Genomic DNA, 142897 nt, shown 5'->3' with positions numbered 1-142897 from the left:
TTCTGAGCTTATTGGGAATGCCCCTCTCTTCCTGAGACTGTGGAGATCCACTGCTGTTCCAAGGAGACAAGATGGAGCTGGATGGTGCTAGGGCATAGGGCAGTTTTGGATAGTCCTTGCCCTTCCAGCTGCCACCTCTCCTTTCCCTAGGTGCCCCTCGCCCCAGCCCATGTTGCCTTTTGTACTTTAATGTTGGTGTCTGAATACTGAGCAGCCACAGTCCCAAACCTCTGCATGAAAACTGCACCCATTTTTTGCAAAACTAGATCCTGCTGTTGGTCAAGGGTGGGGGGAGAGGTTTCTTTGCCTGACACGCTTCTTTCTTTTCTGTTCCTTTTCAGGAATCTTCCTATTCATTTGCACTGAAATGCCTTATCAGTCTGTCTACCATGATCCTCTTGGGGCTTATCCTCATGTACCATGCCAGAGAGATCCAGGTGAGAGGTTCTCTCTTCGCTGCCTTCTGGGCATGTGGCCCTGTTGGAAGAGGAAGGGACTGAAACCAGCAAATCAAGGAGAGGTGTTGAAGCCCTGCTTTCTTGATGACTTGCTAGCTTTCTGTGTGCAGGGAAGTATGTGCACACAGATGTGTTTACTTATGGGGAGAGCTCAAATGTGCCACTCTTTGTGATTGGAAATGCCACAAAATGTGATTCTTTTGCAACTCAGCTCAGACAGATTTCTAGTGTGCATTTTGTAGTGTTTTCTCCTGCATTTGGTGTGCAGGATTGAAAGACAGAAACGGAGTTCTCAAAACACATAGTGTGACTACATTTCTTCTAATTAATGGGATACTTTACTTTTTGGTTTGGTTATTTTTTTCAGCATTGGAAAAAGCTCACAAAGAGCAGCTTAGGAACAAGAAGAGTTGCTGTCTTAAAAATTGCTAAAAGTAATCAATACTCAATATTGCAGCAGCATTCTTCTCTTATTAATTACTGTTTGCAGCCGATAATAGAACTTACTGATGAAATGACTGCAGTTTAACCATTGGGGAAGGCTGGCTCCTCTGGACAATGGAAAGTTGATGGATGGGCATGAATGAAGCCGGTAGTTTAGCTGCGGGGTTGGATCCGGACTAAACGGGCAATTGTTCCCCCTTCTTGCTGCAGAACCTGTCATACAGTTATTCAGCGTTTCCTGCCTCCCAGGATCAGCAATTTGCAGAGATTGAGGGGCTGCAGCGGGAAGGGACAGGCAGCTGTTGGAAAATTTAGTCTGGATCCAACCCATGGTGTTTCTGCAGTACAGTTTTTAGATTTCTGCTCACCATTCCCCACCTTGAGTTTTGTGCAGGTGGGATTCAGCCTGCCCCCCTTTTAACCTCTCTTCCCAACATCAAAGTTCCCTCTGAAAGTCTTTTCAGTTTCATTAGTATAATTTCCTTTCCCTATCTTCCACCTGGACTCTTCCATAAAACTGACAAGGTGGGGGGAAGGCATCTGAGCCAAGCTACAAGAGACGAATTACATGAGGACATGCACGTGAAGGGAGTCGCTATGTTAGCCAGGAGGCTGAGTTTTAAAAAGAGATCGGAAGGCTTTGTCAATTTCCCCTCTCTACAGAGCCAGGGAGATAGCTGTTCAGAGAGTTTGTTAATTTCCTTTTTGCTCTGTCAGTTTCACTTCCCCTTTTAAGAGGCAAAGAAGAAATACACAAACCTTCTGAGCAGTGATCTCCCTGGCTCTGTAGAGAGGGGAAATTGACAAAGCCTTCCAATCTCTTTTAAAACTCTGCTTCCTGGCTAACATTGCGACTCCCTTCACATGCTCCTCTTCATGTAATTCTTCTCTTGTAGCTTAGCTCTCAGTTCCTCTGAAGCCCACTGGTTCCCTTCCAGTTGGGTGAAACTGGCAAGGGGCTCATAAATTTCACTGGAGACCACAGAAAGGGGTGCCTTGAAAGGAACGGCCTGATGGGGCTGGATAAGAAGGATACCTTTGGGGCATCCAAGTTTTGTTACAGAGCAACTTTGGTGAGCATTTGTAGGAGCCAGACAGAAGCACTTATTCTGCTAGGCCAGCTGGAGCGGGCGTGCTCACAGTTCAAGTAAGAAAAGCATGCCTTGTGCATGGTGGTAAAGCACATGAACTGAAGCTGAAGATTCCCCAAATGGTCCTCTAACTCGCAATGTTTTAGCCCCAAATCTTATGGGTATCCTTACACTAGATTGCTACTAGTGTATCATTTCCAGGAAAGACACCAGAAACCGAGATGCCTTCCCTTGCAATCTGAACACGGAGCGCTCCTGGGACATGTTCAGCATATGCAAAGCCGTATTCCCCACCCCCCCCTAACCAGAAGAACAGCTTCATGAGTTAAGGTTTGTGGAGGGATGGATGGAGAGCATTAAAAGCAAACCAACAGACGGAATTGGAGGGAGGGCTGACTGCTGTAATGGGTGAAAGGAGGGGGAATGAAAGCATGGTATAATGGTTAGAGAACTAGACCAGGATTGGGAAAACCTGAATTTAAATAAGCCATGAAATCTCCCTGTGTAAATGTGAGCCACTTGTACTTTCTGTCTCAGCCTAACCCCCTTCACAAAGAGGAGGAGAAATAATATATGCTATATTCCTCAGAGATGGGGTTAGATACAAAATTATGTATGTATTTACTTCATTTATACCCTCCCCTTCTCCCCAAAGTGGCTTATGTCATTCTTCTGTCCTCCATTTTATCTTTGCAACAATACTATGAGCTAGGTTAGGCTGAGAGCGAATGACTGGCTCAAGGTGACCCAGGGCCAAGCTACAAGTGACGAATGACACCTGAACAGCAAGTGAACAGACTCACATGTATTCTTCCCTGTTCACTCGTGCTCCACTTGTGCTCCACTCAATCACTATGTGGAGCACAAGTGAACAGGGAGGAACACGTGAGTCTGTTCACTTGTCATTCAAATGTCATTCATCAGTTGTAGCTTGGCCCCCAGCGAGCTTCTATTTCACAGCAGGGATTCAAACCTGGGTCTTCCAGATCCTAGTCAGGTACTGTAACCGCTACACCGCACTTAGTGAGGAGAAATTCTTTGGAGTTGTGTCCAGTCCTTCACAAAATAGAGAGACAAGCAGTGAGGCCAAAAATCAGAGAGTTATCTGGGCCAGCAAAACTGAAGATTCCCACAAGGGGTAAAGGTAAAGGTAGTCCCCTGTGCAAGCACTGAGTCATTACTGACCCATTGGGGGATGTCGCATCACGATGCTTTCTTGGCAGACTTTTTATGGGGTGGTTTGCCATTGCCTTCCCCAGTCATCTACTCTTTACCCCCAGGAAACTGGGTACTCATTTTACCAACCTTGGAAGGGTGGAAGGCTGAGTCAACCTTGAGCTGGCTGTCTGAACCTGGCTTCCGCCAGGATCGAACTCAGGTCATGAGCAGAGCTTGGGCTGCAGTGCGGCAGCTTACCACTCTGTGCCACAGGGCTCACTCCCACAAGGGGAGTTATGAAATATCTCACAATGCAGGTTTGTTCCTTCTTTTTAGCATAGCCAGAGGGGCTGATCTACCTCCAGCCTCAGCTCCTCAAGTAACTGACAGGAAGCCGCAGGGGCAGGTGAAAGTGGCTAGAGAGCCAAAGCCAGACAGAGACATCTGTGCAAGTGTGGAAGGGAACCCTAGAACCCGGTTGCTGGATCCAGGCAGTTTTAGCAAGTAGCCTGGCTTCAGACTCTTGTATCTCCAGTTAAAAGGGCTTCTTTTGGGTTCTGTTATTTTGTTAAAGATGCTGGTAGGGAAAAGGGAGAATGGCAGATGGGGCCGCCATGACCGCGGGCCTACTGGAGCCTGCAGCCATTTCTCAGCTGAGCGACCACAGCTGCTGCAAGAGCCATCCCGGCAGTGGACACCAGGCCAAGGGGCCCATTTGCGAAGCCTCGCAGGCATCTGGTGCCGGCTTGGTGGGGGGCTAAACAGCACGGAGAGCATTCCCATTAAACCATCATTACAGGCTGCGGCTGAATGCCGAGAAAGCCGACTGTGGGCTGCCGGCCCCGGCGGCCATTTTCAAGAGGAACAGGTGTACTTTGAATGAATGAGTGATTCTCTTTGCTTCTCAAGTCAAGGAGACCAGGAGGTCTTTAACCTTGTTCCGGCCTTCACGGCCAGACAGGATAAGGTGGAATGAAAACGAAGCTCGAAGGGCCAGCCGCACAGACCGTTCTCTGTGCACGAACCCCCACCGCCCTATGACGCACGTGAGGAAATGCAGATTTATTTATTTGTGTTTATTTATTTATTGCCCGCCAGATAAACCTTGCACATCATGAAATCTTTTCCCAACTGTGCCCGTTTTTCATACCTCTACTCTCATATTGATGTATTTATCCGAGATTTAAAGGATTTTTTTTGTCCATTTGAATTGCCTGCCTTGCCATTGATGTAACTGGTTAACAGATTAAATTTAAACGAATGTGCATCTTTCTCGCATTGAAAGATGATTTAATACACAGAAGCTTCTGTGCACTGTTTCATAGTGGTTTTTTTTTAAAACTCCAATATTCCTGAACCAAATAGTCGGGGGGGGGGGGGAATAACATACATTTTGCTCATTGATACATGGTGTAAAACATAATTCACATTACTACCAGGGCTTTTTTTCAGCTGGAACGCAGTGGAACGGAGTTCTGGAACCTCTTGAAAATGGTCACATGGCTGGTGGCCCCGCCCCCTGATCTCCAGACAGAGGGGAGTTTAGATTGCTCTCTGTGCCACTGGAGTGGCGCAGAGGGCAATCAAAACTCCCCTCTGTCTGGAGATTGGGGGCAGGGCCACCAGCCATGTGACCATTTTCACCTATGGTGATTTAAACTTTTAACCCCCCCCCCCTGTTCCAGCTGACCCAAAGTGACATCATTGGACCTGGGAGCATGCATGCACTTTGGGCGCGCACATGTGGTACCAGGGACACCACCTCCCGCCAAGAGTTGCCCCCTGTGCTAGCAACCCACTGAGTTCCACCACCTCTTTTCCCAGAAAAAAAGCCCTGATTACTACAGACCAGAGGAAAGATACAAAGAGATAGAACTTCAAACTATACTTGCTCTTTTTTTCTGGAATTCATTTTAGGAATTCTCCAAGTTTAACTGGAATTAAGGAAGGGTGGGACACAGGGCCTATTGAATGCCAGGAGACCGGAGGAGTGGAATGGGAGAGATCTACTCATCCCTAGATGAGAGCTGTTGCACTACCCCCCACCCTCCACATGTGGCTTGAATCCACTTCTGTCTTGGTTGTTGTGGATTTTCTGGGCTGTATAGCCGTGGTCTTGGCATTGTAGTTCCTGACGTTTCGCCAGCAGTTGCTGGCGAAACGTCAGGGACTACAATGCCCAGACCACGGCTATACAGCCCAGAAAATCCACAACAACCATCGTTCTCCAGCCATGAAAGCCTTCAGCAATACACTTCTGTCTTCTTTCTGCAGTTGTTCATGGTGGATAACGGTGCTGACGACTGGAGGATAGCGATGACCTACGAACGGATCTTCTTCATCGCCCTGGAGCTGATTGTCTGTGCCATCCATCCCATCCCAGGCCAGTACTTCTTCACCTGGACCACCCGCCTGGCCTTCACCTATGCCACCTCGGAGGCCAACACCGATGTGGACATCATCCTCTCCATCCCCATGTTCCTGCGGCTCTACCTGATCGGCCGCGTCATGCTCCTGCACAGCAAACTGTTTACGGACGCCTCTTCCCGCAGCATCGGCGCCCTCAACAAGATCAACTTCAACACCCGCTTTGTTATGAAGACCCTTATGACCATTTGCCCCGGCACCGTGCTGCTGGTCTTCAGCATTTCCTCCTGGATTATCGCTGCCTGGACGGTTCGCGTCTGCGAAAGGTAGGACTGGTTTCTCCTGTTCCCTAGTCGGAAGCGCGCGACAATCTTTGGCTCCTTCCACACCTCTGGGGAAGCTGAAGAGAAACTCAGCCCCTTCACACCAACTAAGCCAAGGGAAGTAGCTGCTTCCCCCCCCCCCCCCCCGACTGATCTTTGTTTGGCTGGGTTGGTTCTAACAGTGGTCTGCAGTATTAACCTGATGTGGAAAGAATTAGGTTGCTTCATACACTCAAGATTCCCTGCGCATAGAAACTGAGCACATTACACAGAAGATTTTCCCTGAGAGATTAGTTTTCCGTGTTGAGGGGATCTTTTATTTTCTTGGTGGGAAAGGGTTCCATTAACCTACCTTGCCTACATTTTAAAGTGATGCAGCTTAGACACAAGCTGGCCCCTTCAATGAGAACTAAGCTTTTAGGGTCTTTCTCAACATGCACGTTTTTAAAGAGCTGGGTCCTGGTTCCCCAGACCCAACTCAGGTTCTGTGCAGCCACTCAGCGACTGTTGGGCATGGCTGTTAAAAAATAAAGGGGAGCCCGAATGGCCTCAGAATGCCACCGTGGGGGGAGGAAGAGCTCCTGCCTTCCCCCCAAGCCATTTCCCCATGTCAAAAAAGGACCAGTGTGTGTGGGGGGGTATTTCCCTGTTTTTATTCTGCTCCACATACTCCACATGGATCAGCAAAAACAGATACCCCCCTGATTGCTATTTTGGAAAAAGGATTGGGGGAGCCCTTCCTCCCCCCCTCCCCAGGTAGCTTTCTGAGGTCATCTGGGCTGTCCTTTATTGCAGAACTCGAGTTGGCTCTGGGATCCCCCGACCCAATTCTTTTAAAACCTGCATGTCTAGAGAGACCCTTAGAGGAAAGAGAAAGATAGGACCCTAGTTGCAGTCAGACTAATGCTGTGATTAGAATCTCCTGTTTCACCAGCCAAAATTATCCCCCAAAGTCACTATTACCTCTTTGGGGGTGGGGGCAGAGCTAAACCTGCCTTCAGACTCAGCGAGAAAGGTGGACTGAAAAAACTAACTAACTAACTAACTAACTAACTAACTAACTAACTAACTAACTAACTAACTAACTAACTAACTAACTAACTAACTAACTAACTAACTAACTAACTAACTAATAAAACTGAGAGGACAATGACATAGATTATTATTAATAATAATAACAACATCATTCGATTTATATACTGCCTTTCAGGACAACTTAACGCCCACTCAGAGCGGTTTACAAAATGTGTTATTATTGCTCTCACGACAATCATCCTGTGAGGTGGGAGGGGCTGAGAGAGCTCCTAGAAGCTGTGACTGACTCAAGGTCACCCAGCTGGCTTCAAGAGGATGAGTGGGGAATCAAACCTGGCTCTCCAGATTATAGTCCTGTTGCTCGTAACCACTACACAAAACTGCCCCCTAGCACCACATTCCTGAAGTAAAAAGATTGGTTTGTGTGTACGTAAAAGTGCTTGGTGCATATAGAGGAGGGTATTAATGTGTGTGAAAGATTTTCAGTGCAAGACAGGGCCGGATATAGGGTTGCCGGCGCCCAGGGCAACCCAAGTCCAGCCTTGCGTGCGCACTGTGTGCGTGCTTCCGGCGCTGCGTGATGACGTCACTTCCGTGATGTCATCACACACTGCAGAGCATGCCGCCCCACGTGGCAAGCCAGCTGCCCCAGTGCACTGCGGAGCTGGAAGCGACAGCGCAGGTGGCTGGGAGGTCCCCCCATGCCATTTGCCTGCCCTGTTGAGGGATTAGCACAAAATATGGAGCAACACGGTAAGTATGGCAGCAACAAAACACAATTTCCCGTGCAATAACAATGTCTCCCTATTTTATTTACAGTAATTGCATAATTTAACAGAACTATACCACATGTAACCAGTTCTAGGAAAAATTATTTTGCAGGCGTCATATATGCTCCAAAGTCCATACATAAAGTGTCCAGTGCTTCAAGTGCTCTATTAATATTGCAACAGGTATTAAAGTGCAAATGCTTCCTAGCACCATGTACACATTAATTATTTCATACAAGCTCGCCTTATATTCCAACTGGAGTTGGGTATAGTCCAAGATTTGGTTCCAATAAACTGTGTAGTTCACAGATTACAAGTAGACCTTTGCGTGTATTCTTTAGGTGTACATTGATAATTCTGTGACATCATTATTCTAACGGAAGGTCCAGATCACCATTGTATCTGTTTCCAAACTCTTTCTCAAAGAACACAGTTGCTGGAAAAACATGCAATAACACATATTACACACCATCTTACAATAATTTACATTTACAATACAGCAATAAATATTGCATATACAATCAATATCACATGTACTCACTCAAAGTTTCATGCAGCTACCACTCCATATTAGTCATCAGTTTTCCAATTTTCACCATTTGCAATCCATTATCTCATAATCATCTTATCTACAACAGCCCTTCCACGCCCAATTAGTATACTATCCTTTCTTAAAGTGATCCACAATCTGAGGGTCACTAGCCCAAAAAACAGGTAAAGTCATTAGCTATATTCAAACCATTAGGTATGAGACTATTCAGTTTATAAATCCAAAGGGTCTCTTTTTGACGAAGCTCTCTTATTGCTGCCTCATGACCCCTTTTATGGGTCTTATGGGTTATTGCACGGGAAATTGTGTTTTGTTGCTGCCCTGTTGAGGGGGCAGCTGGCTTGCCACATGGGTGGCACACTGACGGGGCGGCAGGCTTGCCGCATGCCCCCTGCTCTCACGGCAGGCGAATGGCACGGGTGGGCTCCCACTGCCCTCTGCTCAGCCGCCCGTGCGCTCCCAGGAGCTGGCAGCTGCGCCCAGCACCCCCTCTTTGATGGTGCCGGGGGCAGACTACCCCCCTGCCCTCCGTCGATCCGGCTCTGGTGCAAGAGCCAAATAGAGGTGGTTTGCCGTCACCTGCCTCAACTTCCATCCCTGCTCAGCTTTCAAGATTTGACAAGATCAGGCCAGACTGAACCTGGGTAATTAACAGAGACACCAAAACCTTCTCCAGAGTAGTCTTGATTCTAGATTCTACTGTATGTCTACTTCCTTTCTGCCTTCCTTTCTGGGAAGAGAGATCCAAACTAGGCAGAGCCAAGGAGACAATCCACCCACGTTTCCTCCTGTGGCGGTGTTCCAGTATCTCCCCATTCCACCGGCACTGCAAACTCTGTCCTGAGAAATTCTTGGAGATTCGGATGGTGCCTGCGGTGAGGAGAATTTGAGGAGGAATTTCACCTAGAAGCTGTGGTATACCAGAAAGTCCACCTTCTGAAGTGGATTTTCCTCCAGGGGAACTGATCCCTGCACCCTGAAAATTCATTGTAATTTGGGGAGACCACCTGGGCCCACCTGAAGGTTGGTGATCCTATTGTATAGGTTTGTTAACAGGGAGAAGCTTGGTTTTCTTTCCTGTGCTTTTCAAAGGAGCCCTCAGCGAAAAACTATGTCCAAATAGGGAATATAAGTATTTACCACATGCTATTTTTTTTTACTTTGTTTTTGCAGTGTTGGACAAGCATTTCCTATTGATCGATTTAAAAAAAAAAAAAAAAGGAAAAATGCCTTTGTCTTCCTAGTCCAATGAATTCTGCTGTGGTCGTCAATATAGGAAGTCGTTCACTGCACTACCAACTGCATTTAACAGATAAAACCAGCAGAAAATTTGGCACGGCCAATTTTGTCCGGCCGCCCATGGCTCCAAAGTGTGTGTGCCTTGGAGAACTGCGGCTGTAGGCATTACCAGCTTAGATGGACCACTGGTCTGACTTAGAATAGGGAAACTTCATATGCATATGAGAAAAAGAAATCTTCGGCTCTGCTCCTTTGCTTTTAGCCATAGTTCAGTAACAGAGCACCAGCTTTGCACACAGGTTCCCTGGTTCAATCTCTGACATTTCCTGTTAAAAAATGATCTTGGGTAGCAAGGAAGATCCCTTAACAGCTTGGAAGGAGTGACAAGCTACCAAATGCCAGCATAAATGAAAACATTTGTAAGGGATACCAAAAGATCAGTACAGTGGGAGATTGTCAGATATGTTTAGCCAAGGGCATTCCACAGTCTGGCTCCACAACCACAAAGATTTAGTCCCTTCTTCTCCCGGTGGAAGCACACAGAGCGTGGCCTTAGCAGATGATCCTTAATAATAATAATAATAATAATAATAATAATAATAATAATAATAATAATAATAATAATAATAATATACTTCTTCTGGAGAACTGAATGCCCACTCAGAGCAGTTTACAAAGTGTGTTATTATTATCCTCACAACCATCACCCTGTGAGGTGGGTGGGCCTGAGAGAACTCTGAAAGAGCTGTGACTGACCCAGCTCAAACTGGCTTCAAGCAGTGGGGAATCAAACCCAGTTCTCCAGATTAGAGTCCTGCCGCTCTTAACCACTACACCACACTGGCTCCCCTTAAGCATAGTTTACCTGCCACTGACTGACTGGTCTTCCTCCATGGATGTGTGCAATCCCCTTTTAGAGACATGGCCATTTCCACATCTTGTGGCAGTGAGTTCCATAAGCTAAGGATGGATTACACGAAGGAAGGATTTCCGTTTCAGCTGTCCTGAATTAACTTCATTGGATATCCCCAACTTCTAATGGAGAATAAAGTTCTCCACCCAATGCATCATTTTATAAACCTCTATCATGCCTCCCCTTTAGCCTTCTTTTCTCTAAACTATAAACCCCCAGAATCTGCCGCCTCTCCTCCCAGGGATGGTGTTTCATCCCCGCCTTGGTCGTTCTGATTACCCCTTTTCGCTCCAGAGTGATCCTAAAGGGAATAGATATCTTCTGGCTTGACAGGACAATTGGGAATCTTGTTCTAGGACAGTCTATGGCTGGCATTAAATTATACCTCTAAGCGGTTGATACCATCAGGGCTCATTTCGAGGGGGAACGCGCAGGAACGCAGTTCCGGTAGTTTGCCAAAGAGGTCACATGACAGGTGGCCCCGCCCACCTGACTCTCAGCTATTTTGGGCCAGTTTCGGACTGGATTGGAGCCAAAATGGCCCGGATTGGTCCTCTGATGGGTGGTAGATCACTCTCCCGCTCAACAGTGGCTCGATCCTGACCATTTGGGGCCCCCTTTCAGCCATTTTCAGCCCCTTTTTGCCATTTTGGGCCCAATTTCAGCCCTGAATGGCCAGGATTGGGTCCAAAACAGCCAGGATAGGTGATGTCAGGGGGTGTGGCATATGCAAATCAATTATGCTAATGACACACTTCCGGTGATGTCAAGGGGCATGGCATATGCTAATGAGTTCTGCTAATGAGTTCTTCCAGCTCTTTTTCTACGAAATGACCCCTGGATACCATGAATTAGAACCTTTGCCAGTGGTGGGAATGGGGAAGGTCTCTACAACAGCCACTTCCAAACAGACCAAATTCAGCAGGCAAATATGGATTCTTATCTCTTGGATGCATTTGGGGCCAAGCTACAAGTGATGAATTACGCGATCGAGTGGAGTGCAAGTGGAGCGCAAGTGAACAGGGAGGAATACACGTGAGTCTGTTCACTTGCCATTCAAGCGTAATTCATCACTTGTAGCTTGGCCGTTGGTTACGTTGCAATTGGCTCACACTTCCCCCTGCCATGTCACATTGACATCTCGCCCACTCCAAGGGGTCTGGGTTTCTCCCTCAGCTCCACCAGACAGAGGAGGGGGGCTAAACTGCGCCAGCCAATTGCCGTCCATCTTTTTTTTGTGTGTGTGCGTGCCGTCAGTCGCGGATCGCTTCGTCGTCATTTGTCGTGTTACTGCCGGGCCTGTACTGCTCATTAATGTGCTGTTGTTTTTCCCTCCTCTCTAACTGCTCTGCTGCTCGTAGGGATAAACTGTGAGTTCCCCTTGGTAGAAGTCGGGTAGATGCAACCATTGCACGGAGGCTGAGCCTTGCTTAGAATTTAAGATTAGCTGCAGTTGGCGGGGCAGCTGGGCAGGGAAGAGCTGAGGGGATCGTCATGAACCTTGGAAATGATCCCAGAGCATCAAAGGTTTGGAAGGAACCTTTTTTCATCCAATCATCCCCCCTCCCCCCTCTCTCTTTCCATCCCTCATACTGTCTATCCAGTATCCCCTCACCCACTGTCTCCCTCCATTCTTCCCTCCCTCCCTCCTTTCTTCAACCTATCCATCCCTTCCTTGTTCCTTGCTTCCTTACCTCTGCCCATTCTCCTTCTATCTATCCCTCCCTCCCTCACACCTTTAATCGAGCCTTCCCTCCTTCCCTCCCTCCCTCCAGCCTTCCCTTGCTTCCTGCCTCCTTCCATCTATTCCTCCCTCCCTCACACCTTTAATCCAGCCTTCCCTCCCTCCCTCTGTACATCCCTCCCTCACACCATCCATCCAGCCTTCCCTTGCTTCCTGCCTCCTTCCATCTATTCCTCCCTCCCTCACACCTTTAATCCAGCCTTCCCTCCCTCCCTCCCTCTATCCCTGCTTCTATCCCTCACTTGCTGTCTCCGTCCTCTATCCATCCATCCTTCATCCCAGCTAGTCACCCCTTGGTCCATGCCTCCTTCTCTCGAGCTATACATCTCTCACCCTGTCCATTCAATTCCCCTTGTACCTGGCATCCCTCCCTCACACCAGCCCTCCCTTCCTCCCTGTTTCTCTCCATCGAAGCCTCCATCTTCTTTGCACTCCCCCACACAGGCACCACTCCCCTTCTGGAGAATCCAATGAAGAAGCAGAGCCCACCTCCACCTCTTCCTTCCCTCTGTTTTCCCTGCCAAAACAAATTGCCTGCTACCTTCTTCAGGAACGTTGGCGTTGAACATGAAAGTACTATTTAACTCATGCCGTTCAATAGGCCCTTCTAGTAATTGGAAGGGAGTTTTCCAAAGTGTCTTCTCTGCCACGGACCCCTGTTACTTTGCAGAAGATTCTAAGGTATCTGTTAGAGCTTTGCCAGCTCAGGAGGGGCACAGCATTGCACTAGCTGGAATATGCCCAATGCCCCCTGTCTAGAATATGCCCAATGCTCCCTGGCAGCCAGAATATGCCCAGTGCTCCCTGGATAGAATATGCCCAATGCTCCCTGGCAGCCAGAATATGCCCAGTGCTCCCTGGATAGAATATGCCCAATGCTCCCTGGCAGCCAGAATATGCCCAGTGCTCCCTGGATAGAATATGCCCAATGCTCCCTGGCAGCCAGAATATGCCCAATGTTCCCTGGCTAGAATATGCCCAATGCTCCCTGGCTTGAATTTGCCCAATGCTTCCTGGCAGCCGGAATATGCCCAATGCTCCCTGGCTAGAATATGCCCAATGTTTTTCTGCCATTACTGACCTGCATCCCCTGTCAATCAATCTAAAGTGGTGAGCCTGTGTTGTAGTATTCTGGGAATAAAATCTCTCTTCTCCTTTTCTCCACCCCAAGCATAATTGTATCACCCCCTCTCAGGCCCCCCTCCCCACCCCCAGTTGCCTTTCTCTAACCTAAACATTCCCAAACTCCTTAGCTCCTCCTCTCAGGGAAAGGTGTCTGACCCCCTTGATCATCTGTGCTGCTCCTTTCGATACCTTTTCCAAGGTTAAATTAGCACAACTAACAGTATTATTCATATAATAATACAGTCACCAAATTACTGTCATGCAAATATGTCTCAAAGAGAAGAGAATATGTACATTTGAAGAGAATATGTACCTTTTGGCTCGGCAGTGAAATATCCTCAATGTACTGAAACCCCGCCATGTCATTTGACTCCCACGGCACCCCTGTTTCCCATAGCTCTGTTCTGGATTGGACCACACCGATACGTTCCACCAGCTGTGGCACCGAAGGAAGGACTGTTAGCGGGCTGAATCTGTGGGATCTATCCAGCCCATAATATGTAACTGACAACGGGGACTAGAACTGGGTTCATGGCTCAGAAACGAACTGCTTTGCTTCCCGTCCACAGGAAATCAGTCTTTAATGTGCCACGAGAGTTACCTCCTTGGAATTCTTTTTGTGCTGCATTATTAGCATGAAGGGGCCCGGGGAGAGGTTTGTATGTGTGTGTGTGAGTGTGGTTGCTGGGCAACCTCATCTACCCCATGGGTGGATGAAGGGAACCAAGTAGATAGAGTGACTCAGGAGAACTCTCTTGCTTGCTCACTCACTCGCTCGCTCTCAGCCAGGGTATTAGAACAATTCCCTTTCCCACCTCTCTCTTTGCCAGAATGCACCATTTGCTTGGAGCAGGATGTATTTTGTGGTGCCAATAGGCACGGCATGCTCTGATGCTGAAATGCCAGAATCTCTTGCAATGCTGGAGTTTGCGTCCTGTTCAACCACAGACAAAATAAACTTCCAGAGCAGAGGTTTAGCCTGAGAACCTCCGATTAGGCCTTGCTGGATCAGACCAAGGTGAACTTATCGAGCCCAGCATTCTGTCTCTAGATGTGGCCAGCTCGGTGCCTCCCTACAGAATCTCAGAAGTAGGAAAGAGGGCTTTTCCAACTGCCCCCAAGCACCTGGTACTCAGAGGTAGATTGCCTTTGAACATGGAGATTCCATTTAGCTAATAGCCATGGATAGATCTCTCTTCCTCTACCATGAATTTGGCCAGCACCTGTGTAAAGTCATCTGCCAGTAGCCATAGATACATCCAATTGCAGTGAGTTTCATAAGTTAATCATGAATAATATGGGGGAGGAATTCCTTTGGTCTGACTTAAATCTACAGCCCCTGAATTTAACTGGGAGATTCTTAGTTCTATTGCTATGGGAGGAGAAACATTTTCTTTCTTTCTTTCTTTCTTTCTTTCTTTCTTTCTTTCTTTCTTTCTTTCTTTCTTTCTTTCTTTCTTTCTTTCTTTCTTTCTTTCTTTCTTTCTTTCTTTCTTTCTTTTTCTTTTTCTTCACTCCAGGTATAATTTTTATAAACTTCTGTAATATCTGTCCCCCATAATTCCTCCCCGCAACTGAAAAGCCAGTTTGTTGTAGTAGTTAAGAACATGGGACTCTAATCTGGAGAACCGGGTTTGATTCCCCACTCCTCCGCTTGAAGCCACCCATCTCACAGGATGATTGTTATGGGGATAATAATGACATACTTTGTAAACCGCTCTGAATGGGCATTAAGTTGTCCTGAAGGGCGGAATATAAATCGAATGTTATTATTATTATGCAAATGCTTTAGCCTTTTCCTGGCTTCACACCTGCAGAGGATACAACCTAAGTGTGACAGTACCCTTTGTGATTCTGTGAGTGTGTGTGTGTGTGTGTGCATGCTTTAATGTCCAAGAAGCATCACAGAACTATTCTTGGGGTTGGAGGGGCCTCGTTCAAAGCAAGAATTGTTAGATAAATAAAAGAGCAAAGATTTTAAGATGGCAAATGTGGCATATTAGGTTGACTCAGATGAGTGTCGGAGGCTGAGGAGAGAACCGTTGATGACTATTCATTTTGAGGGCTAAATAGAACCTCCTTATCAAGAGGCAGTCTATCTGAGTGCCCGACAGGGGGAGACTTTGGGCTCCATGTTCCTACTTGAAGGCTTTTTAAGGCATCTCCTAAATTAGATGCGTTGTTGATCTGATTCTGCAGGTCTCCTCTTAGAACAAAGCTGAGTGTTGCTAAAACCCTCCTCAAGGGGTATTTCCAGTTACCTGTATCCCAAACTATCTGCTTCTGGCAGAGGCTTCAGGTTACACCTGTCCTCCAAGAAACCAGGTAGCAACCAAGGAAAAATGACCCGAGGCCAAGTCCCAGTAAGCAAACCATGAAAGGGTTGCAAGAGATCCGGTACCATCTGGCCAGCGGATCTCTTGCAAAAGCAGAATGCAGATCATCTTTAAATAATGTAAAAAGGGTCTAGATGTCATACAGGCTGAAGCTGAGAATTGGCGCCCCTACTCTGGAGAGAGGGCTGGAATGCAGTCTGCAGGAGAGAACCAAAGAGCAAGGGGAGGGTATGGAGCAAAGCTCAGCAACCTTTTACAATGAAAGAGCCAAACAATGCCAACATTCAGAGGAGGGGAAAAAGGCAATGTATGCTAAGGCCCAATATAAGCAGAACAGAAAATAAACACTGCTGAACATTGCTAATACAGGACATTTTCATTAATAATAACTCATCGTCCTTTACTAAGAAGTGGAGCACATCAGGTCCCTGAATAAGACCTAATTAGGTTTTCCAACTCCCAGGAGGGACCTGGAATTCTTCCCGGAATTGCAACTTATCTCCAGATGAAAGAGATCAGGTCCCCTGGAGAAAACGGCTGCTTTGGCAGATGGCCTTGTGCCCACTGTCTGTCCCTCTCCCTTTAAACCCCATCCTCTTAGGCTCCACCCCCAAACCTCCAGGAATTCCCCAACTCAGAATTGGCAACCTTAGCAAGGGAGCTCCCTGCATGATTGTTTCTGTACACGGGCATAAATCTCTGCATGGTTCACACTTGGACTCCTGGCATTTCTTCATTTCTGTCATTTCCCTTTCTGTTAAGCCTCTTCTGTTAAGACTTTTAGTTCCATCAAAATCTTTGCCTGCCATTCCCTTTGCGTACTGGTTATTCAAGCATCCTACCCACCCCTCCAATATACCTGAACTGTTTTGTTTTCCAAGCGCCATGTTTCGTTCAACACTGAGCCACATTGGGCTTGGGAGACGTAAGTTGCAGAACATAGGAATTTGTCTATATTTCCTCCAGACTGTGGGCCCGTCCAGTGCAATATGGTCAACCTGTGACCCTGCAGAACCACTGACAGTTTGACTAGACAGAAAAACCTGTGTGAATATGACTCAAGAGCCCCAGCTTTCCAAACAAAAGATCCCAGGTCCAAGCTCCAGTTCAAAGATCTTGGATAGCATGGGAATGACCTTTCTCCACTTCCCTGGAGAGCCAGTCAGAATCTTGGGTTGGATGCTTTGAGTTGGTATAGGTCTACTTCCTTTTTTATTGGGGGCGGGGACTCTAAATCTCTGCTCTTTTGCTGTTAGCTGGAGAGATCAGCGTTAGTTGCTTTCGAGGTTCTGGGATCAATTCCACCATTTCCAGTCAAAGGATTTGGGGTGCTGGAAAGCCCTTTCTTCTGCCTGGAGAGAGATATTCCAAAGGCCAAGCTAGAAGTGATGGATTACACCTGAATGGCAAGTGAACAGACTCACATGTATCCCTCCCTGTTCACTTGCACTCCACTCGATCGAGTGGAGTGCAAGTGGAGTGCAAGTGAACAGGGAGGGATACATGTGAGTCTGTTCACTTGCCATTCAGGTGTAATTCATCACTTCTAGCTTGGTCCCAAGTTGCAATACTCAGTTAGAAGGAAGGAAGACCTGACTCGGTTTCATGTCCTCATGCAACTTGAGACCTTTGGTGACGCCAACGACTGAGCCTTGTCCTTTTGCAGGCAAAGCAGGTGCTTGCAAGAGAAGCATCACTGTAGGTTTTGCACTGGAGCATTTATTTACTTTTAATTTTACTTACTTTGTTGATGCCCTGCCTTTCTCCCCAATGAGGACCCAAAATGGCTTCCAGCATTCTCCCTTTATCCTCACAGCAACCCTGTGAGATACGCTAGGCTGAGTGTGTGTGATTAGCAAAGGTTATCCATGACAGAGCAGGGATTCAAACCTTCTACATCCTATTCCAACACTCACCACTATACCAAGCTGGCTTGAAGTCACCTTAAGCAGAGTCTGCCATTTAGTTCAGATTGGCCGCAGCTCTCCACAGTCTCGGGCAACCAAGAGCTTTTCCCAGACAGGCTAAGTAGTGTGAGAGCCAGTGTGGTATAGTGATTAGATTATCAGACTAGGATCTGAGAGATCTAGGTTCGAATCCCTATCCTGCCTTGGAAATTTACTAGGTGACCTTGGGTCAGTCGCACACACTCAGTCTAACTCACCTCACAAGACTGAGGTAAAATGGAGGATAAAACACCTCACAAGACTGAGGTAAAATGGAGGATAAGACACCTCACAAGACTGAGGTAAAATGGAGGATAAAATGGAGGATAAGACTGAGGATAAAATAGACGATAAAACACCTCACAAGACTGAGGTAAAATGGAGAATAAAATGGAGGATAAGACTGAGGATAAAATGGAGGAGAGGAGAATTCTGTAAACCTCCTTGGGTCCCCATTGGGGAGAAAGGTGGGGTATAAATGAAGTAAGTAAGTAAATATTAGCAATAATAATAATAATCAGAAAATTAACCCTGTTGTGCTTTTCTCACAAATGTTGACTCCCCTTGCCCCATCCCCCATCCCCATGCTTCATGATGACCCTTGGTCCATGCTTGGCTGAGGTTCTTCCAAGCCAAACTTTGCAAGGTTCTGGCTTCCCTCTCTCTGGGCCAGGAAGACTCTGTTCTGAATTGGGTTATTGGTGGGGGGGGGAGGGTCTGTTGGCCCCAGATGGGCGAGGAGCAGCATCTGGTTTGAACAAAGCAGCAATCCTAAATTCCTCTTCTCCCATTGCTTGGAGTCAGACTCGCTTGGGACTCGCTGTTCTTGTTTTAGTTTTTCGGGACTGTTCTCTCCTCTCCCCCCCACCCCTGCATGCTTTCTCTAAGCACCCTCGCCTCAGAGTTTGGATGCACTTTTTGAAATGGGCAATGCTTTGTGTTGGAGAAGAACGAATCGTCTCTCTCTTTCTGTGATTCTTCACTTGTGTGTGTTGTGGGGGTGGGGAAGCACTGTAAAAATCTGCACCGAAGGGGTTTTGGTGAAAATCTGACTCCCGGAGAGGGGCAGGTTGCTTTTCTGCCCTCTCCACTGCTGTTCCTTCTCTTGCTCCAGCATTCTGCTCTTCTTTTCATTCTGGTTTTAACAATGGAAATGTTGCTGACGAGTCCCCAAGATTGGATTTTGTGCGGTTTGCTGCACCTTTGAGTTCCTTAAGTTAATTTGCATTGTGCTTTCTCTCTGTGCCTGACGGGTGTGCACTAGTGCATGGATAGAACACTGCCAAAGAAAAGACAACCACAAAAGAGGGGGTCATATGTATGATTGCGTCAAGATTCTTTTCGGTATGGTGTTTTACCCGATGCAGAAGTGCATTGAGGGAGAACAACAAAGCAGTCATCGGGATTGGGCTACATAAAAGGTGGAATTGAAGTGGGGTTTTTGTCAACCAATATTTTATTGATGCGCTTGTATGTACCAAATCTCAATAGAACTGAACATATGCACACCGCAAGGCTGTTTGTTTGCAGAGTGCACGGGTGAATCTGTACTGCGGAGGAGGGGAAAGGCCAAAAATGAACAAGGACTGGACTTGTAGCCAGCTGGTGCACTGCTTTGTACAAAATTCAGACGTAGAGGAACAAAACACCAAATGCTTTGGGCAGCTCCCCAGCTGTATTGTGGGGATAATAAGAACACTCGCTTTGTTCATCACTCTGAGTGGGGCACTAATCTGTCTAGAAGAGTGGTATATAAGTGCAGTTGTCATTATTATTATCATCACCACAATCATTATCATCAACATCATCAACATTATCCATGTAATTTTCCACTCCAGAGTCTGGAGAGAAGTTTGGACAAAGAGAATTTCAGAAGCCTCCTGGGAGTTGAGCTGAAATTGCTGTCTTGCGGCACTTGAAAAATGAGGACAAGGTTCGAGGCGCAAGCTTTGGTGGCAGAGATCCACATGCCCAGGGCTGGTTTTTCTGCTCAGCTCTTTGGTCTATACTGTAGGGAGGAGCAGAATTCTGCCCACAACTTATCATCCTACATTCCAGGTTGTGCAAAGTCCTGCCTGCTCATACTGAGGGCATTCTGTCCTCTTCTATAAAGTTTAGGATGACGAGTGTTTAATCTCATGGACAGATTTCACATTCAATTGAATCTTTAGATCTGTTCAAAAAGTGTCCCCCTCACTGCTTAATTATGCAGGAGATCTCTGTCTTTCTTTTTTAAAAGGAAGTTAACTATTTTAAGTACAAATATTTGAATTACAAAAGAATTACGAGTGCCATCTACGAAAAGGTGAATATCCCTTGTATAGGAGAAATGTCTCTTCCACAGTTATGCCTAATGAGATGTGTGCCTGCACCCTCTGTTATGAAATAGTGCTTTGCAGTGAAGTTTTATTTTATACATGCAAATGTATGCAGATGGAAACAATTCCTTGACTGCTTAAAACTATACGGCTATCCTTTTCGTATTTTTTTAACTGGCTGCCCACCCCCACAATTTTATGCATAAGAGAGTCCATATGGAAATGCAGTGCGCAATCCAGATGTTGGTAGCTTTCTTGTCCTCAAAGTAATAATTTATTTTAAAACCAGGATAGAAAGTATCTACAAAGGAAAACAACCTTGGCATTGCCCTGTAATTGCTGCCCCCCATTCAGATCTGGGATTGCGAACTTTGGGTTGGGAAATTCCAGGAAATTTGGGAGTGGTGATGGTGTGGTTTGGAGAGGGGCGGGACCACAACAGGGTACAATGCAATTGAGTCCACTCTCTAAAGCAGCCATTTTCTTCAGAGGAACTGATTCCTGTAGTCTAGAAATAGGATTGCCTGTCACGGACTGACAAGCAGCAGGAGTCTGGGAGGTAGGGACATAAGGGATGCTGTCAGCAATGATATGACATCACTTTCAGGAAAACCCTTAAAGTGATGTCATACCTCTCTAGGAACTGCTAGAAACTCTGTGGTAAAACCACAGATTTTCTGGCAATTCCTAGAGATATCACTGGTGGCATTTTTTAAACATTATTTTTCTCTTGCTGGCTACATGTGTGGAAGCAAGAAACTAGAGCCCGGGGCAGGGGATCTCCCCACCCGCAATGGGAAGATAGCAGACCTATTAGTTGTAACTTTGGCAGAACTCTAGGCCACATCTGGAGGATACTCACATCCTACTCTAATAGGTTGAAAAATGTGAACTGGGAATTCTGCCCCATAGCCTTTGCAAAACCGATGGGGAATTGAATGCTGCTTTGTACTAAAAAAGAGAGCTTCTTTGCTCATAGAAAACAGAGAGCAAGACCCATGCCCAAATGCTGGGCTCCACTCCCTACCATTTAGCTCCATCTGCTGGCTGCCTTCCACAGTCTCAGAGCTTGCAAACATCATAACGTTTATGTCAAGAATTGACTCACCTAAATGAGATGAAAAATTTGGCAACTTAAAAAGGCCATAGAAGTTCTGGTGAGCAGAACGATGTCCAAGATACAGGCTCAACGCCTGACTCAAAAACTCAAACTAACCTGTCAGATATGTCTTTAATAGGACAACGCCTGCCAGAAATGCAAAGATTGCCCTTTTTGGAACTCAGCCTGCTGGCTTTTATTTTTTAGCCCCAGTCATTTCCCTTAAAAATAGAACTTAATTAGTGCATTGAGTGTTTATCTGTTTCTCTGAGCATGAAAAGGTGGTGTGTGTCTACATTTGTTTCTCAGAATGTAATTTCACACATCATCTATTGGAATGTGGGAAGAACCAAGACTTTAAGGGAAGGCTGTGAGCAAGCTGAGAAACATACCCTGCCCAACAGCAAAGAATGCTCTCACTTGTGGGGTCATGAATTTGGGGAAGCAGGGGAGGTTGTTTTCAAGTATGTATTGGGCAATTTGGTTCTGGAAAAATCCAGAGAACATAACAGCAGATCGGCTTGGTTAAATTAGTGTTCCATGTAGTCCAGCAACGTCCTTCATGCTGTGGCCAACTAGTTGCACCAGGAGGATTAACAAACAGGGTGTAGAGGCCAAAACCTCCTTCCGTTGTTATATTCATTAATATTCAGAGGCATGCTAGCTGTGGACATGGAGGTACCGTCAAAGGTTGCCAGGTTCCTTTACCCTTCTGGTGGGAGGGGGGACCTGGCACTTACCTTTCGTCTTTCTTCATGCACCCTGCTTCCTGCGTGGCATGATGGTGTTACTTCTGGGAGTGATAACAACAACATTCGATTTATATACTGCCCTTCAGGACAACTTAATGCCCACTCAGAGTGGTTTACAAAGTGTGTTATTATTATCCCCACAACAATCACCCTGTGAGGTGGGTGGGGCTGAGAGAGCTCCAGAGAACTGTGACTAGCCCAAGGCCACCCAGCTGGCTTCAAGTGGAGGAATGGGGAATCAAACCCGGCTCTCCAGATTAGAGTCCTGTGCTCTTAACCACTACACCAAACTGGATCTCATTGATATCATTGTGCAGGCACTGGGAGCAGTCCTGCACTTCGCAGGGGGGTGATTTGGAACCAATTCAGCCTGTTTGTGGTCCAAATCGTCCCAGTGTGAAGCACAGGAGCACTCCCGGGGCCTGTGCAATGATCTCACATCACACCATGCTGGGAGTGTGCCCGTGAGGCCTGTCCCCCACCTTTTCTCACCACCGGTCAGGTGTGTAGTGGTGGAGGGTGGAAACAGGGGATCCCCCACCCCCACCGGGGGACCTGGCAGCCCTGGTTCCCTGATTTCTAAGGCATTGTCGGGCATCTCTTCGATAAACATGTTTGATCCCCATTAAAAATAGTGGCCATCAAAATATCCAGTGGCAGAAATCGCCACAAATAGGCATACCAGGTGCCCACCAATGGCAATGTCCTGGGGGTTTGCTTGGCTGAGTGGCAGCAACCCCCCCCCCCCCCAGTAATCGCCTGCCACTGGCAGGCAATCTGGGAAAGAATGTTCCAGAGGGGCGCGATGACATCACTCCTGAAGTGACGTCATCACACCAGATGTGGGCATAGAAGCACTTTCCCGAAGTGATGTCATCATGCCCCTCCAGGAAATTACAACAAGTAGGTCCTGGATCCCCCACCTCCCACAGGTAGGGTATAGAGACTGGGGAACCCTAGCCACAAACCAATTATTCTTTGAGCAAAGAAGCCTTTCCCTTTTGTCTGTCTTGAGACTTCTGGCTATCAGCTTTTTAACATTTTAGTATTATGGGTGAGGCAGAAAAAGTTCTCTCTACCCAGGTTTTCTACCCCACACATGATATTATAAGCCTCTGTCGTATCCCCCTTGAATGTCTTTTCTCTAAACTGAAAAGCCTCTAATCTCCTTAACCTTTCCCTGGTTCCCCAAATGTGTCTGCACTGCATATCTATCCAAAGGCATTTCCAATGCATTGGCTGTACTTGGGAAACTAAGCTGAGGTCATTCAGGACTTCAAAATCCAGGGGCAAATTTGGGTGGGGAGGCTTTCAGAAGCATTCTCCCACCCACTCCAGGCATTCCCTCCCCCCAAAGAAACCCTCCCACTCCCTGTTAATACGCAGTCATTGCATCCAGTGGGGAAATGTAATGCAGTTCACCAAAGGCCCCGTGTCAAAGAGCAACAAACTGCCTTCCATGGTGTGTATGTGGGCAGATCTTTTTCTCTTTCTTCTGGAAGGCAACGGGGTTGAAGAAAAGGCTGGACTCCTTCGTCCCCCTCTCTCCTCACCCATCAAACTCAGCCGGCCTTTTAGCTGCTGGGCTGTGATATTAATTAGCACCATTAGTAATTATGTAGCACTTTCTCATAAATGCATTTCACGTCGCTTTAAATGCTCCTCCGCCACACCTCCAGGGGGCCTCTGAGGAGCTGCTCGATGCAGCAGAGAAATCCCAGTGCGCTCCCGTCCCACTCATCTTGCATTAGCTCTAATTTGCCGTGCATTTGAACAGCGCACAAGAGCAGGCGCTTTCATCCCAAGCTTTGTTGACATTCCCAATTCCCCTGAAATCTTATTAATAAGAGAGAACTCCGTCTCTCGAAAGAGCGTTGGCTGTGTCTGTTTGTGCGGGATCAACGAAGATCTGCAAAGCTCACGACTTGAAGGGCGCATGGGCCTCACTTTGGAACGGTGTTGTGTTGGTTTTCCACTGCGCTCTTGCTCATCGATGTGCCAGACCTTGGCTGGAGTTGAGCAGGAAAATCTAGGCTTGGGTAGGATGAGGGAAACTTCTGAAATTCTCCTTATTTTTTGGGATACCAACCTCCAGGTAGGGCCTTGTCCAGGAAATACAACTGATCTCCAGAGATCAGTTCCTTTAGAGGAAATAGCAGCTTCAGAAGGCAGACACTGTCATTATAATCCTGCTGAGCTTTGTCTCTCTCCCCAAACTCCACCCTTCCCATGATCTGCCTCCAGGAATTCCCCAAGCCAGAACTGGCAACCCTATTCTCCCTGGATTTTGGTGTAGTGGTTAGGAGAGGCAGGACTCTAATCTGGAGAGCCAGGTTTGATTCCTCACTCCTCCACTTGAAGCCAGCTGGGTGACCTTGGGTCAGTCACAGCTTCTAGGAGCTCTCTCAGCCCCACCCACCTCACAGGGTGATTGTTGTTGTGGGGATAATAGTAGCATACTTTGTAAACCACTCTAAGTTGGCATTAAGTGTTCTTGAAGGGTGGTATATAAATCAAATATTACTACTACTACTACTACTACCTGCAAATGGGAGCCAATGCAGGAGGAACCGTTATTTCTGAATTATGTATAGACAAAATACTGTTCATCTGCAATATTCCCACTATGTTGCTGACACATAGAGGTCCCCACGACTCCCTTGCAATCTTGTCCTCCTTGAAGTGATTGGACATCTAAGGTTGGATCCCCGCATATCCATTCCAGTAGTGGTGGTACTGGGCCCTTGTGCCAAAGGAAAGCACTACTGATCATGGAACTAACCTGAGGGATCCAACCCATATATTTTTTACAAGATTCTTCTGTGTGTGTTGTTTTACCAATGCACAGGAGTGGATGTATGCACCAATTAAAAACTGCATGTACGTTAACATTGATTGCTTTTTTACAGTGTTTTACCATCTCATTTGTGTACATTAGTAATGGGGAGGGCGGTGCAGCAAGCTGGGCATGGTTCCATTCTGGAATTCATTTGAGCAATTCCACTATTTAAACCAGAATTAAGGACGAGTGGAGTGCAGGGCACAGGGAACTCCTGGGACTGGCAGTTGGGCGCAAACTGAGCTAAGTGGTCCTTACGGCAGCATGTGCTTGGCTCGGCTCAAGCCTGTGCTACAGTGATGGTGGCTACTGGCTTGTCATTGGGCAAGGCTATGTCCATTGTTATCATCATTGCAGCCTGAGTCTGGGTCAAGCAGACCCTGTAGCACTGCTAGCATGGAGTAGTGGTTACAGTGTCAAACTAGGCTCTGGGAGACCCAGGTTCGAATCCCCATTCTGTCATGGAAGCTCACTGGGTGACCTTAAGCCAGTCACTCACTTTCAGCCTATCCTGCCTTGCAGGGTTGTTGTGAGGATAAAATGGAGGAGAGGAGGATCATGTAAGCCACTTTGGGTCCTCACTGGGGAGAAAGGCGGGGTAGCAATGAAGTAAATAAATAGATAGGGGTCCACTTGGTACAGCTTCTTCCAGGGCTGTTTTATCATCCTGGTCTACTCCTAGGGAGATCTCACAGCGTTAAAAAAAATAACATAAGGAAAATCTACTCATCTCTACTTAGAGGATTATACTCAGGGTGGGATCCTGTGGACACTTCTGTGTGTATGCTGTCAAATTGCAGCCGACTTATGATGACCCCAGCTGGGGTTTCAAGGCACGAGACTAACATAGGTGGTTTGCTATTGCCTGCTGCTGCATAGAGGCCCTGGCTTTCCTTGGTGGTCTCCCATCCAAATTCTGACCAGGGCTGATCCTGCTTAGCTTCCACGATTTGACAAGACTAGGCTACCTGGACCATCCAGGTTGGTAAATATTTGTCTGTGCGTAAGCCCCACAACACTCAATGAGAAATCTCTGAGTAAACCTGTCCAGGATTGGGCTGTAGATCTGGCATTTCTCTGCCTCCATCTCCCTTTTTAACTTCTTCTTTTTTTTTTAATAAGATTTTTATTGGATTAGACATCATTTAATTTAGAATTACAGTCAATTTCCCTTTTCTCCAATTCTAACCCCCTCCCTTTCCCCCCCTTTTGTTGACTTCCAACAATTTTCCAACCCTTTGTCCCTTTTCCCTTACTCATTTTGAATTCATTCTATCTAGCAAGCATATATTTTCACTTTCTTCTAAGCTTATCTATATAACACAATATTCCTTCTGTCTTCTTACTTACTTTAACAACTAAATAACAATAATAATAATACATAACTAAATAATATCTTTCTTTTGATAATAATCCTTTAACTATTTTTGGTACTCTGTACTCTATCCTATAGTCCCTTCTTCAATATGGGACAAACAATTTATCCCAATTTATCCCTTTTTAACTTCTTGTCTCTGCTGTTATGGATGCAAGAAAGAGATTCCCGGCCTAGAGTGTTTATACTCCCAAAGGAGGAAAGAGATGGAGGAAAGAGAGGTGGAAGTGAGGAGAATTTGTGGAGAAATCGACTTTTGTTCACCTTACATTCTAGTTTGTCTTCACTGATTGCCATTGTTTTAATCTGGCTGCATTTTTCACCTCTGTTTTGAGACTTCTTAAAATGGAAAAGCATCCCCCCCAAAAAAAAATTAAAGATAAAAAAGCCCAGCCATTTCTGCTCTAAAAAAGTTAGCCACCCAAGAGTCTGACCTTGCCCTAAATGGAACCAGATCTTGCTACAGGTAGCATTTTCTTTGGCTTCTCATTCTATCAAGGAATGACTTTGGTGTATCTTTTTGAAAGGCAGAAATGTTTACGTTTACAGGATATGAGCAAATGAAAGAAGGAAGGAAGCAGAGAGCTTCCTTTTATAAACAAATACACGATATTGATATGAATAGATATGGATCCTTTACTGCAATACGCTATCTGTTCTTTGAAATAGGTTTACTTTATTTTATTCCGCAATTCATAACGTTTAACTAAAAAGGTTTCTTTTAAAAAAGAGTGGAAGCCATCCGGGAGAGTTCTGCAGGATTTCCCCTCCCATCTCCCTGGTCTCTGTGAGAACACAGACTGGGATGGGAAACACACACACACACACACGAGTGGGGTTGCCAGATCCAGGTTGGGAAATTCTAGGAGATTTGGGGGTGGAGCCTGGAGAGGGTGGGGTTTGGGGAGGGGAGGGGCCTAAGCAAGGTATAATGCCATACAGTCCACCCTCCAAAGCAGACATTTTCTCCAGGGGAATTGATCTCTGTGGCCTGGAGATCAGTTGTAATTCCACACACACAAACACGATTGTGACTAAGAATTCCAGGAAACTAAACATGCAATTCTGTGAGCCCAACGTTCAGAATTCGTAAGAAAAGTACCAAACATGGTCACTGCTTGGACTGCTCCAGTCTGAAGTCATCTGTTTTTCTTTTGAACCTTTTCAAAAGCAGCCCACATGGAGCGTGTTGTGGTAGTCCAAGCTCAACATCACTAGAACATTGGGTTGCTAACCTCCAGGTCTCCCAGAATTACAATTGATCTCCAGGTTACAGAGATCAGTTCCCCTAGACAAAATGTCTGCTTTGGAGGGTGGACTCTATGGCATTAAATCCTGCTGAGGTCCCTTTTTTCTCCAAACCCACCTTCTCCAGGCTCCAGTCCCCAAATCTCCAGGAATTTCTCAGTCTGGAGCTGGCAACCCTACAATCAGTTGGTTCCCATTCAGGATGAGAATTCAGACTTGTTGGTAGTCCACAGAAGGATCCTTGGGTTAATTTTTTAAACATCGTTATTATTTTTTAAAAAGAACAAAACCCTTCAGGCTTTGAAATAGCTTTGACACGTCAGAGATTTTTTTGAGTTTATGGCAAGTGGCCTACAAATGCTGCAGTGAGAATGCAAGAATGTCCCCCTTGGTTTGTTTCTGCAAAGTGCCAAAATGCACTTTAAATGCTGCAGGATGCCACAGTCAGAGACCGAGGGCATTTCCAGAAACAATGCATACATTGGGGAGGAAGGGAGAGGTCTACTTGCAGGCTCTGTACATTGATTTTAAGAGCTTATGATGGCTCAAATGCACTTTTGATTTTTGTTCTTTCTTTTTAACAGCAATTTCCAGAAATGGTGCATCCTTTGGTTTTTACTTTTTTGCATCTCCTGGGTGTGTAAATGGAATGTAAAAGCTACTCTGTCTGACATGCACGTTTGATTTTTGTTGTTGTTTAAAAAGTAACAGGATCTTCTTCCACTGTATATTGCACTAACAGCCTGCATAATCCCTGATTGGATTTTAGCAATGTGGAAAGATCCACATGAATTAGGAGGATGATTAAGCTGGTTTTGGCCCTGGCTTGCTTAAATTCATGCCCTGGTCAAGAGTGGGCCTGCCTCCGTCCCAAGTGTTAGTTGAAGACTCGGTGTTTAGGCCCCTCTGGGATTTGGGGCCAGATACGGATGTGAGGGGAAACAACGAAGTGGGTTTTGATGGGGACTTTCTCCCTTTGGCTCTTTGACAGGTATCACGACAAGCAAGACGTGACCAGCAACTTCCTGGGGGCCATGTGGTTGATCTCAATCACGTTCCTCTCCATCGGCTACGGCGACATGGTCCCCCACACCTACTGCGGGAAAGGGGTCTGCCTGCTGACCGGCATTATGGTGAGCCCCCCAGTGCCATTTGAGCCCAAGTAAAGTGGCCAGCCCAGTGCTGGCAACTGGTGGGAGACAGGGGGTGGGTGGGCGGGGACATGTAAATTGCCATCGATCCAAAAACGTGATGTCGTTTCCTTCGTCAACCCAGAAGTGATGTCATTGCATCAGGGTGATGCCCTGTCCCACGGAAACTCTATGGTTTACAGCCCTTATTACAGCCTCACGAAGCGCAGGGCTGTTGTCTCACTCTGACCAGATCAAGGGACAGACTATTTCTTCAGAAAGTATTAAAAAACAAAGCACCTTGAGGTGGTTTAGCGTGAAACACAGGAAGAAGCGGTTTGACAATAGCTGCTTTGATGTCAGCTATGCACCTGGAGACAGAGCCAACATTGTGTACTGGTTAGACTAGGATCAGGGAAGCCCAAGCTTGAATCTCCACACTGCCATGAAAGCTTTCTAGGTGATCTTGGGCTGGTCAGATTAACCTAGGGATCGGGCCGAATTGGGCTGCAGTGGAGCGCAGGGGCACTCCAGGGCCTGTCATGTCACCCTGGCAGTGGCCTGGATTCGGGCCGAAAATGACATTTCTAGAAGAGACATCATCACGTAGGCTGGGTGCATGCGCATGGACATGTGCACGCAAGAGAAGTGCTACAGTAAGTGCCAGGTTTCCCACCTCCTGCCCGGAGGGTAAGGAAACTCAGCAACCCTCTTCGTAACTCAGCTGTGCCACAGACTTACTAGCTGGCCCTATCTCTTAGTTTCCACTCTCTTACAATGGAGGTAATAATAATGCCGGCCTACTGTAGGGTTGCCAGCCTCTAGGTGGTGGCTAGAGATCTCCCAAAATTACAACTGATCTCCAGGCGACAAAGATTTCCTTGGAGAAAATGACTGATTTGGAGAGTGAGACCTTGGGCATCATACACTGCTGAGGCCCCATTCCTCACCCCGCCCCCTCTCCAGGCTCCACCCCCCCCTAAATCTCCAGGAGTTTCCCAACCAAGACCTGGCATCCTTCCTTATAGGTCTTGGCACATGTAAATGCATAAACTACACGCTGAACTTTCCAAATACAATGTGTTGTTTTTACTAGGACCTGGCTGCCCAGTGTGTAAACAAGAGTCTATAAAACTGGAGAAGCCAGAGAATGAGGTGGAGGAAGAGGGGACTTTTCTGGAGCCAGTGGGTACTTAGGCCTGGTCTACACCTGTGGCACATAATAGGGTTGCCAGGTACCCACTGAGGGTGGCAGATCTCCTGCCTCCATCTGCAGGGCCGGAGCCAGCATTCCTGGCGTCTAAGGCAGCTTCAGGGGTGTTGGTGTGCACACGCACACGTGCAAACCCGGACTGTGTGATGACATCACTGTGTGTGACATCATCATGCGGGGGCAGGGACAATGCACGGGTGGCCTCCCAGCCCTCCCATTCAGTTGCCCCATGCCGCCCTGGCCTCCTGCTGTGCCTGGCCTGCAGCTGTGTGCTGGCAGCGGCAGCAGTGGCAGCAGCACAGAGCAACTGAGTGGGAGGGCTGGGAGGCTGCCCGCTCAGCTGCCCCCCGCTGCTGCCACCAGCACATGCTCCTGGCTGGGCACAGCAGCTGCGGGCCAGGCGCAGCAGGCGGCTGGGGCAGCACGCATGCATCCTCCCTCCGGCTCAGTTGCTCCGTGCGCCGCCCCAGCTGCCTGCCATGCCTGGCCTGCAGCTGTGTGCCACCGCCAGTGGCAACGGTGGCAGTAGCGGCAGCAGCATCAGTACAGAGCTCCTGGCCGGGCACAGCAGCATGGGGCAATTGAGCTCTGTGGTGCTCGGCCCCACCCCTGGCGCCCCCTCCAGCGCCCCTTCCAGCACCCCCTCTGGCATAGGGCTGCCAGACCCCTGGTGGGGGCGGGGGATCCCCCACCCCCACCTACCTGGCCAGCGGGAGGGGCACGCACCTTCAATGTGCGCCGCCCTGCGGTGCTGCACGCCCCTGCGCACAGCAGCAGCCAGGATCAGGCCTCTTTGGACCTGGATTGGGGCCCCTGTGGAGCGCGGGAGCGTTCCTGCGCTCCACAAGGGCCCACAACGGGCCCGATCCACACCAAAACGGGTGCGGATCAGGCCCGTTTTGGCGCAGGTTGGGCCCGTTGTGGGCCCCTGCGGAGCGCAGAAATGCTCCCATGCTCCACAGGGCCTTAAACGGGCCCTATCCGTGCCAAAACGGACCTGAACCGCTCCAAAACGGGCTGCGTGGTGACATCACTAAGTGACGTCATTGCGCTTGCAGGAGCGCGCGTGCCTAACCCCCCCCCCCCTCAGGTAAGAGCCAGGCCCCAATCTCCCGCTGGGAGATCGAGGGGTCCTGGCAACCCTACTCCAGCACCTTAGTGCTCGAGGCGGCTGCCGGCCTGGCCTCAATGGGTGCACCAGCCCTGTCCATCTCTCATTGCCTGCCACCTCTTTGGTAGCCAACAGGAGAAAAATAAAGTTAAAAATTGCTGTTGGTGCAAAAGTGATATGTCACTTCCAGGGGAAACAAGGAAGTGACATTATGCCTCTCTAGGAATTGTCAGAAACTCTATGGTAAAACCATAGTGTTTCTAGTGGTTCCTAAAGAGGCGTGATATCATTTCTGGGTTTTCTCTAGCAGAGATATAATACCATCATACTGACATCACCCCTTCCCCCATATCCCTGCTCCTCAAACTATCCACCAGTAGCCAGCCAGTGTTAATGAGGTGGTAGAGATCTGCATTGTCAGAACAGACTGTACCGTTTCAGAAGGAGGCGTGAGAGATCACGTTTCTGGATACTAAAAAAAGGACTAATTCCCAGCAAATGGAGAGCTATCAAAAAGACTGCTATATGTGTAAACCATGCCTGATGAATTGTACTGTGTGTGTCTGATAAACACTCCTAAGTGTATGTGCATGCACACCCCTGTGTGGTGAACTGGTGAGAGTGTCAGACTAGGACTTGGGTTCAAATTTGTACACTGCAATGAAATTCACTGGGTGGATGATCTTCTTGAGCCAATCAGCCCGACCTGCCTCACTGGGATATTGTGGTGATAAAATAGGGAGACAGCAGTATATGCTGCTCTTTGCTCCTTACGGAAAGGCTGGGATAAAAATGTATAGATAGACACCCCCCTCCTTTGGATTTAATGCACCATGGGACAGGCAGAAATTCAACAGGTTTGGCTTTTCTGTCCCTGCCTTGGCGCTGGGGGTAAAGCAGTCTGGCAATCATTCCTTCTTCTCTGTGTCCTAGGGTGCGGGGTGCACAGCCCTGGTGGTCGCTGTCGTTGCACGGAAGCTGGAACTCACCAAAGCTGAAAAACACGTCCACAATTTCATGATGGATACGCAATTAACAAAGCGGGTAAGAGGTGTCTCCTTGGCATTGCCATTTTTTCTGGTCCCTGGCCTTGGTATGAAGGCTTTCTCCAACCCACGGCTGTGAAGGATTCCCCTTCAGAACTGTTCAAGGTTTAACTTTCTGCTAAGTTCCAGTTTAACCAGGAGAGTTTCCAGAATTGATGACACATCTGATCACAACAGCAAAACACGGCTGGAGGGAGCTGTTTTGTCCCATGGCTGGTGCCACGTGCCTGCCTATGTGAACCCAGCGGTGGGACAAACAGCAGCTGTTTTTTGCGGCTGAAAATGGCCGAGTATGGAAGTAGGGTTATCTGCTCCGGGTTGGGAAAATCCTGGAGATTTGGGAAGTGGAGCTTGGGGAGGGCGGGGTTCAAGGAGGAGAAGGATCACAGCAGGATATAATGCCATGGAGTCCCCCCTCCAAAGCAGCCCTTTTCTCCAGGGGAACTGATCTCTGCGGCCTGGAGATCAGTTGTAACTCCAGGAGATCTCCAGTTACCACCTGGAGGCTGGCAACCTTAACGGAGGGGAAGTCGAAGCCCCTCCTTCCACATTGCCAAGATCCACTGCCGATTCAGGCTCCTCAACAAAAACACCCACAATTTTTAAAATGATTCCTGGTCAGATGAATAAAGTGATTCAGGACGGGAATTCACAGCTTCACCCCCAAGCCTTCCATTTCTTTGCCTCTTTCCCACTCTTTCGTGTCCCTGCTGCAAGAGGATGAAATGATGCCAAAAACCAACTAAACAAAAAGCATTGCACTGAGATCCTTTCTTCTTCTTGTTGTTGCAGTGTTTTCTTTTACATGTCCCTGAATCATCCCTGAGCAGCGGTGAGGCCAGGTCTGGTAATGCAGACAAGCCACCCAAGCAATTGCACGGGGCAGAAGGAGCACAGTAATGCAGCACAGGGGCTCAGCTGTGCAGGACGGGAAGTGACTATCATCTAGGTTGCCAGCCTCCAGATGGTAGCTGGAGATCTCAGCTGTGCAGCATGGGAAGTGACTATCATCTAGGTTGCCAGCCTCCAGATGGTAGCTGGAGATCTCAGCTGTGCAGCATGGGAAGTGACTATCATCTAGGTTGCCAGCCTCCAGGTGGTAGCTGGAGATCTCAGCTGTGCAGCATGGGAAGTGACTATCATCTAGGTTGCCAGCCTCCAGGTGGTAGTTAGAGATCAGTTCCCTGGGAGAAAATGGCTGCTTTGAAGAGGGAACTCTATGGTATTATACCCTACTGAGGCCCCTCCCCTCCCCAAACCCTACTATCTCCAGGCTCCACCCCCAAAATCTCCAGCAATTTTCCATCCTGGACCTGGCAACCCTACTGGCATCCCTTCCTGGGTCTGTACCACCAGGGAGAGAGCGAGAGGGGGGGCTTTGTCTCGGTCCAAGCTTGTGATGGCACAGGCCTGGAAAGAGATGGGCATACCTTTCTTGGGGTGACAAAATAATTTGAACCAGACCTGGGCAAGGCCTGCATAAAAGAATCTCTTTGCAACTTGATGCAGGCTCATGTCCAGATTTCTCTGTTGCTGTATGCCTGTGAGTCAGACTAGACAATACATCTGCCATGAGTGCAGACAGATGTTACTCTGGGGAACTAATGTCCCCAAATACGCCAGGGGCTGATTCAGCTTCGGAGCGTGACTCGAGGGAGGAGGGGCTTCAGCTTTCACTCCTTGCCATTTTCCCGAGCCAAATTGGGCCCTGGTGCATTTAGGAACATTGGATCCTCAATGCAACATCTGTCTGCAACCAACTGGCGGTAGTTAGCCGGATCATCCAGTCTGGCCCTGTGTACATTGGTAAGATGGGTGGGAGGGGAGAGACATTCGGGTGAATGGAAGGAACTGCTCTGCACAAAATTTGGAAATCAAGAATGGAGGCATGGAGAGTTCCCAACTATGGTTGCCAACTCTGGCTTGGTAAATTCCTGGCGATTTGGTGGTAGAGCCTGGGGAGGGCAGGACTTGGGAAGGGGAAGGACCTCAATGGGCGATAATGCCATAGAATCCCCCCTGCCCCACGAAGCAACCATTTTCTCCAGTGGAATTGAGTGGAATTCAATTGTAATTCTTGGAGGTCTCCATGCTTTACCCGGAGGGTGGTAAGCAACCATATTCCTAATGCCTCTGGTTTCCCTTTCGGTAATGAGATAATCTGGAGCTCCAAACTGTAAAGTTGAAATTCAAAGGAGAAGAATTTCAGAGGCATCCCAAGTCCTCCTGGACAGTTCTAAGTTTATCCCAAAGGTTTATTTCTCTACCCAATGGATGCCTGTCTTCTTTCCACTTCCTCACCCCAAATCTTGCAGGTTAAAAATGCTGCCGCCAACGTACTCAGGGAAACCTGGCTGATATACAAGCACACCAAGCTGGTGAAGAAGGTTGATCACGCCAAGGTGCGGAAACACCAGCGTAAGTTCCTCCAAGCCATCCATCAGTAAGTCCTACACGTTTACCTGCTTCAAATCCCGGTGCCTGCTGCTCTCCCCCACCTCCCCCGGCCTCTTCCCCTGCTCCATCTCTCCTAAGCCAAGGGCCCTTTCCAAATTTTGGCAACCCACCCCATTAGTCCTCCTCAGTTTGACACCTACAAAATCCAACTCTCAAGGCCAGAGAAGGCGGCTGAACAAAGCTACTCTTTGGGTCACTAAATCTTTGAGGTGTTTTCGGATAAGTGTAAACGCCAAGTGTTGATCACATTCCAAGCGTGGCCAAGAGAAGGAATTTGTGTGATACGGGGCTGGGGCCAGACGGATGGTCCAGAGGAACAGGCTTCCCAAGTTCAGCAATGGGTTTGCAGAGGAAGCAAAGCAAGAGCTGGGCCTGAAATTTCTGCTTTCCCATTGCCCCTGATCTTGGAAGCCAGGCAAGGCATCGCCGGGTTAGGGAAGCAAGGGATCAGGCCAACGTACTGCCCACCAAAGGACAAACTCGAAGAGGGCAGGAAATCTTTTGTCGCAATGCAGCTGTGATTCTCTGATCCAGTTGATGATCCCCCCACCCCCACCCCCAGAAGTGAATGAAGCTGAATGACTTCTGTGTAGGGGTATGGATGGGGGCACGATCTGCCCTCACCTGACACTGGGAATACTACGGGATTGACTCTGCTCATCTTTCTCTGAAACTGCCCGTGCCACTGGAGAGAGAGAAGGTCTGACAGTCAGAGAGAATGGTACAGAGCTAGAGCAGCCTTCCAAGATGAATGCGTTTTCCAGGGAGTGGCATGATAAAAACTGGCTGCCAAGGGCAACAACAGATTCCTCCCTGCACCCTTGTATTAAAGCGCATGAACAAGGTGTCCCCGGGCTGAGAGGGAGGGGGAGAGGCTGGTTCCTCCCTGGAGGTCCTCCAGGCCTCTTCACTACATTTTCAAAATTCATTCTAGAAATGAATGAAGGCTAAAAAATCTCACATGTGGTTACAATGCCAGTAATGGTTCTCCTCTGCAATTAATGTGCCTTAAGGCTGTTCACAAATAATGGTTTCTCTGCCTCTCTTCAGCTGATATGGGAAGGTAAAAGGTAAAGGTGCAAGCACCAAGTCATTACTGACCCATAGGAGGACATCACATCACGACGTTTCTTGGCAGACTTTTCACGGGGTGGCTTGCCATTGCCTTCCCCAGTCATCTACACTTTACCCCCAGGAAGCTGGGTACTCATTTTACCGACCTCAGAAGGATGGAAGAGGCTGAGTCAACCTTGAGCCGGCTACCTGAACTCGGCTTCCGCCGGGATCGAACTCAGGTCGTGAGCAGAGCTTGGGCTGCGGTACTGCAGCTTACCACTCTGCGCCACGGGGCTCGATATGGGAAGACCCACCCATAAATGCCTTCCCCAGCTAGTAGTCAAATCCTCCCTGCAGGTAGACCCACCGAGGCCACCCCACAAGCGCCCCCGGTGGTCTGCTGGCATCTTCTTCACCGCCCCTCCTCTCCTTGCCAGTTTCATCACCGCCTTTCAAATGTCTTCTTTTTTTGTAACGATGTATTTGTGGGCGCATCCGTACGTGGCCCTGAAACTAGCATGGGATACAGTCCCGTCACAGGGTGGCGCCTTTCTTTGGGGATGAAGGAACATCCAAAGCGGAACGGTTTCTGTTGTCAGGTGTGTTTGAGCAATGAAGATAGCCGGGGGCAATAATGGCGAGGGAATGAATGTGTGATTATGACGCTCTAGCATTCCCTGCTGATGTTTTATTGATTTGATAGAAATGGTCACCCTTCACTCTTCCGTGTCACCTTTGATACTTAACACTCTTGTTTTTTAGACCCAGTGTCCTTTCCCTTTCCTCCCTTGTCCCCGTAATATCCCTCTTGCTGTGTTGTCATCAATATCCTTTCCCTGTGAAGTCGTTTTGTATCGTTTCCAAGAAACATTTATCTTGGGGGGAAAACCTCCAAATCTTAACAATTTTGTATACAAAGGATAAATTACATTGTTTTTTCTCATTGAGTTGTTCCATCCCTCCCTAGCATACCCCCACCCCCGGGCTATGCTCCCACATCTAGGTTTGGACTTCCTCGGACCTTAGATCACATCTAGAAGTGTGTGGGTGCATGCGGGTCACCTCATTCTTTCTCCCAGAGAGGCCCGCGTGTCCTTTTGCACCAGCACGGGACAAATTTTTTTCTGCTCCTGAATTGGGGCCAGTCTTTGATTGGGGCCCTCAACCTTTTGCATGAGGACGGGGGGAGGGGGGAGAGAACGAGGGGAACGGGGAAGGCCTGTTTGGTGTGTGTCTCTGGCTGCTTGCGTGTCCCTCCCACCCCCCTGGTTGTGTTACTTAAACCTCTGTTGTTTTGTCTCTGTTTTGCCCCCCCATCCTTGCAGAGCTCAGAAGTAAGTTAATTTTTGTCTCACAGCTGCCTACCTCTCGAATGTGAGCACTCTCTCTGCATGGTTTCCATTTGGGGTTTTGATTTGGACACTGTGGAAGGTTAAAGCAGAGCCCTTCAAGACCCGCACCCCTCTCACACTGTTCCTCCCCCCCCCCTTTCTGCTAACACGGTCGCCCACATTTCTGGCTTGCTTGCCACAGAAGCCAGCTAAGGACACTCATCTGTCATTGTTTTGTCACCCTCAAATTTCACTACGTTTGAAATTTGGAGACGTCGGGGGTTCCAGATGTTTTGATGTGTGGCATGTCCGTCTATCGATGCAAACTCTGTGTTTCCAGCTCATCTTGGCACAAGTTTCTTCTGCCTGTGGCACACCGTTGCTCGGAATAGAAACCCAGCAATGTAGCTTTCTGGGGGACATCCCCGTTCATAAGCGGGACCGTCATTTTTCCATCACGAAGTGTGCGACACTCCCCTCGCCTCCAGCCGTTCCATCAAACTCTGCCTCCTCATTCCAGTTAAACACCACATCCTCGATTCTAGCTTGGCAGAGTCACCCTGTTAATCGGATGCAAACCTTTTTCTTCGGACCAACCAAATTATCACCAAACAGGGTTCAAGATGTGCTTCTTTGAAGGGGCGAATGGCCTTCTGAGCACTGAGTGATGACACCCAATTTTCTTTCTGTTGACTCTTTGCAAAATTAGCTGTCTAAAATTTACCCTCCTCCCGTTTTTGTTAATCGGTTACCATGTTTTTCTTTCTATTCTGTGCCTTCCAAAGGTCCTGATGTATCTATCTATTTAGTTATTAAAATATTTATACCCCACATTTCCTCTTAGCTCAAGACAATTCATGGTGGAGACAGAGCTAAATGACTGCTAGCTTTTTATATTCTCAGAAGCCAACCTGTTTCTTGCTTCTCTGTCCCAGCAACTATTGGTGCATCATGACATTTACTTTGCACCAATACCATGTAATCCAATTGACTCTCCCGCATTAGCTAGATTCCATTTCAAGAAGGCTATCAACTTCTTGGGGATTGCCCATCATGCCTCTCCCCTCCCACCATTTTTAGATGAAACATCTAGTATGGTGAAGGGGAACTCCAAAACTTGCATTTGCTATTTGGCAATAATTTTGATTGGCCCAAGCAAACAGGTGTTGCATGACTACAGGGTTTGGGGGGAATAAAGTTGCTAATCTCCAAGGAGGGTCTGGAGATCTCCAGGATGACAAAGATCAGTTCCCCTAGAGAAAGTAGCTGCTTTGGAGAGTGGACTGAATGGTGGTATAATCTGCTGAACTCCAGCCCCTTACCAAATCCCTGCCCTCCTCAGGTTCCACCCCCCAAATCTCCCAAATAGTAAAAAGTCCAGTAGCAACTTTAAGACTAACCAACTTTATTGTCGCATAAACTTTCGAGAACCACAGCTCTTTTCGTCAGATGCATCTGACGAAAAGAGCTGTGGTTCTCGAAAGCTTATGCGACAATAAAGTAGGTTAGTCTTAAAGGTGCTCAGGAGATTTTTCTGGGAAAAGAGGTGGCGGAACTCTCAAGAAGGAAATGAGGGAGAAACACACGGGATTCTTTGAAATAATATTATTTTCATGTGCTATTGCTGAGTATTTTCAAGAGGTGCTGGAACTTCGTTCAACCACGTTCCCGCTGAAAAAAAGCCCTGGTGCTACTGGACATTTTACTATTTTGCAACTACAGATTAACATGGCTAACTCCTCTGGATCCAAAATCTCCCAGTATTTCCCAGGCTGAAGCTGGCAACCCTAGGGCGGAATTACTCTGTTGACTACAACAGCTACTGCAATCTTGGCCTGAAAATAATTTGCCACTGCTACCCCCATTTTGAAAGAGTTTGGGCTGTGTATTTAGTAAAAAAAAAAAACTGAACCCATTTTTATGGGGATTTTCCCAAAGTGGTGTACAAAATTGCAAACATTTAAGTTTAAAAGGAAAACCTACATCATTGTATAGCTATGAAACTTACAAGAATCCCATAAATCCGATGAAACCTACAAGAATCCCATAAGCAGACTTGCGGGAAAGGTTTGGTGGGACAGAGAGGCTTGAAATGAAAGAAATGGAGCTCCACCCCCCCCCCCAAGCCTAGAGAGACCTTTTTCCTTTGGCTCTTCTCACCTGGGCCAATGATGACCTCATTGGCTAGCTGCATGTGTGTGTGCGTATGTGTGTGTGCGTGCGGATCCAGCAAGGCTGGATCTGGAATTTTGTGCATGTCTGTTTGCAACGATGGTGGAATCAGGCTGTTTTTTCTCTCTCTCTCTCCTTTAGCTTGAACCCACTGACAGGTTGACACTTTTTTGCTTTGCAGATTGAGAAGTGTGAAAATGGAACAGAGAAAGCTCAATGACCAAGCAAACACCCTTGTGGATTTAGCAAAGGTAAGTCTAGCGTGTGGCCATCTTGGTCCACGTGAAGGAAACTCTACCCCAGAGGTCCCCAACGTGGTGCTCATGGGTACCATGGCACCCACCGACTTCTTTCCTGGTGCCTGCCCCGTGTTTTTAGAAACTGGATGGGGCCAGGTATGGCTGTGGCACAGTGGTTTAGTGGTTTGGCTGTGAACCAGCACTCTGCTGGTTCGAATCCCATGACTGACATGAGCTCAGCAGGTGGCCTTGGGTCAGCCAATCCTCTCAGCACCAACTCCCCAGCTGTAGTGTGGGGGTAATAAAATGGACTTTGTTCAGCATTGGGAATGGAGCATTAATCTGTCTAGAAGAGTGGTGTATAAGCACAGTTATTATTATTATGTTCTTTCAGTACATATAATAATATGTATTGTACTAGCAACAAAGCTCATTGTGGGGGGAAATACAATGGGCTCTAGAAAGGGGAGGGCAGGCAGGTGGGCATTCCCTCCTCCTCCATCACTGATAACAGCCAGATGAAGGCAGGGGGTGGGTGGGCATGGCCACTTCCTCTGCACCTGATCCTGGCCGAATGAAGGGGGGCATTGCCACCTGCTCCATTCCTGATCCTGGCCAGATGAAGGCAGGAGGCAGGCATTGCCACCTTCTCTGCACCTGATCCTGGCCTGGGCTTCCCACTGTGGCTGAAGGTCTGGCTGCCTCATCCGGGCTTCCCTCCACAGCAGTGCCCTCTGGAGGTGCACCAGGGTAGCAAGTGAGTTGTCTTAGCCTTTTATATAGTAGGATGTACCATAACTACCACCACAGTGTTGGTTTTATCCTCTCCTCTTTCCCAGTGTAATTCTAAAAATCTTTCCTCTCGTCCCTGTATTTGGGCTTCTCTTGTGTCTGCACATATGGCTCCTCGTCCCATGGTGCCCATTTTGTGGTTCTTCCCACCACCCTCTGTCAGAATTCCAAAGGTGCTCACAGGATTAAAAATGCTGGGAGACCCCTGCTTTACCCTCTGGGGGACAAGCATCCACTGCTCCCTGGCATGTACGTGGTAGTGCATTGGTGAAGACTTGGGTGAGGATAGTGTCACAGTTGTGACAATGTCACTTCCAGGTTTTCCATAGAGTTCCCCATGATTTCTAGAGCTACCCACCTCCACTTCCGGGTTTTCCTGGAAGTGATGTCATCATGCCGGCAATGCCATGGTTTTAAAAAGATTTTTCTCCACCACTGCTTGGAGTAGTGGCGGGCAACAGAGCTTGGAGTGGGGGATCCCCCCCACCGAAGTTTGGCAGCCTTTCTCTCAGCCTAACCCACCTCACAGAGTTGTTGTGAGGATTAAACGGAAGGGAGGAGAATGATGGAAGCTACTTTGAATCTCCATTGGGGAGAAAGGCAGGGATGAAAGAAGTAAATAAATAATAAATAATAATGGTTCGGCGATGCACAGGTTAAGGAATAATAAAGAGTCCAGTAGCACCTTTAAGACTAACCAACTTTATTGTAGTATAAGCTTTCGAGAACCACAGTTCTCTTCCTCAGATGCATGGAGGGTTTGAAGAAACTGGCCAGAGATATATAGGTGGTGAGGGGAGGGGGGAGTAGATGCAAATCAGTTGCAAAAGTCATGAAAGAGATGGAGTGCATAATCCAGGCTGGGTGTGACCCCGCCCCTCCATAGCTGAATCTGAATGGAATGTGTGAAATGCAGTGACTTCTGATAATGAGATAACCATCCAGAGTCTCTATTCAATCCAAGATTAAGGAAGGGGTTTAACATTTTATTGCCCAGGAGAATGATTGTCATGGGCCAAACCCAGGTGAATGCTGGAGGGTCCCTAACTTAGGTCTTTTAACAAGGCAATCCTTAACTGAGTTTTATCTTTCAAAGACGACTGATTTCAATGGACTTAGAAGGACATAACTCTGCTTCGGGGGTGGTCTTAGCAAACGGACAATTGAGCAATTAACCCAGGCGCTTCATTGGGGAGGCAGTCACATGCCCAAGCTCCACCTCTCCAACAAAGAGCCGGGAGAAGAGGAACAGGGCCGTTTCCAGATGGCCCCCCGCTTCGCGAAACGTCGCACGTCGTCGCGCGTCGTTGCGCAGAAAACGCGAAATATCGCGTTTTCTGCGCGACGACGCGCGACGTTTCGCGAAGCGGGGGGCCATCTGGAAACGGCCCAGGTCTCTGCTGCCACCATTTGTGTCCACCCTGTCCAGGGCTCAGGCCGCTGCTTGCTTGGCCTTGGTGGGGAGATGGACTGGTGGAGATAGGGTGGCAGAATCTATGAGGCCCGTCCTGGATCTCAGAATTACCGAGCACACCCCTATTCCATGTAGGATAGACTTGTTCAATCAATCAATATATTTAATATGGTCAAAAACCAAACAAATAACGGCATACAATCTCATTATTACAGTCAAAGTAAACCATATTGTTTACAAATCTATCCATCTAGTAAGCACTGAATATCCAGAATCCAAATTCTTAACTGTTTAAAACTTTAAAATTAATAAAATATTTAAATATTTCCCCCTATAAAATACTTCCGGAGCCGTATGGCCTGCACAGCAAATTATGCCACGTTTAAGGTAGCTTCTTGATCCCTATCGGCTAAAAGCTTATCTAGATAAAATCTATCATTTCTTCCCGGGAACTGATTGCAAATCGGAGTTATGGGACAGACTTATTACTTATGTGAATCCACTTTCATTCCCCTCATTGGAAGATACTTTGATACTTAGATGGTTTGTTTTACTGATTCTTCCCATGTGAGTGCGCATGCGCACATTTTGTCTTAGTGCTCTTAATTTCATTCAGGTGGATTTTGTTGTGGGTTGCAATTATTTGCTGTAAGCTTCTTCAGATAGCTAAGCTTACCCCTCAAAAGTGTACATATATTTTGAGGGGGCTAAATGTGTGGGGCAGGGAGGGGGAAAGGTCTGCAAAAGTCAAAGAAAAATAAAGAGGAGATATGCTCTCAACGGTTCCCAGTGGTTTTTAGATTATGTATTCTTCGTTAGCTGCTGCCCGAATTTTCACCGGGGTTATTCAGTCTGCTGCATTTTAGTGTAGAATTTGGCTGTTGTCGGTCTTGTTGCTTTTCGTTGGGAGACATGTTAGTTTTTAATGCCGATGTGGATTTTGATGGTGACCATTGAGTGTTTTAGGGCCAGTTCGTACACTACAAAGTCCTTCTGGCTGCCACATAATATGTGAATCGGCCCTTAATGCAGACACCGCGGTGTGTTTTTTCCACTTGCAAAATCTCTTTCTTTGTTTCTCCCTCGGTAGACACAGAACGTCATGTACGACATGGTGTCAGAACTGCAGGAGCGCAACGAGGACCTGGAGAAGCGCATCAGCGCACTGGAGGGGAAAATTGACTTGCTGGGCCTCACGCTGCATGCCCTGCCCAGCCTGGTCAGCCAAGCCATAAGACAACAGCAGCGGGCCCTGGCCCGGGCCTGTGGCACTTCCAACAGCTCTGAACGCTCTTCATGGACCCCCACGCGGCGGCGGAAATCTCCCTCCACCGCTCCCCACACATCTTCAGACAGTGGCTGACACAGGCCTTCCCTCTGGAGCCTGCTGACTTTATTCTATGGCCATTGTGTGGCCGAATCCCTCTGAGCTTTTTTTCTGGAAAGCCCTGTATCGTTATGACAACCTCCCAGAATTCCTTGCGCTGAGAAGGAGACAGCAGGTTCCCACAGCCACGGGAAAGAGATTGGGCCATTTCCAATGTCACATTATACAAGGAATAGGTTGTTCTTGCTTCCCTCAAGGGATTAGTGGGTTGCCCCGCAAATTGCCTCAGAGTTTTGTCCTGTGCTGCAGTTCGCTCCTTAATTCTGGTTTTAAGGAGAATCTCTCATGTTATTTCCAGAACGGGCACGCACGGAGAGTGCTACAAGTTTCAGATCCTTATGTTACCAGTGTCCATTGATGAAGCACTGCAAACAAAAGCAATCTCAATGTGACTGTACATAGCGACTGTACGTATGAGTCCATCGAGACTCTTTTTCGAGTTGCATTGATGCGCATGTGCGCTCCTATGTGGCACAGAAAGAATCTTGACACCGTCATGTGCTGCTGTTTTGTGGGGCTTTATCAATGCACACATGCATGACAGAAGAATGGAAAGGAAAAGACAGCAGGATTAATTCCAGTGGCACCTTAGAGACCAACAAGATTTTCAGAGAGACGCTCTGACTCTCGAAAGCTTGCACTCTGAAAATCTTGTTGGTCGCTAAGGTGCCACTGGAACAAAATCCTGCTGTTCCACTGCAGACCAACATGGCTTCCCACCTAAACTATCTTCCTGGAAAGGAAAAAGGTTGCAAATGGATTGGAGGAGCTGCAAACTCTGGCTAAACATACATTTGCAGTGCTCTTCACAAACACGGGGATTTTTTTAAAAAAAGGAGAATGCCATATGGATCAGTTCCACTGTGGGGGAAGGTCATTTGGGACCTTAAAATCGAGGAGGGGTTTAATGGGGAGAATTCAGGAAGAATTCCTAATGAAAACAAATCCCGCTTTAGCAAAAGAAAATCCAAATTTGCACACAGGTTGGAAAGGGGAAACCTCTACCGTAATGCTTTCCCTGGAGATGGCAGTACAGATGTTACACTGAAACCCGTCCTCTGTTTTGTTAGAGGCACGAATCCGTCTCCAGTCAAAGGAGCTTGGGTTAAAGGGCGTGTCGATCTCCTTTCGCCATGTGGGCTGGATCCTGTGAAACTAATGCCTGGGGGGGGGGGTAGGTATTTTCCTCTAGTGCAAGGAGTCTTCCCCAGATTTGCATCAGGGAAGGTCTTCTTGCACTGGAGTAAAAGCTCCACTGCTAGTAGGACAGATCTTTGGGAGTCAACTTTTTGTGATTTAGCACAAAACATTTCTTTGACCATCACTTGGACTGTTTCAAAAGCGGCTTTTAACTTTAATTTCATCGCAGTCCCCCCCCCCCACCCATACCTATTTTGTTTGGCTTCTTCCTTTACCCCACTTTAAATATTTTTTAAAACCTTTCCTGTTTGGATTTTCCAGTCCTATGGAGTTCTGAAAACATTCCACCCCCCTTTTTTATCCATCATCTGTTTCTTGAATCAGTAACAAATGGTGAGGGGTGAGAGAGTGGATTGAACTTGTGGTTGCGTTGAATGATGAGAAAAACATCCTGTATTTTAGAAAACGCGGGGTACAATCCAGCCAAAGTTAAACATTTGAAGTAAGGCAAAACCAAATCATGGCAAAAGGGGAAATGCCACATAACAAAAAAAAAATTGCACTTGTTGAATCGCAGCTTCAATTTACCTTTTGGTAGTCACTGTCCCTAGCATCGCCCTTCCCAAAAAAGGTCACTTCTTCCTGGTATATTCTGGAAACGAGCAAAATAGCTAATCCCAATGGCAGGTGCATCAACACCTTTTACTTTTTTGAGCAATCAAGCCCCCTCCCAATGTCTATGAGTTCAGTTTGCACACAGAAGCGCCCCCTGCCCACTCCAGTTCAGTCTCCAGCTAAAAAGATCTCAAGTTTTGAGAATGTTCTCTTCCTGAGACCCTGTGGTGTCTCTGGATGGACCAAGTATCCGATTCTGCATAAAGCGCCGTCATGGTTCCATGAGCCACATTCGGCAGCTTTGTTTCTCTGCTTTTAAGCAGAGAGATGTAGCTCAGCAGAAGAGTGACAGGTGTGTGGTAAAGCACCTGCTATGCACGCAGAAGGTCCCTGGACACCTCCAGGACACCCCCAACTCAAGAATCTCTGGTGTTAGGGAAACTCTGAGACCCTGGAGGGTTACTGCCAATCAGAGAAGATAATACTAGGCTGCATGGACCAATGATCTTCTTGACTCAGCATGGTTCCAGTGTCCACATACCTAATAAGATTTGGCAAGGGGCTGATGTCACCACAATCAGCAGTGCCAGTGCAAAACATCAGAATCTCAAGAGGCAGTTTAGCATATTCCTAAAAATGCTGAAGTTTTAACAGATTTCTAGGGGGCAGGGTTAAGTATATATTAACTTCCCCGTTGAAATTATCGGGCTTTAAAAGTGGTTAACTGTGGCTGAATTATGCTTAATGGGTAGCATTTTGCAATAGGCATACTTTTAAAAAAACGGGATCGTGTTGCTGAAATGCTTTTTGGAATAATGGCATCATAACCTGTAACGGTTACATAACAAAATCTGAAATCCGGTGAGCTGCTTTTTAGGAGAAGGTACAAAATTTAAGATTCTGGGTGAATTTTCAGGGAGTGAATTTATATATAATCCTCAGTTTCTGATGGTGACACTTGGCTTGAAACCACAAGAGACTTCCAGGATTCGAACTCCTCCTCCCAGTCTTCAGTACTTACTGCTAAGGAGACCTATGTGTGCAAAAAGATTGACACACTTGTGTCCCTTTCTGGGTTGCATCCTTATGACAGTGCAGTCTGCCTGGCAGTATTGGTTTGAAGGGGATGCAGGTTCAAATTCACCCATCTACGTTTTTGTGAACCTAATAGCCCACCAGTGCATATCCAGAACGGCACCAAAGGCCTTTTCTTGCATTATATTCTGAAATTTTCTTGATAGAAAGGAATAAAGTTATCTTAAGGATTTGAGCTGCATATCTTGCTAGACATACCAATCGGAGGCAAAGTTCTGACATTTCAAAATTCTGCATTAGTCACACACACACAAACCGCTTTTCAAATCCACTCTGAGAATTCTGAAAAATCACCAGAATGACAGAATCATTTTCATAATTTCAGCTCTTTAAAAAAGGCAGATAATGCTTTCATTGATAATTACACTTCTGTCCTTTAATTTTTATTATTATTATTATTTACAAAATTGCCGCAGATTTGTGGGGAGGTACAAGATCTGCAATTGATATTTTTCCAATTTAAACACACACACACACACACACACACACACACACACACACACACACACACACACACACACACACTAGAGAATGCCATTCAGTTTCCCATTAGGGGGAAATTAGAAATCAGTTCTAATGTGAGAATTTTTGACTGTTTGGGGAAGGGGTAATGCACGTCTCGGGCAGGGCGGGGGCGGGAGGGGAGCTAGACATGGTTCTGGACAGAATGTCCGGAAATATACGTGCAAGGATTTTAATGAATGTTATTTCAGGTTATAAATCACCAAGACTATAGTGAACAGCCGTGATAAATCTGCACGGATTAAAGTGGGAGCGGACCAGGGATGGGGTGGGAGGGAGGGAGGACTTCGTATTAAGGCTCTTGTCCTGCTGTAAGATTGGTGGAGAGCTCAGAACTAAAAGAGACCCAAGTGTTGATGTCTGACTGTTATGGAAGCAAAGAATCTGGGATTCCTGTGTTTCAGAAGCACTTTGAAACTGCGAGGATGACCAAATCCATTTGGGCTTTGCATTATTACTGAAGCAATATCGGTTCAATTGCAGTGGAGAACAGTCTGTGGTCCCAAAATTGTAGGGTGGGGGGATTAGCTAAGATGTGCATTTTCAAGCGCTCAGAATATAGCAATAGGTTTTTCTTGTTGGCCAGAGCAAGAGGTGTATGAGCAGGTAAGTGGGGGGGAGCAATCCCTTTCAGAGCCCTGGTTTTTAAAAAATGTTGAACATCACAGTCACCTTTGCAAGATTACTGGACAGCAAAACTTTTGTCAGCAATTGAAATACATCAGAAAATATCAAGCCCTCCTTCTTCTCTCCCTATTCTACAAAAAAAAATCCACTCTAAGTTTTCCTACAATCTCATCAGTGGGTGAAGACAGATGTAATGTTTTAAGTGTGGTAGGGTGAAGACAAACATAATGTATCAAGTATAGCCAAGATGTCTGGAAGGGGTTCATTTTTCCATTCTAGAAGGAAGAAAAAAAGTTCACAACGTGTGATGAAATTTGGTGGTAGACACCTATTGGCTAGCATCTATAAGGGGGAACATACCTTCTCCCTTACCCTGAACCCCAGGGCAACTTTGCAACCGCTTTCAAAATATTTAGAAATGTCCAGGAGGAGTGTGAAACAATTAATGAACAATGTGTGTATGGATGCATATGAGCTGCTTTCATATATACATATTTTAAAAAATATATATGGACAGCCACTCAGACTGAAAGCTGTCCTAGCTGTCAATGGTCATAGATGGATGGGGATTCCTAGCGGAGGAAGTCCCAAAGGATGTTACATCTGGCTTTACCTTGGGCTAATTGACTCCATTTCTTTTGAATTGCTGTACTTAAATGCAAGCATGTTGGCTGGACTGAGCTTTCAACAGGAGCAGCTTTTCCTCTGTTAAGGAGGAGAGTTAGGGTTAAACAACACATCTGAATTTTTCACTTGTTCTTGTGTCTGAATTCCTGCGACCTGAGAAACAGTTCTCATTTCAGGCAGAACGCTGGGTCTCCATATGGATTGGGACTGTGGCGCAGAGAGAAAATGGGCTTCAGCCTTTCCTCTGTTCTATTTTCCTAACAGACTGGAGTCATTATTTCCCCATTGGGAGACTGCAGATATACTGATGGGCTATACATGCAGACCCCCAATGGAGAAAATATCAGCGAAGGGTCAGGAAGCCCTTTCCCCCCCCTGCGCTGCGCTCCTTATCGGAATCAGTGCACCATGTGCTTGGCACATGAATTCTCAGTAGGGAGCATGCAACTGTTTGATTGGGGGAGTCCAGAGGCGACAAGTTAAAATAACGTGTCGTTTGGGCTCTTAGAGCAAATAGAATTGAAATCAACGGCGCTTATTTCAGAGGAAGCATCCTCGGGACAGAGGTGGACGACCCAGTTTAAAACACTTCTAAAGGAACACAGTTAAGTATAATGGCTTGAACATGATCAATGTTCCCAAGAGCGTCACTCGAAACAGTTGCCTGGACCTGGTGGAGTGCTGAAAACAGTGCATACTGGTGACATTCTTTGGTATGAATCGTGAAGCCATTTGGGATAGTCACCGATTAGGGAGGAACAGATTTTCTCCATTTCCATTCCTTTGTTATTCTGTGGGTTCATATTGGTATGCGTTTCTCCTGAATTTCCATTTTATGAATTCCAAATTCTGGAACCGGCATATGTGCAGGCCAGTTCATGGCCTCCTCCCCCAATCATGTGTGTGTTTCAAAACACTGCGGGGAAAAATGCTTGGTGTAATTGTACGTATGCTCACACTGCGATCGATTTTCGCACAGTGATTCATTGACGCGCACGTACGATTTAGCGCATTGGAAAAAAGCCACACAAGAAGGTTCTTGATGCAACCTTTGGTGCAATTGCATCATGCTGCCTTTTTTCTTTTTTGAAGTGGTTTAGCAATGCACATCTGTGAGGTATGGGAGGACTGATACCCAATAAATGAGAAAAACTGCAGAGAACTGTACAACATTCAGCCCTAAAAGATGGGAACAGTGGAAGATCCTGAACGAATTGGTTCAGCATCAAGGAAAAAAGTCCAGGGAACTCGGGATGCTGAAAACCAGAGAGCAATTGGGAGGGAAACTTGGAAAACATCAGGAGTAAATGGTTGTTGTGGATTTTCCGGGCTGCATCGCCGTGGTCTTGGCATTGTAGTTCCTGACGTTTCGCCAACAGCTGTGACTGGCATCTTCAGAGGTGTAGCACCGAAAGACAGAGATCTCACAGAGCCAAGCTACAAGTGACGCCTTACCCAGGTTGGACACTTGTCAGCTTCCCTCAAGTTTTGATGGGAAATGTAGGCGTCCTGGTCTTGCAGCTGTAATGGAGAGCCAAGCTGTAAAACCAGGACGCCTACACTGCCCATCAAAACTTGAGGTAAGCTGACAAGTGTCCGACCTGTGAAAGGCATCACTTGTAGCTTGGCTCTCAGTGTCAAATGCCAAGACCATGGCGATGCAGCCTGGAAAATCCACAACTACCATCATTCTCCGGCCATGAAACCCTTCGACAATAGATCAGGAGTAAAGATTGCAAGGAAAGGATTTGCAGAAAGGGTTCAAGATGCTCTCAAATGTGATCATATATGCTCAAGATTCTGCCACCATCCTTGGCTGAAAGAAGAGGCTTGTACATCCGACGGAGGTGCTGCTGTCAGCTGAGTGGGGTAGTAGGATGCCGCGCATTGCTATGCTTAAGAAACACCACATCCAAGGTGAACATGGGTAGAGTGAAGACACCAACTCTGTTTTCTTTCTTTGCCTTTCAAATATTTTTAGATGCCATCCTTTTTTTCATCTTTCTCTTTGGTCCTTCCTTTCCCCTACACCTCTGTTTTCCTCCCGGTTGCTTTCTTTCTTTGGAGTGTGGCAGCAAACAGCATGGGGAGGGGGGGGCGGGCAGGGGAAGTGTGGCCAGACTCAAATACTTAGTATTTCTTCTTAGGAATATTGAATTTTCTCCACAGTGTTTTATGTACACTGCTAACATATGCAGAATTAGAACCAATGTCATAAAATACTCTGAATGAATCATGTCGTCGTCTCTTTTGTGTCATTCAAGTTTCCCTGGCTGGTGGCCGGGCAGCTAATGTGCTGTCCCTTTATGCACGGGGAGGGTTGGACATGTTTTATGTTGCGGAGGAGCAGCTGAGAGGAGGAATGTGTTACCTGAATTGGTCTCCTTGCAAATAAGAGAATTGTGGGGGGAATTGGCAGCAAGGAGGATGGCTATGTGAGAGGGGTAACTACAGGATCTTTTACACCAATTTTTACGGAGTCCCTTCCCAGATAGCAGACGAGGCTGGTGCTTTAGTTTTAAAGAGCAATATTTTATGAACGTGCACACACATAGGAGTATATAGTAAAAATGGTTACCTACACGCAGAGTCCTGGGAAGCTGGTCAGAAGTTGGAATAGAGTGAGGGAGGGGGGAGTATATCTACCTATCCTGAAGAGTAGTCCAGTCCACGGAGGAAGAGAGTAGTAGCTTCAAACGTCCCATGTTCTTGGCCAGGAGAGCAAGAGGCTTAGGGCAACCTCAAGGGAACAGTGTTTCAGATCCAATAAGCAATGGGTCAAGGGTCCCTATTCTTAGAGAGCAAAGCATGCCCTGAGGTGGAAGAGTCCTCACAGCCATTGGAACAAAGACTCAAATGGTCAGTTACTGGAAATAACAAAGGTTTGATTACTTGCTTCCAGGGCGTGTAAAAGAAAATGCAAAGTCTCTCCTGGAGCTGCACAAAAGGGTCAGTCTGTTAACAGAGTCCACCGGAGCTAAGTTGATGAATTTAATTGGGGAATGTAACTTTCCCAAGAATGAATTATAAGAACTTATGAATGCTAATTGATTTCTCCTCAGTCATGGGCTGGGGATCTCTTCACGGAAGGCGGGGAAAGGAATGTGTTAAGTGGGATGACACTGTGAGACCTTTCTTGCTCTGGATTCCATTCAGAGCAGCGAGAACTGTAAACTAATCATCGCTGGTCACTCTGCATTTACATGTGGCATTTCATTCATGCCTGGGTCTCCCGAGTAGAACTCAGCAACTACTATCTGGAGTTCCCCTGTTTGCAAACCAAACTGCATTTAATCCAGGGGCCTTGTGATTTTAGCTATATTAAATAGCTATTAAAGATGGCAGAGGTCGGGCCGACTGCTTACAAATGGACCATGGGGAAGGGCAGTGGCTTAGTGGAAGAGCCTCTGCTTTGCATACAAAACGTTCCAGTTTCAATCTCCACCATCTCCAGTTAGAACAAGGTAGGAGGTGATGTGAAGTTCCTCAGCCTGAGATTTTAGAGAATGATTGCTAGTCTGAGCAGACAGTACTGACCGTGATGGACCCACAAAAAAGTGGCACAAAGAAACAGAAAACAAGAATTCCTGCAGTAAAAGTAGGTGATGGTATTGTTTTTTGTTTGTTGTTGTTTGTGTTTGTTGTTGTTGTTGTTGTTAGGGGTTCAGTTTGTGCAAGGGAAAATGAAGTTTGGGAATGGGAGTTAAATTGAACAGCACAGCGTTTTCTCTCCTCGTTGCCAGATCGAAGCCTCTTTACCTTCATCTTTCCTTACCAGTCTGTGCAGCTGTGAGAGGCACCCAAATTGGCTCTTTGCTGCCATCTCGTGGGCAATGGGCACACGAATCTCCCCCTCCTATCTATTTGAACAGAGAGTTGGGGAGGGAATGCAAGGGTGGGATGGGAAGCAAAGACTTGGGGGGGGGGGGCTCCACTTAAACGTTAATCAAGACCTCTTTATGGGTGGTCCCCATGCACAAACTTCATGGATTTGGCAGTCGATTCAAGACAAACAAAAGGAAGTACTTCATGCAAAGGGTAAGTGGACTTGTGGAACTCGCTGCCTCTAGACACGGTCATGACCACTGGCTTAGATGGACTGAAAAAACCACTGGCTGAAATGGTTGGCTGTGATCAAAAGGCCTCTGGCCATCAGATGCAGTGGAGCAGTCAGTGGCTGAGGACTGAGCTTCTGAGCTTGGGTGTTTGATCGGTGCTTGAAAAGAAGGATGCTGAACTGGATTGGTCCAATCCTGCGAAGCTGTTCTGTTCACTTTGAAGAATCTAATCATTACATACATAGTAAGCAACGTTGTGGAGCATTATAGAGCCAGAAGGGAATTTTTGAAACGTTGCAAAACCTGATCTGGAGCATGACAGCCCATTTCCCACGGAAGGATGGAGCCTTGAGGCAGGAAGTTTTCAAAAATAAACCAAAGTGTAGCTCCCACTAGAGAATTCACAAGCTTTTAATTGGGGGCAGAGGGGAGGGGGCTAAAGAGAGACCTGGCAGGGGTTTATACAATTTTGAATGATGTAGAGAAACTGAACAGTAAGAAGTTTTTCTTTCCCTTCCATGAAAGCAGAATTCAGGTCATTCAATAGCTGACCTATGGAACTCTCTGCCACAAGATGTGGTGCTGGAGGCTGGCTTAGTGGGATTTTTAAAAGAGGAAAATAGATCTATCACTGGCTATTAACCATGATAGCTGAGTAAGTCCTCTGGTCCTCTGAATGTCAGATTCTGGGGAACCCTCTGCCAGTCAGCTTGTGAACTTCCTTGTGACAACTGACAACCGGTTGGCTGCTACTGGAAACTGGATGCTGGACTAGACGGACCATCCGTCTGATCTGGAAGGGCTGATTTGTTGGAGATGATGAGTTTAGATCAGTGCCCTGAAGATGCAGCCAACTCCCTTCAAACAACAAATATTAATTTGCAAAAAATTGCGCCTGGTTTTATAAGGTAAAAGATAAAGGTAGTCCCCTATTCAACCACCAAGTCCTTACTGACCCATGGGGGGATGTAGCATCATGACGTTTTCTTGGCGGACTTTTTACAGGGTGGTTTACCATTGCCTTCCCCAGTCATCTACACTTTACCCCCAGGAAACTGGGCACTCATTTTACCAACCTTGGAAGGATGGAAGGCTGAGAGCCAAACTACAAGTGACGCCTTACACAGGTTGGACACTTGTCAGCTTCCCTCAAGTTTTGATGGGAAATGTAGGCGCCTTGGTTTTACAGCTTGGCTCTCCATTACAGCTGCAAGATCAGGATGCCTACATTTCCCATCAAAACTTGAGGGAAGCCGACTAGTGTCCAACCTGTGTAAGACGTCACTTGTAGTTTGGCTCTGAGTTAACCTTGAGCCAGCTACCTGAACCCAGCTTCCGCCAGGATCGAACTCAGGTTGTGAGCAGAGCTTGGGCTGCAGTACTGCAGCTTACCACTCTGCGCCACGGGGCTCTTTATAAGAGAAATATTCAATTTACAGGACTAGGTAGGCCCAACAGGGGCTATCAGCCAGGATAGCTAAAGGGAACCTCCAAATTCAGAGGCAGTATATCTTTGAACATCGTTTATTAGGGATAAAGAACAGTAAGACCTCTTGTCTTCAGGACTTGATTGGGCATCTTGGAGGCACCTAGCTGGACAGTATTATGGATGTCCGATATGCAGTTGCACAAATAAATTGCAATGCGTCCATTTTATAAGAACATTTTGGAAAAGGAGTAATAACAACATAGAAACAAAGAATCACACATTAAGAGCCAAGCTTCAAGTGGCGTCTTACACAGGTTGGACACTTGTCAGCTTACCTCAAGTTTTGATGGAAAATTTAGGCATCCTGGTTTTACAGCTTGGCTCTCCATTACAGCTGCAAGACCAAGATGCCTACATTCCCCATCAAAACTTGAGGGAAGCTGACAAGTGTCCAACCTGTGTCAGGCATCACTTGTCGCTTAGCTCTCAGTTTGCATCAATGAAAAGTGAAAACAGTGAACAAGTTCAGTTTGCCCAAGGGAGGAGCGAAATCGAGAACTCTCACCCTGGAAATCTAGTTGGTCTCTAAGGTGCTACTGGACCCGAATCTTGTTCTCCAGTTCAGAGAAAAGTTCACAATCATCCTTCTGTATCTTTTTTTAAAAAAGAAGAAAAAGATTTAATACAAGAAATGATAAAACCATAAAATACAAACAAGAAAGGGATTAAAATTAAACCATAAAAGAAATGATCAAAACAACTCTTAGCAAATTGTTAAAAACCCAAGAATTACAATAAACAAGCATTTAAACTTTGTTGCATTGGGGGGGATTACTTCTTTGGCATTTAAAACATCCTTCTGTATCAGTCATTCCATCCCCATGGAATTCGTAAGCCAAGATGCCCATAAGCGAAGATGCCCAGTCTGTTCGTTTAGCTCCCTCAGTAGGTAAAAGTAAAGGTAGTCCCCTGTGCAAGCACCGAGTCATTACTGACCCATGGGGGGATGTCGATGCGACGTTTTCTTGGCAGACTTTTTACGGGGTGGTTTGCCATTGCCTTCCCCAGTCATCTACACTTTACCCCCAGGGAACTGGGTACTCATTTTACCGACCTCAGAAGGATGGAAGGCTGAGTCAACCTTGAGCCGGCTATCTGAACCCGGCTTCCGCCAGGATCGAACTCAGGTTGTGAGCAGAGCTTGGGCTGCAGTACTGCAGCTTACCACTCTGTGCCACGGGGCTGAGTTCCCTCAGTGAAAACCCTGAAAGATGATAAATTGACAGGATGATTAAAAGCTTTACTCATTAACTCATCAACTCCAACAAAATAGTAGCCCTTCCAGCCCTATACGGACTGGGACCGGCATATCTGCAGGACCGCCTCTCCCCATATGAACCCCAGAGGACTCTTTGCTCTAGCGATAAACATCTACTAAAGATCCCTGGCCCTAGGGAGGCCCGCCTGGCATCGACCAGGGCCAGGGCTTTTTCAGTCCTGGCCCCAGCCTGGTGGAACACTCTGTCCAATGAGACCAGGGCCTGGCGAGATTTATTAGCATTTCGCTGGGCCTGTAAGATGGAGCTGTTCTGCCAGGCTACCCCTAGCCGGGGGAACACAGTATATGTCCTCCCTACTAGTGACACCTCCATCTCTCATACATCCCTGGCAAAATACTCTGGAGATGGCTAAATCGGGGGTCATCTGGATTATGTGCCGCTGTGTTTACATACATATATACACATATATGTGTGTGTGTGTATGTGTGTGAATATGTTCACATGTATTTTAATCTATGTATTAGGATGTTTTATGATTTTAAATTGTATATATGATGAAATATGTTTTTAAACATGGTTATGATCCGCCCTGAGCCTGCTGATGTGGGGAGGGCGGAATATAAATTAAATATAAATAAATAAAAATATACATTTTTAAAATGAACGCTGTCCATTTCAGGAGGAAGGCTGGCCTATCCCCAAGGGAGCTGAGCAGCCCCCCCCCCCGGGGTTTTGGCATTTCCTCGATCCCTGCCTCCTGGGCCACTTTCTAGCTGGCCAGCAGTTAATAATTAACCACATCAGAGACCGATAACAAATTGGGTCCGGAGCTGGACGCCTTCTGGATGCGGCAGAATCAGAAGTATGCGACTGAGGCCAGCCAGGCTTCCCGTGTCCCCTGAAGGCAGCACCGACCTCTGATGAGAAGGTAATTGCCAACTTCCTTTGGGCTTTGAATCGGGCCGGCTGTGAACCCCTTCAGCCTGTCTCCGCTGGGGATCACAAAGCCATTGAAGGTACCGTGAAAAATAACAGGGGACCTGGCGGGGGAAGAACCGTTGGGAATAAATCATCCCCCGTTCATTTCTTTCTAGATCCATTGCTTTCAGTTCTCCGCTGTCCACTGTGGGTTTTGTAGATTTGGTCGTATCATGTACACAGGGTGGAGTGTTTGTTTACAGGCATATTAGACAGTGTTTATATGAACAATGTCTGTAATTTATACATATAAATTAGGCATACATAGCACTGAAAAATGCATGCACTTTGTGGGGAGAACTATTGGGTGATAAGAAGAAACAGGAAATGATGCGAAAATAGATTGTGGGTTCAATTTACACAAGAAGGAAGCAAAATCAAAATCTCCGGCCGTGAAAGCCTTCGACAATACATCAAAATCAAAATGGGTTCAGAACTGTAGGGGTGGGAAAAGATGAAATCCTCCCAAACGGAGGAGCTTTAAGGTTGTAGAGGAAGTTTGTAGGCTTCAAGGGGCCGACTTAAAGGAGTTCTTTATTTCTGAACACCTTCCTCCCATAGCGAAAGCTCTTGTTTGGTGAGAAGGTTGCAGGACTCTGTTTTTGCTTCAGCGAGGAAAGCACTAGGGTTTCGTCCCCATTTCTTGGAAGAGTCACTTGGGGATGGGACAGCCTCAAGTGAGTGAGGAAGACTGACGTGGTACTTCATGGGACCAAAGTCAGAGAGACAGTGAATCTCTTATCCAAAAGAATCATTTGGAACTCTAAATCTCTCTCTAAACTAAGAGCCAAGCTACAAGTGACACCTTACGCAGGTTGGACACTTGTCAGCTTACCTCAAGTTTTGATGGGAAATGTAGGTTTCCTGGTTTTACGGCTTGGCTCTCCATTACAGCTGCAAGACCAGGATGCCTACATTTCCCATCAAACCTTGAGGGAAGCTGACAAGTGCCCAACCTGTGTCAGGTGTCACTTGTAGCTTGAGATCTGGTCTTCTCACCAGTGGAGTTGGGTGTATCTATTGGTGGTGGAGAGGGCAGTCATGTCATAGCTGACTTATGGCGACTCCTGCTGGGGTTTTCAAGGCAAGAGACTACCAGAGGTGTCTTGCCATTGCCTGCCTCCACAACCCTGATGAGTGAAACAGTGCTGGGGGTTATCTGGCAACAATTTTGCCAGCTCCCCACCTCAGCAAGTCCTCCCCAGGCCCAAACTTTCCACTGAGAGCTATTATAAGCTATGTTGTTATTGTCAGTTAAATGTTAGCTTGGTTGCTTTAGGTGCCTCCTCACCCCATCTTCTTCACATAATAATAATAACATTTGATAACATTTGATTTATATACCGCCATTCAGGAGAACTTCATGCCCATTCAGAGCAGTTTACAAAGTGTGTTATTATTATGCTCATGACAATCACCCTGTGAGGTGGGTGGGCTTGAAAGAGCTCCAAAGAGCTGTGACTGACCCAAGGTCAAGCGGAGGAGTGGGGAATCAAACCCGGTTCTCCAGATTAAAGTCCCGCTGCTCTTGACCACTACACCAAACTGGTTCTAATGCATGAAAGATAATGCCAGTCATCACAATTTGGTCTTGCAGCCCTTTGGAGGAATGGCCTCTGAGGAGACAACTGCCTCAGGCAGAGAGAAGAGGAAACCTGTGGTGGATGTCAGGGGAGATCTGCTAAGTTCCAACAACTGGCCAACGCCTTCCTGGACAAAAAGTTCTGGAAATTCATGGGATTCCACTTCCTCAGGGGGTCTCCATGCGTCTCCTGATGGACCTTTTCCATTACCCCGATCAGCCTTTGCGGGTGTCCATCAGGGCCCAGAGACCTCCTCTTTGAAACCTGTCAGGCGGTTCATTCCACCTTCTTGGAAGAGCTTTTTTCAAAAATGGTGGAAAAAGCCTTTGTCAGAGACACCTTTTGTGAGGTACTCTCCAGAAGGCCTGAAAAGTTCCCCACCAGTATCTCCATTTTTCAACCATCCTCAGAGGACCATCGTTGACAGAGAAGAGATCTCCGACGATGAAGAGGATGGTGATTTTAAAAAGCCACCATCGGCCTCCACTAGCCCTTCAAGGTACGAGAAGACGTTGCTGGCCCCAAGCCAAGGTGACCTATCCACGGGTCCACCAAGCTATAAGGAGAAGCTGGAGGCCTATGACTACAAATATTCTTACATGAAATCCTGGCCGGGCCTGCTCCGGTTGATGGGTGGCTTGGAGCTCATATTTGGGGGCATGGTTTTTGCTTGCACAGCTGCCTACATCCAGAAGGATTACCAGTGGTCTCAACTCTATGGTGGTAATCTTCCCTACAACGGCCTCATTGGGGGAGGATATGGGTACAACTACTATGGCCCAATGACTCCCTTTGTGCTGGTGGTGGCTAGCCTGGCTTGGTTAGTGACAGTGATCCTGCTAGGCCTGGGAGTGACCATGTACTATAGGAGGATCCTCCTTGACTCCCACTGGTGGCCTTTAACAGAGTTTGCCCTCAACCTCCTCATGTTTCTACTCTACATGGCAGCTGCCATTGCTTATATCAACGATGTCAACCGTGGAGGACTGTGCTACTCAATCTTTGCCAACAACCCACTCATCGTGGCTTTGTGCCGGGTCGAAGGGGGTCAAATGGCAGCTATCGCTTTCCTCTTTATCACCACCTTGCTCTATCTGACCGGATCCCTTGTCTGTCTCAAGATGTGGAGGCATGAGGCTGCCAGGAAGAAAGTGGCTCTGTTAAGACTCAGGGAGATATCTCATGGGGGTAGAACATTGGCATCCACGTCCAAGGTGAGGCATCCATTGTTTCTCCTCTAAGGTTGTCAACTCCTGGTTGAGAAATTCCTGGAGATTTGGGGGTGGAGCCTGGGGAGGCTGGAATTTGGGGAGGGGAGGGACCTCAGCAGGGTAAAATACCATGGAGTCCACCCTCCATTTTCTCCAGGGGGAAGTGATCTCTGTGGTCTGGAAATCAGATGGAATTCTGGGAGATCTTCCGACTGGAGCTTGGCAACCATTTCTGTCCTGTGAAAAAATGCTGGAGGAAGAGCTAGGCTTGCCCTTTGCTTTCTCATGATGGGTAAACACCAAAGCTTGGCTCCAATCCCCCACCCTCAAGAAATGGAGGAGTGGGAGAGGAAATAATAATAGTATGCTTATATACTACCCTTCTGGACAGATTAGTGCCACACTCAGAGCGGTGAACAAAGTCAGTGTTATTGTTATCCCCACAATGCAGCTGGGGAGCTGGGCTGAGAGGAGTGGCTTGGCTTACCCAAGGCCACCTGCAGAGTTCATGGCAGTAGTGGGATTGAAACTAGCAGAGTGCTGATTCACAGCCCAGCACTTAACCACTATGCAGCAGCCGCTTTCTATCATGATGCTCTAGGAATTTCCCCAAATCTCTATGATCTTTGTCATAGAGTTTAGGGGAAACTCCTAGAGCATCACCCAGAACGGACATCACACCCTCCCCAATCTCTGTCCTCCCCAGGCACTGTCCTCAAAAATCTCCTGCCATTTGCCAAGACAGTGCTGGCAGGAGCAACCCTAGGAAAGACCCACCCCATAGTTCAGGGGTAGAGTTTTGCAAGTTGGAGATCCCAGGTTTGATCCCCAGCATGTCCTGTTTAAAGCATTTTAGGGAGCAGGTGTTACCTGCTTGAGATCTTGAAGGACTGCTGCCTGTCAAGAGTAAATATTGGGGTCAGTACTACATGGGAGATTCATATGTTTAGAGGTAGACCAGCAGCAGAAGATCCCAAGTCATCCCCAAGGATCTCCAGTCAAAGGAGATATTGGGAAAGGCCTTCTCCACCTAAGAATCTGGAGGGCTGCTGGAAAGAAAGATGCCCTGGGGGTTCTGGGAATGAAGGACTCCCTTGGCAAGCAAGCACAGCACTGCCTCTTGCAACCAAGCAAAGGTGATCTGAAGGGGCCCTTCCCACGGTGGTAATAAGGAGATGGAGGTCCCTCCAGTTAAGCGATACCCTCTGCCCCTTCTGAGTTGAAGGTTAGCATTGCAACCGGTGGACTTCACTCTTCTGCATTCCTTTCCGCAGCAAAAGCCAGCCTTCCAGCCAGCTGTGCCCAAGCAGGATGTGTCTGGGGATGAAGCTCAGCCAGCCAGAAAGGTCACCAGGCGTGTTGAGTTTTCAGAGAAGGGCGAGGAGGACCCTGCGGTGCTAAGCTGCGCCATCCCAACGGGCCACCTCCCCAAACCACATGTCATCCCAGATTATGTTATGTAAGTGAGTAGGCAATGGTTAATCTTTGAGGCGGGGCAGGGGGATTGCCGGGCCTTTTTACTAAAGACTTGCGAGAGCAGAAGAGTTTCCTTGCAGGATCAGATCAGTGCCTACCTGGAATCCGATTGTAAGGCCCTACGGATTCTTGGTTGTGTTAACCATAGAATTGTCCTCTGTTTACTGAATGTTACATTTAACTACCTTGGCAAATAGTGAGATCTCTCCTCCTCCATGGTCATTGCTACGTCTTGCAGTAATTAATTCCATATGTGAATTCTGGGTCTTGCAAAAAGCAATTTTTTCTGTTTGTCCTGCAAGCTGCCTCTCACCCCAAGTGACCTTTTGGTCCTTCAGACTCAGTTCTTCCTCCTTTGACTGGCAGCAGCTCTCAGGGGTCTCAGGTAGAGAACAGTCCCCCCAGCTCTGCTACCTGAGATGCTTCCTAACAGGATGCATTAAAAAAAAATTATAGTCCTCCTTTCTCACTGAGACTCGAGGCAGATTACACTGTTTGAGATGAGTACTTCAAGGACATTTCCATAAACAACGTGACAGAGTGAATAAATGCAAGTTTACAAAGACATAGCATTAGCAAGAATCCAATACAGAGTTGAAGAAACGCTGAAACAGAACAGAAGCAATTCTAGGGCTGACCTTGGACAACATGAAGCACCGGAAGCTCATAGGAGCACATATTTAAAACAACAGATAGTACGTAAGGCAACATAGTGGTGAAGTCTACGGTCCCTAACTCATTAGCGAAGCATCGGAGACCCCCTCCCTACAACAACACCGCCGTCCTATCTGAGTAAAAAGCCTTTTTGAATAATTCAGTTTGGATCGTTTGTGGAAAGCCAGGAGAGTGGGGGCTCTCTCGACCTCTTCAGGCAGGTCACTCCACAGGGTAGGGGCCACCACAGAGAAAGCCCGTGTATGGGCTGCTGTTGATTTCTCCCATGTGCAGGCTGGCGCCTACAAAAGACTCTGTTTGGATGAGCAAAGTTGCCGTGGAGGAACATAGGGAGGCGTTCCCGTAGGTATGCCAGACCCGGGCCATGAAGAGCTTTGTACGTAAAGACTCTCAAGACCTTTTTGTGTGCAAAGCATATGGATACAGGACATTGCCTTCTACTGAGTAAGACTCTTGCAGTGCAATCCCAAACAGTCTTGCTCCAGTCTATGCCCACTGAAATCAGTGCGCTTAGACTGGAATAACTCTGCTTAGGATTGCATTGTTTGTCTGTCAAGGTCAGTCTTGTCTCTTCTGATGGGCAGTCCCTCTCCATGGTCTCGAAGAGAGATCTTTGCCATTACCTACTGTCGTATCATTTTAACAGGAATGGCCAGAGAATGAACTGGGGATTGTCTGCATGCAAAGCTCTGCCACTGAGACCCAATCCCCCCAAACAGAGGTTTTTAAAAAGGGTTGTCTCAACCACAGCATCACACTACTGGATAAGATGATGTTGTTGACATTTCAGTTTCTTGATCTTGATAAATAAATCATATGTTGACTCCAGAAACCTAATTAAAGGATTCCATAGTTGGGCTGTTAGCAGAGTAGATCGTTTGCAGTGAATGCGTGGTCATGGGTGGTGTGAGCTGGTTATGCTGGGTGGTGTGAGTGCAGGAGAGAAAATAACAAACCATACACTTGTTTATATTCAGAAAGGAAATAGGAGTTCTTTATTGTAGGAACTCCATACTCTGATAGGAAAGGAGGATAGATCCTATCTACCTATCTACTCTCAGGATGTAAGGTTGTAAGATGGAGAGAAGGGAGAGGAGAGTGACAAAGCCAGGATAAGTCTTGCACCCATGGTTGCAAGATGAAAGTGAAAGGAAGAGGAAAGAGTCACGAGAAGGAAGTCCTGAGAATAGCAATCTACACATAAAAGGATCGGCAGAGCAGTAAACAGTAAACATGTTGCCCTGGTGTCTGTCTTTCTAACTCTTCTGTTTGTCCTGCTTTAAAATTTGAGGAAAGGGACAATGCTCGGCACTCCTTTTCTAACAGATCTTCTGTGTTCTCTTAGTGCCAAAGGAAACGGATCTCCGTAAATTCTGAGGAATACAAGATTCCTAAGAAGGAGACTTGTACTGAGTCTGACCAAAGGTTGCCAGCTGCAGACTGGGAAATTCCTGAATATTTAGGGGTAGAGTCGAGGGAGGGAAGTGTTTGGGAAGAGAAGGGACCTCATCAGGATATAATGCCATACAGTCCACCCTCCAAAGCAGTCATTTTATCCTGGGGAATTGATCTTTGTCATTTGGAGATCAAGAGTAATTCCTGGAGTTCTCCAGGCCCCACCTGGAGGTTGGGGAACCGCAATAAATTACCAATCAATTGAAAGTTAATTTTTTATATATATATATTTGCTTGTGCAAAGTGCTGAAGTGCAAATGCATATATATCAATTCAAAGTGCAGTTATGAACAATAATAATGAGGTAGTCTGTCAATCCAGAAATAATACGATATATACAGTCTCAACTGGTGGATGGAGAGTATACAAGGATGGGGAGAAACGTCCCACTTGAGATGAAATTCAGACCATCAGTCCAAAGATGGAACTGGAAGTGCCAAGGAACACTGCTGACGGGCTTATGCGCAGATTTCCATTTCCCATTTCGTTCTTACTTCTTCTTGGGCATAATTCAATGGATGGTCACATGTATCTCTCCTCACACCCCACTCAGTTGGAAATACAATGAAGGCTCAAAATGCAATGAGATGAGATCTCATCTCATTGCATTTTGAGCCTTTATTGTGACCATCCATTGAATTATGCCCAAGAAGAAGTAAGAACGAAATGGGAAATGGAAATCTGCGCATAAGCCCATCGGCAGTGTTCTTTGGCACTTCCAGTTCCATCTTTAGACTGATGGTCTAAATTTCATCTCAAGTGGGACGTTTCTCCCCATCCTTGTATACTCTCCATCCACCAGTTGAGACTGTATATATTGTATTATTTCTGGATTGACAGACTACCTCATTATTATTGTTCATAACTGCACTTTGAATTGATATATATGCATTTGCACTTCAGCACTTTGCACAAGCAAAAATATATATATAAAAAATTAACTTTCAATTGATTGGTAATTTATTGCGGTTCCCCGGATTCTGTATTTTGTGTTGTTCCTCTCTCCAGGGGTTCCCTTTGTTTTTGAGCCCACCTGGAGGTTGGCAATCCTAGTCTGACTGCTATCCCATCTAGCTAAACATTGTCTCCTCTGCCTGGCAGCATGTTTGAGTCACATGGGTGGTCAGGCAGGAGAGAAGCTTCTAGAGGGTCAAGCTGCAACGTCAAACATGGGCAACAGAATCAAAGTCAGGATCTGTCTGAGAGCTAAGCTACATGAGATGAATTACATAAGGTTTGTTAATAATTGACAGAGCCTTCGGGGAGGCAAAGAAGAAATTAACAAACCCTCTGAGGAGTGATCTTTGCCGGCTCTGTAGAGAGAGGTGAAATTCAAACTATGCTTCCCGGCTAACACTACATCCCCCTTCACTTGACCGTCCTTGTGTAATTCATCTTGTGTAGTTTAGCTCCAAGGCTAGGCCAAGGACATTCAGAATCCTTGTTTCAGACTGGGATCTGGGAGACCCAGGTTCAAATCCCTACTCTGCCATGGAAGCTCACTGAGTGACCTTGGGCCAGCCTAGCCTACCTCACAGGGTGGTTGTGATGATAAAACGGAGGAGGGGAGAATGGTGGAAACTGCTTAGAGTCCCCATGGGAGCAAAGTGGAGTATAAATAGCTAAATAAATAAATAGTGGAGAGATTTGAAACTGAGTCCCTGGCTGGAGGTTATTTCCCTCTCTGGTTGTAGTTTGCCCATCGATGCCCTTAATTTCTCGCCTCCCTCTTCCTTACGACGTAGAAAATACCCAGCCATTGGAAGCATCACTGAGCAGGAGAAATACAAAGCAGTCTTCAAGGACCAATATGCGGAGTACAAGGAGCTCTACAATGAGGTTGGAGCTGCACGGCAGAAATTGAAGGAACTGGGGGCCATGATGGACAAGTTGCCTCGCACCTATCAGAATAAGAAGGTCAGGTTGCAATTGCATTCATGTGAGTGGGCTTTAAAAAAAGAAAGGGATTGGCGAGAAGTTTGCAATCATCTGCCCGGCCCATGTTTTGCAATGCAAGCTGTGGAGAACAGCCTATGAATTATGGGATTGGAGAAAATGCACACTGCAGCAGTCATGCCAATCACGGGAAAGAAGAGGGGAAGGGAATGTCATTAATATATTACATATCATGATGAATGTACATTGTTAGTGATTACTAATATATTCGGCATCATTAATTATTAATAACCTATTGTGCTACTGAACATAATATATTAGCAGTAATGTGGAGAATAGTATTTATTATTCTTCATCCACGCAAACAATAATTGCAACAGTGGTGTCCTGTCTGGAGCCTTAAGATCTCTGCAAGGAAACATGACTTTAAAACACAATCCAAAGGAAGCATTAAACATGCACATCAGCTATGCAGCAAAACAGTGCAGTGGAACCTATCATCAATACTATATTCTTATAGCTACTGTTGTGATAACAATTGTGTCTGTGTAGAAAATATTACATAGTCCTACAACTGCAGCGTGGAGAGATTGATACCAGCCTCCCTTGCAGGGTTGTTGTGATGATGAAATGAATATGTGATGGTCACTGAACTATTCTGAATTATTTCTCATATGTGTCTCCATCTGCATCTGCGTCTACATCTGCAAGCGGCAAGAAAAGTGTTGCTGCTTTCAAACACCCTGCCACTTTCACCCGACGGGTGGGGGAGGAGGGGGTTTCTCCTCCCCCTCCCATCAGGTAAAAAAAGTGGCAGGGCGGGAGGCTTGAAAGCAACACTTTTCTTGCCATTTTCAAATGATAAGAAAAGTGCTGCTTTAAGCTTCGGTGTGGTTTAAACCATACCGAAGTGGTTTAAACCTTCGAATCCCGAAGCAGCTTGCCGAATCAGGAAACCCGAATCTTTTTCGGGTGCACATCTGTCTGTCTGTCTGTCTGTCTGTCTGTCTGTCTGTCTGTCTGTCCCTTCAAGGTATGGCTGACTCTGCAGGTTCTGATCAAGGGGTCTGAGGTGGGAGTCCTTCATTCCCCACTGCTCCAGGAAGCCAAGATCCATTCCCAGGATCCCATGCAATGCTGGAGAGTTTTCTGGGGAGCTATTCCTTGCTTTTCTCATTTCTCTACCGAAGCCTGTAAAAAGGATACCACAGATATCAACAGCAGTGTTGTTTCATGGGGTACAGCCCAGATCTGTGACATTTTACAAGCACCAACCCTGTCCTTTCTATCAGCAGGACCAAGGCAGGTTTTCTACAGTGAGGATGGAATACGAGAACAAGAAGAAGGTGAGTGCAGCGAAGAAGTGGGGATGGAGGTCACTTCATAGGGGTTTTGGGGTTTTCTGCTGGTGGGCACTGAAACAGCCTGCCTGGCTGGAGGACCCAAGGAGGAGACAGACAGCCCTCTGTGTGGCATCCACTCTATCGCCTGCTCACCTCGTCAGCTCTATGACAGCATCAGCCAAGCTTGACTTCCCTCTCCCTTCCAATGGTGGCACAGCTCTGGATCTTAGCTGGGGATGCTGGAAAGGGGGCTTCAAATGCAGCAAAGGGGGTGGAAAGAACGAGTTTTGAAGCAGGGGAGCAGGTCAACACTTGGCCATGCTGGGAAGCTCTGGCTGCTTTGTGGAGCTGAGTTCGAGAAGATGGCTAAATGGCCATCTGACAGCAATGCTTAGTCTGTGAGCCTAGGCAGATCATGAGAGGGAGGGCAGGAAGGGAGACATCAATGCTTAGTTCTCGTGGCCCCTTCTTACATGCCCAGGGTAAGGCCGATCACCACCTTGGGTCAGGTAGCAATTTTCCCAGGCCAGTTTGACTAGGGATCCTGATGGAGTTTTGCCATCTTCTGGGCATGGATGAAGGGTCACTGGGTGTGGGTGGTATTTGTGAATTTCCGGCGGCGGCGGGGAGGTATTTGTGACTTTCCAACCCTATGATTCTATTCTGTGAGATGTACCCAAATGTTATGATCCACTCCAGTCCTCAGCTGTCTTCCTTCTCTCCCTCCAGGGAGGAACAGCCCCCCCTCCCACTTTGTTCCTGAATGCCAAGCTTGGAAAGCAGGTCACCTGTCTCGTTCTCACACCAGCAGAGGTTTCGGTGCTTGCATTTTGTACCCTTCAGTGCTTCGCAAACAAAAACAGGGAACGGCCCCATCCTCGTATTGAGAATTGCTGGCCAAGCTCTCCATGCATCAAATCATTAGACAAGACTTGCTGCGTTTGCTTGCTGTGCCACTGACTTAAAAGCTAAGAGGGTGTTGGTATTTTTCATTACAGATAAACTAGGGGAAGAAAGTACCCTGTGATGTGTTATTGGCAGTTGAAAATGACCCTTGTCCAGTGTGGCATGGGAAACAGCAGGGCATGCATTGTTTTCGTGGTTGTGCGCTCACGCTTGTGCTAGAGAGAAGATGGATTTGCTCAACACTTTGGGAAGGAGCTAAATCTCATCACATTTTTATTTTTAAAAATCCTGACCTTCCTCTGAGAAGCTCAGGGCAGCATCCATGGTTTTTCCTTCCTATATTTTTATCCTGAAAACAACCCTGTGAGGTAGGCTAGCCTGAGAGAGAGAGAAAGGGGACTGGCCCAAGGTCATTCTGTAATTGTGAATTTGAACCTAAGTTTTCCAGGTGCAGTTTGACACACTAATTGCTGCACCACCCTGACTCCTGAAAAATGACTCATCAAGGCATCCCCCTAAAAGCCAAATTTGGGAGGAGTAGCAAACACTCTTGAAGATAGAGATAGGATTCAACAAGATCTGAACACACTGGAAAGGTGGGCAGATTTGAATAATATGAGATTTAACATGGATAAGTGCCAGGTTCTGCACCGCGGTAACAAAAGTGCAAAGCATGCATACTAGATGACAGATATACTTATGGGTAGCAGTGTGTGTGAACAAGATCTTGGGATACAGGTGGATGGGAAGCTAAATATAAGCACTCAGTGTGATGCAGCAGCAAAAAAGGTGAATGCAATCTTCAGGTGTATCAACAAAGGCATAAAATCTAAAGCACAGGATGTCATTGTCCCACAATATACCACATTGGTGAGTCCCCACCTGGAGTATTGTGTGCAGTTCTGGAGGCCTCAATTAAAAAAGGATGTGGACAAATTGCAACGGGTGCAGAGGAGAGCAACCAGGATGATCAGGGGCCTGGAGACCAAGCCCCAAAAGGAAAGACTGCGGGACCTGGGAATGTTCAGTTTGGAGAAGAGGAAGGTGAGGGGAGACATGATTGATCTCTTTAAGTATTTAAAAGGCTGTCACTTAGCAGAGGGAAGCAATTCCTCTTGATAACAGAAGATAAGACTAGAAAGAATGAGTTTAAACTACAGGAGGGAAGGTATCGGTTGGATGTTAGGAAAAACTTCATGTAAAGAGTAATTCGGCAGTGGAATTAGCTGCCTAGGGATGTGGTGGGTTCCGCTTCATTGGCTGTCTTCAAGGAGCAACTGGATGATTACTCGTCGGCAGGGCTTTTTTTCAGCGGGAACGCGGTGGAACGGAGTTCAGGCACTTCTTGAAAATGGCCACTGAGTGGTGCGGAGGGCAATCTCAACTCCCCTCTGTCTGGAGATCAGAGGGCGGGGCCACTGGCCATGTGACCATTTCCGCCGAGGGTGATTTAAACTTTAAAAAACTCCCCCCTTGTTCCAGCTGACCCAAAGTGACGTCATTGTGCAGTCCTGAGTTCCACCACCTCTTTTCCCAGAAAAAAAGGCCTGCTCTTCGCGGATGCTTTTGGCTGTTCCTGCATTGGGCAGAGGGTGGGACTAGAGGGTCTGTAAGGCCCCTTCCAGCTCTATGATTCTATGAATCAACAGGGACTGTGGCTTGAAAAAGAACAGGAAATCCAGGCTGTTCCCCCATTAACTGGAATAGCAAGAGTCTTAAGCACGTGCAAGCATGTCCCTCCTCTTAATACGACAGACTTCTTTAGCACCGGCCCGGGATATTCCAGCTGGGCTCCTATCTCAAACCAGGGTTGAGGCAAAGTCCCTCCGATCTTGCTGGGAATCAAAACAAGGTGGAAGTCTTCACAGGGGGAAATGGGGAGGGGGAGGTGACAGAAGAGAGATCAGTGGCTGATCCGCCACCTCAGCAGTCTCCCGCCAGGTAATGATGAATTGCATCTGATTCCAGGATCCAGCCTTTTTGGAGAAGCAGGAACGGTGCGATTATCTGAAAAAGAAGCTCACGCACATCAAGGCTCAGATACAGGCATATGACAGAGAGGCAGAAGAAGGCTCTGTGCACCTCTGAGGCCCCTCCGGATGCAGCCCCCGTCTGGCCTTGTGCAAGGGACTTGACTTTTTGATGTGCAAACTGGAGAACTGGCTCGGATTTGGGGAGGGGGTTGTGGATCAGTGGGGCAGGCATTCGAGTCCTGGACTCCTGCCCAGGACTGTATCCAGGCAGTGACCTCCCCTCCGCACACACACACACCCCTCTGAGCAACGGGAAGCTGAGAACATTTCTCAGGCTGGAGGGAGAGCAGGTTAGAGGTCTCCTGGATTATGTTGGATGGTGAGCTGTCGCCTGCAGTGGGATTGCCAACTGACAGAAAGCTGCCCTGCCTGGCTCTGCATCCCAGGTCTTTCTTTGGGGCGCAATCTACAAAACTTAGCATGGCAGATTTTTTTCAAGGCATGGATGTTTAAGCAACATTTTCTTTTTCTTTTAATTTTTATTTTAAAAGAAAAACAATAAACGATACATACAGAAATAAACGATTCATAAAGAAACAGAATATGTAACAGCGCATTTAAGCTACAAAATGTTTCTCTCCGTCTCCTTACTAATACTCATGATTTTATAGTCAAGATTTTAAAATATTAATTTTCTAGTTAGTCTGCTTCCATAATAGCTACTCTTGGTTTTTCTTAATTTCCAGCTACGAAGTCGAAGAAGTCTTTCCGTTTTTCCTGAAATTCTAAGATTGGTCTGTGTTTAAGCAACATTTTCATTGGCTGCTCGTTGCTGCCGCTTAAACTCCAGTCCAAGGGAAAACTGAGCCAAACTACAAGTGACGTCTTACACAGGTTGGACACTAGTCGGCTTCCCTCAAGTTTTGATGGGAAATGTAGGCACTCTGGTTTTACAGCTTGGCTCTCCATTACAGCTGCAAGACCAGGATGCCTACATTTCCCATCAAAACTTGAGGGAAGCCGACTAGTGTCCAACCTGTGTAAGACGTCACTTTTAGTTTGGCTCTGAGTGGGGCGGTTCAAACTTGGTAGCACATCCAGGAAATCACATGCTGTGTAGTAGCTGGGTCAGCAGCACCCGGATCCAATGAATCCTGCTTCTGACAAGGGTCAGCCAGATGTTTCCATGGAGCCTTTCTTTGTTGGCAATCGCAGGTAGACTGCCTTAGAACTAGGAGGTTCCAGCCCAAGAGGTTCTAATAACCATGGCTAGTCATCAATTACTTTGCCCGGTCCTCCTTGAAAGCCATCCAAATCAGCATCCATATCTTGTGGCCGTGAGTTTCATAATCTAATTCTGAGCTGTGTGAAGCAGGATTGTCTTTTGTCTGACCCAGCCCTCTCCCTACATAATTTCACAAATTTCTACCCACACTGTGCCCCTGGATCCCTGCTGAGGCATGGCTCTTTGGCTGTGGAATTATATTATATTATTTATTTATTTATATCTCCCATCTTTCTCCCCACTGCGGACCTGAAGCGGCTTGCAACATTCTCCTCGTCTCCATTTTTATCGTCACAACAACCCTGTGAGGTGGGTTAGGCTGAGAGAGTAGGTCACCCAATGAGCTTCCATGGCACAATAAAGATTTAAGCAAGGCCTCCCAGTCCTAAATTGGCTGTTTCCACGTCTTTAAAATAGCGCAACACTCACCGAACGCTGGCAGCTTCATTGAGCGATTTCTGATATCACCCAGTTACAGGCAGTCATGATGGCACCACGAAAACGGAATCATGATGGGGTGACATCAGAAATTGTGTGACGAAGCCGCCAGCGTTCGGTGAGTGTTGCGCTATTTTAAAGACGTGGAAACAGCCTCTATCTATTACATCATGCTGTTCCATATGGCACCTCAAATATACCTCCATCACAAACCCATAATCCTAATTCACACAAACAGGGACTGCATTAGTCCACCACCCACAGGAATTCCTGCCAGAAAAGTATGATAGTTTACAGTGTAATCCTAAACAGAGTTACTCCAGTCTAAGCTCATTGATTTCAATGGGCTTAGATGGGAGTAACTCTTTTTAGGATTGCACTTTTGGGTTCTCAAGAGTGCTAAGGTGGGGTGGAACCTGGAAAAATAACTTTTGGTGCAACCACAAATTTTTGTTAAAAAAAAATCTAACAATGCCGACTGTTGGAAAAGCAAGGGATGTGGGACTTTATTGTAAGACGTGTAATGGGGGGAAAGCAAGGGAGGTGTTTTTAAAAAGTGCACTTTAGTGCAAACCCCACATGCCAAAATCATACATTTGCCTAAGTCTCAATATTTTACGAGCTTTTAAAAACACAATCTTGAAAATATGCAGAATGTGAAAGGTTTTTTTGTAAACAAAATATTTGGCAACAGATCTGAGAATGCAACGGAATGGTAAATGATTATGTCATTGTTTTTCATACATTTTTTAAAAAGAACCCACCATTTCAAATCCGTTTGTTTTGAATTTTTTAAGGTACTAATCAGTGACAGTTTTAGGAAAAAACAAAGGAGTTGCATTAGCCCCAAAACTGAGCTACCTGCTAACTTTGGCAAAACACCTTTGGCAAGACCAACTTGGTCATACAAAACTCTTTCAGAAGCCAGAGAATTGCTGAATCACCAAGCGCGGCCTTCCCATTGCTTTTTGATTTCACAGGTTGCCAGCGCTTTTTCTTTGCCTCATTTTCGTTGTGCAAGATATTCTTTTATGCTGTTCTTAAGCAGTTGATGTAAACAAAAAAACCATCCTAGTGTTGAAAGAGACATTATCTTAAAAGAGCGAAATCTAGCACAAGAACAGAAACAAGGTGTGAAAAGCGAGATTTTCAGGTTTGTTTCTTGCATGGGAGAATCGAAATATCAAAAAGGGGATATCGAAACGAACCCTTCAACATTTGTCCAGCTTTGCTGAATTGAGGATGTTAGACGCTGTTCTTCCTTGCAGTTCCCCTTCCTTGGCAGAGAGCTGCTCTGTCTGTTGCCAGCCGTAATGTTCTCCAAGGAGTCTTCAAAGGCTGCGCCCCGCAGTGCACATTCCAGCCTTTGAGTCACATGGTTCCAAATGAATGGGTTGGCAACCTAGATCCGCTCAGGCCCCCCTTCCTTCGGGAGGGGCCGACCACGAGGGCTGCCTTTTGGCTTCTGCTACGCTGGAGATGCAGGTTGGACCCCATCCTGGCCTCACACTTGCTGTCCTTTTATTCCCCTTGCTCTACCTGCTCTGGTCAGTTTTGCGGATCCCCAACTGATGTGGGTTTGCAACTATTTCACATTTTTTTCCTGCCCTTCCTCCACAGAGATCAGAGAGGTGTCCATGGACCTCTGCTCCTCACAACAACCCTGCGAGGTAGGATAGGCTGGCCCATGGTCACCAAGGGAGCTCTGTGACTGTGCGAAGATTTGAACACCAGACTCCCTAGTCCTGGTTGAGCACTCTAACCAGTACACTCTACTGGATTTCAGCAGTTTGTTCCTTTGGTGATCTGGAATTTCACTCTGCACGATGTTCCATTCCTCCTGAAATTTGCTTTAACTAGGAGAATTTCTAAAGGCAATTCCAGAATTGGATCATGGTGCAGATGGCCACAACTTTTGGGCTGCATCCAGATAGTGAAGATTCTCTGGTGTGAATTCATTGCCACAGACAATGGAGCTTCCTCCTTTTTTCCCTTAACCATCCCCTTGCAACCAGCATTTCTTCCCTGAGGGCTTTTGTCAATAGCTGCTATAACGTTATAATGTTATAGCACTATAGCACTTATCATTTTTTAAGTTTATCTAACATAGTGTATTTTACTGTTAATCAGTATGGGATTGGAGAAGAGAAATATTTTGTGGCTTTAATACTCTGTTACATATTCTTGTTCCTGATATTTTGTTCACTGTCTAACGCTATTTTGTATGCTAAATAAAAATTTTATTGTATTTTTTAAATTTAAGCCAGCAAAAATCCACTGGAATTGCAGGAGGGGAACGGATGGCTACAACAGGATAAGATCAGTAAAGCAGCACTCATGTGGGTAGGAAGTTCAAAAAAACTCTTGTCCCGCTGGTGGACTAATCTGTTTGGACTGCCATCTTTCTTGACAGATTAGAGCAGAGCGGGGGAAAACCTGGAAAGCGGAAAATTGGTGGGTGACATTTATTTATGTCATTTATACTCCACTTTTCTCCCCAACGGGGGCTCAACATGGCTCACATCCTTCTCCTCACCTCTATTTTATCCTCACAACAACCCTGTGAGGTCAGTGGGGCTGACAGTGTGCGACAGGCCCAAGGTCACTCTGTGAGCTTCCATGGTAGAGTAGGAATTCGAACCCGGCTCTCCCAGATTCTAGTCTGAACAGACTGGATCTCACACTGTCATTGGACAGATGCGCCAAAAACCGTGCTCCAGTTTGGAAGACAAGGTAGAGCAAAACAGCCATGTGTGTGTGGTCTTCATTTCACATCTATCTTTTTCCCAAGCTGCATTTCCAAAATCAAGCTTGCTTGTTTACAGTGTTTAAGCAAGGCACATGCACATATCGGTAAAAACCCCACACCAAATGGCTGCGTTGAGATCCCTTGCTCACCACAATTAAAATTCAGTTCACAATGCCACACATATCAAATGCTATATGTCAATGAAAAGACACCCAAAGGGAAGGCCTAGGTCTGATATGCTACAAGACAAGACAAGACGGAGGAGAAAAGGGAAAGATTGTTTGGACAATGTGTAAGGAACAGTCGTTAATAGGGTAAGATCAACTCTGCAAGACCTGAGCTGCAAGACCACTGCTAGACCAAAGCTGAGCTCATACAATATGCAGATAGGAAGGCTGGGGCGTAGGGTGGATCACGTACACGAGTGACCCACCTGAGACCACTGCATCTAGGGCTGGAATCTATCTTGGCTCCTGGCTTCTAATCCACTGCTACAGGCATTCACCCGTAAGCCTGCAAATAACTCCAGTTGACGCAACCTTCTAGGAACCCACTGGCCTGTCATGGCTGTGAATGCCAGCAAGGAGTGAGTGTTTTATAGGATTAAAAGCTTGGAATCCAAGTTTTTTTTTGTTTTGTTTTTAAATTGGGGCTTGGCTGGTATTGCTGTGCACCTTCCGCATGACCAATGTGAACAGAGACGGAATGAACGTGGGCCTGGAACTGTCCTCCTGAAGCTGGCACACAGGGCCAGGAGGGTGGGATTCACTAAGGAGGTGGTGGAGCAGAACCCAGTTAGAAGCCGAGCTTGGCATCCGGTGAAGCAAAACAGCCCCAGGAGAGATTTAAATCCCTCTCTCTTTCCTGCCAGGCCTTTGTACTCTGTGAGTACCAGCCTGTTGCAAGCTCAAAGGGGGAGGGAGAGAGGGGTGTGTGTGTTTGCCTCTGTGTGTTTTGTGTGTGTGAGAGAGTCCATGCACAAGTTTAATGATTGTGTATATTTAGTAATGATTAATCCTCCGGCTGCCATTTTAAAGGGCAACAAAGAGACAGTAGCAAAGGTGTGTATGTAAAGGGGGGAGCTGGGTAGCCCGCACCTTCGGGCTGCTACACAAGAATCAGGTGACCAATCCGAAGTGTATCAGGAAGTGGCAAAGATTCGGTCGACCTTAATGACCATCTGCAAAGTGAAGGCAAGGAAGTAACAATCCGGCTTGGATCCAGGAGGGAAGCAGAAATATTGATCCAGGTAAGAAATCTCCCTCCCCCACCCTACTTTTGGCACGGGAGAAGTTTCAAAGGGTCCTTTACCTACTCCTGGGTGGCTTAGCAGATCAGAGCGGAAAATCCAGAGAATCCGCACTGTACAAAAAGTGAAAGGGTGCAAAAAGAGGCAGAGAAGACTCTCTCGTGTTGGGTTAGAAAGCTGAGATTTTTGCTCGATGCACTTGTGGAGCAGAAGCAGAAAACTAAGCACAGAGCCCCCAAATTTATTGTCTGGATTCATGTGGACTGCTTGGATATCTAAGGGGCCATGGTGCATCTGCAATGGCCAACTTCTGAATGGAGATACTCCTGTGAAGACTGTTTAAACTGTAGCAGTGAGCAGGAGTGGTGTAGTATGGTGTAGTGGTTACAGTATCTTGGAAACATGAGTTCTAATCCCCCCTCGGCCCTTAAGGTTGTTGGGCGACCTTGGGTCACATTCCCTCTCTCTCCCTGGCCTACCTCACAGGGTTGTTCTGATGACAAAATGAGGAGGGGAGAGTGATGTCAGTTGCCCTGAGCCCCTTGGAGAAAGAACGGGATAAAAATGGATCGCTCGCTAGTCGTGCTTCGTTCCATGTCATAAATCAGCTTTGTGGACTGGATTTTGGCAGATCAACTTTTGTTAAGGCAGAAATGCTGATCAAGCTGGTGTTTTATTTTTCCTGCTCAGTTGGCATCTGTCCTGCAGAAATCGTTCGAACACCAGGTTCTGCGGTCTGCATGCTCGGAGCGTCTCCATTTCCCTTTTCTGCCCAGTGCCCCGATCCTGAGAACCCCCCATGCCTGAGGAGTTAGAGTTTCACCCACCCACACCTCCACCCTTTTCTTACCTTGAGTATGGTGGGCAGAGAAAGGGGGAAGGGTGCCCCATCTGGAATGCTGATATCCATGTTTGCACTGAGATGTTATTTTATTGGTTTTATCTATTGTACCTTATTTATGATTGTAGCCTGCCTTGAGCCTGCTTGTGGGGAGGGCGGGCTAAAAATCTAATAAATCAAAATCAAATCAATCATTGAAGAGGACTGGTACACCCCCTCCCAAGCAGTGCTCCTGTGATAATAAGAACACCCCCCCGTGACGCTCAGAAATTGAGGGTTCTTTTTCTCACTACGGATTCCCCTATTAAAGCTCCCGGCCTGTCCTACTGTAGTCTGAAGTCCTATTAAAATAGCACACCCAGTCCTTTTGTGTTTTGTTTTGTTTTGTGAAAACACTCCTTTGAAGGTTCTCCCCTCCTTCAGCCCCACTGCACTCCTTTGTTGATAGTAGTCAACTCTGTGGTTGACGGATGAGGAGAGGCTAGATCAACCCAGGGGTGGGGAGGGTGGGTGGGGGATCCCCTAGCTTGCCTTGAACCAGCTACGCTTCCAGCTCCCTCCCCAGCTTTGGCAGACTAGTTCATCTCAAGCGGCGCACACAAAGCTTCACTTTGAGACAGGGCTTACCGACCAGTCCTCACCTTAAACCGATGCATGGATCAGTGTTTCAGAGCATGTGCGGAGGGCAGTTGGACTGCCACCAAAACTCAGAACTTATTTTCAGCTCCATCTTTGAGTAAGGGGAAGTGCATCAGGGCATGTGCAGACAGCAGGTTCTTTACACTAAGACCCAGATTCAATGAAGCCACCCGTGCTTTTAAGAGTGTATGCAGAGCACACCACCTGCTAACTACAGTCGGTAGGGGAAGCTTTTTCCCAGTAGGACGCAGGAGCCCGGCTGAAAGAAAGAAGTGGAAATCCTAGCAGCAGAGCTTGCATGCGTTACAGGGCCTAAATCTAAACTCACCCTGAGCAAGTGAAAGAACCAGTGCTTCTGAGTATGTACAGAGTGCTGTTTTTTTTATACCAACGCCCAGATTCAGCGCCAAGCCCCTTCTTGGCCTGGAAGATGAAGTGATGCTTTTGAACCTGACCTTTTGAACATGACAGCAGGTGGATCCTGGGATATTTGCTGTAAGAGGCAGGTGGTCTCCCATCCAGCAGCAACCCCTCCCACTAAAAGCAGAAGAGCGCGGCTGTAGATTTATGCTCGTGAATTTCAGAAACTGCTGAGCAAGACCTTCAGGCCGCTTAATTCCATCTTATCTCCTGTGAGTGGCAGCGGCTCACCAAGGTCTCCGGCCCAGAAAGGTCCTTCCTACAATCTTGGAACTGTAGACCAAACATGGGACTCTAACCATGTGCCTATGTGCCTTCCCCATAGAAATAGGAACCTGGGGCAGATGCACAGAAAGGACAAAACCAGCAGCTCTGGCTGACTACTGTGGATTTGCAAGAAGGAGTCGGCGCTCACGAGAACACTGCTCTGCTTCTGGGTGCTTTGGGCCACCAGAAAAGCTTCCAGCGGCTTCCCCAGATCCAATTTAGTTGCCATCTGGGCTGCGGCAACGACCTGGCATTTAGCACCTTGCTGCAAAAAACATGGCAGATTTCTGCAGCCCTTACCAGCAGAGGATGTTTTTTTGTCCCTCATCAGTCGGCAGCCAATGTGGGGGAGTGGTCAGAGTGTGGGTCTAGGATCTGGGAGACCCGGGTTCGAATCCCTAGTCTGCCACGGAAGCTCAGTGGGTGATGTTGGGCCAGTCCAACACTCTCAGCCTATCCTACCTCACAGGATGGTTGTGAGGATAAATGGAGGAGAGGAGAATGATGTAAGCCCGTTTGGGTCCACATTGGGGAGCAAGGTAAAATAAATAATAATAAATAAAAGAAATAATGACCATATACTCAAGATCATCTGTGCAGAATCACCGCACACACTTCAACCTTACCCCCCTTGGGTTAATCAATAGTATACAGTGCAATAATTCAAGGATCCAACTGGGAACCTGGTCCCTCCCTACCTCAAGGGTTACCAACTGACCAGGAAAAAAACCCAGCCCAGTCTGCTCCTATTCCTTTGATTTGAAGAAAATAAGCGTGGAATTGAGCTAATTAGAAAGTTAGGGGCTTTGAGCCCTTCAGGCACAGGTGGATTCCAAAGATCCTCAAATAAATAAAGATGAGTGGTCAACGCCATCACCTGTTTCTTGCCCCCCCGCTTGCACTGCTCTTAAAGGTTCAATAGTGCCTTAAAGACCAATGAAATTACAAAGGTATGAGTTTTAAGAGTCAAAGCTCCCTTCATCAGATATCTGAAGCTTTGACTCTCGAAAGCTCATACCCTGGGAAATCTGGTTGGTCTTTAAGGCGCTATTGGACTCAAATCTTGCTGTTCAACTGCAGACCTACATGGCTACCCACCTGATGTTATCAAAGGTGAAGCTACGGCGGGGGGTGGGGGGGAGCGATTCAGCAGTTGGTAACTTCCTCCAGCCCAGAACCTCCTACCCAGTTTGCATCGCCCGTCTGGCAGGGGCTTGGTGCTTTTAACTGCTGTGGGGCAGGCAGGAACCCAGCAGGTGCCCTTGCCTGATCTGGGGTCATTCATTTTTGCTGCCATTGACTTTTTAAAAAAGTCTCTTGAAGAGAGACCAGTGTCCTTTCTGTGCATTTTTGACACTGATCATGGGGCAACTCGTTTTGGAAAAAGAATGCGAGTCCCGCTGAGATTGCATCAAAGCAGGAGTCCCTAAAGGCGCAAATCCTTTTGCTCCCAAGGAATTTGGCAACAGAGGAAGTCAGAAGGAAAGCAGATGTTTCATCTCTGTGTGCAGGTCTTAGCTATGGATGACGCATTTTTCAAAAACTCAAGACATTGTTCCGCTAAGTTCTACTCCCCCTCTGTACACTCCCAGAGCTCAGGAAAGGGTCGTTTTAAAACAAATGTTTCTTGCCTGTTCCAAAGGAGGGAGGATTCTAATGAGTGAGGAAAACTGAGATTTATCTTATCTCAGTTTCCATAAGGGTATGTGGAGGAGCTGGCATGGTGCTCAGATCGTGGGACTTGGATTGGGGGGAGATGGTTCAAATTGCCACCCAACCATGAAACTCCCTGGGTAAGCTTCAGGCACTCCCAATCTTTCTCAGCCAATCTACCTCACAAGATTGTTGTGAGGATAAACCTGAGGCAGGGAAAACCATGCTCCTAAACTCCTTGGAGGAAGGCTTGGAAAGTCTTGGTTGTTGACCCAAAGAAATAATAAATCACCTACCTTTCCACCAATCTACCTACTAATTAGCCAATCTAATTCAATAGTAAGTTACTTTGCACTTCCTGAATCTCTCAGAGAGGTTTTTCTGTTAAGATTTGGGTAATATGCAAAATGTATTTAAATAAAAGCTCCTGCTCTTTCTTCCGTTTTGTGCGATTGCGATCAGCTTTTTTTACAGCTGCTAATCCTTTTTAATAAGAGAGGCTTTTAAAAAAAAATTAAGACGTACCCTTTACGTAAATTGACTGGATTTCTGGAGGATGTGGGTGTTTTGCCAATCCCTCTATTGTTGTTTTGTGTAGCGACAGAACTGGAGTAGAAATGTTTAAAATGTTATAAATGTAAACTCTATGGCATAGGGAGTGATATGTTTGTTTCCTTTAAACTCTGCATTTTTACATTAAAATGGCATATACAAAATTTTAGAAATACTCATAAAATGCCATCCATGCACCCAAACGTACATTAAAACATCATCAAGCAAGATGGGCAATCAAGTTCTTTTTCACAGAATGCATAATAAACTTATGGAACTCTCTGCCACAGGATGTAACGACAGTCACTGGCTGTGATGATTTCAAAAGGGAATAAGCCATGGATTGACCTCTCCACTACTGACCTCAATGGCTAAATGGAACCTCCATGTTCAGAGGCAGTGTACCTCTGAATGTTAGTTGCTGGCCTCTGCCTTGCCTTTTGTGGGGCATCCAGTCACCTAGTGTAGGAAACAAGATGCAGGGCTAAATGAACCCTTTCTCTGATCCAGCAAGGCTCTTCTGAAGTTCTTGATAAAAGAATCCGACTACAAAAGCCCTAATTTAATTGTAAACTTTTGGAAATAATGAAAGGTTATCAGCAGATGCCTGGAAGCGACCAGGAAAAAAGTGCAAGGGATTATTTGTGGCAAAGAGCCGGTAACCTTACTGAACCCTCTGCCCTGTAAAAGCTCCAGCACCCGCTTTACGCAGTTAACACGGGAGCATGCTAGATTGGTGTCCCACCCCCTGCTAGAGAGTTGCGGCCTTTCATAGGGTTTGCCAGTTTCCAGGTGGGGACTCTGGAGATCTTCCAGAACTGATCTTAAGACTAGAGAGATCGGTTCCCTTGGAGAAAGAAATGGCTACTTTGGAAGGTGTGGCATTGCCCCTTCCTGAGGTCTTCAGTTGGCACCCGCACCCTTACTGAGGTCTTTGCCTTTCAGCTGGGACCCTCCTCTGCTAGAGCGTTGCAGCCTTTTGTAGGGTTGCCAGTTTCCAGGGGGGAGGGGGGTTGGAGATCTCCCAGAACTGATCTTGAGACCACAGAGATCAGTTCCCTTGGAGAAAGAAATATCTTCTTTGAAAGGTGTGGCATTGCCCCTTCCTGAGGTCTCTCCCCTCCCCGATCTCCAGGAATTTCCCAACCCAGAGTTGGCAACCCTAAACAAACCCATGCCCAGCCGAGCTTAATGCCTGCCCAGGAGTAAGCCCTGGGGAAGGAGTTTCTCCGGCCAGTTGGCCACCCTGAAGAACGTCGCTCGCCGCGGGGGGAACGGAACGGACCGGGCTCTGGATGCCTGCGTCGCTCGGGGGGAGGAGACGGCCTCAAGCCCTGGCTCGTGGCGTTGCGCTCTTCGGCGGCGGCGCTTGGCAGCCGTCGGAAGGAGGAATTATTTAGCAGGTGAAAGGCGAGAGCGGCTGTACTGGCGCGTCTCGCCCGCATTGTGTCTTCCAGAACAGCCTTGACGCCGGAGCGCCCGCCTGCAGAGACAAGCCCCAAGGGACCAGTCCGAGCCGGGTCGCCTTTCGGCCAACGTCGGGTAAGAGAGCCCCGAGTCCCCTTCCGAGTTTCCGAAGGATCGTCGTCGCGCTAGGCTGCCAACTGGGGGTGCCTCGGCGGGGGAACTGATCGCCGCCCTTGGGCCGGCAGCTCCTTCCTTTCTGAGCTAGGGTTGCCATCTTTGGGTTGGGAAATTCCTGGAGGTTTGGGGGTGGAGCCTGGGGAGGGCAACATTTGGGCACAATGCCATAGAATCCACCCTCCAAAGCAGCTGCAGCCATTTTCTCCAGGGGCACTGATCCCTGTCGTTCAGAGATCTGTTGGAATGCCAAGAGATCTCCAAGGCCCCTCCTGGAAGATGGCAACCTTACCGCTGGTGCTTCTCCCCCCCCCCCCCCCAAACCAAAGCTCAATCCAAATCAGACTGAAAGTTACTGAAAGGGGGGGATCAAAGTGTCAACCAGTTGCTTTTGCATGCCCTGAGCGTACTTAGCACAGGGTGCTAGGCATGATGACCCAAGGTTCCCTTTCTCCTTGGCTTAACTCAAGTTTGTTTCCAACCCTTTTGGGTCCTTTGCTTTTTCGCTGTTGGTTATGTAGTTTAGGTCGCATGGGGCATGCAGGGTGTTTGGTCATGCAAATAATGTTGCAAAATGCATCCGTTTCAGGGAGGAAAAAATTGAGGCAAGGCAAGAGAAACGAGGACCAATATGGCAAAGAACCCTGGTTCAATTGCAAAGCAGAACAGAGATTGTTCGGGCTAAAACGATAGGGAGCCGAGGCTGCAGTCAGCTCTGATATGTGCCCTGAAGGAGGCTGTCTCTGAAGATTGCTCAGGTGTGATTTGCACAAAATACAAAGCCAGAACTGCAGATGAATATCCATTGATGGAGTCGTGCCTGCCCCGTTCTACAACAGCGGTTGCCTGTTTGCTGTCACGCATTATTCGAAGCGCCAGACAGCCTGAGAGCAAAGCAAAAGGGCCCCCTTGCTCCCATATCAGCTTGCCCCATAATCAAGACCTCCAATGGAGCCCTTGTATTGTATACTCCCATCTGAACTAAGATAAATAACCTTAAGAGGAGGGCCATGGCTCAAGGGTAGAGCATCTGTGTGCAGAAAGTCCCAGATTCAATCCCCGGCATCTCCAGTTAAACGGATCAGGTAGGAGGCGATGTGAAAGACCTCTGCCTGGCAACTGGAGAGCCTCTGATTGACAATACTGAACGGGCTGGACCAATTGTCTAATTCACCAAAATGCAGCTTCAAGAGACAGGGCCTTTTCGGTGGTGGCACCTTGCCAATGGAAAAGCCCCTACCTCCCTTTTCATCAGGCTCCTGATCTTTGGGATTTTAGGGGCCAGATGAAGACATTTTTATTCTCATGGGAATTTGGTGATATTGTTTATGAGCAAGTTTTGGTGGTTATAAAATTCCTGTTTTAATTGCTTCTTTTGTTTTAGTTGTTTGATTGCTGAACAGTGGTGATGTTTTTGTTTTAAATTTGCAGTTTGCTGACATTTTTCCAGTGAACCACCTCTAAAATCTTGCTGGGGAAGGAGATCCGGGAAACTTCAAGTGTGCTCTGAATGAAGGAAGGGAGGATGGGAAATCCCAGGGGAGGAGCAAGGGGTCTGACTTCTTTGTTAACTGTTAACAGGGCATGTAAGGGACTCTACTTTTCACAAAGAGCTTCCCTGCTGTTGCCACAAAGGGTGTGGGAGCAAGGTGACCCCTAAGAGTTGCTTGCACGCCAAGAGTTTTGTTTGTTTGTTTATTTAAAAGCTGTATCTCGAGATGCCTTACGCAAATCATGAAAATGGGAAACCAAAAGCCCAAATAAGCACAGAAATAAAATAGAGCAACTAAAACAAGAAAACTGGTATACGATCACCAAGATTAATTTAAATGTGCAGAAATGAGCACTTTTCAAGGCAGGTGAGAATGGGCAGCTCGGCTCCACTCCCCCCTCCCCCCACCCCAGTTTGGTTAAGCATGAGTCATCAGATAGTAATCACAAAATGTACTAATATGATCACCGAAACTTATCCAAACATGAGAGTCTTACGAGTGTCTGCAGAAGTCGATACCCATTTTACCAAGTCTTACTGTGTGCTTCTCGACAGCTGATCGCCACTGAATGTTGTCTCGGCAGTCTTTGCGTTTCCCAGCTGTTTGGAAGAATGTACAGTAGCAAGAAGCAATACGGCGGGCCCCCCACTGGCTATGGCCCTCCCGGAGACAATTATGGCTATGACATCCATTCGCCTCCCCCCGGCTCTTACTACGTAGAAGACGTGCCCCAGTATTTTTACAAGTGGAATTCTCCTCCTGGCGTGGTCAGGATCTTGGAGGGCATAGGGATCCTGCTGTGTGTGGCCATCTTTGCCTGTGTGGCGTCCACCTTGGCCTGGGAATATAATTATGGCTATGGCGGTCTTTCTGGTGGCTTGATGAGCGGCTACGGGAGCGGCATGAGCTACTATGGTGGTTACGGAGGTTACGGAGGTTATGGAGGTTACGGAGGTTATGGAGGTTATGGAGGAATGACCAACCCCCGGGCTGCCAATGGCTTCATGATCGCCATGTCCGTGCTGGCCTTCATTGCTCTCCTGGCGCTCCTGATCACCAGCCTCAGCAAGTCCAGCGGGTCTCGCTCCAGGAAGTTCTACCTGGTGGTCATCATTGTGTGCGCTATCTTGGCCTTCATCATGCTCATTGCTTCCATCGTCTACATCATGGGGGTCAACCCACGGGCCCAGATGTCTAGCAGCTACTATTACAACCCCATGTTGACCATGTGCAACCAGGTTTACACCACAGGGGGGGCCTACATGAACCAATACCTCTACCACTACTGCAACGTTGACCCGCAAGAGGTACAAGTAGTCAGTTATCTTTTCTGTGGTCTTTTGTTTAGGGATCACATTAATTTTGAAACAAATGGGATGGGGTTGGGGGGAGAGGATCAAAAAGCACAAGGAGCTGCTGTAGCATAGTGGTTAATTGATTGGGCTGTGAATGAGCACTCTGCTAGTTCAAATCCCAGTACTGCCATGAGCTCCCAGGTGGTCTTAGGTAAGCTACCTCCCCAGCTGTATTGTGGGGTAATAACAACTCTGATTTTGTTCACCACTGAGTGGGGCACTAATCTGTCTAGAAGAGCAGTATATAAGTGCTGCTATTATTATTATTATTATTCAAATTATCTGAAACACAATCAACAATAAGCAGAGGTCACATGTCATTATTGATTGGCCTTGCTAAGCTGATACAAGTTTCCACTGGAGACCTAAGTATCAACCAGATAGCGGCGTAATATGTATGCTGTTCCATTATTATTATTATTATTATTATTATTATTATTATTATTATTTGTCCTGTTTGTTATTGTAATAGAAGTAAATGAAAATGTTGATGAATTCACAAATACCATCTTCAATGACTCATAGCAAAGCTTGAGCAGGCAGAGAGAAATGAGAGGGGGGAAAGATTAGCATAAAAGCTTTCCAATCAACAAAGTCAAACAAATCTTGCAACAGACATGGTGAAGAGCAGGTGAGAAGGAGAGAGTCAGGAAAGGATCAGGAGATAAGAGACCGACCCTGAAACTTTACAGCCAGTGGAAACCAATGGAAACTGAATGAATGGAAGTGATGATACCAGATGAAAGGAAAATGAGTGAAACTTTTGAAACTAAAAGAAATCTGAGATCCCAAATTTAAACTGGAAGGTGCGAGGGAGAGGAGAGATCTCTAGTTCAAGCCAGGATACTCGAAAGATAGTGAGGGGCTGACCTAGTCAGAGAGACCACATAGGCAGCTCGTGAGGGGGCCCAGATTTGTGGGATGTCTGAGAAAAAGGTGTTGGATATGGGTCAGCAGCCAGCCCTTTCTGTCCTTCTCCAATTCCACCTCTCCTTTTACAAGCTCTTCCTCTTCACTCAGTCCCGACCTCACCCCTGTTCTAACAAGCACCGCCTCTCAGCTCCCAGGCTCCTCTTCTGCTTTTACAAATACCCCCATTTAGCTCCACCCTCTCCTCTGACATGCTCCACTCTTTAGCTCCCAAGCTCCACCCCTGCTCTGACAAGCTCCACCCTTTAACCTCCAGGCCCTGCCCCACATGCCCCCTTTAGAAGCTTCCTGACTTTGCCTCCCAGGTTTGAGGTTTCTGTAGCTGCTTTTAAACACTGAATTTCCAAGCCAAAACTTTGCTACTGTTTGAGGTCCCACTAAACAAACTTTACACTGAGACTTTACTGTCTCCTTACTAAATGGATGGTCTTTGGGGCAGATCCTAGCTTGACACTTCCACTGCTTGCCTTCAGTTCCTGAGTCGCTTCTACGCTCAGCAGCAGTCTGAGTCATGCAGCGCCAAAGCAAACAGTGTTTGGCAAGCAAACTGGCCTCCCTAGGAAACCAGTTTCGGGGTGGACAGAAAACAATCTGGGTGAGTTAAGGAGTGGACTGGCTCTCTGAGCCACCACCCAGTCTGGCAGATAAGATAAGCCCTGATATGGTTGCCCAGTTGCGATACTCCCTTCTGGTGACCAGTGATGTGCCCCTCTGGATTCATGAACTTACATAATTCCTCCCCCCTCTCCCTAGGAGCAAATGGTATATAAACACAACTGGGCATTTAAATTGCAAATTTGGGAAAGCTGTGACATTTGCATAGCTCCTGCATTTGGGCTTCTTTGCACAATGCATGGCTAACTTATGGAACTCACTGCCACAGGATATAAGGGTGTTTTTTGGGGTCTTTTGCCCCCAAATCCGCACGCCGTTGAGAGATGTTACAATGAGGCATACAAACCGCTGTCATTCTCCCTATATCTATTAGGATGCTAGCTTTGTGCCTTTGGCGGCATGAGTGAAATATACTCTGTGCATGCTCAGAGGCACTCATGTCTTTATTGTGTCTTTGTGTGTTCCAGATGTGAGCCTCCAGGCTGTGGAGAATGCTGGGGCCATGAGACATTTTGCAATTGCAAGTAGATTTGGAGGAGGGGGTGTCAAGGTGTGAACGATGCACGTTCCAAGACATATTAAAGCATTTTCTACTTCTTCTCCCAAATACTGAAACTGTGGTACCCTAATAAGTTGATGGGTGGGAGTACTTCTTCACGCAACACATAATTAACTTGTGGCACTGATGGCCACAGAATGTAAAGATGACCACCAGTTGAGACGGCTTTCGACAAGGATTCAGCCGATTCATAGAGGAGAGGTCCATTCATGGCAATTAGCCACAGTGACTAAATGGAGCCTCCAGTGTTCTGAGGCAGTCTATCTTGGCATACCAGTTGTTGGGAGCAACAGAAGCGGGGAGACTTCGGCTCCTCTGCCTGTGCTTATGGCTCCCCTGGGGGCATCTGACCGGCTTCTTTCAGAAACATGATGCTGGACTAGAGGACCCCATCAGTTCTGACCCCATCAGTTCTTTCCAAGGGTTTTACATTCTTCTTTATACTGTCTTTTGGATTAAATTGTAGCACTTTCGAACAAAGCAGGAGGTGAGGAGTGGGCCAAACTAAGCCACTGGGTAACATGCCCATGCATCCCTTTCTCTTCCCCAGGCTGTTGCGATTGTCTGTGGTTTCCTCCTTGTCATCCTTTTGTGTATCATTTGCTTCTTCGCAAGCAAGACGCGGCAGAAGATCTGGAGGTTCGGGAAACCTAACATTTACTGGGACAAGCCGCCGCCCTTCCAGGAGGGACCTAACGTGGAGGAGTGGGTGAGTGTTGCTCCTTTTTGGAAACCAAGACCTTTCCCTCTGGATTCGCACCCACAACCTCATCCTCTTTCGTGGACTTCAGAGCTGGATTAGACTCGCCAAAGATCTGGCCACTTTTGTTCAGGGAAATAGCACAGGGCAAATCCCCTCTTCCCCAGAGCTTTGTCCCCAATTCACACCCAGCAGTTTTCCATGCCTCAATGGCTCATGTGCGAATCTGATTGCAAATCCACAACGCTGCTTGTCATATGGCCCTCTTCGGGGCTCCTTTTTCCATTCTTCTAAATGGGCCATGTGGTTAGCCTTTGTTATCGAGCATGGTGGGAATAATAAATACATGAAGTGACTTTCCAAGCCCTGGATCTGATGGGCCACTAGCCCGTAATCCTGAGCCGGAGAGAGGGGACGTGAAGCAGAGATTGGCTTTCCCTTTGCGGCTCTCGGCTATTTGCTTACGATAGGCTCTAGTTTCGGTCACATTAATGATTAACCACTTTGACGAGCCCCACAGAGATCCTGCAGTAAGCTCAGAGGGTAGTTACGGCTCCCGGACACTCTTGAAAGAAGTGGAGACAAGCCACCTCTGAGGCTAAATTATGATTCCATGCATGCCGATATTGCTTGCCAAAGGAGGATTTTGGTCAGCTGGGGGGTGGTACTAATTTGGGGGAACCTCTCAGCACATGCTGACTGGTAGGGTTTTTTTTGCAAAGATGGTTTTGAGCTGAACGACTGACTGAACGTGTGATTTCAACCTCACTTTTATCCAGGCACTGGTCCCCGTTTTCATTGTAAAGTGAACGTGCATTTCCTGTTTCTTCCAAACAGACATACACTTCCTGTAACTTGTGAACAGGGCTTTGTGTAACAGGTGGTTTTGAGCTGTGATCTGGTGCAGCAAACATGTTCTTGGGCAAGAATGCTAATCTGGGATCTCTTAAGTACATATTCGAGCCCCGTTCATGTTTACACTTAAATGCACGTACAATCTGTATATACTTGATTTTTTGGGGCCACATGCATTTGAATAATTTACATGTTACATTCAATGCACGTACAGCTGAACGTGTGATTTCAGTCCCCGTCTTCATTTGTAAAGTGAACATGGATTGGCCATTTCTCGCAAACAGACGCACACCAATACAGGCAGGATGTACGTGCGCTCACTGAAATATGTGAACAGGGCTTCGTTATGTCTTAATGGCAAGGCTGCTAGCACGGGAGCCAGTTTGATTTAGTGGTTAAGAGCGGCAGGACTCTAATATAGAGAGCCAAGTTTGATTCCCCACTCCTCCAATTGACCTTGGGTCAGTCACAGCTTCTTAGAGCTCCCTCCACCCCATCCACCTCACAGGGTGATTGTCATGAGGATAACAACAACACACTTTATAAACTGCTCTGGGTGTTAAGTTGTCCTGAAGGGCAGTATATAAATTGAATGTTGTTGTTGCTGCTGCTGTTGTTGTTATGGGGTGGAGCACATGCTTTGGGTACAAGAGTCCAGGTTCGATCCCTGGCAAAATCTCCAATTAAAGGATCTTGGGCACTGGGCACCTTTCTCTGCCTGAGACCCTCAAGAGCCACAACGAGGGCTTTTTTTCTGGGAAAAGAGGTGGTGGAACTCAGGACTGCACAATGACGTCACTTTGGGTCAGCTGGAACAAAGGGGAAGTTTTTTAAAGTTTAAATTGCCCTCGGCGAAAATGGTCACATGGCCGGTGGCTCCGCCCCCTGATCTCCAGGCAGAGGGGAGTTTAGATTGCCCTCTATCTGGAGATCAGAGGGTGGGGCCACCGGCCATGTGGCCATTTTCAAGAGGTGCTGTAACTCCATTCCACCGCGTTCCAGCTGAAAAAAAGCCCTGGCCGCAACCATAGAGAAGACATTATTGACCAAGAAGTCTGATTTCACCTAAGGTTGTTTCACATATAACTTGACAGTTCAGAAATCCTGAACATGTACTTCTGTGAACTACTGGGATTGTGGTTAAAAAAAGAGAAAAAGAAGAAAACTACAAAAGTCAGCCCAAATTTGTCCAAGTTCTTCCAGAACTTGAAGTGGTATACAGTTTTCTCAGGTGAGGACTCTACCATCAGAATGGAGAGCTGGGAAAGGGGCAGCAAAGGGCAATCAAGGGGGTCGCACACTTTCCCTATAAGAAAAGGCTAAGGAGTTGGGGGCCCTGACCTGGATGGCCCAGGCTAGCCCTATCCAATCAGATGAGCTCAGAAACTAAGCAGGGTTGGCCCTGATTAGTACTGGGAGACCACCAAGGAAGTCCAGGAATGCTATGCAGAAGCAGGTAATCGCAGACCCACCTCTGAATGTCTCTTGCTTGAAAACCCTACGGGCTCTCCATAAGTCAGTCGATGGCACTTTTCACTACTGCCAAAGAGCTCGCGACTTTTTAGAGAAAAGATGACAGAGGGTCACGATGACAGAGGTTTATAAAATGATGCATAGGATGGAGGAAGTGGAGACAGAGGGGGTTTCCTCCCTTTCCTATAAACCTAGATAATGGGAGCGCTCAAAAATAGGAAGTACTACTTCCTTGAAAGGGCAGTTAACTTGTGGAACTCTCTTCCACAGGACGTGGGGACATCCACCGGTTTAGTTGAATAATCGCTGTTGCTTTCATCCCTCTGCCAGTGGGTTTCCTGGAAGAATCTGGCCAGCCATTGCGGGAACCAGAAGGCTCCAACTAAATGACCCTTTGCTCTGATCCTGCCGGGGCTCTTCTGCTCCTGCATGTGTGAATGCACCCTGACACCCTCTGTCCCGTAGCTGCTCAGAGGATGTGCTGATTCAAGTTGCAATCAGAGGAGACTCTGAGAGCCCCCCCCCCCCCCGCCCCGCCACCTCCAGCCAGATAAGCAACAAACCGGGACATCCTGTACCTTGTTTTACAACAGAAGCTAAGATAAGGAGGGCGCCTGCACAGCGTGCAAGGATCAAAGGCACTTACTGTTGCTGGGTTCAAGGGCGTGCAACACAGACTCCCCAAGGAGAGCCCCATCTCACCCCTAGGCTTCAGTTTTGCTCCTTTTGGAAGACTGGAGCTGCCACTGGAGCTAGGGTTGCCAACCTCCAGGGGGGTATTACAAGGAAAGTATCACGGAAAGAGGCTGGAAAGAAGCAATAAGCCACGAAAAGCTGTAAATACGTGGCATGCCCCAACTTACAGAACCATTTTTATAGCAAAATTCTTTAGATCAAAATTCATTTTATAAAGTGCATCGTTAACAATTTTAAAAGTGCTCCAGTTTTGAAAGGGCAAAATATTGGCATCTAGATCTTGAATAATCTTCTACTACAATCTCACTGCAAACCAGAAATTGTTAATAATGTACTTTATAACATGAATTTTGATAGAATTTTGCTCTAAAAATTGTTTTATAATTTGGGACATGCAATGCATTTATAGTTAGCTTTTCACAGATTATTGCTTTTTTCTAAACTCTAGGGGGGGGGGCTGCAATGCGGTCAGATCAAATGGGGGCCACCTGACCCAGCACCTGGATTTCCAGCAGTGCCACCCAGAATAGCAGCTACAGAGAAGGGGGGGGGGGCCTGGTAGCCCCTAAACTAAACCTGGCTGGGATGGCTATCAGTTATTTCACCACCTTTTGTTCTAAAGGACCTCTAGGCGGCTGCTTATGGATTTGGGAGGAAAAGGGGGACAGAGGATTTGGGCCCCTCACTCCTGGATCAAACTAGTTGCTGACCCACCCTGGGAAATCATAGACTCATAGTTTAGTTGTGGAGCAGGGCTAGTCCAAGCCAATTTCCAGCTGCCTCTCCCCCCCCCCCCCGCCCGATCCCCGCCCAGATAACTTCCAGTGTGTTCCTTATTCTATTCTTTTGGCTCTGATCCCAAATCCTTCCTTGTGAAGTTAATTCCTGCCACGGCCTCTGTCCACAAAGAGGTCAGGAAGGAAAGGAGGTGGAAGGCTCCCTCCTCTGCACCAGCCCTTGAAGTTGCAGCCTAAGCAAACAACTCCCCCCCCACACACACACACGTGCGTCTGGAGCTCCAAGATCATCTGCGCTTTCCCTTGCTCAAGCCCCCACCCCCCCTCAAAAATGCCTGAACACGCCTAGAAATCCGGATGTCCAAGTTTTCCGGGAGGTGCCAGCAGAGGGTGGTGGGCTTGGGGGTAGCAGAGAAAGAAATCTCAGAGCACGTAGCTGCAGAGTTTTGGACGGAAGCCCGAGAGGCCTTGAACATCCACATTCCAGCAGACGGAGAAAAGAATACAGCTTCCACCCGACACTGTTTCTCCCCCTCTCCTGCCAGGGTGTTCAAAGCAGCTTGGCTTATTCATTTATCTTCAGTGTGTAAAGATGGGCTGTTGACTGGGCCAAGAAAAGGAACCTAGACCAATTTTCTCTCTTTGCATATCCCCAAAGAAAATAACAGATGCTTCTTTGTGTAGCGCCCTGATGTGGATAGCTCAGGAGAGCCAGGTCTTATCAGATTTTAGAAGCTAAGCAGGGTCGGCCTTGGTTAGTAATTGGATGGGAGACCTCCAATGAAGACCAGCGTTGCTGCGGCAGGCAATGGCAAACCACCTCTGTTATTCTCTTGCCTTTTTCAAGGCAAGAGACTAACAGAGGGCACACCGTATGTCAACTATGACTTGAGGGCAGGATTTCATTCATTCATTCTTTGTGCAGTATGGTATTCACTGCCACCAGATGTACAATGCAGGCCGAAGCAGAATTACACCCTTGGACTTAAAAGGGTGCAACTCTGCTTAGGATGGTACTGTTAGAAAACAGGCAGGCTTTTAGAACTATCAGCAGCCACAATTGCTTCGTAGAACCTTCAGTTTTAAAGTCAATTTGCCCCTGAATGCAAGATTACATGGCCAAAAAAAGATACTCTTATGTCCTGTTTGGGGGATTTCCATTGAGATGTCTGGCTGGCAGAAGCAAGATGTTGGTGGGCTCTACACTTACTCACCTTGCTCTGACCCACTGGGGATCTTCTGATGGAGAAGTCTACCAATGGCAGCTATGGCAGTCAAACAGATCCTCCACGTTCCAAGGCAGTGAACCTTTGAATATGAGATGCTGGATTCAAGCAATGCAGAGAGTCTTCATGCCCTGCTTTGATCTGGAGGGTCCCAAATCTAATCCTGCACAGCTCTTCTGATACCTTTGGTGAATCTCTGCAGTAATTTTATGCATTTGATTGTAGGCAGGTAGTCTCTGGAGGAAGTTGCTGGCCCATAAAAAAATGTTTCTCATAAAAGTTTATATTGGCAAAGCCCTTAAACATGTTTATTTGAGGAAGGCAGGCAGCCATTAATTTCCATGGCCCTCAAGGGCACCGATTCAGGTATGTTGTTCCATCCACCAACTTCCTTTTTCTCTTTTTCTAGGTGAAGAACGTTGCCGATGGAGCTAGTACCCATGACGACACGGCTACTCTGGCTTACTCAGAAAAGCCCATGAGCCCCGTCAATGCTCCTGCCAGCCCATACAGCTACAGGGTCTCTCAGAACGGCTACTACGCCTCCGAAAACAGAAACAGGTGAACCAAAAGGGGACACGCTTTGTTTGCACTTTGAGCATGCTCTTAAATGGACTTGGAACCCTTCCCACAAAGGCTGTGAAAACCACAAATATTATTTTAAATGCGCTTACATCAAATTCCCCCCCCCCCCCCCACTGACTTACTGCATTCAGGAAAATAGGTCTTCCTACAGTTTGATCTCCATCAAGTGGTATGCAGGGATACTTCCCCTGAACATGGAGGTTCCATTAAGCTCAGTAGCCACTGATTGACCTGTCCCCTAGGCATAGGTCGTTTTCACACGTCTTACCTGCTGCTGGAACATCGTGCAAAACACCTGGAACACAGCATCTTGTCGCACGAAATCACACCAGGAAGACACTGTCTTCTGGGTGTTCTGTGTGATGTTCTGGTGGCAGGTAAGACATGTGAAAACGGCCATAGAAGAGTCATGTTGTTGTTAATCTAGTATTGCATACTCTTTCCTACAACGGCCAAGCAGATGCCCCTGGAATGCCTGTATGCGAGGCATGGAGGCCAAAGCCTCCTCTTATTGCTCCACCCCCAGAACTGGTGTTCAGAGAGAGAGAGACTGCCTGTGAACATGGAGGTTCTATTTAGCCAATGTGGCTAATAGCCATCTCCATAAACGTGGCTGATCCCTTTTTGAAAACCAACTAAACTGGTAGGCGTCACTACTTGAATTCCTCAAGTTAATTCTTCTTTGAATGAAGGACTTCCTTTTTGTCCATCCCGAATCTGCTGCTTGCCAACGTCATTGGGTGCCCGAGAGCTCTAGTATTCCTGTGGGCCTCCTTGTGCCATCCCAAACCCCCTAGAAATGGTGACAACGACCCAGAAGCCTGCAGGAGGAATAAGAAAGACTACCAACCTGGAGGCTATTGGCCATGGCAGAGGGTCCTTTGAGGGTGGGAGCCCTGGACTGGTGAGGGAGGAGGTGAGAAAAGAGACTATGAGTCTATGCAGGGTGGAACTAGATGCTGCCTGATGCCCTGAGGTCAACAGCTAGTGACTGGCCACAGGGACCCAGCCTGAAGGAGGCCGTCAAAGCTGGGGCTGGTGGCTCCACATATAGAGAGCAGCATAAAAGGGGGAGAGACAGGCGGAAGAACAGGAAGAGAAAGAGGATGGGGCAAGGAGATATAGAAAGGGGGCAGGAGGAGGTCTGGGTAGCTGAGGGGAGGCAGAGTAGAATGGAGGAAAGAGCAGGGCTGTATTATTCTTCAGGCTGACTAGGCCGAAGCCTAGGGACCCGTCAATTTTTTTTGCTGAGGCCCACCTCCACATAAATTACAATTGATTCTCTTATATAATCTCTATTAAAAAGATAGTTAACTGCTTCCTTATTGTAGTGAAATTGTCTCTTATATTAAAACAATTATCCATAAATTATAGATATTTTTAATAACTAATAAAAACTTTTATTCACTTCAAAATATTACGGTATTGAACAATTATACCGCCCCTGAATGTGCTGTCCTGTAGAAGAGTTCTACTCGTGCAATAAAAATATTTTTAAAATTGTGAATAGAATTCTTCAGGAGACCCTCAAAATGGATATAGGGCTGTGTACTGTGGTCTAGTACCTACCCTACCAGGGTCAGGCTGTCAGCTGTAATGGGGTGAAAGATTGAAGTGCTGGAGAGGGCCTGAAATACCTGAAAGCCTAGGGCCTGGCCCTGGGTTAATATGGCCCTGGGAAAGAGAGCAGGTGGAGAAGAGGCTGCAGGCCCTGAAGTGAGTGGACTGCTCCCGGAGCCACTCCTGGAGCCGTCAGTGGAGCATAGGGAGTCCCCTCACTCATGCACAGGGCATCTTGTTAGCCCCACCCAGAGCTTTGAGTTAGGAACCACTAGCAAAGGAACAAGTTGCACGCAAGAAGTCTGCATTGAATTTCTCCCGTCTCCCTGGCAATTGTGAAGCCCAAGAGCTGAAGCCCCTTTCCTTCTGCTGGCACGTGCACTTTCCCTAATAAGAACACAAAAGCGCCGTCAAATCAGGTCCATCTAACTTAACATCTTGTCTTGTCTCTAACAGTGGCCAACCCCAGCTCACGTTTGTATTTTTGTCTCTCTCTAGCACGCCTTTACGCACGTCCACTGACCCTCCAGCCCGGACCTTTAGTTCCAGCACCTTAGAAGAGAAGGTCAAAGAGACTCCCAGAAAACCATCAGCCCGCAGGGGACGGAGGCGACGGAAGAACCCTGAACTCGATGAATCCCAGTATGAGACAGACTACACCACAGCTATGGAGTCCAGCGACGAGCAAGATCAGGACGAATGGAAAAGGTGAGGGGGCAGCGTTGCCATCTTAGACAGGAAATGACACAAGGCAAGCGGGAAAACGAAGCGTTAGGGAGGCTAAAGGGGAACTGGAAGCCATTGTGCTTGAAAAGGAAGCCAATATACCTCCCTTCTCAGGTTTTTGGTCACAAGAGATACTAGGGATTAGGGATTATCAAAGCAAAACAGATATAAGAGATGTAAAATAGTCAAATATCAGAGTAAGACTGTTATGCTTACAAAGATAAAATTGATACTTTCTCAAGTTTCAGTAACAATGGAAAGAAAATAATTAAAACTGGATATTGAATTATCTACTGGTTTTAGTAACAGCAGGGAACTCCCTTATACCAAGGCAGGCAATTGGTCCATCTAGCTTAATATGATGTACTCTGACTTGCAGTGGCCCTTCAGCGTCTCAGGTAGAAAAATGATTTCCCCAAGGCCAGTGATACTGGAGATGGCATGAACCAGGAACTTCCGATATGCACAATGTGATGGTTCATGAATGTACAAAGTGGCCCTGTACTGAGACTATTGGTAGTCGAGGTAACTCAAGCATTGTCACTGAGCTACAACCTCTTCACTTGGGTCATAAATATATAATCCTTAATATATCAGATTGCTATGCAAAGCATTCAGATTTATACAGGGCTTTTTTCTGGGAAAAGAGGTGGTGGAACTCAGTGGGTTGCCCTTGGAGAAAATAGTGACATGGCTGGTGGCCCCGCCCCCTGATCTCCAGATAGAGAGGAGTTTAGATTGCCCTCCGCGCCACGGAGGGCAATCTAAACTCCCCTCTGTCTGGAGATCAGGGGGCGGGGCCACCAGCCATGTGACCATTTTCAAGAGGTTCCGGAACTCCGTTCCCCTGCGATCCCCCTGAAAAAAAGCCCTGGATTTATATCTAATCAGGCAAGAGTTAAGAATACAATCCATTGGTAACGGTAGCAAGAGTAGTATTAGCAGCAAAATGGAAGGTAGAAAGATGTCCAGATCTGATCGAATGGAAGAATAAACTACATGAATATGCGCCAATGGCAGAATTAACATCTTATATACACAATAGGTCAATTTCAGAATTCCAAGAAAAATGGAAAGAACTTTTTTGATTACATAGTTGAAAATTAAAAGAAAGGAGGATATTTAAATGATAGGATATTTAAAGAAGGATATTTAAAGGAAGGATATTTAAAGAGAAATGAAACATTAAGAACATATATGGATATACGATTTCTATATGGATCTAGGATTTAATTGATGACAATATGATTTAAATGGTAGTAGTTTATTCATTATGGTTTTTAAAATGATCTGGATGATGTGTTTAGATTTTATGAAATATTAAAACCGTAGTAGTGGATGATTGTAGAGGTATGATCTAGATTATTGTAGTTTATGTTTTATGTGTTTGTGTTTATTAATAATTAAAAAAAGAATACAACCCATGTAATACTTTTATTGGGACCAACCCAACAGCTGGCCAGCCGGGTGTCCTGCCTAAAGGGAGTGTCTCACCTAAGAACAAACTTTTTAACATTTGCAAACGAAACCGTTGATATTCGGTGTAAACGAGCCATTTCCTTCCAATTTTGAACCTCGCACTGTTTCTTCTCCCTCAGCCTGTACCCGCCCATCACTTCTGATGGAGCCCGTCAGGAATATAAACAAGATTTTGCTTCTGACCTGAAGCATTATAAGCAGCTGTGTGCCGAGATGGACAGCATCAATGACCAGATCAACCAGCTCAGCAAACAGTTGGATCATTTGCCCGAAGACAGCCTCCAGTACCAGGTATGCTTGTGACACAAAAGAGGCTTGAATCAAGGGATTCCCCAATATGTAGTTTTAGGTGGGTGGGCTGTGTTGGTCTGCAGTAGAACAGCAGGGTTTGAGTCCAACAAGATTTTCAGGATGTAAGCTTTCAAGAGTCAGAGCTTTTCTCAAGGCTAGAGATATTTGAGATTTGCAAGGATCGAACCAGGAACCTTCTATAGGCACAATGAGATGGTTCATGAATGTACAATCTACCTAAAGAAGGGAGCTTACCCTGAAAATCTTGTCACTTTCTAAGGTGCTTTCCACACTGTCCCTTTAAAGTGATTCAGTATCTGTTTGGCTTCCCATGTTTGCAGGAGTTCCACATGTGCAAGGTAGTCATGAGATGCTGAACTTGATTTTTGTCCATGGTATCCCCGATTTTTTCCCCTGTGGACATACCGCGATTTTATTTTGAAACCACTGCCGAGTCGCGGCTGGCGCGATTAATGTCAGTGCGAACTCTGTACTCCCCTTCTGCTTCTCTTCCTCCCCCCCCCTCCTTTTGTTTGTCCCCTTCTATCACTGTATTCTGCTAGCAGGTGAAGATTTTTCAGTTTTGTCTGCCGTTCTGCGTGTCTATGTCTTTTAATTGTTTTATATCTCTGCATGTTTTTAAGTTTGCTTTTAATGTTTTTATTGTTTCCCACCTCGGGGACCCTAAGCAGGAGAGGAAGGCAACTTTAAAATGTTTTTAAAATAGAAATAACAAATAAGACAACAGTTGGCCCAAGCCAGCCCAGTAAGCTTTAGGGCTCTGCAAAGTTTGAACCCCATAGTTAAAATCCGATGCCCTGTTAGGTTTTACTATGGGCTTGACCTGATGCTGCCCGGCTCTGGGCTGCTCTACAGGTGCAGTACGCATTTCCATTCAGGTTCCTAGTAAGTTGCAAGGTCTGTGCACGTCAACAGAGCAGAAAGGTGACTGCCCACCTGGATCAGAGGCCCGGTGCCAAGCAGAGAATCAGAGATCCTGAAAAGCTTCCATTGTCTTCTGGGCATCACGTGCCTCTCCATCCCCGTTTCACTTCAGTTATCCAAACCTTGATCATTTTTCTCCTGCAGGGAGTGGCGGAGGAATACAATCGGCTGAAGGATTTAAAACGCGTGAGTAACCCCTTCCTCCATCTGCTTCGCCCATCAAGAATTTGGGCTTTCCAGTCTAATCAGATTTACAGCGGCCCGTTCCTTTTTACCGTTCATTCCCTTCCTCCTCCATTCTTGTTGAAGAGTTCCTAAAATTAATTCCAGAATTGGCGATTGCAATTTATGTCACTGCTTTGGTATCATTCACTGCCCTCCTCCATGTTACCAATACACAAAGCACACACACACATACACACTCATACTAGCCATCTGGATAGGATTTTTCCAAAGCAGCTTACCACCATGTTTCCTTTCCTCCCTCTTATCCTCCCAACAGGCCTGTTAGGCAGGCTAAGCCAGGAGAGTCACCAGCCCAAGGTCGCCAAGGGTCAGTTGGGATTCAATCCAGCATCTCCCAGATTCCTTGTTTCAGTCAGGTAGCTGTGTTAAGAACAAAAGTCAAGTCCAGTAGCACCTGAAAGACCAACAAAATTTCCCAGGGTATAAGCTTTCGTGAGCCAAAGCTCACTTTGTCAGATACCGAAAAAACAAAAACAAAACTCACTCTGGAGAATTTTGTTGGTCTTTAAGGTGCCACTGGACTCAAGTTTTGTTCCCAGTCCTTGTCTAACACTCTAACCACTTCACTGTGTTAGCTTCAATTGTATAACAGGCTATCCGTATCCCAACCACCTCCCATGCTGGGTCCCTATCTGGCATTCCTATAAAGCCCTAAACGGACTGGGACCAGCATACCCGAGGGACCATCTCTTCCCATATACTCCCTGGAAGGTGCTGAGATCAGCTGGTAAGCACCTACTGGTGGTCCCTGGCCCCAGGGAGGCTCAATTGGCCTCAACCAGGGCCAGGGCCTTTTCGGTCCTGGCCCCAACCTGGTGGAACTCTCTGTCTGAGGACGTCCGGGCCCACCAAGATCTTGTCTCCTTCAGGCAGGCCTGTAAGTCGGAGATGTTCCACCAGGCGAATGATTGAAGCCATCAGGGTTTCCACCAAATGAGCCTCTCTCCCAGTCTCCCCTATGTCTGTAAGGGGGGTATTGACCATCTGCTCCCCATATATGAGCAACCATGCATGGCTAAGCCGCACCTCCACCTCCATCAGATGCTATATGGTTTTTATATGGTGAGGTGTTTTATTAGAAGGCTGTGTTAAATTATTGTAATTTTTTCTCTGTATATTTTATTTACTGTTGTGACCCGCCCTGAGCCCACTTGCGGGGAGGGTGGGATATAAATATAATAAATAATAAATGATAATAATAATGAAAGATCTCCAGTGTTGGGGATGAACTCCCTATGCCTGAATCCTTGGAGAATGGCTCCCAGTCAGAGCAGGCACTCCTTTGTGTAGATGGACTTGTGTTCCGACTCAGACGGAGGGTGCTATATGGATTAATAATAAATAGCAATGCTATGTTCTGTTCTTACATCTCATTACTGAAATATGTAAAATACACCTGTGAGACAATACTTATGTCACCCCATCAAGCATACCAAAACGACAACTAATCGAGAACGAAAAAAGCCCTTGAACAAAAAAATATTTAATTGTCCAAAGAAATGACAAACATCAACAGCAAAACCGTATCTTTGGTACTAGATATGGGTCAATAGTCACCAATGTTTTGCAAATTCTTCTGTTTAAAACTCCCGTGGTCACTTCAACTCTTGCTATTATCCCGCTCTTTAATCATGTATATGTCTGAGCAACACCAATTGTGCATTTTTTCTTCCTTTTGTTAATTTGCTAGACTCCTGAATATCAGAGCAAGAAAATGGAAAGCAAGTCTCTTCGAAACAAACTCTTCCATATCAAACGGATGGTGAGCGAGTACGATAAAAACAGAGGCTAACTTACCCAAAGACACTCATGACGCAGTAAAAATGCAGTGGGGCGTTTTAAAGTCTTCATTTTTCTGATTTTCGGTACCGTCCTGGAGACAACATCATTGATGAGTTTGCAAGCCAATTTTGTAAGCTGAAAAAACTCAGCAGGGACACTGCACTCCGATCTTCAATTTAAAGCAGCAACAGATTTTTTTTAAAAAAAACTTCACAACTTCTTTGTTCTTTTATATGCGGAATGCTGAGTTTTTTCTGAAAACCACAGATTGCAAATATAACTTTTCTTTTGTTAAAAAGATGTTTTAAAAGAAAAAAATGGTGCCAAAATGATAGGCTGCTGTTTGGAAAAATCGTGTGGTGATTGTGGACATACAAAAGCCCTGGATCAACGTTTTGTACAGTTTTATTTTTAAATTGCCTTAGTGTTCTCTTCTGTACTTGGATTTCTGTGTTTCTTACTGCAATGTATTTACTTTATTTTATTTTTTACAACACCATAGTGAGTCAGCTTCCCCCAAAGTGGCATGATCAATTCTTCCATGTGTAGGAATGCGGGGGTAGGAAGATGGCTGAAATGGGGTTAAGTACCTAATCTGTGGCTGTAATAAACATAAAACTGTTTGATGACTGTTGTAATCCCATGTATGTGCAAGCTGTTTTGGCTATCAGTTCCCAAGAAGAATCTCTCCTTTACTGAACATGTTTGCACACACACCTACAAAGCATACTGGTCAAGGAGACCAGATAGAGGTGGGCACGAACCGAAATACGAACCAAAGTTCATCTCTAATCAGGCTAGTTCGTGGGAGCTCATTTCTCATGAACCGTGAATTTCAGCCTGGTTCATTTGGTTCGCATTTCGGTTCGCCTCTGAGGACAGCCTGGTGCCGATCAATCAGTTTCCTAGGCAATGGGGGGGTGGGCTCTCTGCAGACTTTCTGCTGACCCGGAAGTGACATTTTCATGAACCAAACGAACCAGTTCGCAAAACGGGCCAAGTTTGTGAAAGTTCATAGTTTGTGAAACGCGACAAACCACGAACCACATGGTTCGGAATTTTCCCAGTTCATGCCCATCTCTAAGACCAAACATACAGAATCTTACTTGATTTTAAAACATAAAATGAGAACATCTCAGGGGGGGGAAACAGATGCTCGATTTTCCATTGTCCAAACATTGAGCTGGTTAGACTATTGTTCCAAACAGGGTACAGAATTTGCTCCAGTGAAAGCGTAGGTTTTTTCCAGGTATGCCATAAAAAAAGGGGGGGTCGTTTTACATTTTTGTACAAACTACATCATCCCTAGTTTTATAACTAGGTTGTAACTTTTACCATTTTCATAGATCCAGAGGAGTTAGCCATGTTAGTCTGTAGTTGCAAAATAGTAAAAAGTCCAGTAGCACCTTTAAGACTAACCAACTTTATTGAGGCATAAGCTTTCGAGAACCACAGCTCTCTTCGTCAGATGCATCTGACAAAGAGAGCTGTGGTTCTCGAAAGCTTATGCCTCAATAAAGTTGGTTAGTCTTAAAGGTGCTACTGGACTTTTTACCATTTTTATCTTGAATCAAGGGAATGGAGTGTTGATCTTTCATTCAAACTTAATAGTGTCCGTCTGGTGCCTAACCAAGAGCATTGTGGGCTGGAGAGGGATATTGTCAAATTTTGTGAATACACTGCTTCAAGTTCAAAGTCCTAGGTTCCAATGTGGATTCCCCCTTACAGGACCAAAAACACAGTCTCCTACCAGCCAAACTATCAATGTTTAATTTTTAAAACAAAACCTTTAAAATGAACATGGTTTTGCATCAGTGGCGTAAAAATAGCATTTAAAATATTGTAAAGGAAATAAGTGAATCAGGAACAACAGCAACAAAAAGCCTCTCGTTGGTAGCATCATATATCACAAATTCATGAGGACTACAGCATCCTGTCAATCAGGGGCACCTTCTCCTGCGGCTCAGTTCAGTAAAGTTCTATAGCAGGATATACAATATTATTTATTTAAAATATTTCTCTCCCACCCCTTTATACAATGCCCATGGTGGGTTATAAATGCCCAGTTATGTGGAGGAATCTGCCGAGAAGCTCTGGCTATGGCATGTATTTTAAGATGTAATCTAAGTATGTGCAAATATTCACATGGAGTTTAATCTTGATGAGTTTTCTTGTGGTCTTCCCGTTTTGCTAACCTAATCATCCGATGATACAGAAATTAAATTATTTCTGATCAGAATTGTGGAAATAAATGCAAGCGGTTTACTGAGGCTAAATATTAGCGACGATGGTTACATGGAACATCCCATGTTCTGATGGGTAGTCTCCCTTTGGATGCTAGTTGCTAGGGAGCAACAACAGGGGAAGAAAGCTTGGAGCTCTGCTGGGGGGAGAAATGTGAAGGCCTGAGGGGAAAAACAGAAAAATGGGAGAAGAATCTCACCCTCATGAGGACTTGTTTTTTCCACTGTAACAAAGGGAAATTTCGGGGAACACTGACCCAAAAAACTATCATTTTTTTTAATGGAATGAGTGAAATGTCCTAAAATACCATAGGGTGCAGCACTTTGTAGCTTTCTGTTGCTTTAGCATTGGGCATATATTCAATTTTGCTTGTAGGAAAAGAAGACATTTATAATTTTAAACTCTATAAAGATGCCAGTTCATACAATGTTATGTGCTGTGTAATAAACAGGGCTTTTTTCTGGCTGGAACACGGGGGAACGGAGTTCCGGAACCTCTTGAAAATGGTCACATGGCTGGTGGCCCCGCCCCCTGATCTCCAGACAGAGGGGAGTTGAGATTGCCTTCCGCACCGCTGGAGTGGCGCGGAGGGCAATCTCAACTCCCCTCTGTCTGGAGATCAGGGGGCGGGGCCACCAGCCATGTGACCATTTTCTCCAAGGGGAACCCACTGAATTCCACCACCTCTTTTCCCAGAAAAAAAGCCCTGGTAATAAACCATGCACTTTAATGTTCTTCAAACAGTAGAATAGGTTTCGGTTTTATAGGAAAATAAATGTTGCGCATATTTCACTTGTTCCCTCACACACACACCAAACTAGACCCGCCGCCCCCCCAGCTACAAAATATCCAGAAACTTTACATTGGGAACAGGATTCTGGGTTAATTGGACCTTGAGCAGGGATCTTAAGTTTACCGTTCTTCCGGTGGTAAAATATGGTTTGGCATTAGTGTCCTCAGATCTAGCCTCACAGTGGCAGCAAAAGCTGCCCCGTCGTCTTCATTTCCCAAATTATACAACCCACGGCAGAGATCCTTTATTCTAAGAAATATCTTTATTGGGTCATTGGTTGAGCAATCAGACAAGGACTATATTTGCAACCAAAAAAAAAAAATCACTTAAGTTACAAGTCCCCCCTCCCCATTCGCCCCCTCTTTCTTGCTTTGTTGGCACAACTCTTCCCTGCCCACTACATCCAAAATTCCGATTTCCATTTTTTTAGCAAAAGTTTAAGGAACTTAACTAAGTTAAACAGCTGCTACTGAATCATAGATCCCGCCCTCGTAGCTGGTGCGGAAAACCTTGACACAGTCCAGACGGAGTGAGCTGCTTAAACACGCCCACTGGAGGCATCAAGCACGCGTGTGTAATTTTGCACTGAAATCAATGAGAATTTTCAAAGTTTGTAACCCAGCAGCCTAAACACAAGAGGGCAGAGAGCAAGAGACTTAACTGACAGACACCTGAAAGAGAACATTCTCCTGCAATACAGGAAGGAGCTGTGGCTCAGCGGCACAGCATCTGCTTGGTATGCAGAAGGTCAGAGGTTCAGTTCCCAGCATCTCCAGTTAAAGAATCTGGCAACAGATGATGTGAAAGACAGCTGCTGCCAGTCTGAGCAGACTATACTGACCTTGATGGTCCAAGGGTCTGATTCGATGTAAGGAGCTTTGCGGGAATTCTCGCGATCCACTTGGGATTAGGGAGAATGGCTTGTGTGACACAAAAGGCGGAGGAGTCCTGGGGGTGTTTGAGCCGCAGATCTTCGGGACAGCGGCGCTTGCTTAGCTCACAGACTGTCCTGGGTTAAATTGCCACGCATCTCCAGTTTAAATAGGATTTCCAGTAGGAGATCTCTTTCCCCGTTAATAATTCTAGCCAGGCTCTAGTGCCCTCCCAGCTTTCTTCCCTGGGATTTTAACCTTGAGACCAAGGTCGCCAACTTCTTCACTGGCCTTGCTCCATTAACAGAACTCATACTGAAGACAGAGGAGCAAGGCTGGTGAAAACAAAATGGCACCACCAACGGGTGCCTCTACAGCTGCATCTGTTCCGTGTCCAGAAAGACTTTTCTCAGTTGCATAGGAGGTAGAAGCAGGCCAAGGCTAAGCCCTAGATTCCCTTCTGTCTCCTTACAAGGCATAGCTTCACCAGGTGGGTTTCTACCTGTCCTGTGGGCCTAAAGAGCCCAGTCAGAACAAAAGGTAGCTGTTGTCTTCCAAGAGAGGCGATTTTTGTGGGAGGAAGTGACAGAATATTGTTGGCCCTCCAGGATCATTGAGTTTTTGGTGAGCGGAGTGGCTTCTGGTCGGCCCCAGCAAGACTCTTCGAATGTTCTCAGAACAAAGATCAGAAGCCTTAAAGCTACAGGACGGCCGAATCAATACCCCTTCTGTGTTTTGTAAGAATCTGGCAGCCCTGTTGTTCACCCCTCTCGTACCTGTAGACCTTTTTTTACACATTTCTTCTTCTCTCCACCTGGCTTTGTTTTGCACTTAACATATAGCCTGATGAACAGATCTGCAGAATTCAAAAGCATGCTAATTCTGTGACATTGTGGGTCCTAAACAACTTTGCTTTGGATTAACACAGCTACCTGCCATTTTCATTTACACGTGGTATCCTTTTCTCCCAAATCTGGAAGGGGTAGATAGGGAAGTTTGCATAGATTTAAAAACCAGTTAACTTCAGACCTGGTAGACCTGAGCGAGTCCCACCACTGCAGTTGGGTGGCCAGTCACCTTCTTGGCCTCAGTTTCCACCGCCTCCCCATCTGTAAAATGGGATCTATTTACATCAGAAGGGTGGTTGTGAGGCATACTGATTTTAAAGCACTTTGCAAAATATAACAAAAAAGATTACAAATGAGAAATAGCAGCAGATGATGGCTGAAATCACCCAGTGGATGATGCTGGAAGCCCAGCACAGAAGCAGGCAGGCCATTATTCATTAATGGGAATCGTTCCTTTTGCATGCAATTAACCGTTTGCACAATAGTTTCATAACGGTGGGGGGGGGGACAATTGGCTGACAAGGAATTTTCCCACCCCAGCCTCAAGTGGAAGGGCTCTCATCACACATGAAAACATGAGGAAGAATTGTAATACGTTGTTATATGGAGGCAGCAAAAACAGAGAGAGACACAGAGAGAGAGAATGAGAGATTTGGAAAGGGGCAAAATCCACAATGAATAATAGCAGCTATTATTGGCTTAAATAATTTTGGCCAAGAATCATACATTTGAGTGGCTGGAAATGTGTGTGCTGGTTTGCAAAAAAAAAAAAAAGTTTAAAACTTTAAACCAAGCTTTAAATATACAATAGCTCAGTGGAACATCCAGGTTCAGAAGCAATCTACCTGCAAATGACAACCGCTGCCCCATCGGATAAAAGTCAACCCTACCAAGACTTCAAAGAGTCTAAGAGAACAGATGCACGCACCGTATTTTCTGACTTGCTCCCAAAACAAAATTACTCTGCCAGGTGCAATTGGTACAAACAGGTGTTTATGTCAAGGTGGAGAAGATATCCCATGCCTAACTCGTTCTGGAAAAGAGGAGGAGGGAGATGGGGTGAAGAGGAATACAGACAGATACTGTGATCTGAAATATGGTAATATTTCAACCCAGGACAACCAGCCCTCAATTCTTTAAAACATGCAAAGAGGCTGAAGCCGAACTCTTTGAAGAAAAAATCAAGGTGGGGAAGCCTTCAACTATCCATTCGAAAGTCATATGGAGAAAGGAATCAAAAACCATTAGAAAAAACAAAACAGAATATTAAGTTCCTTTTTTTCTTTTTTGCGGAAGAAGGAAACTACCAAACCAAAATCCAGCCCACCTTGTTCTGTCTCGACACTCGAGAGGCGGGACTTCCCTTGTTGCCACCAAGGGGGAAATCCACATCCTGGGAAGCCTCATGCCTACAATGGCACAAAGTTTGATGGCTGAAATCCATGAAGAAGAGGCAATGGCAAACATCCAGACTGTCGGCATGGTGGAAGCAAATTTGGGGTGATATCGAGGGACGAGCACGCAGCCCCAGCTTGTCCTTACTGCCCTGTCCCATAAGGCCAGTTGAAAGTGCTCCCAGAGAGGAGCATGTCTCTGATTAGTGTTTCAATGGGCGTCTTGCCGACTAGTCTCATAAAGAAGAGCTGAGAGATGAGGGAGGCTGGGACAGCCCGGAGAGCCGGGAGTCGCAACAAGAGTCTGCCGAAGCGCTGGGGCTGTGAGGGGTACTGCGAGCGGACGTACTCCGTCAGGGCCACCTGGGCTTTTTCTTGCAGGCTCTCTACGTGGGCAGGGTCCGAGAGGCCGCAGGCATCTGGAAAGGCAAAGGGAGAGAGCCATGTTCAGATTGTATCTAGGATGACACCAAGGGGCTTGTGAGGTGCACTGGGCTGTCCTGACAACTAGCAATTCTTGACGACTAGCAATTTTACGTCATTTTTCTTGTTGCATCTCTTTCACATTTCCTTATGTAGTAAGAGAGCTTTTATGATTGTAATTTGTCATCTTGGTCAATTCATCCATTTGCTCTGGAATTAACGGTTGCTCATTTCTCTTTTTGAACTGGACAATTACCTTTTCGCAGGGAAATCATCATGGTATTGCCCGATCTTATCAGATCTGGGAAGCTAAGCAGGGTCGGATGGGTGACCAACGAGGAAGACTCTGCAGAGAAAGGCAATGGCAAACCACCTCTGCTTCTAACTTGTTTCGAAACCCTTTGCTGGGGTTGCCATAATTGCAACTTGAAGGCACATATGTGGGCAATGGCCACTTTATCTTACTTCATCTTTCTGATAATGGGGGAAATAAACATTTAATTTGGAAATTTTCTGAACTGCCTTTCCAGTTTAGTAAGTGCCTCGAACAACACACAATTGGCAACGCACCAGGACAATTTAAAAACTCAACAAAAACCCAAGTTCAAAAGAATTTACAAAGTCAAACACTGTATCTCCAGAAACCAAAGGGTCTTCCAATTTCTTTTTTTTAAAAAAAATTAGCTGCCGTCGGAAGGCCTGTAAAGGCAGCTCCAAATTCATGAGGAACGGAGTTCCAATGCTTATAGCAGAAGACATAAAGACCTGCATAAACTTCTGCTTCAAATGAACCTCCACCATCATCTGTGCCCACAGCACGGTCTCCTCAGGATACAGGAGTTTACTCATCCATTAAAAATAATAATAACAACATGTAATATTGATATAAATTTCACAGAGAAAATGAGTACTTATTCCTAGTTTCTATTGCTTTTTGGCTGTTTTTGCCCCTCTCTCTTTGCTGTTTTTTATTAATTTGGAAAAACTTTGAAATAAAAACATATTTTTTTTAAAAAAAGAAAATAGTAATAATAACAACTTCCTTATATATTGCCCTTCTGGATAAATCAGTACCACACTCAAGGCACTGAATAAAGTCAGTGCTGTTATTATCCCCACAATACAGCTGGAGAACTGGGGCTGGGAAGAGTGGCTTACCCGAGGCCAGCTGCAGAGCTCCGGGCAGTAGTGGGATTTGAACCAGCAGAGTGCTGATTTGCCACCTTAACCACTAGGCTATAGCAGCTGTTTTAGTGAATTGGCTAAAAAGCCTTTTCTTCCTTTGGATTTATACAAAAATGTATGTACTCCTTATAAAAATGATGAGAGAGAAGACAGGAAATGCGATGTGCATAAACACACACCTACACCGCTCGGGTCTAATTCGCTTGCTAAAAACTGCAGGTTTGTCGCAACAATTAATAAGAAGATGCACGGAATCCAACTGACCACCAGAGGGCGATGCAAGCCTGCACAAGGAAATGCGTCTTTACTCGATGAGTAATTTCATTGTGGAATTCATTGCCGGAGGGATGCAGTGATGGCCACAAGCAGGGACTGCTTTAAAAGGGGTTAGACGTGTTCAAAAAGCTCCAGCGGGGGCTACTAGCCAAGGTGAGCTAAATGGAATCGCCAGATCCAGAAAGCAGCTGAATACCAGAGCCAGGAAACGACTCTAGGAGAATGCCTCTATGATCTATGGTCGGCCTTCCAGGACAGCTGCCTGGCCATTGTGGGAAACACGATACTGCTACACAGGCTATAGTATATTTTAAAATCAGAACTGAGAACCTCTGGGAGCAGCACAGCAAAGGGCATTAACAGTCTTTTCCTAGGGCCATACTTTTCATCTTGGTCCCCCTTTCTGAGGCTTTCTCCTACTAGTAAATAAGATGTGCACAGACACACTCCACTCCACTCCACAACTATCATTTGGCAAACCACCCACTTGCCTTTTAGGCAACAAACCAAATGTCTTATTTTCTAGAGCTTTCGCTAGGTAATCATTGCCCCTTCTGGGACTACTTTTTTAAAATTGCAGCTGCCCATTCTTTTTGTGGAGAGGAGACTCAGTTAAAGGTTTTTATCATAATTGTCAGTAGAAGGGCAGGGTAAGAATGTTTCCAATAAATATTTCAAAATAAGAAATCACACAGCTTGGCTCACTGACAGAAGTCTTCTCTTTGGTCTGAATTAGGGTTGACAGGCTTCTGCCCGCAATCCCTGCAAGATTTCTTAGGCAGGTCCTAGGGAGGATGGCACGGACCCAGAAGAGATGTCACTTCTGGACAACTTCTAGGAATCCCCCCAATCTCTATGGTAAAAACCATGGAGATTAGGAGTATTCCTAGAGTGTAACCCAAAAGTGTTATCACGTCATTCCGCTCCCCCTTTTTTCCACCTGTTGTGAACATCAGTGATGGCAGGGATGTGAGTACAGTGGCAAGAGACTGCCCACTGGTAGCAGACACTTGGCAAGCCTACTCAATTCAATTTTCTGTGAGGGAGTGGCAAGCAGATGATCAGGCCTGGCAGCTGGAGGGCCAGCCTAGACAGATTTCTGCCCAACTCTATGGTCTTTCAAAGCAGAAAAGGAATTAAGGAACACACCCAAGGGTTTTAGGAAAGGGACACCCCCAGCCAGGTACCAACTCACCTGGCGTGAAGAGAGCTATGGCTTTGAGGCAGCTGTATTCGGCTGAGTCCACCTGCAGCCGATTCAGTTTCTCCACCTGGTCCTGAAAGATGCGTATCTGGTCCATGAAGGACACCACTCGGTCCGCTGACATGGGGGAGGCGTGGAAGCCAGCCGCAGCCAGCAGCGGGGCCATGTGAAGGGGCAATGCTGACTGGGCTGCGTTCAGGACGAAAAGCTCGCTCCAGCTCAGGCGCAGCAAGGCCACCTGGTCTGAGACAGGCAGGTCAGGGAAGAAGGGGATATTCCGGGCCCACTCCACTGTGCTGAAAAGCAGCCGAGCTGCCAGCTCGCAAATGTTATCAATACCCATCACGCTCCCTTGCTGGGCGTACTGAGAGCTGAAGCGAGCGGTGGGGTAAGGCTCGGCTCGCAGCAGCTGCGAGATCAGTTCTGAAACGGGCTGCCCATTGTAGTATTCCCCACTGGGCATGGTGTTTGGACTGGCACTGGAGTGAGTGGGAGGGATCCGGCCTCTTTGGACAGCTGCAAAGAAAAAGATACAAAAGATTTAGATCCCTGATTCAGCAAAATTTTATACCACCAAAATGTGTTGATTCTGTTAAAGGGAACGAAGAAAGAATGTGCAATTTAGAATGAAGAACCTGGCTGAATGAATGTTTATTTATATTCTATGTCCTCCCTGTGCTATAGCACTGTCATTTCTACCTGCATTTTGATCCCATGTATCAGTGTTTCATCTCCCCAAATTAAAATTATGTTTATACACCCCCCCAATAAAATCTAATGAAAAATATATTGAAAAGAATAAAATCCATAACCTTCCACCCCAACTTTCAAAAATTAATGACCAAAGACCACTACTTTTCTGTTCACAGAGGATCCAGTCCCAAAGATGGAAAATACAGGACCCCAAATCCTCATTCCTCGTCCAGCGGAAATTCTGCTCATGGAAAACTGTTCCCCAACTCCTTTCACCAAACATGTCCTTCACATGTACAATCACCGCATTCTTAAGTGCTAGAAACTTAGATTTAAAACAAATCTCAAAAGATCTCAGGGTACTTGGGTCATAGAGCAGATCTCAAGAAAGCTGACATACAGATTTCCTAAATAAACAAATGTTCCTCAAATCGAGTCAACCCAGAGACAGTGGCATAATAAAGTGCTTAGCAATGACAAAGAGACTCACCCCCAGGTGTCAACAGCCCCCATTTGCAACAGGAGTTTCCTCTTGGGAGACCCCCCCCCCACAGAGGAGGGGAAAAGGAAAAGGGCAGCGCTGTCCCCCGTCCCCCTCAATTGCATTCTAAACTGTCGTTGGCCATTTCTCAAGCATCTGCTCCAAATCCCATTATTGGCTGGCCATTGGTAATTAATTTATGTACTGCTCTCCTGTGCAGTGTAAATTGGTGCCATAAATCACATGGAGGAGCCAAAGAGATGCATCGCAGAAAGCAGGGCAGCATCTGTCACCAGGCCTGTGGGCTGGATGCAGGCCAGAGATCAGAACACAAAAGGTTCTGGACAGGTGGGGGAGACTTTTGTTGAAACTGAGAGCCAAGCTACAAGTGACGCCTGACACAGGTTGGACACTTGTCAGCTTCCCTCAAGGTTTGATGGGAAATGTAGGCATCCTGGTCCTGCAGCTTGGCTTTCCATTTAGAAGTTTACGGAGCGGCAGTCTATGGGAGGGAGAACATGCGGTCGGGAGGGGAGTGCAGGTGTCAGGCTCTTGCTGGGCACCCCCCTTCCCCTCTGCTGGGTGTGTGTGGGGGGTGGGGGTCTGTAAACTTTAATTAAATGGAGAGCCAAGCTGCAAGACCAGGACACCTACATTTCCCGTCAAAACTTGAGGGAAGCTGACAAGTGTCCAACCTGTGTCAGGCGTCACTTGTCGCTTGGCTCTGAGTCATGTTGGTTCCCAAAAGCATCCCTGGACGTCTCAGGAGTTCAGGGCAGTGAGAGAGAGAGCTAGGGTTGCCCGGATGGAGCCCACGGAGGTTGAGTATACCTCAGCAGGGTATAATGCTCTCTGAAGCGGCCATTTTCTCCAGAGGAACTGATCACTGTAGCCTACAGAGCAGCTGTAATTCTGGGAAATCTCTAGGTGTCAACTAGAGGCTGGAAACACTAGGGATAGCTGAGGGAAACTGGAATTGCTTCAGGGGGAGAAGAGGAGGGGGTCGAGAAGAGTGCCATCCAGACACAGCAGACGCCCTCAAAGGTTGCTCAAATAGACTTCCTATCCTTCAATAAGGCTTTGGCAGGATTTTTCAACTTGAAAATCAAGCTCTGAATGCTACCCACCACAAGGCCATTCGGTCCTGCTTCTCAGCTTCCACCTTGGGGCATGTGACTGGTCACCACTGGAAGTAGGCTTGCCAGCCTCCAGGTGGTAGCTGGAGACCTCCCGGAATTACAACTGATCTCCAGGCAACAGAGAGCAGTTCCCCTGGAGAAAATGGCTGCTTTGAAGGGTGAACTCTATGGAATTATACCCCATTGAGGCCCCTCCCCAAACCCTACCTCCTTCAGGCTCCACCCCCAAAATCCCCAGGAATTTCCCAACCTGGACCTGGCAACCCTAGCTGCAACCAGGATACTGGGTTAGAAAGGTCCCATAGTGGAGTGTTCCCACAGGATGCTTTTCCCGCCATCTTTAAATGCAATGGCAGCGAGAGAAAGCAATTCCTTTGTGCAACTTCACACAAGATCTCAAATAGAACTCCTCCCTCCCCTCTCCACCTATATATCTGACCAGTTTCTTCTTGCCCTCCATGCATCTGATGAAGAGAACTGTGATTCTCAAAAGCTATGCTACAATAAAGTTGGTTAGTCTTAAAGGTGCTACTGGACTCTTTTTGAAATAGAACTCTAGAACTCTCTCTCCAAAGAGACTTGTTGTCTGTTCCCTTCTGTTGCCATCCTCCACCAGTGAGTGAACAACTCTTTTTTTTTTGACGGGTGTTCTTGCAGCAATCCCTCGTTCCTGTCCTATGTTTTCATTGTTGTTATGATGCACGCGTATTTTTATTGTACCATAATGCGTACTTTATAGCCTGGTTTTAAGTGTTTTAATGACGTGTTCCTGTTTGGTTTTAATGGTTTTTAAGATACGCTTTTATTACGTATGCTTTCAGTCCATCAGTTGCCTTGGAGGCCCTGAAGAGGGCAGAAAGGCCGGGTATAAATCTTGTAAATAAATAAATAATGGGTGCTGTGACCCACACAGCTGAGCATACTTAGTATGCACACTGGAAATAGAGCGCCCTATTTCTTACGTAAAATAATGGTAGATTGGTCCATGTCTTGTAAAAAAAAAACATTCCACTCATTCAAAAATGAAATAGATTAAGAGTCCAGTTAAAGTCCAGTAAGAAAATTTGTGGTAGGGTATGAGCTTTTGTGAGTCACAGCTCTCTTCTTCAGTTATCATATCCTACCACAAATTGTGTTAGTCTTATAGGTGCTACTGGACTCTTGCTCTTTTCTACTGCTACAGACAAACATGGCTACTCATCTTGGGGAAAAAATACTCAGGAATTTTTTAGTCCTGTCCAAAATGGGGGGGGGGGGGAATTCCAAAGAATTTCAGGTTATGCATTTGGAGTGAATAAAACCTTTGTCTTAAAAACCATTTCACTCATTCAAAAATATTTCAGAGGAGGGTTTTTTTCCCCTCAGCACTCCACAAAATTTCTCTATTTCCCCTCAGCACTCCACAAAATTTCTCTATTTCTATTTTTTCCCCTCAGCACTCCACAAAATTTCTCTATTTCTCTATTGAAAACAGAGCAAAACAGGAGAATAGGATAAATAAGGGGTGTCTCCACCCACCCACCTACACCCCGAATTGTTATTCTGGGCCTTCATAACTCTACGCAGGCCTGTGCTTTCCAGAAAGCCAACAAATCCTCTAATCTAGCAAACAAGGCCGACAGCTGTTAGAGAAATGTTTTTTATCCTAAACAAAGGCAAAGGTCCTGAATGCCACATGCACCCACGCGCACACACCTCAACAACCTAGCCTTCTTTTCCAGGTATGACCTTTATCGCTACTGGGGCACAAGACCTCTGAGCCCGGCAGGGACAACCACAAAAAAGGCAGAGGCTCTCCAAACAACCACCACCTGTTCTACCGGTTAATCCACTAAGTCCTCAGGCAGCTTCGAACAGAAGCAACCATGACGGCTTCAGCTACAAGCAGACACCTGCTGGGGCCCAGGTGATCACACCTGCTCTTTCCTCCATCGGTGCACTCCTTCTGCCCTCAAGAGGCTAGTGCTCAAAGCACAGCTAGAAAGGGAAGAGGGGATTTCCTGCTTTTCTAGATAACGCCTCCATTCTGGCCATGATCTAGAAATCTCCCCCAATCTTTCACATCACCTACTACCAGGTTCTTTTTAACTAGACATGACGGGGATTGAACCTGGGACCATTTGAATGCTAAGCAGATGCTCCATCACAGAGACTTGGCCCCTCCCATTTGTAACTTCCAAGTAGCATTGCCAGCTCCAGGTTGGGAAATTTCTGGAGATTTGGGAGTGGAGCCTAGAGACAGTGGGGTTTGGGGAAGGGATGGGGGTATAATGCCATAGAGTCCACCCTCCAAATGAGTCATTTTCTCCCGGGGAACTGATCTCTTGTCGTCTGGAGATCAGTTGTAATTCCAGGAGATCTCCAGGCCCAACCTGGAGGTTGGCAATCCTACTTCCAAGTGATCATTTTCCCACAAGACATGGGATATTGCTAGGGTTGCCAACTCCGGTCTGGGAAATTCCTGGAGATTTAAGGCAGCGCCTGTGCAGGGAGGAATGATTCCACCTAGAAACTATGGTATACCATAGAGTTTGCCCTCTGAAGCCGCTGTTTCCCTCCAGGAGAACTCCAGGCCTCACCTAGAGGCTGGCAACTCTAAATATTTCAAGACAGACAGACAGACAGACAGACAGACAGACAGACAGACAGACAGACAGACAGACAGACAGACAGACAGACAGGAGAGCTAAGTCCTCCTGAAGACCTCATGGCAAAGGCAGAGCAAGTGTGTCAGATGATTTGGGTGACCCAAGCTCAAATTCCTATTCTGCCATGGAATCTCACTGGGTAACCTTGGGCCAGTCACACACACTCTGACCACACAAGGTTGTCACCGTGGGGATAAAATGGAGAGGTGGACTTTGAGTCACCACTGGAGTGAAAAAGCAGAGCATAAACCTTTAAATAAATGAATCAAACAGGATATATGCCACTAAGCCCCGAGGAGCTCTAAGGAGAATTGACTTCCTAAAACTGTTTTGATAAAAGTTCTCCACAGGTTAAGGGGTGCAGGAGAAGTATCCAAGAACTTGACAGATGGAATGTTTATCTTCCTTGTCATTTTCTACCAGGTCATTATTTCTGTGTGCGTAAACGGTCAATGTCACGGATTAAAGTCTTGCCTCCTTTATAGAGTTGCCAGGTCCAGGTTGGGAAATTCCTGGAGATTTGGGGGGCGGAGTCTGAAGAGAGTGGAGTTTGGGGAGGGGCCTCAGTGGGGTATAATTCCATAGAGTCTACCCTTCAAAGCTGCCGTTTTCTTCAGGGGAACTAATCTCCATTGCCTGGAGATCAGTTGTAATTCCGTGGGATCTCCAGCTATCACCTGGAGGCTGGCAAGACTAATCCTCGATAAGGAGTCAAATCATCGTTCCTTCTAAATCAGGATTGATACAGAGTGACTGGCAAAACGAACTGTTCAGTCAATCTCACCCTGTGTCACCCCGCTGGAGACACTGCGTCCAGCCCGCAACCTGAGAGAACCATCAATTCAGCCACACCCTTGGGCAGGAAGTCCCGCACCCAAAGGTGCCTCAGAGCACAGAGATGAAACCCCGGACTCCTGGAGCTCTGGGGCAAAGTATGAAACTGCTTCAGATCTGTCTTGGCTGCCCCCCAGCTTCTCAACTGCCAAATCGAGTTCCTTCATGTTTCTTCATGCTGCTTGTATGAGAATGCAGGCTGGGTCATGCCAAGGGTTCATCTCGACCGGTATCCTGTTTATAACACCCGTCAACCAGATACTACCAGGGCAAAGCCTGCCTTCCCCTAGACTAGTCCACCAGCAACTGGCGTTCCAAAGTAGACCGCTGCTGAAACCAGAGGTTCCACTGAGGTGCCCTGACTAACAGTTCTTGCTAGACCTCTTTTCCTCCCTGGATTTGTCCAATTCCCTTTTCAAACTGCACGGGTTTGGGGTGTCTGTGTGTGTGATCACTACATAAAGACATGATTCAGTCACCCTGCGGCAAGGAGTTCCACAAGTTAATTATGTGCTATACAAAACAGCAGTGTCTTTTGTCTGTCCTGAATCTACTCCTCAACTCCTCCAGTTCTAGTATTATGGAAGGAAATATTCTCTTTAGGCTGCACTTACTCTGCCCCATGCATAATTTCATAAACCTCCTTCATGGCCCACTTCAGGTGGCTTGACCCCTAATTAAAAAAAGCCTCGAACATTTTCATCTTTCTGCATTCTGCCCAGGTGCCTCCCTGCCTCAGCTATGTGCCCCCCTCTCCACTTTGATTCCTCACTTACTCTGCCCAGCCCTTCCGGGATCTCTGTTTTGGCAATCTCTTAATATTCGCCTAATCTGTCTGCAAACCTTTTTCTATCCTCAACTTTCCTTATCTTAAATCCTCTGACCAGAGCGATGCGTTCACCTCTCTTTCTCTGCACAACGCCTGACACAGCTTATGCCAACAACCGACCCCATGACACAAACTGGCTCAAAGATATGGAGACGATTTAAACACACACCGCCAGTGGTCTGTCCCCAGCTAAAATTTAACCACACAGGAATTGTCAGACAATTGAACAGGCAACACCAGGGCAAGCTTTGGGGGCTGCAGGAACCACATCAAAGGGGAAAAAATTTAAGACACTACTGTAATATGTTACATACCATCTAATATATTTTAATTCCATCCTCAATGCAGCTTATATTGTTCTCCCTCTCCAGATTATCTTCACAACAGAACTCAAGTGTCCTAGATCTAAGTCCTACAAGATTTGCTACTGCCCTTATGCCAGTAATGATTTACACCCACCTACAAAAGGGGCACAGCTAACCTTGGAACACGTCTAACTGTCCACGGTAATCCTGTTTTCCTACCATCGTTTCAGCAACCTCCTAAACTGCAATCCCTTTAGCCACTGGGGTGTTAAGCAGAAAGGCCTCTCAATGGACTCTGTGCCGTTCAATTAACACCAATGCAGTTTTAAGCGGAAACAAGCAGGTGTGTCATTCTGGCCTTTAAAGGCTGCCTTAACGCCCAAGGTGGAAGGGAAAGGAAAGTTACCTTCTTTCCTCATGCCGACACGGAAACACTTCTTCAGGCGGCAATATTGGCATTGGTTGCGATGGTGCTGGTCGATTTGGCAGTCTCGGTTCGACCTGTGCAAAATTTAAAAAAAAAAAAAGAATTGTTGGAGATCAACTTTATATAACCCAGATAGCCTGAACATTCCTTGCAGTCCAGTTAACAAGCACAGCCTCTGGAGGAAAAGCTCTATATGGAAAGGTTGGCAATTCATACTAAAACATAAATAAACTATAAATACTTGCATCTGACAAAGAGAACTGTGGTTCTCGAAAGCTTATGCTACAGTAAAGTTGGTTAGTCTTTAGGTGCTACTGGACTCTTTACTATTTTATATACACAAACACACACACACATCTATATATATACATATATAAGAGGTTGTTATTCCCAGAGAAAATAGAGAGATACTTTCTTCTCCAGGGATAACATTGCTCCCTGCCAGTTCCCCAACAGTGCCCGCAGGCACCCACCAGTGCCTTTCCAGGCACTCCCCAAGTGTTTTAGGAAAGTCAGCCAAACACGGCATTCTGAGTTTCATGGCATAGCACAGACAGTGGCTTTGTGTAAAGTACTTTAGGCAAAGAATCATTTCTCCTCTTTCTTTTGGATAAGCGTATTAATGTCTGCAAAATGAAGGCAGGTGAGGATTTCTTCGCTAGCTCAATACATGTGCTTATTTTGTGTGTATGGAAGAAAATATATTTAAACAATATGTTAATTTTAAAAGGCATCTCATTATAAGGAGTTTGTGCCTAAAACGTCGAGGACCAACTATCCGTTATGGATAACCTCAGTCCTGAGCTTTTGGGCAGGCTTCACTTCCCATGGCAGCCACTTTGTGGTTGCACTCATCACCCTGTGTCAAATTTCCAAAGGCTGAAGAAGGTTGGGGACCCCTGAACTAGAAACTGGGGGTGGGTGGGTGGGGGGAAACATACAAGTACTGTTTTGATTGATCACTCTGGCTACTTCTGTGTGAGAAGATTCTCTGGAAAAGTCAATGTGTGTGTGTGTGTTATGTGCCATCAAGTCGCCTCCAACCTATGGTGACCCTATGAATGAAAGACCTCCAAAACATCCTATCATTAAAAGACTTGCTCAGATCCTGCAACCTGGAGGACGTGGCTTCCTTTATTGAGTCAAGCCATCTTGTTTTAGGACTTCCACTTTTCCCAGTATTATTGACTTTTCCAGAGAATCTTGTCTTCTCATGACGTGACCAAAGTTGTTTTGTCATTTTAGCTTCTAGGGAGAATTCAGGCTTGATTTGATCTAGTACCCACTTATTTGTCTTTTTGGTTGTCCACGGTATCCACAAAACTCTCCTTCAGGACATTTCAAAGGAAACAATTTTCTTCCTGTCAGCTTCCTTCGCTGTCCAACTTTCACATCCATACATAGTAATGGAGAATACCATCGTTTGGATTGATCTTGGCTCCTTGGAAAAGTCAGTCATGCTAGGAAAAGTGGAAGTCAGAAGGAAAAGAGGAAGACCTAAAACGAGATGGCTTGACTCAATCAAAGAAGCCACGTTCTCCAGCTTGCAAGATCTAAGCAAGTTTGTTAATGATAGGACATTCTGGAGGTCTTTCAATCATAGGGTTGCCATAGGTTGGAGGCGACTTGATGGCACATGACACACACCTGCGTACTATTTCCAGCAGTGATTAGATACCTACAGGGGACAGGAAGGGAAAAATTCTTGTCCCCCACTGTTCACTCCTTAAGCATCTGGTATGCCAAGGTATATTGTCTCTGAACATGGAAGTTCTATTTAGCAATTGTTGCCAATAGCCCTCAATAGACTTCTACCCCTTGTGAATGGGTGCATTGCCCTTTTAGATGCATCCAAGACAGAAGCTGTCCAGTCATGTGGCATCAAGTTCCATAAGGTACGGGTTGGATCCAAACTAAGTTTTCCACTAACAGAAAACATTTCCATCAGCGGGCCGCAACTTTGCTCCCCCTCCACCCCTTCCCACAGCAGCCCACTGATCTCTGTGCAGTGTGATTCCTGGGGGACAAAGGACCTCAGGAGTGGCACGAGGAACAGATTGGCAGGCTGCAGCAGATAAGAGGGAGTTGGCAGAAATTATATCTTCCGTTTGTGAAAAATTTACTCTGGATTCAACCCTAAGTAGCATGCCGAAAAGGAGTTCCTCAAATGTACAGCCCATCAAATCCACTAATGCTAATATTATGGGGGAAATTCCCCCACCATTTTCTTTACATTGTGCATCATTCTATAAGCCTCTCATATCTCCTCACTTAGCTGCCCCCCCTAAAAAACCCATAAGTCGTCTGCAACATGACCACAGTTTCCACTGCCAATCTCCCCGCCAAGCACTTCAGCCGCTCTTCCTAGGCGTTGCCTGCTTCCCTGAGACCCAGGAGGGGAGCAAAAGCAAACACACAGCACCTCACATGCTCATAAGCCCCTTCCAACAACTGCCTTCTCATCAGTAAACAAGAACATTTGTACAATGCTCTCAAGCATCCAAAGCGCACTGATCACAGAGTACCCACAGACATTACAGGTGTTTATCATGCTATCAGCCAGCCCCATGTTGGAGGTGGAAGCAATTTCACGGCAGAGGGACCATTCAAACCAGGGACTTCCTGACATGTAGCTCAATCTCTTAGCCATTGCACAAGCTTTCTTCTGAACCTTTGTCTCCCTCTGTTGCTGTTTCCCCCAAAGTCCAATTTTTAAAAGGCCAATCTCCCCTCACTCTGCCCTGGCAGGGACCTTCCCCAGCTCATTGACCTTAACAACAACAACCAATTTATATAGCACCCTTCAGAACAACTTAATGCCACTCTCAGAGCAGTTTACAAAATATGTTATTATTATCCTCATGACAATCACCCTGTGAGGTGGGTGGGGCTGAGAGAGCACCGAGAAGCTGTGATTGACCCAAGGTCACCCATGGCTTTAAGTGGAGGAGTGGGGAATCAAACCCAGTTCTCTGGATTAGAGTCCTGCTACTCTTAACCGCTACACCAAACTGGCCCATCTGCCCCCTGCTTAAGCCAGATCTACTGCATTTAACACAGGCCAATCAAGCACATAGATCCCCGGTATAGAATTAAAACATATTAAAAGCTATGCTTGACTTTGCAGTCCTGCTTAAGGAGAAAGAGAGAGCAAAGACTCACCTACCCCAGGGTCCCATTTCCAACAATGACCGACCACAAGCAAGGCATTCTATTCTGTATGGTGTTTTGTAATATGGACATCACTTGCTACGTCAGCCCACAAAGGTCCCTCCGATCCCTGCATCCAGCAGCGAACCCACAGATGCCCCACCCGGAAGCCCACAAGCGTGCCTTAAAGTGATTGCCCCTCTCCTGTTGTTTGTCCTGTGTTTTCTCTTCAGAGGTAGACTGTCTCTGAATATGGAGGCTCCCTTTAGCTAATATTTGTAAACAGACCTCTCCTCCATGAGTTTATTGGGTCTGTTATAAGAACCAGAGGAGATCTGGATCAGACCACCTAGCCTACCTTCCTGTTTCTGACAGAGGCAAGCCCAAGGCTTCCAGAAAACCCATAATGTATTTATTTATTGCATTTCTAGACCGCCCTCCCCATCAGACAGGCTCAGGGCGATGTAACAGCATACAATTTGTAACATGCAGTTTAAACACAATAAAAGCATTATAAATAAACATTAACACACTATTGTATATACAATAAAATTTCTCAATTGGCGGATATAAATATTAAAATACAGCATTTTAGGCGCAGGGCTTGGCTGTTACATCAAGCCCTGTGTCACACTTATGAGCTCCTGCATGGGTGGTGGATGGTCTTCAGTGGTATGGCCGGCGAGAGGACAGCCTAGCCCCCACCAAATGCCTGGCGGAACATCTCCGTCTTGCAGGCCCGGCGGAATGATAACAAATCCCGCCAGGCCCTAGTTTCCTCAGACAGAGAGTTCCACCAGGTCAGAGCCAGGACTGAAAAGGCCCTGACTCTGGTAGAGGCCAGGTAGACCTCCCTGGGGCTAGGGACCATCAGTAACTGCTTATTTGCTGATTGAAGTGACCTCCGGGGAACATATGGGGGCAGGCGGTCCCGAAGGTATGCTGGTCCCAGTCCGCATAGGGCTTTCTAGGTCAACACCAGAACCTTGAACCGGACCCGGTACTCAACTGGTAACCAGTGCAGCTGACGGAGGAGATCAGAAAGGTTTTATCTTGCATGCAACACACAAAGGTGGATTGATACTGTACAAGGAGGTTCCATCTGGCTAACAGGTGTTTATAGAGTCATCTAACAACAGGCCTAGCTGGATCAGCCCAAGGTCTACCCAATCTGGCATCTTTTGCAAGCAGCCAGTGGGCACTAAACAGTCCACTAGAAAAGAGCCAAAGAGAAGGCACGTCTTATGCCCACAGGAACAAAGGCCTACTGGGCAAAAGCATCAACAAGGTTACAGCAGAGTACAACATCACTGTATTTTCACAATAGAAAAGGTGGAGGGGACAAGATGTGGCCAGTTCCTGCCCAGCCAGCAAGCCACAACTCTTATATTTCAAGCCCTAAGCAAGGGTTCTCTATTGCTCTGGCAAAGCTTTACACAAACTCTCTCTCTCTCTCTCTCTCTCTCTCTCTCTCTCTCTCACACACACACACACACACAAATCGTAGAACCATCCAGGAGACCCAGATTAGCTAGTGTGGAATCAACAGCAGATCTCCAGGACTGTGATTATCCTTTCTCCAGGATTCCCTATACTACCCACCCCCCAATTCCTGAGGCCACAACACTTACCTGCCTTCATTTCTCCCCCTCATTCCCTCCCTAAAACCCACATCAAAGAGTCTTATTCCATGTAAACGTGTCATCTTTTAGGATTTCAGCCCCTTAATGAACGCTACTGAGCCTTCAACCTAGGAGAGCCTAAAGCACTCCTCTCCACTCCGTCCATCGTAAAAATGCTTGCAGGAAGCCTCCCATATTTCCTCTTAAAATGCTCCCCCCCCTTGCTCCCATCACTCCCCCTGACAAAAGCTGGGAACAATCACTTCTCTCCCCCCTCCCTTCCATTATGCAACAGCGCATGAGCAAACACATCAGAAGGGGTGAGGAATTCCAGCAATTTCCTCTGAACATCCATTGCAGCCAGAGATCAACAGGGGGAGGTTATTGGTTGAAGGAGGGGGGGCAGAGAACACGGGGGCTCCCCCTCAGCCCGAGAAAAACACACGCTCTTGCTTGCAAGAATCCCGCCGCCAGCTCTTCTTCAGCTCAACGTTGCTTGGCTGGTGGTTGAGATCCCACATCCTGCTCCGAAGCGCCTTTCTCTCACACTTTCCTCCCCTGCATTTCACCTGGGATATTTCCAGAGACTGTTTTTCAACTCACCCACCCCCACAGATTCACAACTGTAGCTAACAAAAAAAAAAAAAAACCCACACGCGCACAAAATAAACCTAATTAACACAGCATAAACACATAGTTTAAAAGGAATAGTTTTTGAAAACGTCTCCAACTCATTCTCCAATGATTAAAATAAAACCTCTTTATGTGCCACTGAAAGAGAGGGGGGACAGGAACAAATGCCTCACCTGAGAGAAGCCACCACAGAAAAGACCCTGCCCCAGGGATGTGACACAGCCCTGCTCCACAAAACATGGAATAAGATTTGTTTGACAGACCTTAAAATCTTTCTCATAATTCTTTGGACGCAAAATTGATTTTGGATCTAGATTATCTAAATTAGAGCCGCTATAGCACAGTGGTCAAATGGTTGGGCTGTGAGTCAGCAATCTGCTGGTTCAAATCCCATTGCTGCCATGATGAGCTCAGCAGGTGGCCTTGGGTAAACCACTCCTCTCAGCCCAGCTCCTCAACTGTATTGTGGGGATAATAACAACAGGGACTTTGTTTACTGCTTTAAGTGGAGCACTAATCTATCTAGAAGAGTGGTATTTAAGCACAGTTAACAATAACAATAACAACAACAACAACAACAACAACAACAATAATAATAATAGTTTTTAGTCTCGATTTGGCAGGGATAACTGCAAGTCGGTTCATTTGTTTACTTCATTCACTCTTTTCTCCTCACTGGGGACCCAAAGTGGCTTAGGCATTCTCCTCTTCGCCACTGTATCTTCACAACAACCCTGTGAGGTAGGTTAGGTTGAGAGAGAATAAATGGCAGAGTGGAAATTCACACTTGGGTCTCCAGATCCTAGCTGGACACCCTGATCACTATACCATCCTGCTCTTTTTTGCACGGGACAAACCTCTTTGCCCACCACCATTTTGCCCGCACTTTTAATGTGACCTTGAGAAAGAAGATTCTAATCCTTCCTCTATTGAGAACCATCCACAAGAAGGCTCTTTGCAAGTGTGTGCGGGGCCAAGGGAAAGAGAAGCAAGTCACAGGAAACCTGCCCCAGAGGCAAACCGTTATAGCCCTTGCTGAAGGAGGCGGGAACCAGATGCACTTTGCCACAGCCTGTTTATGTAGATTGTCCGTCTGCCTGTTTCCCAGAAAACAAGAGGCTTTAACTAATACATATAAAAACTCAGCGGCACTCAAAACACTGAGGAAGTGATATCAGGGGAAAGAGCAGAGTGTGGCAAGGGGAGGGAATAACCACATAAAAATATGCAGCTCCAACTCTGCAAGGCAAGTGAAATGTAATTTTAGAACACATTATTTTTTAGCAAATGGTTGTCCAAACGTGATAATACGGTACAAAATAAAAATGTTTTCATCTGGCGCCTAACAGCCTGCGTGGTGCAGTGGTTGAAGTGTCAAACTAGGATCTGGAAGATCAAGGCTTGAATCGCCACTTTGCCACCATAGAAGCTTGCTGGGCAACTACGGGCCAGTCACACTCTCAGCCTACCCTACCTTACAGGGTTGTTGTGAGGATAAAAGGGAGAAGAATGACGTAAGCCGCTTCGGGTCCCTATTGGAAGAAAGGCGAGGTATAAACAAAGCACAATAAATAAACACATAAGACCAGGGCCGTTTCCAGATGGCTTACCTGCCTCCGGAACGTTGCGCCATCTTGGGGGGAAAACGTGAAATATCGTGTTTTCACGCGCAAAACTCGCGCGAGAAAACGCAAGATGGCGCAACGTTCCGGAGGCAGGTAAGCCATCTGGAAACGGCCCAGGCCACAGAGGAATCTTTGCAGGGAAGGACATTTTGTAGACTAAGAAGCAACCCCCCAAAAGATCCTGTATTTGGTTGTCAATCAGAGATGGCCACCTTAACTGGCCCCAGGCCTCTGGGATTAAAGTACCAACATTTTGCACTGTGCCTGGAAGCAGATCGGCAGCCCCTATAGACAGCAGCGGGCATATACCAGAGAAACCTGTACAGAATGCGGGGAGCTGGCTGCATGACAGAGGTCTTGCAGAAAGCAAATTAAATAGGAATCTGGTTGGTCTAGTTCAGGCACATTCCAGCCCCGGGGAGAGAAGGGTTGACTTGGAGTGACTTGCCAACGACAGGTCGTTGCTGGAGAACTGCAGACCAGGGTGCATGCAGCGCCCAGCCTGTTCAGAAATTTTTGAACCCTTTAAAACACGTGCCTCCCAATTGACCATGCAGTAGATTTTGTTTTAATAAAAACAGTTTTAAACTACAGGAACTTGCAAGATAAGACACTCTCTAATGGACAGGAAATATGCTTTGAATGAAACATAAAACTATGCAGAAAGGTCAATCTGACGCAACCACTGTGCCACCGATTGATTCAGAAACCTGCTGGAAGTCGCATTTCCACCTTTCAGATGTGTACGCCAGTAATGGCAAAGCAGCTCTGAAAAGCACTTTTTGTGACATGGGAGAAATCCATCTCCAACCTACTCACCTTTTTAAAGATTCAGAAATGAACTAACTTTGAACCGCTCTCTTTGTTGTGTTTCCCATACGTGTCGTACCTCTCCCCCTCGATCAGAGAATTTGTTCCAACGGTTTATGTATTCTTAAGTAAGATTGCAGTAAAAACAAAACAGGAATTCTGAACTCAGCAAGTTCAACTAAGCGGAGACACCAGCTTCACGAAAGCAGACATCCAATGTGTATTTTAACCAACAGATGTTGGAGATTTGGCAAGCCAAGGAGGGACGGACAGCCTGAGCCTATCTCAATGGCAACAGCCAACCAAGCACTTACAGATATTTGCAGTGCCAATAGGCAAACATGTGATTCACACATTAATGGTTACACAGAGAGACTGGGTCTGGTGTTCCCAGCCACGTAAGATGGTAACAGAGTCACATGGGATTTAAAGGTTATCCTCAATTTCTGTATATGCCACGCCCAGCCTGGATACGAGGCGCAGCACACAAACAGAAGGGGCTTCAGACTTCCTCCAACATCATTTCCCTGTGTTGCTACGGTTGGGGAGGGGTATCTCTGAGTTGTTACAGTCTGGAGAAACCCAGGGAACTCATGGATGTCTCCAAATAGCACTGGCTCAGGACTCTTTCATGTTGGGAAAATGGAGCAGGGGAACAGCGAAACCCCTTCTCCATGCACATTGTATCCTAATCCAAACCAGGCACTGCATATGCAGGGACCGAGGACAGTGTGTGATTTGTGTGTACATGTTCGGTCAGACACAAGGTGGAGACCCAACCGGTGTACTCTGTAATGTGCAAACCGACTGCTAGATCTGAGAGGCGGATATGATCCAAGTATCAACCTATGGAGCTGCCTTCTGCTGCGAAGCAGTCAGTCCATCTACCCAGTAGCATCGCCTTTGACTGGCAGTGGCTGTCTGAGAGCCAAGCTACAAGTGACGCCTGATACAGGTTGGACACTTGTCAGCTTCCCTCAAGTTTTGATGGGAAATGGAGGCATCCTGGTCTTGCAGCTGTAATGGAGAGCCAAGCTGTAAAACCAGGACGCCTACATTTCCCATCAAAACTTGAGGGAAGCTGACAAGTGTCCAACCTGTGTAAGGCGTCACCTGTAGCTTGGCTCTGAGTCCTCAGGCTTTCTCGACACCTGAGTTTCCCAAAAGTCTTTCCCCACACCAGAGTTCCTTCACCAGGCAATACCAGGGGTCGAACCCAGAACCTTGTGCCTGCAAAGCAGATGGGGTGCCAATGAGCTTTGAGCATTTTGAGCTGAACATAGAACAGCAGAATTGTAAGCGGTCATAATGAGGAACCAGTGCTTAGAGAATCAATGGTATACACCTCTGAGAGTCGTGATGAGATTTGTGGCACGTTCTTGATAAAGGGCTTCAAACGAAGGAGCAAGCTGGCTCTTTATTGGGCAGAGCCATGGAGACTACATACTTTCTCCTGGAAAAGAAAACCAAATGCAAAGAGGACTAAATGATTATCGATTATTTATGGACTTATCTATGATGTCTTCAATGAACTATGTCAATTCATTACTAACGGCCTCACCTTTTGGTGGTTTGAATGCACCCTAGCAAGTCCATGCGAACAATGTCTTTTGTATCCATTTAACCTCTTATTGCCTATTTATGTATTTATGGATGGAGCAATATATTTATTCACTGGGCACTTTTAATTGGCAGTTTAGGAGTCTTTACGGAGGTTGACTACTGTGGAAACTTTTGAGCTCTTAGAGAAGTATTAATGAATGTATATCTCTGCCTTTGAACTGTGATTTGTGAATAAGATGTCGTGTGTTCAAGTTTCTTATTGCTTGTGGTTAATCATGTTGGAATTTTTCGCTCTTGTTACAAGTGCTTGTTTTTGTGGTTCTCCTTTCTATATATATAGAACTGTAGATGTTTGGCAGAGAAAGGTCTTTCTCAGAACCAGTGACCCTTTAATCAGAGATGCCACGGATTGGGACCTTTGGCACAAACATGAACCACGGATGCCTGGCTGAAAGCAGAAGTACCTAGCTGAGGACCACAGAGGCTGCTGAGTTAGGCCACAGGTCCATCCAGTTGAATCTTATCTCCTTCAACAGGTAGCAGTTCTCCAAGCTCTCAGGCAGAGAAAGTTCTTTCTGAGCATCTGAGACCCTTTAACTGAAGACGCAGCCAGGGACTGAACCGGGAACCTTCCGCAGGTCAGGGGTCTTACGGAGCTCACTTCTAGCATCCTCTGCAACTTTTTAGGGCCTTGGTCCAAATGCACATCTCAGGAAAGAGGCAAAAACAAGATGCCGCTGTTGTTTGCAAAGAGCTTATTCGGAATCTAGACAGGGCTGGGAAAGAAACACCTGTCCGAATTTTCCTGCCAAAAGTAAAATTTTAAGCGATCCAATTTTCCTCTGTATTTAGAACCTTCATTGCAGATACATAAGTTTGGATGAACCTGTGATATGGCCATAGGCCCATGAAAACACCACCGATGTGGTAACGCCAGTGGGGTGGAGGGGGTGGAGCGAGAACAGGAAACTTTCCCAATTGTGCTGGATGCATTAATTGCATCATTAGGACAGGCAATTATTTTGCCACAAAACACGCACACAATTCCAGCGGCCGGCTCTGCATTTCAAATAGTTAAATTAGCTCAGCTCTGGAGCTACTTCAGACTCTTTTGACGTGGCGGACTCCAGCCGGGCAAGAGGAAAAACAGAGGGAAGGGAGGGAAAGTCCTCTTGTAGAGAAAATATGGTAACAAGACCTCCATTGAAAAAAAAACTATGGGTTCAATTACTTGGAGGGGCCACAAACAGGGAAAGCTGACCCGTACAAAGCAGGCCACACACAAGAAGCCACGCGGAATGGCTGGGCGCTGCAGCCACCGTGGTCCGCAGTTCCCTGGTAATGACCCATCCTTGGCAAGTCTCTCCAAGTCAAGTCAACCTTTCTCTCCTTCGAGGCTGGAATGTGCCTGAACAAGACTAACCGGATTCCTGTTTCATTTGCTCTCTAAAAGACCTCGGTGGCCCTTAAAGAGAGCTGTGGGCATATTCCAGAGAACCCTGTGTGGATTGTGACCAATTTCATTTCCCAGAGTGTGGTTCGAAGGACAAACCCATGAAGCTGCCATACAACGAGCCAGGCTATTGGTCCCGCAAGGTTAGTATTATCGCCACTGACTGGCAGCTGTTCTTAGGTCAAGATCTTTCCCATCACCTGATCTTTTTAACTGGAGATGCCGGGGCTTGAACCCGGGACTTTCTGCATGCCGAGAAGATACCCTACCACTGAGCCACAGCCCCTCCCCATGTAACCACCTTGCTGAGTTGGTGCCCAGATGGACATCTTGTCTCACCAGACCACCTTGATTTCCACAATACAAGGGGTGGGGGTATAAATGAACAATATCATTTCATAATATTTAGTATGCCAAATTTTGTATTTAACCATGCATTGTATTTAACCATGCATGGTAGTAAAGAGTCCAGTAGCACCTTTAAGACTAACCACCTTTATTGTCACATAAGCTTTCAAGAACCACAGCTCTCTTCATCAGATGCATCTGAAGAGAGCTGTGTTCTTGAAAGCTTATGCGACAATAAAGTTGATTAATCTTAAAGGTGCTACTGGACTCGTTACTATTTTGCAACTACAAACTAACATAGCTAACTCCTCTGGATCCATGCATGGCAGGGCTACAACAACCCTGTACGGGAGGACTAGAGCTATCATCCTCACATTGCAGAGGTGGAAAGAGTCGCTTACCCAAGTTTGCATCAGAGATGAGACCTGAACCCTGTCCCAGCCTGCTAGTCCCAAATAAAATAAATGTCCTCAGCACATTCAGTTGAAGGGAGGAGGAAATCTGGCTCGGGTTTCTTCGGGGTTTCAAGTTGAGAAAGGGTAAGGTTTTCTCAGCACATTCCTCTCCATTAAGTACATAAATGGAAATACTTTACTAAACAAGAGGTGGGGGGAGAGAAGGGAGAAGTTCTTTGGTTCCAGTCCACAAACCTTAAAAGCGCCATTTTGGATTTTATCAACACGTTTCTCATTGAATACAGCACCTCCACTGAGAACAAAGTAATGGAAGCTGTCCATTAATAATGAAAAGGAGTCAATAATAAAAAATAATGAAGCCCACCACTGGGCTTCACCAAATAAGTGGGGGATACATGTGAAGTCTCAGCCCCAAGGAGCATACAATCGAAATTAAAATGTGGCAGGCAAGAAAAGGAGAGAACAGAAGCAATCCCCAAACCCTGGTGGACACAGTCAGGATGTATTTCAGACTGAGCCGAGGTCAAGACCGCATCTGGAACATACCCCTGCTTCAGTTGATACACTTTACCAACCACGAGGATTTTCTTACTTTAGAAGCTACTTCTTGGGAAATGGACTGGCGGTAGCTTCAAGACTGACAAAAAGAAGTACCGTTGCACACAACTTGCAATTGACTTGTGGAACTTACAGCCACCAGATGTGGTGATAGTTACTGGCTTAGATGTATTTTCAGGGGGGAGGGGGCTTGGACAGATTCATAGAGAACAGGGTTATCGCTGGCTATTAACCATGTCAATTGAATGGGACCTTTGACTGCAGAGGCAGAATATCTCCCATAAGCCCTGCCTGCTGGCTTCCTTGTGCTATTTAGCTGGACACTGTTGGTTGGAGACACTAGACGGCTAGTTGGTCTGATCCAACAAGCCTGCTGTTATATTACGCTCTGGCACAGATACTAGCCAATATCAACTTGAGATTAAATTCAGATGCGGTCCCACCTTTCAACTTGTACGGCTGCTCCCATTTCCCAGTGCAACTGAAAAAAGCTATCAGAATTTCACTTCCACCTCATCTGTTTCTACTTAACCAAACCTACACAGATACTAAAGGAGCAAAAATCCCAGGCATCAAAGGAAGAAAAGAAAAAGCAAGGATTTTTTTATATAAGCACAAGACAAGACATATAGTAGCCGAGATAATTTCGTATTCATGATTGCCAAATATAGGGGTAGGTATCAGTGGATTTTTGGAAAAGCCCCCTTCTTAAAATGTAACTATTGTACAAAAGAGCTTTCAGACTGGAGGCTGAAACAGGAACGGGAAGATAAAATGTGGAGGGGGGAGTCCGTGATGGGTAAAAACGCGTTGGGTAGAAGCGCAAGAAATCCAATTTGGACAGAATTTGTTTGTTTGTTTGTGTCATTTACAGTCCGCCTTTCTCATTGAGACTCAAGGCGGATTACATATCGTGAGATTAGTACAGTCATTATCAAGGACATTTCAATAAACAATGCCATAGGGTACATAAATGGAAGTTTACAAAGACAGAATGTTAGCAAAACTCCGATACAGAGTTGAAGAAATGCTGAAACAGAGCATGAGCAATTCTCTCCATTGGGGACTCAAAGTGGCTTACATTGTTCTCCTCTCCATCCTTATATCCTCACAACAACCCTGTGAGGTAGGTTAGGTTGAGAGTGTGTGACTGGCCCAAGGCCACCCAACGAGCTTCTTTGGCAGAGCGTGGATTCGAACCTGGGTTCTAGTCCATCACTCTAACCTCTACATCAGACTGGCTCTCAGCTTGCATTTCTGCCTTCTCTCCTGCTGTGAGATTCGAGAATGCTTCCAGCAGAACACGGGAAACCTGACACAGGAGCCTGGGGCTGCTACTTTGCACAATTATATTGCTATAAAATGCAGGGGGGGGCATGCATAATGTACAGGGTTACTGCCTCAAAAATGTCTATTCCCGCCCCCCCCCCCCCAGGAACGATGCAAATTTGATGCTCAGTTTTAACCTGACACCTCAGTTCCCTTGCAAGATACTTCTTGCCTGGGAACGGCGTTTGCTTGCAGCCACTTCCCACATATACTGGAGTGTGCTGGGGTGTCTCCAATGCAATCTGACGGAGAACCGAGGGCAGAAATCCAAGGCCATCCTGCTGCTGGGCCAGCTATATGCAATTTCTGGTTCTGTTTTCAAACATTTGTTCTTATTATATTCCTTGCACTTTCCCCACCCCAACAAATAAGACTTGGGCTGTTCCTTCCGCAAGGAACACACGATCCAGCCCCCTTCCCCTTCAAGGGATGGAAGAGCAGAGAGCTTCGTTGTCAGTTTCATCTCTCCTCATCGCTCCTGCAACCTCCTTGAACTCTCTAAACCAGCCATGGAAATAAAGGAGACCAATGACATCTGCTTGCTTCCCATATATTGATCATTAAAAGTGTTCGCTTTTGAAACTCTTTCCTTCCGTTTTTTTGCACTGGTTTGGACGCGTGCCACTAGCAGCTGGACCCTTGGTATGATCCACCAGAGATCTTTTTCCACATAGTGAGCAGCAAACTTTTCAGAAAAGCGAAGGAAGCAGCGTCCTTGATCTGGATAGTCCAGGCTAGCCTGATCCTGGAAGCTAAGCAGGGTCGGCCCTCGTCGGGATTTAGATGGGAGACCACCAGGGAAGTCCAGGGTTGCTACTCACAGGCAGGCAAACCACCTCTGATTGTCTCTTGCCTTAAAAACCTACATGGTTGCCAAAAAGTGACTGCGACTTGACAGCACTTTCCACAACCAAGGAAGCTGCCGTGCAATTGACTGTGCCCTTCCTCGCTATATGGTGCTCGTTCCCCATATTTTATATTCACAACGACCCTGAGAGGTAGAGCAGGTTGAAAGCGATGGGCTCAACGTCTTCCAGCAAGCTCCATGGCTCAGTGAGGGTTGGGCCGGCCAGGCACAGTCCAATGCTAAGCTCTCCACTGCATCAGACATCTTAGATCTGTGTTCAGGTATCTCTTGCGAAAGGGCACAGGACCGCAGATTCAGATCTGCAAATCTGTTCCCAGGAAGGGGCAAGCAGAAGCCACCAGAGGCCTGTAAGTGCAGTGTGCCGAAGACAAGCCACTCCCCTAATGTCTTGCCTGCACAGAAGGTCAATGTGCCACATTCCATAAGTCAGGAATTCTGTTTCTTCACACATCTGCTGGTAAGCTAAAAAGGCCACAGCTTCCTCCCACGGGCACATTCCTGCACATTAACATAGACATCATGACAGCCACGAAGTCCTGGGAAACTAAAAACAGACACAAAGCAGAAGAGGCCAGCAGGATCAAGCCAAGTTGGGTCCTTCTTGCCAAGCATCCTGTCTCCAATAGCGGACGCTCCAAACCCCCTGGGCAGCCCCTCACCCAACAGTCTGGTCCCAGCAAGTGCAATCCAGAGGTAGAGTGCCTCTGATCATGAAGGCTCCATTTAGCTACAACGCACAGGCTTCTCCTCCTTGCAAACCCTCCTTTAGCACCTTCTGGACCTTGCAACGGCAAGTTTGAAGACATGGCAGAGAAGACCTGGTGAAAACAGGATCTGTGTGTGTGCGTTCCCACACACAAGGCAGTTCTTTGCTAAGCCATGGATCTGTGGCTGTGATAAACTGCCTGCCATGCACAGCAAACACGGGAAGCTATTCATGCCCCCAAACCCATTACACTTTGCATTTTCCTGAGGATTGCTCGCAAGAAGCTGTGAAGAAAAGGACCGAGATTAAAATTCCTAATTTGCCATGAAGCTTCCCGGGTGGCCCAGGCAAAAGCCACCATCACCTAGCCTAACCTGCCCTCCCGGGTGCGGTGTAAATTAAAGCACCAAAAATAGATCCAGGTTCAGCACCTGGGAAAGCTGCATTTTTGCAACCTGCATTAATTATGTGGGTTTGCAAATCACCTCCTTCTCTCTCATGAAATTATTCCAAGCTTAATTTGTTTCTCTTGGCTGGCAAAATACCCGGCAGCTGAGGATTTGCAATGAAACATTTTTTAAAAAAAAATCCCATTTTCTGCACCATATAGCTATCCCCACTGGTAGTCAAATTTACAATCAGCTGTATGCATATTTTTAAATAGTTAGATTAAATAAATGCCCAGCTGGCTCCATTTGTTGTGACTTTTTAGATTTAGCTGACTGATAAATGGGTTTCAAGCACACCTGACTAAGGTAGATGTCAGTATGATGTAGACAGGTAAGACTAGGGACTGGGGAGACCCAGGTTCAAATTATTACGCAGCCATGAAGCAAACTAGTCCAGCCACTCATTCTCTGCCTGGCCTACCTTACAAAGTTGTTGTGAAGGTAACACAAGGAGAGAGCAAAAATCAGACGGATGATCAAAAAAACTACAGGACTGGAGTCCAGCGGCACCTTAGAGACTGACAAGATTTTCAGGGTGTAACCTTTTGAGAGTTGGCTCTCTTGAGGATGGGAGCTCTGACACTCCAAAGCTTACACCTTGAAAATCTTGTCGGTCTCTAAGGTGCCACTGGACTCCAATCCTGCTGAGCTACTACAGACCAACATAGCTACCCACTTGAAGCTGTCCTTTAAAAACCTACATGGCCTAGATCCAAGCTACTGGAAGATGTACCACTCCCATATGCCACTTCCCTGTTCATTGAGATCTAGCAGTACAACCCCTTTCTACAGGTTCCTCTCTCAGAGGTACGGAATCATAACCTCTTCCCCACAAGTCCCTATTCGGGTTGGGAGAAAGGCAGGCTGGAAATACTTAAGTAAAGAAATAATAAAGAGTCCTCCAATATGGACAGTCCCTTCCCTGCAGAACCCTTGGATAAGTTTTCGAGTACTGTGCACCTGCCCCTACCCTGACACAGCAGACCTGGCCTCCCGGATCCACAGTATGGTAACATGGAGACTTGGCTACTGTAATGCACTCTACATTGGACTCCCCTCAAAGTCCACTCGGAGATTCCAGTTGGAACATGCGTATTACCCCCATTCTACAGTCACTCCTTTGGCTACCCATCAGTTCCCAGGCTCTTTTTGGCTATCACACACAAAGATCTCCATGGTCCTGGTCTCTTGTATCTATGGGACCGCCGCTTCCCCCTAGGCACCACCATGGCAGCTTCGTTCATCTGAGCAGGGCCTTCTGCGGGTGCCACCCTACAAATGGGCAAACTCAACAACTGCCCATACACATGCATTCTCTGTATAGTAAAATCAAAAAGAGTCCAGTAGCACCTTTAAGACTAACCAACTTTACTGTAGCATAAGCTTTCAAGAATCACAGTTCTCTTCGTCAGATGCATGGCCCAATTTTAGTGTAGCATAAACTTTCAAGAATCACAGTTCTCTTCGTCAGATGCGTGGCCCAACTTTACTGTAGCATAAGCTTTCGAGAATCACAGTTCTCTTCATCAGATGCGTGGCCCAACTTTACTGTAGCATAAGCTTTCGAGAATCACAGTTCTCTTCATCAGATACGTGGCCCAACTTTACTGTAGCATAAGCTTTCGAGAATCACAGTTCTCTTCGTCAGATGCGTGGCCTAACTTTACCGTAGCATAAACTTTCGAGAATCACAGTTCTCTTTGTCAGATGCATGGCCCAACTTTACTGTAGCATAAACTTTCGAGAATCACAGTTCTCTTCATCAGATGTGTGGCCCGACTTTACTGTAGCATAAGCTTTTGAGAACCACAGTTCTCTTCGTCAGATGCGTGGCCCAACTTTACCGTAGCATAAGCTTTCAAGAATCACAGTTCTCTTCGTCAGATGCGTGGGCAATTTGTTGTCTGATGAAGAGAACTGTGATTCTCGAAAGCTTATGCTACAGTAAAGTCGGTTTGTCTTAAAGATGCTACTGGACTCTTTTCGATTAAACTACTACAGATTAACACAGCTAACTCCTCTGGATTCTCTGTAGTGGTCCCCACCTTATGGAACGGCCTACCTGAAGCAAAGCTCCCACTCTCCCGGCTTTCCACAAGCAATGCAGAACCGAATTATTCAAGAGGGCTTTTTTACACAGGTGATACGACTGTGCTGTAAGGAAACAGTTCAGAAAGATGCTTCGGTAAATAGATAGGGTCTGTAGACTATACTACTGTGGACTCTCTGTTGCTGTAGGGATATTCCCACATGTCGTTTAATCTATCATGTCAACTTGCTTATGCTATGTTCTAGCATTGTATCAGCTCTGTATCAGATTTCTGCTTGTTTTTAAACTTCTGCAATCAATACTCTAATGTATTGTTTATTGAACGTCCCAGCTATTAATCGTGTTGATTTACACCGTGTAATCCACCTTGAGTCTCAGCAATAAAGGCGGACTATAAATCATGTTGATGATGATGATGACCACAACGACACCGACGCCGTACAGTGAAAAATGTCATAAAGTATGACTGCTTCACACACACAAAAACCCAAGTTATAGTCTACATTATCTGCAATAATAATAACATACTTTATAAACTGCTCTGAGTGGGTGTTAGGTTGTCCTGAAGGGCGTAAATAAATCGAATGTTATTATTATATATTATTATTATAAATCCATCGGTAAGCACCAATGGCATTCACTAGAAATACTTTATTTTGCTTCCTCTATTTCTTACAGAGGAGCAAACAGCCCAGCTGCCTTCAGAAGTCCTGCCCCAAACCCAGAACTCCCGTGCAACCTCGGCCCCGTTACTAATAAGCCATCAGGGACTCTCTATGCATTGTCAAGCCTACCTCTGAAGCACTGAGGACTAGAAATTTGAAAGAACAACTGATGATTTTGTTGAAAATGAGCGGACGTGGACCTGTTAAGCCATCTCTACAGGCCGTTCTTGGGAGCTCCATGCAAAGGCAAAGTATACATATGTTTTAAAAGGACTGGAAATGTGGTGTGGATTTTTTTAAAAAAAAATAAAGCTCTGATTTGCACAAGACTAGACTCTGTGCCTACTTCCAAATGCTAAATGAGGTATACGCAGCCCTGCCCATTTCCAAGGTGCCTTGAGTTCTTGGAAACATTCTCTCTTAGAAAGAACACTTAGAAAGAACATTAAAAGACAACCCATTCCACAACTTTCATCTGCCGAGGCCTTTGAAGTGGGTTCTGAAGGCGCATCACCCAAATTAGAATCCTCCCGCCATCCAAATGCAAACCTTTGGGTACCACCACACTGAAAGAATCAAAGCAGAAGCAGGATTTGAACTGGGAACACGCAAGGCCAGCGCTGCACAGCTTCTCCAAATAGCTGCCAGCCTTCCAGACAAAGCACATTGCTCGTTGCAGCCAGGAGCCAGACATGTCCTTGAGAGCTATCAACAAAGAGACAACTTAACCTAGCTGAAGCATAGGAGGAAGTAGCTGTCGCAGCAGGGTCAAAAACCAGTCGGCCTCTGTGGCCCGAGCAAGCCATAACCACAAAAACAAATATTCATTCTTGGCTTGAGGACAGCTAACTTTACAGCAAAGAATTGTGGGTGCTAGAAAGGGCTGCCAGACCAGCCCAACAGCATAAGCCACCCAAGCAGTCGCTTAGGGCACTGAGATGCTGATGAAACAGCATGTAATCCAAGAGGCAAGATGCCCTCCAGCGTTGCAGAAAATCCTAGGGTCCTCTCGGGTGCATGCAAGTTGAGGAAGCGCAAGTCTTACACAGAGGAACTGGCCAAGACTGGACGTTGCAGTCTTGTACTCTTCACTGACGTTCTTGATTTTTAAAAATTCCATCGGCTAAGCAAATTCTGAGACAGAAACTGATGGTGCCAAGTTAACTCATCTGAATGAACACAAAAGCTCTCTAGAAAGTGCCGTACTTTGGACAGGATACCTCGGCTTTTAGAGGCTTGAAGACGCGATAAAGTACTGTGTTTGCTTTCCTGAACTCCACATATGTACCATAAAGAGATCTAACCAATCTCCGCTCTGAGGGCCATTTCCTACACACCGCAGTGGCTGACTTGTGAGTCAGAGGTCTCTGTTTCCATCTTCGCTTTGCCGCGGACCAGCTAGGTGGGCTTCAAGCCAGCTCATCTCAGCCTCTGCACTCACCCACAATATATGGAACACACAGGGCTGCTGTGGCATAGTGGTTAAGAGGTTGGGATGCAAATCAGCACTCTGGTGGTTCGAATCCCACTACTGACGTGAGCTTAGTAGGTGGTTTTAAGTAAGCCACTCCTCTCAACTCCAGCTGTATTGTGGGAATAATAACAACACCAACCTTGCTCTCTGCCGTGAGTGGGGCACTAATTTGTCTAGAAGAGCAGTATATAAGCACATTTACTATTACTGACTTGAATAGCTCAGATAAGCCTAATTTTGTTAGACAGGCTTGGACTTGGTTCATACTTAGATGGGCAACCTTCAATAAAGACCAGGGTTGCGGAGGCGGCAATGGCAAACCACCTCTGTTAGTCTCTTGCCATGAGAACCCCACCAGGGGTCGCCATAAGTCAGCTATGACTTGAGGGCATGCTCCATCACTATTATTATACTAAGGGACAAATTACTGAAACAATACCATCCAAAACGTTCAGACATCTGAAACAAATCACGTGAGTTTGTTATAATAATTGACCATACCTTGTGATTGGCATTCTCGCATCATTTTCAGGTTGGGGATTTACAGAGAATTGTGTCCTAGACATAAGGGAAGGACTGGAGAGGTGTAAAAAAAAAACACCCTCAGCTCTCCCAAAAACGTTTCCTAGGCCACAGCCTTGAACTGGGATAGAAAATAGTTGGCGTTATTACCTAACATCTATGTCAGATTGAGGAGGACTAGAGGCTTGGGGGTGGGACTTCCTAGAAAGAAATTTAAGGATGTATGTGACACTTCGGTGGATGAAAACGGTTTGCTAGGTCCAGGGCTTTTTTTCAGGGGGGACGCGGGGGAACGGTGTTCCGGAACCTCTTGAAAATGGTCACATGGGTGGTGGCCCCGCCCCCTGATCTCCAGACAGAGGGGAGTTTAGCGGCACTGAAGGCAATCTAAACTCCCCTCTGTCTGAAGATCAGGGGGCGGGGCCACCACCCATGTGACCATTTTCTCCGAGGGCAACCCACTGAATTCCACCACCTCTTTTCCCAGAAAAAAAGCCCTGGCTAGGTCTGAGACTGGGGGCTTCTCATCAGTATATAGGACAACTGTGCCGGGATTCTACCTCTTTTTCCCCTCTTCAGCCACAGGGACCAGAAGGCCTTTAACAAAATGAAAAAACCCCAGCTAATTTGAAAAGCAATTGCGAGTTCTACAGAGTGTGGTGTGGCGGTCAGAGTGTCCGACCAGGATCCGGGAGACCCAAGTTTGAATCCTCGCTCTGCAATGGAAGCTTGCTGGGTGAAACTGGGCCAGTCACACCCTCTCCGCCTAACCTACCTCACAGGGTTGTTGTGAGGATAAAACGGAGGAGAGGAGAATGATGAAAGCCACCCTCATTGGGGAGAAAGGTGGGGTATAAATGAAGTTTGTAAATAAATGGGTTGTCCTGCCGTATCCACATCAGGTGATTTCAGATGATCAGATAAAGCAGGCTAAGCAGTCTACTTGCCTGGCAAAAAATCTAAGCGGCAGACATCACAAGAGCGGCAGACATCACATCCAGCCCACTAGGCAATCCTGCTGCTTAAGCTTTACTGACGAGAACGGGAACTGCACAACGTGAATCCCCCAAGAGCATCTTGCAAGGAAGCCTACTCTTAACAGTGCAATCCTATGGAGAGTTTCTCCCGTCTGAGCTCACTGACTTCAATGGGCTTAGACAGGAGTAACTCACCATAGGATTGCACTGTAAGATTAGGAGAAAGGAAAGAGAAACTGGAAAGGGAGGATTTACTGTTTGTGGGTGAAACAGAAGTACACTGGTTACGCCAGAAGTAGACTCTGATTCAAACGTTCCCTTTGGTTGTTGGGCATCCTCAAACACAACTAAGGAGGAAAGTGCCCAATCTTCTGCCAACTGCAGCACAACTGTGCCAAGCTTCCATTTGCAATCCAATCCAGTTCTGACCTATAAGCAGCAAATGAATTCATCGGGGGCCACTCTGGACCACTACCAAGCCCCCATTCCAGCCCAGAAAGAAATATTTCGCCAAGAGCCCTTTGGAGGCCACATATGAACACACACAGATTGTTGCCACCCAGATTTTAAACCCCATCACGGAATGCACGGAACTTGTGGATCTAGAATGAAGGCGGGGAGAAACAGCCAAGGAATACCTTTGAAATGGTCCTTTGAAACACACACCAGCTAGCCAGCAGTCTGTGGGATACAATATACCATGCTTGCAAGATTTCAGACGGGGCACCAGCCCGATCGGCGTAATATCACTCCTAAACATGATCGTCTTGTTTTAATAATCCTAACAATTCATAAGCATTACAGCATACAAAAACCCTGCAAGGTCGGCCAGAGTTCTTACAATGCAAGCCGTTGTGTATTTGCTCAAAAGTAAGTCCTGCTTTACTACTCCCAAGGCAATGTGCACAGACTGGACGGTGCAAAGAAAGACCACAACAGAGGCAAGATTTGAAGTTAGATCTGACTTCCCAGCCTCTCTTTGCCAGTTTCTGTAGCCTTGCAAGTCTCAGGGAAGATTTGGCTCTAATTTCTACAGGCCTCGGCTAAGAATTGACCCCTCAATGCCGAGGAAAATCTCGCTGTGGTTTAATTCCTCCACCACTCAGACACAGCGAGTTAGTGCAAAAACACCCATACCTTGCCCTGATTTCTACACATGCCCACAAACCAGCCCCTTTTCAGAGGGCACAAGAGACTCACTCACCAGCAAGAAATGGAAGGCCCTTGGCTTAGCTGTGCAACACTTCCACATACATCCGAGGAGGCCCAAGTCCCCACAAGGAGCGTGCAAAATCGCAAATGAGCAGGAATGCAAAGAGCAGAAAGGAATTCCCAGAAGAGCTGCCGGGTGGCCTTTGCTTTGAGGGGCATCCCTCAGCTTATTCACAGAGCTGAAAGAGACCATTCAGCTGTGCCAAATCCAGGCCCGTCCACCCACTCCACCGTTCGCACGCTCCAGAGCAGTCGCAAGAAGGGACAATATACTTTATAGCACATTTTGATATTTAAACCAAACAGCATTTGATCCAAGAGGCAGATTCCGCAGAGGATGTTTGGGGAGCAATGTAGCCGTTGGGGATGGATCCTAGGTATTTCCCCACGCCCCCAAACCAGGCGGCGCTTGTGAAACACCTCAAAGTCTCTATGTGTCACAAAGATAATGGCAGGCACACAACAGAACTCCCCCTCGCCTGCAGAACAGCACCTTTAGATCTCTCAAGCAAGCGAGCCAAGCTGAAAATGACAGCAGGCACACAACAGATTCACCACCCCTGCAGTGAGAGACTCTTAGATGTCTTAAGCAAGTGAGCCAAGCCACACTGGACAACAGAAAGCAGCCACACATCCAAGTGAGTAAACAATCCAGCAGATCCAAAGCAGGAGCAAAGAATTCATTCAAAGAAATATTCCCAACAATCGCATGTGTGTCTTGTGTGTCAACAACTGTACACCACTCACCTCACTGTGCAGTCCGCCATGGCCAGCGTGTGTGTGTGAGAGGGGTCAGGAAACAGCTCTCCCCCATGGTTACAAAGGCAGCACAACCAGAAATCGTTCAGCACATCTTGTATCCAAGAAAAACAGATAATTAACCAAGTCGGTCTGGCCCGCCAAGGAAGCCGTTTGCTCTTGCAACCATTCCAAGGGAGACCGCACCCTCAGCAGGAACTGACATAGCCAGCTCCTGCACCCCCTTGACCAGAAAAACCATGGCGGAAAGGCCTGCTTCGTTCTGGTCTGGGAACTGGAAACGTGGCGGTTGCCGTTTCGATGCAACCCCAAGGCGGAAAGAGCCGGACAGGCCCCAAATAGGTATGCTGCATTGGGAACCCCTCTTGGAGAGTCTTGAGAGGTCGTGAGTCGGAAAAAGGCGACGGGTGATTCACTCTCAAACTATCTGGGGGGAGGTTTTGCTGTGCGCGTCCCCCTTCCATCACACTGCAAGGAGCCCCCAAAACCAGGGTTCCGAGACAGCCCCCCCATTCTCAGCCTACCTGCAAGTATAGCTCAGATTCCTCCGGATGCTCCTCTTGAAGAAGCTCTTGCAGCCTTCGCAGGTGAAGACCCCATAATGCTTCCCGCTGGACTTGTCACCGCACACCACGCAGTCCACCTGGAGGCCGGCCTTGTCCTCGTCTCCGGGCTCCTGATCGCTGGTGCCGCCTTGGGGGGACGCCGAGTCGTCTTCCGAAGTCCGGGGGTAGCCCTTCTCCACCCCGTTGGCGTCTCCGTTCGGGTCTCCCCAGCCCCCGGTCACCATGGCCATATCGCCTCGGGCGCAACCGGGGTGTGTGTTGGGTTCAAATCGCTTCTCTTAAAACGAAGAAAAAGTATGGGGGGGTATTTTTAATGCGCCCCCCAAAGCAACGCTAAAGAGGAGAATCTGACCAAGGTGGAAGGAGGAAGCCAGAAGGGAAGACAGCGGAAGAGGGTTAATGTTTGATAACTAGTGGCAAGCGGATGGGGCCGCTTAGGGGGCGATGGGGAGAAAAGGGGGCGACGGGCCAAGCAGAACGGAGGCCGGGGCAGGCTCGCGAAGGTTAATGATTAAAGGGGGAGAAATCAGAAGAGGGGAGAGATCACAAGCAGGGCGGCCGTCCTTGGGGGAAGAATTGGAGGAAATGAAACCGATCCAACCAGATTGTTTTCCCGAGACACCCCCCCCCCCGAAAGAACCACGTAGCCCCCAAGGTCTCTCCCGAGTTGCCACTGGCGGGTGGGGGGAGTCCTGTAAGGTCGCCTCCGTCGCTGCAGCCCGGAGGAAAAACGGAACGGGGCCCCCGCGGGCTGGAGAAGTTGTCCAAGTTGCGGGGCGCGCAGCAGGAGGGTGGCCCGGCGCCTCTAGGGGGGCTCTCTGCCGCGGGCGCCCGCTGGCCCCATGGCGCACGACCCGGAGCGGCGCAGGGGCCTCCCCGCGAGTGGATCGAGCCGCCCGCCTGCCTCTTGGCTCTCGCCCTCCTCTGGCCAGCCGAGGCGCACGGGCAGGGCGCGCAGACGGGGCGCACCGGCGGGCTCCTAGCGCATCGCGGCGGCGCAAAGTTCAGGCCCCGGCAGGACTCGGCCGTGGCACCGCCGCTCCTGCTGCAGCCCCCGCCGCGCTCGCTCCTCCCTCGCCGGCCCTCCCCTTCCGCCGGCCCGCCTCGGGCCCCCGCCCCGGCCGTCGCTTCCTGCCCGCCTCTCCAGCCAGGCCAACCGCGCCAATGCGCACGCCTGACCCGCCGCCCCGATCCTCCCGGGCTGCGGAGCGAGACTATCCCGGAGCGCACGCGGAGGGCTCTCCGCCCCTCCGGGCACTAAGGCTCGCTCTGGTTAACCCCCTTTTTCTTTCCCAAAAAAGGTGTTTCCGAGCACGTGCAGAGCGCTTTTGGCCACTCTGTTGCTCTCCAAACGCCAAGCCCCTCTCCCCCGGGAGATGAGAGGCTGGTCCAGGTCCCGCGCTCTTTTCCCTCCCCGCGAACCGAACAGAGTCTCTGATCATGTGCAAAGTGCCTTTCTCTTTGCCTCTTCGAAGGCGCAAACTTTCTCTAAGCCCAAAAGCGGGACCTCCTTCTTGCGAGTGTTGACCTGCTAATTCCCTCCAGGATCAGTAGAGCACGAGAGAGTCTCTGAGGACAGGCGGAATACCTTTCCCTCCCTGTTGGACTTCTGACTAGACGCCCTCGCCTTCTGGCTGTGAAGAACGTGAATGTTGGATTCGGTTTAGAAGTTGCACCCAGCATTTTCTTCCACCATCGCTCTTCATGGCATTTGTGGGGAAGGAGCAATTGCTTGTGGTTGTCTGGTCTAAGATCAAGGAGCAACCCCAAGGCATATTTCGTGGGACAGAACTGCTTCTCTCCCCATTCAGGCTGCATTTTGAATTGAACACGGAACTAGGAATTTGCCAGAGAGAAACCATCAAATTGCTTGCCCTGTTTATTTTTTCCCCCTCCGTGTATTCATTTGCAGTCCCAATCCATGCTGCGTTCTCTAGAGTTTGCTCCCAAATAAATGTGCGTAGAATTGCTGCTAAGTTTTCCTTTTTTTCTTTTAAGACCTCCACTAGACACACTTCAATTGGACTGGAAAGAATCCGTCCTAATTTCTGCCTGTAGCATGCCTCCTTTCAAGCCTGAATACACCCTAGAAGCTAAAATGACAAAACTGAGGCTGTTGTACTTTGGTCTCATCAAGAGAAGATGGCTTGCTGGGAAATTCAATCATGCTAGGAAAAGTTAAAGGCAAGTAAGAAAAGAGGAAGACCCCAAATGAGATGACTTGACTGAATAAAGGAAGCCCCCCCCCCACCTCCTCCAGTTTGCAAGACCTGAGCAAGTCTGTTAATGATAGGATGTTTTGGAGGTCTTTCATGAAATGAAATGAAATCCTGCCCTCAAGTCATAGTTGACTTATGGTAACCCCTGACAGGGTTTCATGGCAAGAGACTTAACAGAAGTGGTTTGCCATTGCCTGCCTCTGTAACCCTGGTCTTCTTGCAGGTCTCCCATCCAATTACTAACCAAACTCAACCCTGCTTAGCTTCTGAGATCTGACAAGATCAGGCTCTCCTGGGCTATCGAAGTTAGGGTCTTTCATTCATTGGGTCGCCATAAGTTGGGAACAAGTTGACGGCACATAACACACACACGCTGGAAGCAGAGGATCTGAGCATGCACACCACGTCCACCCTCAAGCTTCCCCGGAACTGTGCATGATTAAAAGGAATAATAATAATAATAACAATAATAATTTTTGCAATATGATTTGGGCTGCCCCAATGCTAAATGTATTAAAACTGGGAAAGGGAAGCCAACTGGCCTTGCCACTTGTAGAGCAGAATATGGGAAGTGGTGGCACCTGAGAGCCAGCTGTCAGATCTGCTGAGAACAACTCCCTTCTCTTTAGCAGGGATCCGGCTGTGACTCCCGCCATGTGGCACCGCAACCAGAACCACGCCAGAGCATGCTACAGCAGGAATGGCACCCGAGGTCGCAAAGCCTAGAAGACCACACACGGCCTTGGAAGAGTGTTCCATTTGGCATCCATGGACAAGACCCCCAGTGTGAACTGAATCTCCCGGTGACCCGCTGGATTTGATAGCACGTGCTGGGTACATGGGAGGTGAATGAGATGCTGCTATTTGGGTTGGTGGGCAGAGGGAGAAAGACAGGCCAGGTCAGGGGAAGAAGGAGTTGTTAGGTGGCCCCCATCTCCTCTTCCGGTCCCTCACTCCACCACGAGGACCCTGGCAATCTTGTTGAGCACCCGTCCAGCCTCAAACTGCTGCTGCCGAATGCAGGATCCTTTTACAACAAAGCATCCCTCCTCCAGGGTTTACTACAGGATGTTGAGGCTTTTCTCAACCACAGAGATCTTTTCACTGGAGAAAGCAGGGACTGAACCAGAGACCTTCTGCGTTCAAAGCAGGTGCTGTGCCGCTGAGCTGTTGGTCCCTCTGGCTAAAAACAGGAGATGGGGAGAACTTTTGAAGCTGCCTTTCTGATGACTGTTTTTTTCCAGCTCTGATTGACGGGCGGAGAAGGGTCTTCCCCCACACCTGAGTCCCTACAGCTAGATAGGCTTGCCGAGGATCAGATTGCAGCGCCAATGGAGGAAGATGGCTCGGCTACCTAAAACCTCCTTTTTAGCAGCTCTGCAAAGTTGACTGGTGAGTTGCTTGCCTCTGTTTCGTTACAGGTATCAATGAACATCCCATAGGGCCAAGCTAGAAGTGAGGGGTTACACTTGAATGGCAAGTGAACAGACTCGCATGTATTCCTCCCTGTTCACGTGTGCTCCACTCGATCACTATGTGGAGCGCAAGTGGAGCACAAGTGAACAGGGAGGAATGCATGTGAGTCTCTTCACTTGCCATTCAAGTGTAACTCCTCACTTCTAGCTTGGCCTTTAGATGCTGTTCAGCTTCCTGCCAGGGAGGGATGGTGGTAAGACTCCTACAGCCCCTCCGAGCCAAATGGCCCCCAGCACAACCAACCTCCAGCTTTGGGAATCCTAAACAGAATTACACCTTTCTAAGTCCATTGAAGTCAATAGGTTTAGAAAGGTAACTTGGTTTAGGATCCAGGGGAGTTAGCCATGTTAGTCTGTAGCTGCAAAACAGTAAAGAGTCCGGTAGCACCTTTAAGACTAACCAACTTTATTGTAGCATAAGCTTTCGAGAGCCACAACCCTCTTCATCAGATGCATCTGATGAAGAGTGCTGTGGCTCTTGAAAGCTTGTGCTACAATAAAGTTGGTTAGTCTTAAAGGTGCTACCGGACTCTTTACTATTTTGTTTAGGATTGCACTGTTAGCCACACAATCCAGTCCAGTTTTAATCCCCTCTGGCAGCTCCTTCTGGAATTGTATCTAACCTTCAGGTGCTGCTTTGCTGTGGTGCAGTTGTTCCAATGTCAGATTAGGGTCTGGGAGCCCCCCAGTTCAAATCCCCAGTTTGTGATGATCACTCTGCCATGGAAGCTTGCTGGGCGACCTTGGGCCAGTCACAGACTCTCAGCCTACCCTACCTCACAGGGTTGTTGTGATGATAATGTGGAGGAAAGGAGAACAATGGAAGTGACTTTGGTTCCGCACTGGGGAGAGAATCGAGAAAATCAAGTAAATAAATCAATAACTTTCTAATGTATCTAATGAGCAGAAATGAAAAAACACACAAGCATATCAGCACTCCAAAAGCTGATTTTCAAAACAACCTCGTCAAATTAAAAGATCATATGTAGTAGTTGCATTTATTTTGGCTGGCCTTAATAAAAGATTTTGCTGTGGATCAATAAGGCTACTACCTTTTTTTTTGTCTACTCAGAGGTAAGCTCCCTTTGTGAAACTTAATTCCCAGTTAGAACTGTGACCTTAGGTGATTAATTGCCAGGGAGCATTTTTTAAACTGCCAAATAAATAGATAAATAAAGGGGTGGGGGTGAGTTGGCACATTTGTTTCCTTTAAAAGCTCTTTTCAGTTCTGGTGGGCTACTGCAGTGAGGGATGGATAGGACTAAATTGATGATGGCATTGTAAAATGGAAGTGGTAACTTTTGATTATGAATTCTCAAGATGCCTCGCCCTTCTGGAATACCTTCCACCTGATATTTTGACCATATGGAAAGAGATTTCAGTTTAATATACCAAGCTGAGCTAGTTTGGTGTGGTGGTTGAAATGTTAGACTAGGATCTGGGAAAGGCAGCTTCGAGTTCACGGAAGCTCTCTGGGTGAACTTGGGCCAGTCGCACTCTGTCAGCTTAACCTACCTCACAGAGTTGTTGTGAAGGTAAAATAGGTGAGAGGGGAATGA

At 46.8% G+C, this 142897-nt stretch overlaps 4 protein-coding genes across 9 annotated transcripts in view; 3 read left to right on the top strand and 1 right to left on the bottom strand.

Annotated features, from left to right (window-relative positions):
• The window catches only part of KCNN1 (potassium calcium-activated channel subfamily N member 1), a 44620-nt gene extending 2166 nt beyond the window's left edge, over positions 1-42454 (top strand). The window contains exons 2-8 of the mRNA XM_054980977.1: positions 342-437; positions 5426-5844; positions 28122-28263; positions 31518-31628; positions 33946-34073; positions 38828-38897; positions 42182-42454. Coding sequence (XP_054836952.1) covers positions 342-437; positions 5426-5844; positions 28122-28263; positions 31518-31628; positions 33946-34073; positions 38828-38897; positions 42182-42454 — 1239 coding nt within the window. The remainder of the gene's footprint in view (positions 1-341; positions 438-5425; positions 5845-28121; positions 28264-31517; positions 31629-33945; positions 34074-38827; positions 38898-42181) is intronic.
• Positions 42455-54689: 12235 nt separating this feature from the next.
• OCEL1 (occludin/ELL domain containing 1) lies at positions 54690-67944 on the top strand. Of its 4 annotated transcripts, none has more exons than XM_054979287.1 (6): positions 54690-54799; positions 56447-57646; positions 58918-59102; positions 62995-63166; positions 64441-64491; positions 67363-67944. In XM_054979287.1, the coding sequence occupies exons 2-6, from the start codon at positions 56459-56461 to the stop codon at positions 67480-67482; spliced, it is 1716 nt and encodes a 571-aa protein (XP_054835262.1). In that variant the 5' UTR covers positions 54690-54799; positions 56447-56458; the 3' UTR covers positions 67483-67944. The 4 variants fall into 4 exon arrangements, with proteins under 4 accessions (XP_054835262.1, XP_054835263.1, XP_054835261.1 ...); XM_054979288.1 differs by having other exon boundaries at positions 54690-54887; positions 62995-63088; XM_054979286.1 differs by having other exon boundaries at positions 54690-54887.
• A 4945-nt stretch (positions 67945-72889) lies between these two features.
• Positions 72890-97920, top strand: LOC129331124 (occludin-like). 2 transcript variants are annotated; one of them, XM_054981488.1, is made up of 9 exons: positions 72890-73088; positions 78918-79002; positions 81089-81841; positions 84544-84702; positions 90090-90241; positions 92324-92533; positions 94150-94321; positions 95411-95452; positions 97203-97920. In XM_054981488.1, exons 3-9 carry the CDS (start codon positions 81146-81148, stop codon positions 97302-97304), a joined length of 1533 nt encoding a protein of 510 aa, XP_054837463.1. In that variant the 5' UTR covers positions 72890-73088; positions 78918-79002; positions 81089-81145; the 3' UTR covers positions 97305-97920. The 2 variants fall into 2 exon arrangements, with proteins under 2 accessions (XP_054837463.1, XP_054837464.1); XM_054981489.1 differs by lacking the exon at positions 78918-79002.
• A 4106-nt stretch (positions 97921-102026) lies between these two features.
• Positions 102027-138700, bottom strand: NR2F6 (nuclear receptor subfamily 2 group F member 6). Of its 2 annotated transcripts, none has more exons than XM_054980578.1 (4): positions 137603-138700; positions 113869-113963; positions 106525-107049; positions 102027-103864 (listed from the first exon to the last, which is right to left on the bottom strand). In XM_054980578.1, the coding sequence occupies exons 1-4, from the start codon at positions 137872-137874 to the stop codon at positions 103590-103592; spliced, it is 1167 nt and encodes a 388-aa protein (XP_054836553.1). In that variant the 5' UTR covers positions 137875-138700; the 3' UTR covers positions 102027-103589. The 2 variants fall into 2 exon arrangements, with proteins under 2 accessions (XP_054836553.1, XP_054836554.1); XM_054980579.1 differs by lacking the exon at positions 137603-138700 and adding an exon at positions 137067-137139.
• Positions 138701-142897: the final 4197 nt, after the last annotated feature.

Source organism: Eublepharis macularius, chromosome 5 (genome assembly GCF_028583425.1).
Source record: "Eublepharis macularius isolate TG4126 chromosome 5, MPM_Emac_v1.0, whole genome shotgun sequence".
In the NCBI taxonomy this organism is placed as follows: Eukaryota; Metazoa; Chordata; class Lepidosauria; order Squamata; family Eublepharidae; genus Eublepharis; species Eublepharis macularius.
Note: the sequence above shows the minus strand (reverse complement) of the source record. Positions and strands in the feature narration are given on the sequence as shown.

Coding starts and splice junctions, on each gene's coding strand:
- LOC129331124 (XM_054981489.1), top strand. CDS start 81,146: ATGTACAGTAGCAAGAAGCAATACGGCGGGCCCCCCACTGGCTATGGC. Junction 81,842..84,543: donor GCAACGTTGACCCGCAAGAG/GTACAAGTAGTC, acceptor TCTCTTCCCCAG/GCTGTTGCGATTGTCTGTGG. Junction 84,703..90,089: donor GACCTAACGTGGAGGAGTGG/GTGAGTGTTGCT, acceptor CTCTTTTTCTAG/GTGAAGAACGTTGCCGATGG.
- NR2F6 (XM_054980578.1), bottom strand. CDS start 137,874: ATGGCCATGGTGACCGGGGGCTGGGGAGACCCGAACGGAGACGCCAAC. Junction 107,050..113,868: donor TGTCGGCATGAGGAAAGAAG/GTAACTTTCCTT, acceptor TTTTCTTTGCAG/CTGTCCAAAGAGGCCGGATC. Junction 103,865..106,524: donor CATAGCTCTCTTCACGCCAG/GTGAGTTGGTAC, acceptor TTGCCTTTCCAG/ATGCCTGCGGCCTCTCGGAC.
- OCEL1 (XM_054979287.1), top strand. CDS start 56,459: ATGGCCTCTGAGGAGACAACTGCCTCAGGCAGAGAGAAGAGGAAACCT. Junction 63,167..64,440: donor GCACCTATCAGAATAAGAAG/GTCAGGTTGCAA, acceptor TTCTATCAGCAG/GACCAAGGCAGGTTTTCTAC. Junction 64,492..67,362: donor AATACGAGAACAAGAAGAAG/GTGAGTGCAGCG, acceptor ATCTGATTCCAG/GATCCAGCCTTTTTGGAGAA.